Source organism: Vanellus vanellus, assembly GCF_965231255.1.
Source record: "Vanellus vanellus genome assembly, chromosome: 6".
In the NCBI taxonomy this organism is placed as follows: Eukaryota; Metazoa; Chordata; class Aves; order Charadriiformes; family Charadriidae; genus Vanellus; species Vanellus vanellus.
In genome coordinates, this window is record NC_138911.1 from 5,808,848 (window position 1) to 5,953,026 (window position 144,179).

A 144,179-nucleotide genomic window follows, 5' to 3' on the forward strand; every position below is an offset into this window, starting at 1 on the left:
AGGAGGGAAGAGAAAGTTCTGGTCTTTGGGGAGAATTAGTAATCATTTTTCGAAGAATATTCCTTATTTGGACTATACTTTTGTTTTTTATTTGATTTAATTTTCTGTTCTGAACAAATACCAGAAAACTAGCTGCTATTGGAAAAAACACTGTAGAAATGGCTACCAAACACCGCAGGGATTCAGACCTCCTTTGTGAATTACATCCATATTCCACCTCAAACATTCCTCTATTTCATCAGTCAGTGTTCTTGTTTTAAGTGTAATTTATGATGATGAGGTAAAACTAGTTATAGAAAAAGATGCTGGAGTTGTTAATAATGAAAAGCTACAAGCTCATGCAGAAAGAGTCCTCATTGTATTTCCAGATAAGACCTTCCCTGGAAGGTAATAACCTTGAAATTACCCTACAGGAAAGAATACCACCTCGGTAACCAAACCTAAGTAAAATTTTGCGGTCCAATATTTGGATTTGGGAAAAGAGGTGGAAGTAGCAACAGATGTGTAGTAACAATATCCTTCTATTGGGCATAGAAGAGACACAAAAATTACTGTCTGGAACAAGGCAGCAATCCCAAAGTGCTTGATGATGTCCAGTCCAGTTGTAAAGACAAAACACCAGCTTTAGGATGGACAAATTTTTATAACGCAGAGATGAAGAAGAAATTCAGGAGATTTTGCACTGAAGAAGATAAGTAATATTGCATATTTTCTTTTGGTGTCTTGGTCATTGAGTAGTTTAATTATTTTTTTTTTTTACGTGAAAACCCTTGTTCTTAATAAATGAAGTCATACGGTTTAAAAGTAAAAATAAGTGCTCTGAATTAAATATGGAGGAGAAACTGAACACAGTATATGCAAAAAATACAGTGATCAGAGTTCTTTATTACTCTGGCAACTAAAGAAAATGGATATTTCTGTGGTTTAAAAAAAAAAAAAGAGAGAAAGTAAAAGAAAAAAAGCTTTGAGATTTGAGAACTGTGGAAAAACCCAAGCAAAAGAGATGTTTCTTCTTGCCTTGAGACTTTTTAATCTCCAAACACTTTGGCTTGAAAAAGTTTTCTCCCTTGTGACAAGCAGGCAGACACAAACCAGAGCAGCGGCTGTGTTGGCCTAATGAAAACTGAAGTGCGGCTGCATTTACAGTACATTGAGAACTGCTGAGAAATTAATGCAGAGAATTGTACAGGGTGTTGCTGAAGCACCAGAGAGGCACTCTGGGGAGCAGCAATCAGCTACTCGGCGTTAACCTCCCTGCAGAAGAAGGGCCGAAGTGTTGTGCATTTGAAGACATTAATGTTCGTCTCGGCGCTCCCGTGCGAGAGAGGTAGAGAAGGTGGCAGCGAATTTGGGATCGCCGCCCCGCCATCGCTGCTGCAGCAGCAGGATGAAGTGCAGAACCTGAAGGAGAAAAGAAATAAACCCCCAAACCTGCAGCAGTGAAGATGTAAAGGAGCCCGTGGTCTCGCTGCAGCCCTTGCCCAGAGGGAGCGGGTCGGAGGGAGGCAGGGATGCAGCCGTGCTGCGCCGTGCCCGCTCTGGAGCGAGGTCCGTGAAGTCAAAGGACCAAGTTTTTCCAACTTTTGCCGTGACCTCTGTGCCAGTCTTGGTTCACTCTTGTACCTCTGTGGGCTGGTACAATTAAATATCTGCGTAATATCTCCCTAATAATAGGAAATTACTCAAGCCGGGCAGCTAGCGTTTCAAACTTGAATAAATCTTTATGCTTTATACATAATAATTCAGTAACGCAGGTTTTGCAGTGAAGGTGTTGGATAAATTGGAGATAATGGGACAATCTAGATGGTGCAGAATACCCATAACAGCTTTCTGAAATTTGGTATTAGTATCATGACAACAAGTATTTAGGATCTACTGTTTATAAATAACCAGGATCTGAAAAAAGTGTCTAAATGGCTGGTCGTCTTCGGAAAAACATTTATATTTATGTAAACGCTCTCAGACATGTAAGACGTGAACTCGATATACACTTTAATTTTCTCCGTATCTCTTATATTCATCCATCAGAAGAAAACAGCCTCTCCGCCCACCTCCGATGTCTGCTCTGAAATGTAAAAGACCCATTTGTGCGCCGTAGAGGTGTATTTATTTGCGCTTCTCTGACAACTTTGCAAACAGTTGGTGTTCTCTGGGTCGCTCCCCGGGGAGCCGGAGGGTGATTAGGAGCAGCGCTGAGCTGGTGGGGAGAGCGAGGCAGAGGCAGGTGAAGCATCCTGCGTGGTGTCCCACAGGGGGGTTCCGGCAGGACTGGGAATAAAACGTCGCTGCCTTCGCTCATGGATCTCTGCGGCGTTTGAAACGTCCGTGCCCACATGGGAGCAGTGCGCACTAATGTGACTGACAGTTAAAATGATCCGCTGGTTTGCAGGCATGCGTTCAAATAATGCGCCGGCCCGATGGGTCTGAAATTTAGCAAATTTAAACGGTTTTCTATTGTATTCCCCTCCCCAAGGCTTTCAGGCTCAGTCTTCTATTTCCAATTTACTACTTCAAACTTCTGTCGAAAGCAGCACAGATTTTTATTATGAATGAACGGTTCTGGGGATTGAGAGCAGCCTTTGGAATGTTTCTGCCTGTATTAACTTAATGGATGATATTTCTGACTATGCTTCCTGAAAAAGGACATTGCATGTTTGATTAAGTTTTATGAGGGAATTGCAAAATACCTTCCATAATATATTGCTTCAAAAAAAAAGACAAATCACCATGAAGTGGACTGAGTGGGATAAATTCTTCACTCTGCCTGAAATGAGTTGGGGGGGGGGGGGGGGAAATAGGGGGATGGATGGAAGATCTTCCATATGAGCGCCAGACCTTGGCCCGTTTGCCATAGAGAAGAGAAGAGCAGTTTCTGGTTTGAGGTCTTTTTGTTTCTAACTGCTGAGGTTTGGGGATCCCTGAAGTACCCTTCAGACCCTCCAGAGCAGGATCTGTGCAGAGCCGGCTGGTTAAATGGGCTTTGCCTTCGGTTTGCCGGCTGAGCAGCGACGAAGCCGTCGTAGGGTGAGTAGCTGGCCCATCAGTTTATCGCATTTTTACTGGAGTGTGCACCTTGAGTTTTTAGAGACATGTTAATGTTAATGATCTGCCGTTTTTCATTATGATAAATGAAAACCCTCTGCACGGAGAGCTTGTCTGAAGAGTGGGTCTGTGAACGAAAGCATCACTTCACTGTTTCACATAGATTCTCCCACACTGATTCCCAGGCAAAATCTATTCGATTTCCGTACAAAAAATATGACTTTTTGTTTTAACTGTGAGCTTCACTTGAATCTGGGAATCCATCCCCAGGCTGTTGGCATTACGGATTAATGATGACAATAAGGACTGTGGCAGAAGCATTGGTAATTCTCATAATCACATTAAAAAAAGAGGAGACCAGCTTGTTCTTCTTCAGCCAGTCTGGCTCTGCAGAGCAGACAGCAGGAAGAGCTCGTTTGCTGTTTTCTGTTGAGTAATTACAGCAGGAGTAGAGAATAATAGATTTAATTTTATATATATATGTAATTTTCTTTCTGTTCGCAAATTGTTTGCAGTTTGTATTTTTGTGGATGTTTTTTGTTTGGTGGTTTGGGGTTTTTTTGGCGTGGGGTGGTTTGGTTTGTTGTGTTTTTTTTTTTTTTTTTTTTTTAGATATCTTCCAAATAATTTGACTGATTCTTGATTTGTTTACGTGACCTTAGAATGAGGTTTTCACACAAAGAAAATCCCTCTGCACCTAGTTAAGGTGTCTTTTTTGCAAGCGTACACACTACAATTTGATATAAACTGCTCCAGAGGAGTAGCTGAGATGATCCTGATCCAGAAAAGCAGAGGAGCACGTGTCTGAGCTGGTGCTGGTGACTGGTCATAATATCGATTATGACTTGGAGCTGAAATTAATTATTTTGTTGAGCAAAGGTCTGTAAGAAAGTTTTATAATACTATTTTGCAGCTGCGGAGCCGTTATCACATTGTACGGAAAATAGGTATGGGGGTATCAGACAGGTTGGAATCCAGTCAACGCTGTTTAATGCACTGGGTGATACTTTGCAGTTATTTTTCAACAGATGACCACACCTTGCTACTCTTTTGAAGCACTTTGAAGCACTCTTTGAATAACTTGTTTCAAAAAGCAGCGATCAAAGGGGAAAAACCTGTGTGAATGTTAAATACTGGTCTGTGTGTCAGGAGAGCGAAGTTCTTTTCATACCAATACTCTCCTTCACTTTTTCTTTCCTGAAAAAGTTCATTCTCCTCTGTGAACTGTTTTGCCACCTACGGATGAAAAGCACTCTTTCATGGACTCGCAAGTTAGGACTGCTAGAAAACTATGCAGAATTTACAGGTTCTTACAACAAATGCAATGCACATCTATACGATACATTTCCCAAAATTCTGGAACTAGTAAAATCTGTGATATCCACAGGCATCTGAAATTCAGCCATAATCTTTTCTCAATTCTGCAGAGGAGGAGATGGATGTATAGAGAGAGCTGGAAGTGATTTTCTGACGTTATGCTTCAGGGGCCTGACATCCTGAAATTAGATAGAATTTTTCTGTTAGGTATATCAGAATTAGGATCGGTTTTTATCACTGGATTTAACAAAATCTATAGACAGAAGTTCAATTCGTGGCTTTCGAGGTATCTGAGTACAAGGTAAGCTTTCGTTCACCCGTGTTAGCCAGTTTGACTGGAAAAATCCTCAAGTGATGCTGACGGTGCAGCTGAGCCTCGTTGCAATGGGCTGCTTCAAGGACTCGAGTAAATTGCTCTGTTGTACTCTGCTGTGATGGCTTGCCCTCTTATTAGCTTTGTCGCTTCACCTTGATTTGTTTCTGAGTTTCTGTCTGCAGTTAAAATCAATAGACTTTCTTCTCCTTAGCTTTCAAAACATCATAAATAAAATTCATCTCTTAAAATAGATGCCCTGTGTTTTCTGAAGTAACACCACAACAGTACAGGGGGGGAAAAAACTGGAATGCTAGTAGCTGCTTGAAGGTTAAATATCCGTATTAGGTCTCCTTTTCTCTCATTCAATGCTTGTTTATAAAACCTTGCTTTACAGTCTAAGCGCTTAATCTCTGTGGGTTGGTTTTTTGTTTTTTTTTTTTGGTGGTTCTTCTTCTGGCCATGTTCATCATATCATTTGTCCAGTCATGGTTTCAATAGTCCCGCATTCATCACATCCTGCTCGCAGCATAGAATTACAGTCTGCAGTTGTAATACGAATAAAAATGTGTTGCATGACTGTAGCGGGTATCTCTGCAACAGCTAGCTAAGCATTTTTATCTCCATGCCACGAATAAACTGATTTGACAAAGATGACACTTCAATTTATTGGCAGAACTGAGAGGAAAGGAAAAGAAAACAAATAAACAAACAAACCCCAAACTGGCGTTGTGTTTAACCTGTAGCCCAGGATGCCAGCCAGAGTGCAGTTTAAAATCCAGATTAGCTGGACGCTAGTGTAATTCAGTGAGTTTGCTTGAGGCAACTCGACTGGAGAGGGACTTTTTTTACAAGGGCACCTAGTGGTAGGACAAGGGGGAATGGCTTCAAATTGGAAGAGGGGAGATTTAGATTAGACACTGAGAAGAAATTTTTCACTATGAGGGTGGTGAGGTATTGGAACAGGTTGCCCAGAGAAGCTGTGGCTGCCCCATCCCTGGAGGTGTTCAAGGCCAGGTTGGACGGGGCTTTGAGCAACCTGAGCTGGTGGGAGGTGTCCCTGCCCAGGGCAGGTGGGGTGGAACTAGATATCTTTAAGGTCCCTTCCAACTTAAATCATTCTACGACTGTAGTAGTTGGTTTTAAGCAGATCCAGTGGAAAATTCTAATTGTTGATGTAGGTTGGACCAGGTATGTGCTTTTGAAGTGGTTCTCATAGTTGTCCCTATCGCTGTGCTGTGGTCTGTGTCTCGAGGCACACCTCCTGTACCCCAGCCACAAACAGGCTGTCGAGGGCACCAGGTTGGAGCTCAGTTGAGGTAACTCCCTAAAACATAGATATTATGGACGTCAGTCCCTCTGTATCAGCTGCTACGTGTGCCATTTGCTAATGTAGACGTAGATTTAGTCGTTATGACAACAGATGATCTCAGTTTTGTTGTTGTTTGTTTTTTGCAGCAGTGCCTCCTGACATGGAGGCGTAACCTCAAGAGTATCTTGAGGTACAGCAGATCTTAAGCTTTCTTAGCTATAATTCTTTCGAAATGTAAAGTGTGCTTTTGGTCGTATGGCTAAACCGGTGGCCTTTGCATTAGGAAGTACGATTCTGGAGGTTTCACTGAAAATGGAAGCTGATTTGAATAGGCGATAGCACCTCCTTTGCATTTCAGGTGTCCAGTCCTCTCAGCAGCCCGGCTTGCTGAAGAATGGCATCTCTTAGCATGCAGTCATAGACCCGACCAGCCACAGGGAGGGACGACATGGTCCCACCAGGAAATATGATGCACAGAAAGAAAAGATTCCGTGTTAGGTTACTTCTGTAGAGTATGCCTTTTTTAAGAGGAAAAATACTGGTTGGAAACAAAACATGATGTTTCTGCTTGACTGAAGAAATGGAACACAAGTATCAAGATCTTATACCATTGAAATGCAAAATAAACTCTTCTTAAAAGCAAAATTTTCTGGAGCTCGTGTTCCTGATAAAATATTTAAAACTGCACATTAAAAAACCAACAGCCAACCCCCAGAAAACCAACCAAACAAAAAGCAAACAAACCCAAAAGAGTAAGAATTTACTACAGCAGGGAAGCGTTGATTTATGTTTTTTCTCTATTTTTTTTTTCCAGTGATTGTGCAAGACAAAACTAGATTAATGTGCTTAATGCCCCCCACATCCCCCCAAAGGTAACGTTAAGTATATGGAAAAGTTTCATTTACTGCTGTTCTTGAGACCACAGAGGATCAATCTGACAGCTTTATTTGCTCTAAGTAAAAATAAGTAGTAGATAAATTCTCAAAAATAGTAAAAGAAACCGTTTGCTTATTTTAATTAGATAGTTAAAGATGTGTAAAATCTTCTTCTCTGAGGAGATCTGCATCTACTTAACTTCAGAGAATCCTTCTTAAGTAAAACGAGTCCTTAATCAGCAATGCAAGGAGTCTAAATTAATCATCAGGCAACTACTTTAGGCCCTAAATCCCAACCTGATGATGCTTTGATCCACAGTAAATATTTAAATAAATGTTGACGTAGATACTCATTGTCCACTCCTGAGGAAAAAAATTAAGGAGCTCAATGCATAATAACAAAGCTGAAATACGGTGGGGTTGCCTGTAAACAAAGGCGCTCGCAGATTTTGCATTTAAGGGGGGAAAAAAAAAAAATCAAGATGAAGTCTAGAAACAAAAAAAGCAAAAAAGCACAGTGCACCCATCACAATATACCCCCTTTCTCCTTCATATCTTCTCTAAACACCCCCAAAATAGCAATTAGCTTACTGACAGGTCTCCGTAAGGTCAGTTGAGAAAATTCATCAAATATTTTATCATGTATAAAAAAGGAGTTTATTGAATTTACCGTACTGCTCTGTGCATTCCTTTCGTTGCTTTCCCTAAGTCCCTATCCCTGCTATTCTATTAGTTAAGGGGGTGTTCAAGCCACTACTGAGCTTCCCTACGTTCACAAAGGTGACCCATGAAACCATTAAAAAACCCCTATATCATATACTAAGCACGGTTAGAGAAATAGGCTTGCCCAGGGCACAGAGCTTCCGGATGGCCCTATCGCTGCCGCCTTGCCCCGTCCTCGTATTTTCATTCTTAAATTGACAGATGGCAGCAAGCAGCCTCAGAGCACTTTGGTTTCTTCTATTTCAGGCAACAAAAGTGACGAAACGGGGAAACAGGAGTTCACCTTCGCAGCGCAGAAGACGTTGTGGAACAGGGTTGATGCTGATGGCCGCCTCTTATCTGGCCAAGCAGATTCTTTAGCCTGGAGAAGAGAAGGCTGAGGGGAGACCTTATTATGGCGTACAAGTATCTAAAGGGTGGGTTGAAGGAGGATGGAGCCAGGCTCTTTTCAATGGTTCCAAGTGACAGGATGAGGGACAATGGACACAAGTTAGAACACAGGAAGTTCCGTTCAAATACACGGAAAAACTTCTTTACGGTGAGGGTGACAGAGCACTGGCACAGGCTGCCCAGGGAGGTGGTGGAGTCCCCTTCCCTGGAGATTTTCAAGACCCGCCTGGATGCAGTCCTGAGTAATGTGCTCTGGGCAATCCTGCTTTGGCAGGGGAGTTGGGCTAGATGATCTCTAGGGGTCCCTCCCAACTCTGAAAATTCTGCGATTTATTTACAGATCTCGCGTTTCCAGGCTATTCATAAAGGTCTAACTTGCTGCCATAGATTGCAGGCAATTCCTCCCACATCTCGCGCTTCCCTGGCGAGTCCAGGCTTCCCGTGTTTTGTGTCCAAACAACAATTACGTTCAGAGTGAAGGAGTTGCTATTACAGGAGCTGTTACAGCAGCCCACACGGTATCTCCTTCGGAAGAGGCGTCTGGGTCACCCAGCTCTTTATTTTGTTGTTCGAGATAACAAAATATAAAAAGTTTGAAAAGATCTCTCCGGCTGAGGTAAAGTACAGCAGCTGATGGAAACACACAGCTTAGGAAACTGTGCCGTACCTCAGCAGAGGGCTTTTGTCACCCTTGTACAAACGCTTCTCGGAGAAGGTGCTGTGAGGAGCAGAGCAGGCGGGATTCAAGCGGTGGAGAAAGTTGTCTTGGTTTATACAGGAAACTCTGAGCGAGTTTAGACCAGAAATGATGCTGCCCTACTTAGCAGCTCTGACGGCTAATATCCTTTTTATTTAAGTGACTAAATCTGGATTATGTTGCTCAGTTCTGGGTAGCGTGTCTTAAAATTTTTGCTGTCGTGACTAACTAAAGTAATGTAAGCTGCTTTTCCCTTCGTGCTGCCAACTCTGGAATTCTGCTTTTAAAGTATCTTTTTTTTTTTTTTTTTTTTTTTCCCCAAAATGGTGGTAGCAGTTGGGGGGGGACTCTTCTTTTTAAACTTATGGGAATTAAAAAATGTACTGATTGTGTAGCACAACAGAAATGAGGGAAAAAGAGGGCTGAGTCTAAATGTGCAGCATAGAAGCAGTGATCTTTGCATAAGAAAAATCAGACATGTTTAATAATTTCATATGGACCAAGAGAACTGTGAGACCTCCATGCAGCTGTGGAGGATTTTCCATAATATGCAGACTCTACCTCTGCTCAGAAGGACTTTCTGCTTTGCCCAGGAGGAAATTGCCTCTTGCTTATTAAAATTCGTTAGTTTTTCAAAATCCCACTCATTCTCCAGGGATGCTCCTGGAGGAGCGGCGAGCAATCCCAGTGGCAGGGCAGCATTTTGGGAGCCTGCTGTGTAGCCACCCCACGTGGGAAGCACACGGTGTCCCAAGAGCGGTCTTCACAGCCGCTTTGAGCCCAGCAGAAATGTCTTCTGCCTTCCCCCATGGGCTGTCTGCTGGTGGTTCCCTCTTAGCAGGGTTAGGGTATCTCTCTGGAGGCGAAGGGGTTGTCTCGCTGTATTTTTCTTGCCCTTCCACTGCAACATATTGATGGCTGTCTTGAAATATTTCTGTTGTTCTTTTTTGGTTTGCAACCTGGAAATAATTTGTGTGGAGGTCTCGTGTGATGACTGAAGGTCAGTGTTTAGAAGTGGTGTCTGGGCTGGGTACCACAGCCCTAGAAGGACCTAGGACTGCAGCCTGTGGCTCCTCAAGGGTACAAATCCCCTTGCAGGGTGGCATTGCCTCGGTGCTCACAGTAGACAGACCTCTGAACTAAACAGTATGGGATTTGTCGAATAAAAGAGCATAAGCACTCACGGGTGTGTAGCTTGGGGGGAACGACATGTACATCCTGAATCAATCTAAGGATGCAAGCTGTGTTATTGTCAGCTGTCTTGTAAACAACATGACATCATTAACCAAAGGTCTTTCCCAGCACAGGAGCCTACAGGAGAGCTGGGGAAGGACTTTTTTACAAGGGCATGTAGCGATAGGATGAGGGGGAGTGGCTTTAAACTGGAAGAGGGCAGGTTCCAACTGAACATTAGGAAGAAGTTTTTCATTGTGAGGGTGGTGCGGCACTGGCACAGGCTGCCCAGAGAGGTGGTTGAGGCCCCATCCCTGGAGGGTGTTCAAGGCCAGGCTGGATGTGGCCTTGGGCAACCTGGTCTAGTGGGAGGTGTCCCTGCCTATGGCAGGGGGGTTGGAACTCGATGATCTGCAAGGTCCTTTCCAACCTAAACCATTCTATGATCTACAGTGTTTTAGACTGGAGAAGTGAGTCCTGTATTTCTTTTGCACAATGGACACTCTTGGCCACAGCAGACTAGCACAGGCACGCTTCTTTTCTCTAACATCCCGAGAGGGGAGAAATAGTGTTGAAGTACCTATCGGGCAGCCCTTCTGGAGAGCTGTGAATTAGGTGGATAACAAAGAGAAGGGTCAGGGAGGAGAGGGAAGACAAATAAAACGGTCAGCGTGATTCAAAAGCTTGTCGAGGGATCAAACGCTGAAAATCCCGGCCCCGGTGCCGAGGAAACGTGCTGTGGATGGAGCCGTGACAGATGCATCAGATGATGAGGCGGTCTTTTACCAGTGAAAGATGTTGGCAGCGAGCAGAACTTAAACCTGCTTTGATTGGTAATAATCCTCTAGTCGGAGCCTGGTGATGCATTTAGAGGAAGAAAAAGATTATACCATGTACTGAAAGATGTTAAAATATTACGTATTACACTGCATCATGTAATGCAGTGGTGGAAAAAGGAAACCAGCAAGATTTTTTTTTTTAGTTATTTACCATATTCCTTTTGAATTGTTCGTGTGTATATATATGCCTACATATATACAATGGTATTTTTAGCCCAGGTACTAGAAAATTATTGCTTATTGTCCAGGTAAATTACAGAGAAACGGGCTCGTTGTTAATGTCTGCATTTGCTGATTAGGCTTGGATCTGCAGAACAAAAACTTTTGTTCAGTAAAGCAGTGATGTTCCAACCAAGTGTAAAGAACTGTGTAGGAAAAAATTAAGCCTTTTATTGAAAAGGATGCAAATAATAGAGATGCTGTTACATTTACCATCAGATAATAGAGAAGGAATGTTACATGTAGTGAAGGAATATGATTGGAGAAAGTGTTGTTTAAAACAAATAAACGCCCCAAAAAAAAACCCCTGAAAACTGGTTCTGCATAGGTTTAAGAATGGGTGCAATTTCATGCATGAGAGTAGTTAGCTCAAATTGCATTGAAATAATGCTGCATTCGCACCAGTACAGGTTCAGAACCTTTGGAATTTGCTTCTAAATTCTGGGTCATGTGGATAATGGGGTAATGCTTCAGTTATGTCAAAGGATTCTTTTTTTTAAAAGCATTTTTGAATTCTGCAAGATGCTGTGTGGGAAGAGGGAAGCTTCACCTGAGAGCTGAGCATCTAAATGCCATCAAAGGTCTGCGCATTAGTTTCTATGTTTCTTAATTTAATAGCCTTCTCCAGTACTATTTTCCATGTCGTCCGTTTTAATTAGGGATCAATAATAATGTCCCAGCAGTTTACGACTTCACTCGTTTCAATTGAAGCTGATTGCTTCAAGTATGTTCTGGGCTGTGTAGCGGGAAGGTTGCTCAGCAACTGTGATGTGCAGACAATAAAATTACGTGGACTTGGCCATTAACCATCTTTAGGGATGAGTTTATTATTGTTCCACCCTATATTGACACTAATCTTCTGAAGCTGCCTGTGATACCTGCTGCACTTGAGAAGCTGCGTGTCAGAAGAAGATAGTCTAAGTCATGTTTCCCCTGGGTCGTTGGGGCAGCTTGCTTGAGGGCACATCCGGTAAAACAAAGGGTTACACCTTGGGACTACCAGTGAAAATGGACGCTGATGGCAGCTCTAGCAAGGACAGGCTTAATCATAAGGGGCCTGATCCCAATCCCGCCGAAAACTATTCCGGTCTCTCCGCTCGTGTCAACGTTAGCTTTTGCATCAAAGCTCATATTCAAAATTTTCAGTATTTGAATGCTTGAGAACTTTATTTTTGTCATCTTCAGATACAATGTTCCAGCAATGTAATGAAAGTTCATTACAAATAGCGTCCATTGGCATTATCATTTATTTTTCTTCCAAAGCACAAACCTGGGCATTGTCTGATGCTGATGTCATTGTATTTAAGAAAAAAAGTAAAGTAGAAATTCTGGTTAAAAATTCCTGTTAAAGCTCCTGATCAGTCCTAATCTGGAATCAACCTAAACCCACTTTGTCTTCTTACTTCAAAATAAGTTTTGCTTTGAACTTTCAGCAAATGTTCAGAAAATATTTAAAGGAAATACACAGTTGTCCAAAATTATTAAAAAGATGGGTGTAGTCCTTGGATTTCCAAAGAAAGCAAAAGAAAAATGAAAAAACCTTCAGAGCTCCTTCTGTCTTCGGGGGGAAAAAAAAAAAAAAAATTGTATTGGCTCTTTTCACCACTGGGCAGAGATAGTTCCTATGGTAAGGAGATCACTTTTTAATCAGGGAAATGGAACAGTAAAACCACCTGGGATAACCCAAAGAAGGCATTAACTAGAAGACTTTAAAAATAATTTTTACTAATACAAGTATTGACTAGGTGCTTTGGTAATTTGGTGAACTGGAAAGGTACTATAAAGTACTAATTAGGGTACTAACGTGCCTCAATGAGATGCAGCAGACTTGAGCTTTTGCTACTTTGAGCTGTTATTTGTGGGGTGGAACGAGCCACCAGGAAGTTTCCTTAGGGAAGAGATATTATGGATTTTCAAGGTTGGTGAAGTCCTGTAGAATGAAGTGCCTGTGGCTAGAGATATACCATTTCTCCCCCGCCCTGGTTGGGGAAAGTCAACCAGAGAAGAAGCTAATAGCTGGAGCAAAGAAATCTTCATCTGACCCATCCTTGGCTGGAGATTGACCTCTGTGCGTAGTTTACAGTTGTCCTAAGCCTCTGGATTCCTCTCTTGTTTCCAGAGATATGAAACAGGAATGCAGCTTAAGTATAAGTGGAGGATTTTCTTCTGGGCTTTAATGCTGGCCACGGGCAACTCCATGGAAACCACAACTGTGTTCGTCCTCTCCCTCTATACAATGACAACAATGGGACTGTTTCTCTTTGCTTTGTGCCCTCTGTGTGATGATGTGTCTGAGCCTCATTGGTGTGGGATTCCCGCAAAGTGCATGATGCTCCAAGAAGTGGTGCTATGGCCGCAGTAAATGCGATGCAAAGCACGGAGCTGGTAGAGGAGGTTTTCTTGGGAGCCGTGAGGTCGGCATCACTGATACTTAGAAGTCGAGGTTAAACATCTGTAAGGAAGTCTGTAATGTACCCATGAAGGTTTCAGCCAGTGAATTGTGCTGGAGAGAAGACGGCAAGACTATGTAAACAGAAATTAGAGCTTTTCAGGTGTTAGGCTAGTGCTCCATAAACACTTGAGTGTTTTATTGAAGAGTCCTTCATTTTTCATATGCCGAATACTTGTTAAAGAAAAAAAGCGCCTGCTTATAAAGGTCTCTTACCTAATAAAGCCTCACCATATATCACCAGAAACTCATGTGGTGGACTTGACATAACTAAATTCCACGTTAAGGGCATTTTTCATTAGTTTTAAAAAAAAAAAAAAAAAAAAAAAAAACAACCCAAAACAAAACAAAAACCAACCAACCCAGCTCTATTCCCTTACAAAAATGTAAGTGTTCATTTTGCTTGCTTTCACATCAGAGGAACTAAAGGTAGAGAGGCTCTGACAGCGGTTCAGAAGGGGCGAGGAATTTTCCTTGCTAATACTGTAAGTGGGAATTGTGGGAGGAGACCTGCTGGAGCTCACCCCCCTGTCTCCCCAGACCCGGCGAGGTATTTTCAAGGTACGTCTGAATCCATTCCAGCTGCGGCCAATAGCAAAGCTTCAGTTGACTTGTGGTGGGAGAAGGATGAGGCCTCACCAATGCCAACTGCAGTTGGGAGCGATAAAAGCAGAAATGCGGTCTTGCTGCACGGTGCGAAGTCATTTTTGTAGATTTCCAGAGTTCAGCAGGGATGAAAATGGTAGATGGTTTTGCAGGTCCTGCGTTTCTCTTTACCTCAGTAAGATTGCCTGTTTGTGAACTCATTAGCAAAGGATCCATTTATTCTACAAAGTCTTCAGGAAGAAGGGAGTGTCCAGGTGGCGGCTCCTGAGGAGGGTGTTGGATGAATACATTTTTGATGAGCTATCAAGCATCATAAAAGCCGCGCACCTCTGTAGAAGCAAATCAAACACAGAGCTATCTTTTCTGTGACTACAGAGGACCTTGCCTGTGACAGGAGCCATTGGTTTGAGGGGAATTAATTTCTGGGCTTCTTTTGAACGGGGGTTTTCAATGCGCTTTGTGCTTCGATGCTCAGTTCCTGTGTGTTCTCGCTATTTTAAAGCTTCGGGGAACTTGGGGTGCTCGGAAACTGCCTTGAGGTAGGGAGAGCTGTGATAACTAGGCTCTTGCTTTTATCCTGGGAGACAGGGATTCGGTGCTGCTGAGCTGCACTGGGCAGCAGCTTTTGGCTGAAACTTTTTTTTCCTGAAGTTGCAACTTGCTGACAAGGAAAATTTCATTAGGAAAAAGTTGATTTCAATATTTTTTTTATTATTTAATTTTTAAAATAATAGTTTGTTATATTTAAGACTTTTATCATTTAGTCTGGAAATTTTGGAGACTTAAAACTGCTGGGTTATTTTCATGTGGAATAAAGATATGTAAGAGATGCAAATGAAGAAAGACTTAAAGCTGAAAGCCTGTTGAAATGGATTATTCTGATTGACATCTATATAAGATGTATCCATATTTGCCACTATGTTTCATTTTGGAATTTAAAAGGATTTTTAAATATCCGGCTTATCTGTATGACAGGGAAAACTCCAGAAACTTTCAACTTTAGACTTACAGTACTGGTTTAAGTGCTATCAGTGTGTAATGTGGTTGAGGTGAAGGGAAAATAAATATTTTTAGAGTTCCATGACTGAATGATTAGGAGGAGGTGACTGGGGGAAGGAAAAAAAAAAAATAGTCCCATTAATAAAGCAGGTTTGAGATTAAAAATTTCCATGGGAAAACAATATATAGTCAGTTTGGAAACTTTGGTTGGGAGGTTGAAATATGCACTGTGTTTACTTATTTGTTCAGATTCTTGTTTTTATTAGATGAGAATCTTTCTGTCTTAATTTTGAATATGATGAAACTTTTTGGTGCCTGAGGCTCTAGAAAAGGAATACTGTTAGAATACTGTTAGGCCACTTCCATGGGAGCGTTTGAGTGGTTTCTCTGTGTAGCTATAGGTCTGGATGCAGAAATGCTTCCTTTGAAAACAGCAGGCTGAAGACACAAAACGTAGGTAGCACGCAAACGTTTCCCAAAGACTGAGGAGCTCTGGTGTCTCCTGCCCCAATGGTATCTGCAAGAACTGGTGGGTGCTGAAAGTAGGTGTCTGCTGAACCTCTACGTGTCCACGTGTGTGAAGTCCATGTGGTGTGAACAGCTGCCTGCTAGTAACAAACCTAGCTCGAGTCCCTTGACGGTAACACCTTAGTGAATGCAGGGTGGTCTAACAAGAACTGGTTGTAACCTGGGACATCCCTGATTTAATACACCCGTGGGGGGAGAAGGGAATTTAAAACAATATTCATGGAATTCTAGACACAGGCTATTTTCAGAAAAAAACAAACAAACAAACAAGACTTAGCTGCTCTGGTCCCCGTGTCTCCAGCTAAGGTCTCTGATACCACGACACTGGTAGGAAAAGCCACCTGTTAGAAGTTTATAAGGGTATGCAGTCAGCTATGAAAGCATTTATTAATTTTACACATTAAGTGCAGTAAGCATGTCTTTACCCGAACCCGGCTAAATGTCTAAACATGCTTCTCCAAAAGTTGCATGACAACTGCTACTGATGGCAGTGGGAGAGGAGCTCTAGTAACATGATGATTTCTGATGGTGTGCTGAGCATGGGACCTGATGCTTTGCTCTCCATTCATATGAGCAAATCTTCCTCATCAGGTTGTCCCATACAACAGGGAAACACCCAAAAGTAAAGCATGAAGTGGAAGTTATGTTTCATGACAACAGAAGCCAGCATTGTTAAAGAGGCTTTCCTATGAAGACAGGCTGAGAGAGCTGGGATTGTTCAGCCTGGAGAAGAGAAGGCTCCAGGGAGACCTTAAAGCCTCTTCCAGTGCCTAAAGGGGGCCTACAGGAGAGCTGGGGGGGGGGGGGGGACACCGATGACATTTTACTATGGCATGTAGCGATAGGATGAGGGGGAATGGCTTTAAACCGGAAGAGGGCAGGTTCAGATTGAACATTAGGAATAAGTTTTTCATTGTGAGGGTGGTGCGGCACTGGCACAGGTTGCCCAGAGAGGTTGTTGAGGCCCCATCCCTGGAGTTGTTCAAGGCCAGGTTGGACGGGGCTTTGAGCAACCTGGGCTGGTGGGAGGTGCCCCAGTCCATGGCAGGGGGGTGGAACGAGATGATCTTCAAGGTTGCTCCTAACTCTAACCATTCTGTGCTCAGGGACCAGTCTTCCTGGCTTTCATTCACAGCATCTGCAGGGGTATAGGAGGTGGAGAGGAAGTAGAAGAGAATAATCGGGGTATAAAGGCAAGATGAAACCATTATGTTTAGGCCAAATCAATTTGCTTCATGATGGTCTGTCGCAGGAGGAGAGTGAGAGATCACTCGGACAGATCTGAGCTAGTAGTCAGTTTATGGAGTTCTAATCACTGAATTTAGGTATGTAAAATATTTAAGAAGTAGAAATGGATTGGTGGTCAATACTCAACTATTTACTACACTTAACCTTTTATCCTATACTAACTTTATCTCATCAGCTTACTTATACGTATCTTAAATGTTACATAAATGCAAAATTGTCACTTGCCAACCCATCAACGTCTGGTGCCAGGTAAGGGATCTCTCAGCCTTGAGCGATGACCTTGAGAAGTGTCCCTACTCAAGGGGAGGTCACGGCCGCCCAGCTGCTATGGAGGGAGAGCGCAACAGGCCCTGATGGCCGCAAATATTTATCGTATAATGTGGTTGATCTGTAGTCAGATTTTTTTGTTGTGTTTCGGCCGTTTATCAACTCGGTCTCCAGTCGAACCATTTTTTGGGGGCGGGGTTTGGTGCTGGTAGCCTCACGCGATAGGATTAACTTCGATTAGGCCTACTGGCTGAGCATCCGCCTGCGCCAAGGTTCAGTCAGTTCGAACAGGAGGGGTGCTGCCCAGACTTTTTATTGGTGCGCTGAACATTCCAAAAAATACCGTTTTGTGCAAAGTTTAACTACTTCTCAAGGCTCGCCAGATGAGAAACACTGAGCGGGAATAGTGAACTACTTCTGGTTATGCATAATTTCAAGATTTGCTGACATACACAAACTCAATTTTCAAATTGAGATTCTGAATTTAGATTTTACCTGGCGAGTTTATAATTACCCATGCCCGTAGCTTAATGAAGCTGCACTAGATCATTTGGCAGAGTTACAAAATGTAATAGCCCATGGCACCATCTGTCACCTGCAAAGTGGATTATGTTTGGTTTTTTTTTTTTTTTTTTTTCATTTTGCTGGGTTAAGTGAGTATTGAAGGGCATTGTCCCAGGAATGCGTTTTTTACCAAACATATGGTGTGAGTTCATTGGACATCTCTCTTGCTTTTTAATCTTTTGGAAGAAAGTCCCATCTGAAAAGATTTTTAAAAATTATTATGGCAGGTTTCAGATTTGATTTTTAATTCTCTGTCATAATGAAGGCAATAGAGACTTGAATGAAAGGATGACAGATCCACAAGTGATGCTCCATCTGCTACGCTGTCATGTAGAATATTATTTCTCAAAGTCGAACTTCTAAGACAAAACAACCTTGTAATATAAAGGAAATTCAAGGGTAGACTTCTTTAGAATTTTTGGTGGTAGCAGGGAAAATGGAAATTAATTTTCTGATCTTGAAGGCTCAAAGGGAGATATGAAGGAATACTTACCCAGCCATTGAGTGTTTCTCTGCAGTGAGTGGGCTGGGATTTCGATGGGATCCGGTTGATGTTGAAACTCTAGATTTATTTATTTATTTATTTTCACTTAGAAATGTGTTCAAGCCACCTTGTGGAGTGAGTACAGCTAGCCGGGCTCTCCCGCCAGGTCTGGACTGTCAGTCCTGTTTCAATGTTGAGCTCAATGACTAGCTGTGAACAAACACTAAGTTTTCCTTTTTCCTAAAGGGATGAAAGGAGCACCATCACCTAGGGAAGGGGAGAGGTCAGCAAAGCTTATATGAATATTGCATTGATGGCTTCCAAAAAATCAGAATTCAATTAGGGCTATAGTAATTTCTTTTTTTTCTTGGTTTCAAGAAAAAAAAATGGGGGAAATGAGTTTTGGGTTGACCATATACAACCATTCTAAAAATCATTTCTTCATTAAATATTGAAAAAAAAAATGCTGCTCGTTCATGGACATCTTTTGTTTAACTCTAAAATAATTTATTTTATTCTATTTTGATACTTGAAATCAAATTATTTTTTCTCAAATTAAAACCTGCCTTGAAGTTTCATCATAAAAATGCTGAAGTGCTGAAAGTTCTGTGTCTTTAAGGGAGTACAGCTGGTTCTTCATAATCAGCCGATAGAGTTAAAACTCACACAAATTCAAAAATGCTGCAGACCTGAATCTGAATACATCAGTGAAAAATTGCATTCAGCTTTAATTTTCATCAAGTGCAGTAGTGAGTGATATTACCGTATACTGTTATTTATAAACTCCAAATTTAAAGTAGTGTTCTGAATGGGATTTAAATTCTGATGAGAGAGGAGGGGGAAAACAAAGAGGTGAATACAGGACAGGTTTTACTCCTGTGAATATATTTTCAAAATTAGGTGCATTACGTCTGTCCTTGAGAAACTTCCACCCCACTTTCTACATGAAAATTTCTCCTGAAAATGTGAGAACTTTTTTGGTAGCTTTGTAAAATGTTTAGAGTTTCATATCAAAGAAAGTCCAGTATTTATCAGCTAAGCTGTGCAGCAGTAGATGTGTAAATCTGTGCATTAGTTGCTGAACTGAGTGGTTTGATTTCAGAAGTGCTCAGCATGTTCTGCACCGGGACTGCTACTTTTACAATTTTTATTTTTTTTTTTTATCATGTATTGGCAGTGTACTAAGAGAAATGGTTATTAATGGAGAAAAGTACAAGATTTCAGTCTTCACAGATGTCATCAACAATAAATGGTATGTCTCCCTTTTAAACTTATGTATTCTTTTTAATTTTTCATGCAAAATGTTTTTGGCAGGTTTGAAACTGATGTATGAAAAGTTACCATCCAGTTTAGGTGAGGAAAAAAAAGAAAAAGCTATTTGATATCCCAAAATACCATGGCCTCATTGCACCTGCATTAATGTGTGTAGAGCTCCTTGACAATGTCTTTGGGATGCCGCTCTTCAGAGGGATACTTTGGGAGCTTGGTGGCTCTGGAGACGCCAGATGTATTGCAATGGATCAGTGATTCTTGGTTGTTTTGGAAAATACGTATGTCTCTAGTGCAGTCTTTTTTGAAATGGAGAGAGTATTTTCATTCTATTAGTAGTCGGGTGCTGATGCATCAGGCGCTATAAAATCGAGATGGTAGATTCACTGGAGTATATCCGTCTACAAATGTGCGCACTGAGTTGCTTTAGAGAAAACACTGCGGCTTTTTTCCTTTCCTCAATTTGCATTTTTATGTTATGCCACTCTGGATTGTACAAATCTTAACACCCATTATTAGAATCACGCTTAGCCCATTTCTCCATTTAGAGAGCTTTTTGCCTAGAATTATATCCTTATGCAAGGGAACAAAGACAAATTAGAACGTGTTTTCAAGACATGCTAACAGCCTTCAGTGATGCTAAATCCATTGCCTGGAAGCCAGCCAGAAAGTTTTGAGTGGAGGTAAATACTTGCAGATTCACAACTGTGTTACCTTTTCTCTACACCTACGTGAGTCCGCATGAGGTCTAATTGCTTTTCCCGGGATTATATTTAGTAACTGATTGCAGGTGGCTTTTACAGACAGCAGTAAGGAGAAAAAGAAAACTTTCTCTTTTATGTAGAATTATGGTGAAACTTTCAACGCGCAACCACATTTATTTAACGGATACTGTCACCCCGATTTCTTGCATTAACAGTGCACACTTCTGATGAAAATATGTTATTCTCCTTTTCTTGTTCCCTACCTGTTTGTTTATATTCACTTACTCTCCATTGTCTTATTTTTTCATTTTAAACCTTTTGAAACAGAAACTATATTTTTGTTCTAGAGTCACAGTGAAATTGTGGCACTGTCACACGGTGGCACTCCTAAACACTAACACAAGACACATTTATTCTGATATATTTCAACTTTGGATGTGTCTCATAGCTGGTGTGGTACATAAATCCTTTTAAGGATGTTGAAATGCTCGTGCTCTTATCGGTGCTTCTTCTCTCATGGGTTGAAGCATTGCTTGGAGTAAGATTTGTAGTTTTTTATTTATGGAAAATTTGTGTTCGTTAATTTTGTTCATGAATTGGAAGGGTAAAAGTTAAAAAAAAAAAAATTACAATACTATTTCCTTTATCAGGGGGTGAAGGGGATGGTGGGGTGCAACGGTACGGTGGTAACCGACTCTCTGTGTGCCGGTGTGAGCACTGGTGTCCTTTCCAAGGCTCCGCTTGCCGCTGTGAAACCTCCGCGATTGTTAATGCCAGGATGTAAACAAGCCTGGAAGCAGCAGGACACAACTGAAACATGGTTCTTCGTTTAGGCAACAGGGGTGTATATCCGCGGTGCGCCAGGTCATGTGAAATTTTTGGTGCTTATGCCAAAAACGTCCCTTCGCGAAAGGGAGTAACTTCCAAAACAGGCTGGCCTTTTTTAGGGGACAGGCATGTGGTGATGACAAAGATGCACAGAATATATTTCACCGGAAAAATCAACTTCTCTGTAGAGTTGCCACATTGTGATGTATCAAAGATGCGAAGGTATTTTCCATATATTTGGCAGAAATAGTGACATATTGGACAGTATGAGGAAGCAAGAATTTTCTAATAGTGGTCTTTATTCACAATTAGGAAAGATTAAAGTTGTTTGAAAGAGTTTACGTGACACGGCTGGAGATTTCCGCAGAGGTAATTGATCTCGGGATGCTCTGTTTGACAGCCTTTGCAATCTTCAAGTTAGGTCGGGGAAGTATGAAGCGTGGGACCTGAGAGAAAGAAGAAATTCAACTTAACTTTCTGTTGTTAATTTCCCTAGGCTACCTAGAAGCTTTTCAGCTGCTGGCGCAAATCTGAACAGCCCGAAAACTCCTCCGCTTTATATCCTAAGGAGAGGGACGCAGCAGCCTGCTCCACGGGTTAGAGAGTAAGAGTGCAAGGCCGTCACGTTATTACACTTATTATTTCGGACAAGTCCCCTACGCAGAGTGACTCCAAAGAAAGACGGAGCTGGATTTCTCTGCTTCCCCGGTGGCACAGCTTCTGGGCTGAGGAACAGTGTAGAGTGAGAAGAAAGCAAGCGAAACCCCGCGTCTATTATTTTTTTTAATGACCTCATGGTGGCTTGGAGCACGTTAGAGTTTTTAATGCTCGAGGTAAATAATAAAACTGCTCATCCCTTCCCACCTAGATTAATGAAACAGTCCTGCTGACAGGAATACATGAAGGAATGAATCCTAAAAATAAATAAAATATAAGAGAGGAAAACAGATGGTTCACAGATACCTTTCAGAGAGCTGCAGAGGCAGCATAAGAGACTTCTGAGGGCTGATCAGCACTGTGAAAGCACTGCCGATCTGATCTGCTCCTATCTTAGCAGAAGGGGAAAGGGAAGGGGATTATCGATATTGCGTCTCTTGCTTTCGGGATTTGAATTCAGAAACGCTTACACACAAGCAGAAATGAAACTCTCGGTACTGTGGAGTCCTGGTACCATTTCATCAGTGCCATCTTCCCAAAGGGACGGTCAGGCAGACAGAAACCGAACACGTCCTCCCCCTTCTCTGCTAGTTAAATAGAAATAAACACCGCCAGCAAACTCCTTAACGTGTAGTTTTCACTTTTTTTTTTTTTTTTTTTTTTTTTTTTTTCCTTTTCTTCCCCTTAATGCCATATCGGTTGTGTCCAACAACACAAAACCAAGAGAGCGGGAGAGAAAGTCACTCAGCGCCAGGACAAACAGAAGAACAGAGTAAGTGACGAGTAAGTCTCCAGCTCCGTTGCAATTTGGGTGCAGCAACCCGGTTGCCATGTAAATCCAGCTGCTGCAGAAGTACAAACGTTGTCGTCTTGTCCTTGAAAATGCTGACTGAAACAAAATGCGTTTTCCCTCTGAGTCTGAATTTGTGCTTTATTACCTTCATTATTTTCTTCATTATTTTTGTTTGCAAACTGAACAGTCCGGAAAAAAAAAAAAAGTATGCACCATATGTTTGTTTGGGTTTTTTTTCTCCTTAAGAGAAGCAGGACATAAAACGCCATTGCCATTTCCTCAGACATTCAGCTACAAAGCATTTACGTAAAGCTGTTATGCTTTCTGCTGTTACATGTTTGTTCCAGTTGTTCAGTCCACACTACAAGAAAATAAAGACAGGAAAAATACATTAGCTCAGCTCTCCCCAGGATCAAAACCAAAATTTCGGATATAGAGTCATATTATTTTTCATTATTTTCTGGGTTTGTACATGTGTTTTTATCCCATGAGGGTCTTGCTTTTATTGTGTTTTATGTGAATCTTAAGCTTTAGGATCTTAAGGTATACAGCATTTTCCCTTTGACTGTTGAGAAAGCCTTTAAATTAAAGTGAAGATTTTTTGTAGGTCATTGTGACCTTTATATTTTTGCATTACACAGGCTATTAACTGTGGGAATGAAAGCTACAGTTCACAAATATGTTTACAACCATATAAATGAGGATGTGCATTAAACTGCGGGGCTTGGAAAACATAAGTAATGAACATTATTTGTACCTTGACAAAGCAAAAAAGCGTAATTAAGGATAATTGTAGGTAACTGTCATCATGAGAGAAATGTTTACGCAGTCAGAAGTACCAAACAGCATTTAAAGAGTTTCTCTAAAGGGAGCAGTAAGGAACTAATGGATGCCAGTACACGCCTCGAAAACAATTTGACTTAAAGGTTGTCAGATTTTTTTTTCTCCTTTATAATTTTAGAAGAATAGTGATTGTAATAATTGTTGGTTTAAATGAGGGCTCAGAAATTTTCACGCTTACCTATGTTATCACAAAACTTCTTTTTGTTTGGAAAAAACTGAGTTTAAAAACATTTCCTCCTGAGGTTCCTGATGCTGCTTTTTCCGGTCAGGCCAGCGACACACCTTACTGAAATACAAGTTAAGTTCATGGCTAATTTGGTTTTCGTAACAAGGATGTTTCTGTCCACTTTGGTGCCAGACAGAAGCTTGACAATTAAATCCACCTTATTTTTTATGTATTTTAAGAGAAGCATTCTGCTTGTGGTTGTGTGTATGTGTAAAAACCAAGTTATTTTAAGCAATAAGTATAATATGGGGAAGACTTCTTAATGCATGGTGGGTATTGGCCATACTGCCAACTCATTCCATGAGGTTAAAGTATGTGAGACAGGAAAAGAAATGTCTCGGACACCAGAAAAAAGTCTTGGTGATAATATAGGAAGTGAAATCTTTGAGGTGTAACTCTGCATTTTGTAGGACTGGAGTGGGGCAGGGATTTCCCTCAGTTTTCTTCTTGAAGGAGTAAGATTGCAGTCTGAGGTTCTTGTGTCAATACCTCTGAGGAAAAGTATTGGGAATTGCCAAGTGCAGAATTCTCCCCGGAATGGGAGGTCCAAGGAGGTGGCTGAGTTTGCCCTCTCTAGGCGGGTCCAAAAAAATGAATCATTTTCAACACCTCGTTTTGAAAGGAACCAAATTATGCCTTTTATTCATAAGAAAACCTAGATGATGATGATTAATATTTGGAAATGCGTGTGCAGACTAGTATTCTTTATAAAGAGGTTAGATGGTTTGCAAACAAACTTCTCTGGGAGGCTTTGGTCCCAGCTGCGAGCTCTGGAAAGCCCGATTTTGGTGATCTTGGAGGAATTTCTGGAATTCTAAGAGCCTGGAAGATAGGACTGAGGAAAAGAAAAATGCTTTTGTCAACTTAAATTCCCTCCGAATGCCTGGTCGGTGATCATTAGTTTGCTGTTGGAAGCGAAGAGGTTTGTATTCTGTGGGAAGTGAGACTGGACTGTCTCTGCAGCTACTTGTGGCCTTGGAATCTGTTTGGAAAAAAAAAAACAACCCACAACCAAAAAAAAACACCAACAAAAAAAACCCAAAACAAAAACACACAAAAAAACCCCACCTCAAAACCAAATAAACAAAAGAGAAAAATGGATTTGTGGAGTCACAGTAAGTGAGGATTCAGATGCTGCCTCCAAACTGTCACTGCAGTGTGCCTGGGCGTAAGGTTTTGTTTTGAACCGTGTGGTATTTATTTGCATTCTTATTTATGAACTTTCCTAGATTCAGCACATTGATTTTCATGACTTCTTATACAAAATAAGACACCTTAATGGCACTTATTGTTATTGCACACTACATGCGTATTTCAGGATGCTGACAGATAGTGCTCATGATTTTTGATGTTTCAGCGGTAGAGGAACAGCACATCCTTAATAACACAAAGGATTGGTTTACGCAATTTGGATTCTCACAGTTCTCCTGCTGCTTTCCGATGAACTAACTTTTTATAGGAGTGAAATACGATTCTCATTTTGGTTTTATGCTAAGCTATACTTCAAAGCCAGAGAAAACTCAGTGGTCTCGGGATGAAAATTATTCCCAGAAGACAACGGAGGAAAAAGTCCTGGAGAAAAATGATAACCCCACGGGCAGAAAGAGTGCTTTATCCAATGAGCCACTATAAGGAGTAGTAGTCAAAAAAAAAAAATCCCACCAAACCAAACCCCTTTGGTGATAATTAAATGCAGTTTAAACTCCTACAAACCTTGATCAAAATCCGTCACTGGGATCAGACTCCCATTACTGAACAGTGCAAGATGGGCTATTGCTGATGCTAGAGATTAACAATTGATTATTAGCAAGTACTGCAGTGGTATCGCAGTAAGTGCTGACTGGAGATCCACGTCTTAAACTGGTTGAACTGCTTCTGTTTTGAAGCAGATTATATGTAGAGGCTGACTTTTATGCAACGCACGCTAATACATTTTTCTGGGCAGAGAGGTAGGATTTAGTGCAGTGCTGTGTCCCCAGAAGCTGCGGAAGACTTAATTTCATCTGGAATTATTTTTGCCTGACCAAGAGCTTGGTGATGTGGGTGTGCAGAACACACCTTTTCCATCTGAGCGGTACCTATTTGAAAGCGAAGCCGTGTGTTCAAATTAACTGAATTTTATGAGATAAAGGCACCTGCTATATTTGCTACCTGCTGAGTGCTGAAAAATGGCCAAGTTTCAGAGTGTTAGTTTTTGGGGTTTTTTTGTTATTGTTTCTCTCACCTGTAATTGGGAGGGCTGCGAGTTCACAGCAGGGGAAGGAGAATCTGCGGCAGAAATCTCTTCAGCAGGTGATACAGGTGCAAACACTAATTAGGCCACAGATGAATAAGCCTGGGGTTTTTGTGCCAGCCCTCGCATCCGTATTGGCATTGCCAGTACCTCGCTGCGGTTGGGCACAGTGGCTCTGTACGAGAGTGTGATTGAAAAGGTTTATTCAGGGAAGCGCCAAGGTGCGCTGGCAGAGCCGCAACGGGCCTGGAAGCCCGCACGGTGTTTGCCAGCCCTTCCCTCTGCCCGACATGCTAATTCCCGGCTGTGTTTTCCCAGGGAGGTTGAAATTTCTGGGACCGCTAGTCTGCGGGATGCTACCTTTCTGTGTGGGAAATTGCTCATCTCATACAGAGCGTCTCCTGTAGAAAAACAACCAGAAAGGCCTGGAGAAAAGAAGCGGAGTAAGACAAGGGAAAATAATCCCTCTAAAGCTCTTTGCAGTCCGTTTCTTCCACAGCCTGCCTTGGCACGATAAGGTATACATTAAAACCAGACCGGTGCATCCCAGATAACTTTGAAAGGCATTGCCTTCAGAGCCAGTTCTTTCTGCATTCTCACTAGGTTTCTACTCCTTTCTATATTTGTCTGTCTCTTTCTAAGCGTATTGCAAGTTAAGGTCCACTACCTGCTCTTTCGCACCTTGAAATTGCAATCCTGTACGTGCAACACCGTTTCTGACTGCCGTGAAAGAACGCTGGCTACCAATCACTGGAGCGTCACTTTGAAACCCATATTCTCAAAGACCAAGGCCATTTGCCTATGCAAATAGGCACGTTGGGGTGAGTTGTACTAGACGCGACGCTTCATTAGTTGGTGAGCGAAACTAAACTTCAACGTCAAGCCCCAGCTTGCCTGGTGAGGCCGCTAAATTGAAATATATTGCTAGGAAGACCACCCAAGTCAACCTATGTCAGTGAGTGAAAATAAGTTTTCTTTTAAAATTAGTAGTCTATTCTGAAGGCATGAAAACATTACAGTACACGGACATGTTTTGTGTTGTCTTTGGACTAGGAGCAAACAAAGCAGGAGCCTTATCTTGCACAGGATTTTCTTAAACAACATCCATAATAAAGCTCTCTTCTACCTTCTTTCAAGGTACGCTCACAAAATAATATAGGAAATTTTCTTTACATTTACGTACAGTTATCTGTGAGTGGGAAAACATATGAAGATAATCCCCTCATCAGAAAAATGACATTCATCCTGTACGTACCTGCTATTTAGCAATATAGATTACTTACAAATATTCAGAAAATATGAAATATCATCAGGAATCTCGCTAAACAGAGTATGTCCTTAGTACTTCCAGAGCGCCTCTTGTACTTTCTAAAGAAGATAAATAAGCCAGTACATATTTATGGGCTATATTTCATTTGTGGATAAGACATGATGCAGAGTAATTGATCAATGATCTCAACCATGAAAACTGAATAGTTTAATTAAAGTTAATAGTGTTAAAGTGAGATCATACTCGACAGATGAAAAATTAGACGTCACTGAAATGACCAGGAGAAGCGATTTGCATTAAAAAATACAGTGAAAATAAGAAAGCAGAGAGAAGCAGAGACTGAACTAAATCTCACTCCCATCAGAAAAAAAAAAAATGTTGAATTCAGAATTTTTAGCCTTTAATTCTTACTCTTGGACAATGGGTCCCATTTGGTGCTTGTTTCTGAGTTCTGAATGGCAGTCTATGAAAAAAAAAAAAAACAGACCACAAAACCCCCACACCAAATCTCTGATTTTTGCAGACAATAAAACTTTTTCTTTTGTAAAGATTACTTTTTTTTTTTATTTTTTTTTGAGGAGTCCTATTCACTTCTAAATTTCACGACGCAGAGGGGCAAGTTGTTGCTTTACGGTGTTGTCCTTTGATGTATTCATACATCCCAATCCCTCACGTATTTAAAATAACGTAACGCTACGTACAGAAGAACTTCCACTGACTTTATGGCAGGTACCCGCAGGGAAGCCATAAGTGGCCTGGGTCAGGAGCCGCATACTAACAAGCAGTACGCTTACTGTTTATATGCCTACGGTGTCAAAAAGGTGCTGAGGTGCGTGACGCGGCCATTCCAATTATTTTATTCAATACGATGAAATCTGAAATGCTGCTGCCAGCTCAGCAGCTTTTCAAAAGATCTATACATGTCTTAATTTCTTTTATGGCTTCAGGCTTACTTAACAGAAATCCTAAGTCAAAGCTCAGGTATTACATATGCTAGGTGCTTTCATCTCTTTGCAATATATATTTTGAATTATGACATTTGCAGCTTTAAAGGTGGCTGTTGTCTGGTTTCACTATTCTGCTGTGTCTCTTTCAACCTTATAACCTTTTGATGCTTGCGACTTCAATTTGTAATACTCCGTTTGCCTAAGAAGTAGAGTAGAGATGAATTATGCAACATTAGCACTGTGATCTGGTGGGACAGAGAATTTTCCGTGAAAAATACAGGTTGGAAATGCGGGAGGAAAAATGCAGGTTCTGGAAAATAGAAGTCTATCAAAAGGAAATGTTTTGGAAAATGTACTAGTAGCCCCAAATTCCACTTGCAGTGGGGAAGGAGTTCAGACTAGAACTTGATTTGGGTCTGTTCTGGCCCTCACTAGAAACTCTGTTGCTTTAAAACTTTGATTTTAATTTGAAATCGAAATCCAGGGTCTTTACTTGGCTAAAACAAAGTGTTTCTGCCAACTTTTTAAACTGATTTCAACAAGGCATCTCATTGGTAAGGAGTATTAAAGGACTACATCAAACACAACAGCAAAATACCAGCCGTGCTCGCGTGATGTTTTTATGGTTGTTTACTGAAATTAGAAGTATATAATATTGCTCCATGCTTTATGTTTTGCTTCATCAAAGGTGACAAAATTCATAATGTTGGATGTCCTCTGGGTTTATGGTGGACTGAGCGCTGAAATAATCCGAGGCGAGTCTGTGAGCCGTTGTTTACCCAGTGGTACAATTCAATATTTGGAGGCGTGCAGAGCCCCAGTGAGCTCCACGGACCTCCACTTAAGTGTAAATATTTTCCTGAGGAAACCTGTCTGCTGAATTGTAGCTGTCCTCTGAAAAGATCTGTCGTAATTTGTTCAATTTGCCTCTGGGGTAAAACTCCCCTGTAATTTCCATGACCAACTCAACTGGTGGTGTAGAGGTAAGGGTCTACACTCAACACACGCATTGTACCCGCTGCCACAGTCTGATGGCGAGGATGATTTTTCTGTTGTACTAGACAGAGGCTGAAGGCACCGTATGTGCAATTTTGGCATTTTTTTTTCCCAAGATAACATCAATACGTATAAGCTATTTCCTTCCTAGCCCTTCAGCTGAACATCTGAAAGTCCCTCTACCTGTTGTACCTGCAATTCATTAGCCGGTAGTTTTTACGCCCGTAGGGCTCTTCAAAAAGAGGGAAAGAAAAGCAATTAATCGTGCAATGACATACTCAGCAGCTCTTCACAAGCACAGCTCTTCACACAGAAGGAAATTTCTTGACACATCTGTTAGCTGCTGTCAGATACATGATGAGAAATTGCCACGGGCTATTAAAATGTATTTATTAACTTTTGTGGCCCTGTTATGCATAATTACGATGACATAAGTATCAATTAAAAGTGTAGCCATTTTAATTGCATTAGTTCCATTTGAAGGTAATGTCTGCTCAGTGGTGGACAGAACGGATAATTCTTTATCTTCCTAGGGATGGAGATACAGTTTTCCACTCCAAGACCTATTTCCAGGTAATCCAAATCTTCCTTTCAGGGTGGTATTTTCCATGCTTGTAACAACTCAAAACCACGTTTTTCTTCTTGAAGGATTTTTTTGAATTACCGGAAAATGTGTAACTTTGAATTAAACATCATGTAACACACTAATTCTGGAAAAGCTGAATATCCAAATTCTAACTATAGAATAAACCTGCACTTGACCCAAGGTATAGCTCATATACCATTTTATACACCTCAGTGACACTGAAAAGTCAAAACTAGGCATAAAAAGACAGGTTTTATTTCTCCCATATACAAAGTGCAGATGTTGTTCTTTATGTGCAGAGTGCTTTTGTTTCCAGTTGCAGAAAGGAAGACGGAGCAAAAAGCGTCTCTGAAACAGCAGCCTGCTTCTGTAATCCCGGGGGGCAGGGACACAGTTCTCCCCAATAAAGAGGCAGAAGAGTGCAAGAGGTGCTCAGAAATGCAGAGAGAAAGAAGTAAGAAACCTATCTATTGTTTTCTGTTTATTTTTTATTTGCGAGAGTTTGAAGAAAAAGATGCGTCTTATTTCTTTATTAGAGAGAAAAAAAAAATGCCTGTACGGTTGGGTTTTTTTCACCATGTAAATAATTTACATAACTCCAATGTGTAAGTATAGTTCTGGGGGTGAAAATCCAGAACTAAGCCTCTAGAGAGCCAGAACCTGTACAACTCTGCCAGTCTCACACCAGACAGTCAAACCCTGGGTCAGGGCAGTTGCTAATGACACGCAGTAAAAGTGTCACGGCAGCAGAGGCAGATGGATGTGTGGATGACAGGGACACCCAAGGCCTGGGACAGAAACGCTCCTTCGCATATGAAAGCTTTGTGAAAGAGTTTCTGCCGCAGACAGATTTATTCTCTATCACTACAAAGCAAGTAGACCGCGTATCCAGCAATAGCTGCAGCCGGTATTGTTTTTACCGAGGTAGAAAAAGGAAATTAGCTGCTAATAAGCTCATTCTAGTTAAAATGTTTTTGCTACAACCTCCTAGCGTTATAAAGTTTTAAGCTGAACGGGATCCGAGCAAAACGAACGGGGCCGTGTTTCTGCAGGTGAGGGACATCACTTGAATGTTTCTCTACGGTACTGCTACAAAGGATTGGAAGAGCTTCCGGAGACAACGCTCATAGAGACGGTCAGAGAGAGATGTCACTTCAAGTAGAAGCCGCTGGGGCTACGTGCAGTAACACGCCTCAGAAATAAAGTGTTATTCTGCCGCGCGGAAAAGGTTGAGGAATCATAACCATTTCATAAAACCCAGTGATGAACATAGAACAAACACGTCTGTTTTGATAAATGCATAGCGTTAAAAAAGTGCTGTTTGGCTAATAAGTTGAAACGCTGATAGATTCCAAGAAGGGGAGATACAAAAGGTGGTAACTCGGGTAAAATCAAGATAAAAGAAAGCGATCTTCCAAAATGGTGGGGCTAGGAAAGAACGGACCCTCACGTATGATGATTGTCATGTAACATCTACTAGCAGTAATTGGAACCCAAAGGTTTGCAGTAAATTTAGTCTGAGCTAGAAATCAGCACATTGCTTGCCAGATTGAATGGCAATTTCAAAGAAAAGCGTAAAGCTGCAGCTAGTACAGGTAAGTACCTGGAAAAAGATGAGGTAAAAAGAGAAATCGTTCAGGGTAGGTAGGAAAAAGAAAGCATATAGACACAGTTGCGGTTGATATGCGCTTTTGATGGCCTACAGCCAGCGCTGCTGGGAAAATAATTGAAGTCTTTCCTAATGCCACAATGCCACTGGAGGCAGTCTGAGAAGTTCATTTCCAGAAATGGCCTCCCATTTATTTCTGGGACATTTCTTTAACAATATATATTTGAATATGTCATCGGTTAACTCTCACGCTGCATGAAGTCAGTTGGCAAGTGTATTTTAGACACTGGGAGAAGCTGACACACAAATTATAGGAGTTTACTAACATATTGCAACAAGGAGGTTTCTTTTTGCATACACGTTTACCCCAGGGACTTCTCAGGAATTAATTCACAGAAAACTTCTGAAGGGTGGGGTGTAGAAAGAGGGAAAGCTACAGAAAATATAGCTCTGCCTTACATGGGCACACAGAAAGACAAGGAAGAAATGAAGAAGAAATATTATTAAGCAAGTATAAAATAGGGACTTAGTTAATAAAGAAATAAAGCAGAGATATTTTGATTGTTATGCGATAAAAGCTTAGAGTGGTTGCAAGTTATGTCACCCGAGATAAGTAAAAATGATTAGTATAGATTGGTAGAGAAAAGGGATAATAAACATGAGAAGCAGATAACAGCAGTATTTCTATTTCTATCTTTTCTTAATAAGGAAGAGCAATTAATAATTTGGGCATGCATTTCTCTGCCAGAGACATAGCACTGATCATATAGCAAATTGAGAGCTAAACTTGAGGGTTTTATCTTTATATTCTAATGTTGCTATTATTAATTAAGAATAATACCTAGGGGATAGCATAGCGCACGGAGAAAAAAAAATGGGGTCTTTTAAAAGCATTAAGGTAATAGACATATTTCCCAACTGCAGATTATCTTTGCGAATGGCAGAAATCAGGGTTATAACGTTCGAGTTAATGTTCGCGTTATACTCGCAAACAGGAAGATTTTCATGAGTGGATGTGGCGGGGAAGGGGGGGTGGCGTTGTGCACTGAAACCAGGGAGTCTGGCTGTTGGCTATATTAAACATCATCCTTTTTTCTTCAGAACAAATATTAATGTTTCTTAAACAGCTGTGCATAATGCCTGCAGACAACAGAAGCTGAAACTTTTTTTGAGTGTTTCATTTAGTACATCAGATAAAATGCAGACAATTCTGAACAGTAGCTCATGACTCTTCCAACACAGCTCCAGCTGATTCTTACAAACAATCTTTTTTCTCTTTAGGAAACAAGTAAATCCCTTTAAAATAATCCAGTTGATGATTGTTGTCTTAACCAACAATAAATTGTCATTCGTCAAGAATTTAAGAACCAGCAAGTAATTTAAAATAACCCTGAGAATACAACGGGGATGGAAAGGGTGAAAACTGATATACTGTATGAAATGGGTTATTTTTGTATGGAACATGACTGTGTTCGGAGTATTTGCCACAATTTGGATTTGGCTGCGAATTCTCATTGTTTCGGCAGGGTTATCTGGTGCAACGCATCGCAAGCAGATGGGCGAGTGCTGAGTGATAGAAGGCAAGTGAGAGGTACAGGGGGCCTCAGGTGACTCTTTAAAAGCAGTGTACTCGACTGCAGTACCGAGTCAGAGAAGAAAACAACTGAGATACAAAATGACAAAGAAAACGCGCTATTAACCTTAAAATTGCAAATTGTACGTTTTGTTTCATATATTGCAAATGCTCTGGGTTAGTGGGGGTTTTCTACCACCCAACATCAGTCTTAGGACATGTCCACATAGCCCATGCCTATAATTTGATGACTTTTTATGTGTATCGCAGATGTTTAGCTCACATTTAGGTTTTTTTAAAAAAGATAAACCTTTTTTCCTACTCATGAGATTTCCTGGGAAAAAATACCCAGAGCTTCATGCACTTTATAAACAACTTCTGATATTTTTTCAAACCTCCTTAGTATTCATAAAAGAAATCTCCTATAAAGTGATTGTCTAATTAAAGATCTACTTCTATCACTTGAGCTTTCAGAGTTTCAGTCAAGCACTTGAATTTTAAAACTCGTGGATTATTGCTTTGAGCAATAATCAATCAGGGATCAAAGCCGTAATACCCCCATTAAATCTCATGGTACTTACTTCTCTCTTGTGTTGTCGATAAGCAGTATTTTAGTTCCTCGTTTAAATTAGCCACTTCTAAACTAGAGATTACTCCTCCTGTGGCTTCTTCTAAGGGGCTGGACTTTTGAGGGAGAGTGTGCTTTAAACACCTCGTTTTGTAAGCAGTCATTGGCAGTAACTATTGGAAGATTATTGATTTCCTTGCAGCCTGGAAATGTATGGAGTGCTGTATAATTACAAGTGGCTTTGAACAGTGGAATGTGTATAATTTGCTGTTTTATAGTAACTTTTTAGTTGCCTTTTTAATAGACTTGTTAGGCAGCTTCTGCATGTTTTTTTATCGAAGACAGAGAACATAGGGCTGAGTTGGGCCTGAAACCTCTTTTTAAGACCAGTGGTGCCGCCTTCTACCATGGCAAAGGGCTCTGGGGCTCCTGAGGAAGAACGGAGAAGGGGAGGCTTCTTCAGCAACCTTCCAACAGCCAGCTAGTATCATCTCCAGGAACTTGCTGGCTCAGATGTGGTTTCTGATGTGTTTAGTGATCATTGAATGGACATCCGTCCCATTACCCTTTTGGTCTCTTGGATGGCTGTCGTAGTCCCTGTTGGGAAGACGTATCATAGAATCATAGCATAGTTTAGGTTGGAAAGGACCTTGGAGATCATAGAGTTCCAACGCCCCTGCCAGAGGCAGGGACACCTCCCACTAGACCAGGTTGCCCAAGGCCACATCCAGCCTGGCCTTGAACACCTCCAGGGATGGGGCCTCAACAACCTCTCTGGGCAACCTGTGCCAGTGCCGCACCACCCTCACAGTGAAAAACTTCTTCCTAATGTTCAATCGGAACCTGCCCTCTTCCAGTTTAAAGACATTCCTCCTCGTCCTATCGCTACATGCCCGAGTAAAAAGTCCTTCCCCGGCTCTCCTGTAGGCCCCCTTTAGGTACTGGAAGGCCGCAATAAGATCTCCCAGGTATCACAGGTCTCCCACCTGGTGTGTGAAGAACAAGTTCTTTTGGTTTGATTTGAACCCGACTTCTACTTTCTTCACTCTATTCCCTTAGATTTTTGCTGAGGTGAAGAGCCTCTCTGTACATGTCACTCATGATTTGTGGACCGCTACTGAGGTATCTGTCTCTCTCTCTTCCTAATAACTGTTCTCTGCCTCACCTCCCCTTCCACTCCAGAAAAGCAGCATTGCCTGCTAATGGCACTTAATGAAACTGTGTGTTACTTCCAGGAATTATGACTGAACACAGGTGGCACTTGCCAGTTTCAGGAAGGGACCTGGCACTTCTCACTGAAAGATCTTATCATCCCCCAAAGGTTTGTTTACTGCTGCGAGCCCAAATGAATCACAACCAAAGCCAAAAAGGAGGAACTCTTGGATGGGAGAGCAGCAAAAGGAGCAAGTTCAGTGGAAAGATGCAAGGGTGGAATGTATATTTCTCAGAATAAGTACACTGAGATATTCCACATAGTACACATGGTCCAACACCCAGATGAATTTACACTGTTATGCAGCTCAGAGATATATGGCATCTGTTAGGCTAAGCTGTGAGGTTACCATATTACTTCTGTTGCTACAGCTATTACAGTCTTAATATACAAATCTAGCCAAGTCCATCTGAACATGAAGCACATTTCAAAATTTTGTGTCTGTGTAAAAGAGCTCTGCTTAAATTAGGCTATTTGCAAATAGAAATAGCTAAAGGTAACACGAGAGAACTAGAAAATCCTGTGGTAAATTTCACTTTTCCTGGCTTTATTTTTTTATCCTTTTCTGGTTTTAATACCAGATTCCAAACAGGTTGGTCAGATGGAAATCGGGCATTGCTTGATGCTTGACTTGTGTGACTGCCGGTTCTACTTAAAGTACCCAGAGCATGTTTTTACACCATCAGGTCATTATTTTTAATGGAAAACTGTTCTGGTGCACAGTAGACCTGTACTTCATTTCCTTACCAGTGTTTCTGGAGAGGGATACTGACAGTATTTGGAAAGTGCTTTGATACCCTCACAAAGATGTTGTGTAAGTGCAAAAAAAAGTCAGTTGAAGTGTTTTTCTAGACAAAACTCCACTTCCATGTGTGTTGAATTTGGTTGCTAATTTGTAAATATTTATCATTATTTCTTCTGTGCCTGGATTATTAGCTTTTGTCCCCAAATAAAAATTATTTACAACTCTGACCCAGGGAACTACAGGCCAGTCAGTCTCACCTCTGTGCCTGGCAAGATCATGGAGCAGATCCTGAACTCCTGGAAACTCTGCTGAGGCACGTAGAAACAAGGTGGTGATTGGTGACAGCCAGCATGGCTTCACCAAGGGCAAGTCATGCCTGACAAATTTGGTGGCCTTCTACGAAGGGGTTACAGTGGCAGTGGACAAGGGAAGACCAACGGATGTCATCTACTTGGATTTGTGCAGAGTGTTTGACACTGTCCCACACGATATCCTGGTCTCTGAATTGAAGAGACATGGATTCGACAAAGGGACCGCTTGGTGGATAAAGAACTGGCTGGACGGTCACACTCAAAGAGTTGTGATCAGCGGCTCGATGTCCAAGTGGAGAGCAGTGACGAGTGGTGTTCCTCAGGGGTCGGTACTGGGGCCTGTACTGTTCAACATCTTTGTCAGTGACATGGGACAGTGGGGTCGAGTGCACCCTCAGCAAGTTTGCCGATGATACCAAGCTCTTTGGCAAGGTAGACACCCTGGAGGAGAGGGATGCCATCCAGAGGGACCTGGACAGGCTGGAGAGGTGGGCCCAAGCCAACCTCATGAAATTCAACAAGGCCAAGTGCAAGGTCTTACATCTAGGTTGGGGCAATCCCAAGCACAAATACAGGCTCGGCAGGGAATGGCTGGAGAGCAGCCCTGAGGAGAAGGACCTGGGTATGCTGATTGACGAGAAGCTCAACATGAGCCAGCAATGTGCGATAGCAGCCCAGAAGGCCAACCGTATCCTGGGCTGCATCGAAAGAAGTACGGCCAGCAGGTCAAAGGAGGTGATTCTGCCCCTCTACTCCACTCTTGTGAGACCCCACCTGGAGTACTGCATCCAGCTCTGGAGTCCCCAACATAAGAAGGACATGGACCTCCTGGAGCGTGTCCAGAGGATGATCCAAGGGCTGGAGCACCTCTCCTATGAGGAGAGGCTGAGACAGTTGGGGCTGTTCAGCCTGGAGAAGAGAAGGCTCCGGGGAGATCTTATTGCGGCCTTCCAGTACCTAAAGGGGGCCTACAGGAGAGCTGGGGAAGGACTTTTTACTCGGGCATGTAGTGATAGGACGAGGGCAAATGGCTTTAAACTGGAAGAGTGCAGGTTCAGATAAAACATTAGGAAGAAGTTTTTCACTGTGAGGGTGGTGCGGCACTGACACAGGTTGCCCAGAGAGGTTGTTGAGGCCCCATCCCTGGAGGTGTTCAAGGCCAGGCTGGATGTGGCGTTGGGCAACCTGGTCTAGTGGGAGGTGTCCCTGCCTCTGGCAGGGGCGTTGGAACTCTATGATCTCCAAGGTCCTTTCCAACCTAAACCATTCTATGAATTTCAGTTTCTTATAACTGTATATACTGTATTTTCCTTGTGGACTGAATAGCTAAGGTAGAAGCTGTTGATTCTGTTTTTCAAGTATTCTGCCCGTGTTAGGAATTTATCACCTCGATGCAACCAATTTATCCTTGCTATGTATAAATACTTTCTGCCTCTACCAATGACTCTACTAGACTATAGCCTTTAAAGAGTTTTCAGTGTCTGCAACCCAGAGCTTAGATATCTTTGCATCAGAAGCATTTTATAGTGACTAAAACTTCATGACATGTCAGGAAGAAGAGAAAAGTAATTAAGTAAATGAAATGTCAATTGTTGCTTCAGACATAAAATCAATCCTTTTTGCAGGAAATCTCTTCCAAATTTTGGCCTTTGCAGTATCAGGCAATTACCAGTCTTGTGATCCTGATTGAGACCATTGCCTCAGGGAAGTCAATAGGTCGAATTTAGCTGCTCATTTCATTGATGTGCCGAACCTAAGTGGAAGAGAGCCATTCATTTTTATTATAAAACAAAAAAGCCCTGGTTTTGTGGAGGAGTTCTGGCCATTGAAGTGTTGAAGAAGAAGCTATAAGAAGGTGCATGGACCCTGAACCCTTTTTGCCTGGTGGTTCTGCTCAGCAGCTTCTGATAGCACTTGGCCATTAAGCAGAAACAGGAGTTCTGTAGAGTGGCCAAAAGGAAGGCAATTCATATGCTTATAACTTGCAGGAGACCCTAGCAGAATCTGCAGGGTTAGAGGCTGCTATAGGTGGGAATTTGGCCCATATATTGAAGCCAGATAAAGCTGGGAAGACATAATGGAAATAAATATTTTAATATTTTGCTGCATGCTCTGGCTCTGATATTCTCCTCAGTACTTATTGGTGAGTACTAGAGTAAAGCCGAATGCCAATTTGAGGAGTGTTTGTAGAGAGTAAAAGCACTGAGAAGGAGGTTTCGGTAGGTGTTTCGATGAGTAATTACTGTCATTATTTTCTTAGTATATGGAGGAGATAATACTGCTGGTATGGAGTCTTGCTCGAATGGAAAAGCCAAAAAAGCTGCATTTGGACAGCTGGCCTCTGAAAACAGTGGCAGGATGGACTTCTCCAGGATGGACGAGATCCCTAGTTGTACAGCTATGAATAAAGCAGTCCAACATTTATGCTCCTAAGGTGAGAAACACCCTCACTTAAAACTTTTAAAGAAGCTTTAAAAATTATACATTAAAAAAAAACCTAAACAAGTTGTTATGTCAGCTTAGACTTTATCAGCACAAAAATTATTGTTTTATTAAACCAATATATAATATGATTTAGTTAAGAGCATATGGGTACCCAATGACTATTGCACAAATTGGTAAAAATGATGGCTAATTTACAAATACCTCATCCTTTTTGCTCTGATTATTCTTTCTGATGAAACATTCTCTCTGTAATACCCTTTGGGCTGCAATGCATGCTGCAGGTCAGTCTTAGTCCTTACTATGGGGCTGGTTAGTAGAAGACCATTATCCCACTTCCTGCTATATGCAATGGAGAAGCTGTTACAGTTGTGGCCAATGAGTGCTTATCAATCTGGAGATCCTTGAATGCAAAGCTTGTGCTTATTCCTGCCCGGCTCAGAGATTCAGAAACTTCCATTTTTTACACTTTTGTTCTTAATTGAAAATCCTGACTATGATTGATCAGCTAATGATAATAGACTTCTAGATAGACGATGCTAATTAATGATTACCTGTAGTCTGCCCATAATTCACACTGCTGGAAATTATAAATAAAACTTCTGTAGGAGCTCAGGTCTCTGCTGGTGGAAAAACATTGTCTCGGCTGCTCTGCTTGCTGCCAGGCAGAAGGGACCTGTCTGAGGACTTTGTGTACCAGAGCTTCTCATCTGCCTAAATGTCAGGACACAGAAGTTGTCACTCTAAAAGCCGAATGTGATAGGTTCTAATATAGTCATGCAACAGGCTAGGTGGAACATAAAAATACTTAGCCTCTTAGTGAAGAGTGCTTAGCTCCACTAATTACTTTCATGATTTCCTTGCCTGTTTCTGAGCATCCAGCTCTGGAGCCCCCAACATAAGAAAGACATGGTTGTTGTGCCACAAAGATGATGAGAGGGCTGGAGCACCTCTGCATCTCTTCTATGAGGACAGGCTGAGAGAGTTGGGGTTGTTCAGCCTGGAGAAGAGAAGGCTCTGGGGAGACCTTATAGAGGCCTTCCAGTACCTAAAGGGTGCCTAGAAGGAAGCTGGGGAGGGACTTTTTACTCGGGCATGTAGTGATAGGACAAAGGGGAATGGCTTCAAACTGGAAGAAGGTAGATTTAGAATAGATAGAAAGAAATTTTTCACTTTGAGGGTGGTAAGGCACAGGAACAGGTTGCCCAGAGAAGTTGTGGAAACTCCATCCCTGGAGGTATTTAAGACCAGGCGGGATGGGGCTTTGAGCAACCTGATCTAGTGGCAGGTGTCCCTGCCCATGGCAGGGTGGTTGGAACTAGATGATCTTCAAGGTCCCTTCCAAACCAAACCATTCTGTGACTCTATGTATTTATATAATGTACCTGTGGACAAAACTCATAGAGAATAGAGCCACGGCAAGGTCGGATGATGGGGTTTGCCTATCAGAAGGGTGCTTGGCATGGAAAGATGCTTGTGCAGCTCATGATCAGGAGCTGGCAGTCTGCTGTGGCAGGCCGAGCTGGCCACAGAGCCTAAGGGATGTCCCCCCCGCGCCCTCTAGGCCGAACGTCCAGAGCTTTCCGTATCCCACTGTGTGCTGGGCCACGGCACACAGATATGCACAGCCCTTTTGCGTGATGTCCCATCTACCTCGGTGAAAGTGAAGGCAGATGTCTGAGCAGGACGAGCAATGCCTCAGCTGGCCCTTCTGCAAGTCCTGCTCCACTCCTGTCTTGTCTTTATGCCAAGACAGGAAAAAAAGAGCTTCATCAAGTATATAATACTTGCACTACGTAAGAAAGATGTATTGTGTACTCAGTGACCGCGGGTTTACCTGTGTTTTACATGTTGTTTATGAACACAGATGCCCATAAGTACACACATAGTTATCAGGAATATAAATATTGAATTATCATGGAAACATCGGCCTGATTAATGATGGAAATTTGAAACAAAAGGCTGTGAAGTGCTCTTACAACAGCATGTTAATCTGTCCAAAGTAATGATGAAACCTTTAAACTAGTGTGCTGTAATTACCGCAATAAGTAATTAGTACATTTAAAGGGGAGAAAAAGTGCTGTGCCTGAATTCGGTGGAGGGTAGCCAGGCAACAGTATAAAGTGGTATTTTGTGAGGCAAATGTGAGGAAACGGGCTTTGTCCTGAAATATAATTATCTTTAGATGGATGAAACTGTCCAGGTACTTTTATTAAGAGAGTGTCGGGCTCTCAAAAGCTGGAACTGTCTGAAACAGACATATATGCAGCATACATCAGACGTGTGACGTGAGTATCTTCCTTTGTAAAAGGCTTCCAAGTTTCCTGCATAGTTGGTAAGGCGAAGCTAAAGTGGCTGGGCAGCTCCCGAAATCAGGGAACGGAGGAGTTTCATGGGAGGAGGGTAGACATGTACAGCGACCGCTGACGGGATGCTATTGAATAACCCATGGCATCCTCCTTCGTTCCCTGGACGCAGCATTTTGGTTGTCCACGCTATGGTTACTCCTTCCTATGTCCTTTCATGGGTGGGCGGACAGAAACAACGACCCCTCTGCCAAACCCGAGGAGCTGTTTTTGCCAGAAAGCTGGGTGTAATTCAACGAGGGACGAGTCTGCCACAGCAAGGCGATCAGCCCGTGCCGTGCCTGGCTTGCACCCTTCCCAGGCACCACCTCTGCTGCTCTTCTGTGTCGTCGAGCATCTCCTTGCCCTCAGCACCATGCCCAACAGCTTGCTGGAGGTACCCCGGCTTCGGGCCACAAAGACCCCGGTCCTTGAAAGCTGCAACACTGTCCTATCTTGGTTTAGAAATTTTGAGCTGAGGTAGAAAAGAAAGAACCTGGGACTGGTCTTTGGGAAGGATGTTTTTTTTCTATTGTGGGCATAGGCAGTAATAGGTTTCTTTTAAATGTCGTTTTGGTTTTATACACAAAATGAGATCATTAATGAAGGTTTCAATGATCTTTGCCTGCCTTAGTTCAAGGATGAAACGCGAAAGAAAAATATCTGTCTAGCACCTTTCATATGGCAGTTTAAAAGTTGCTTATTATAAATCAGTTAGACCTCAGGATCTCTGTCTTTTTAAAATAGTATAATGTCACCTCCTGTTCAGACAGCAAGAAAGACCATCTGGTTCCAGTTCTCACACCTGTATACCTAAAATTAGGCTCTTATATCCAATGCAAACTACGGGTGTTCAGAGCACTGAAAATAGGATGAATTTGCCCCTTGTCCTACCATCGCCAGAAATCAGAGCTTGGACAGTGTTGCCTTGACTGCGGATCTCCTGCTCTGGATACAAGACCACAGTTACTGAGATCAGATGGAATAGATGTGATGTGCATCGCTACAGCTGTAATACAAAAAGGGACTTTAAGAAGGATAAGCACTAGTCTTTGGTATAAGGCCAAATCATTTTGGAAAGAGGTGAGGATAGGGAAGATGCTTGGTTATTCATTTTATTCACATAGAAGGGGTATATTTGATTTATCCAGAGATTTTTTGTTTTAGAAACCTTCTTTTTAATTCCTCGATTGTACTTAATGTCGAATACTGTATCTTCAGACTCACAATTTCAATCTATCACTTGTTGGGAAAAAAAACTACAAAAGGATATGGCCAATAAGAACTCTGAACAAGGATTTTTAATTCTTTTTTTCTATTTTTTAACAAGGTTGCTGTCTTTCAGAACACAATGCTAGAAGGTTTTCTGGAGGGACTGCTACTCTGTTCAAAAAGTTACTGTGTTAAATACGTGCATGTATACAAACAAACTCTCACACTCTGTCTCTTGTAAAGACTGTTTATTCATAATGATAATCACTGCCACTCTTATTCCAAAGAAATTTAATTTAGAAGGATGTGATTTCACTTCAAATGCATTTTTTTCATCATGAGAACATGCTGTGAGGTCAGAAGAAGAGTGTGGGCTGAAAAGAAACTAAAATTATATTAATTTTGAGAAGTTAGAGTAAACTAATTATGGGTGACTTTCATTACAATATCAGACAATAAAAATTGACATCTAGCAGAGTTACAGACAGACATGAAGTTTGAAAGACCGCTCCTGTGTCATCTGCCTGGAAGTTACTTTAGGAAAAGAATGCCTTGAAGTATTTGGGAGCTAAATACTGTTCATGCTGTATAAGAGCAGGAATAAGGGCTGGATGCGTGGTTAGTCAGAGAGGAAACAGTTTTTCAATTAATATATCAAGTACCAAATTACAGTAAAAGCAGGCTCCCACAAGAGGCGGGATGCATACGGGAACAAAGACATGGCAAATCACAGGCTTTTCCTGTGCTCCCCTTAGGTATGTCATGTTGGCTATGTGCACATCAGCCAGTAGGCAGGACCAAAAGGATCCTGCTGATGCCTCACCTCTGCATCGCAGAAGGTTTTTGGTTTTCCCTGCTCTAGTCCTGTTCAAGGGATGCCTATGAGGACCTGGGCTGTGCTAGACGCACATCTTCCAGTTCAGTTACATCCCAAAGGAATCCAACCCGCGTGCTCTGAGGCTGAGCTATGGAGAGAAAAAAACACAGCAAAGGAAGTAAAATGAGATATTTGCTTCCATGTGAGCTTGTGATCATAGCTACCATGCTGACATAAGCATATTTATTATGTCCATGCAGCCAGTTCTGCTGAGAATGGGATGAAATTTCCTGTGCACACTGCATAAAGGTTGGAATAAGCGTCTGACGCTTGGTTAATCAGAAGGGGAATGGTTTTTCAAAAAGAAAGCAAACCTGGCTGAGTCATCACCTCTGGGAACAGAAGGATTAGCGAACCAGAAGCAAAGGAGAAAGCATGGAGTAATGTGGAAGATTAATGGAGACCGTTGCTATGTTTCCCTTTCACGATCTTGCCTCTTCAGCAAAAGTTTAGAAAGCTACTGTGATCATTTTTAGTCAGTTCAAATTTTTAAGAACAGGAAAGAAATCCAAATCCATGTTTTCACTGACAAGCTTGTTATACGCAATAGGCTCAAAGGGATGGAGATGGGAGAGCGCTTTGGTCTGCTTTTTGACCACTGAGCTTAGATGATGCAAATTAGAATATCCGTACTTGTGAATTTTTTTATACAATGGTTGAAACAGGTAAGATAGAAACATTAGTTTGAGTTCCAGATCCTGATTTGTAAGTGTATACTGTGTATATGCACCTCAGACAGACAGTTCCAATATTTTTTTAAAAGAGTTCAACAAAATGAAGCTCCGAGAATGATTACTAGGCTGTTTCTGGATATTATTGATGGAGATATGGAATTTTCTAGGGCTGTATTCTAACACTTTGTTTTCCATTGTAGAGTAGGTGCAAAAATGTCATCCATCTTTCTAGCTTTTCTTTCCAGGTTCAATTTCTACTCAGAAATTAACTATTCATTTCAAACTTTAAAATTTCCAATACTTTCGAGAACCTCTCATAGACTTACAGAATACAAATAATATGAATTAAAATTCAGCTCTAAATCACAGCAAACTGTATTATATAACTTGCTTTTAAAGATAAAGGTTAATTGAAAAGTGTATTGGCCAAATCATTTCTGTGAGCATTAGCACCGTGTGTATCACAAGCAGCAGGCAGCCATCGGGTTATGAACAGGTTCTGATGTGCTTCCAAACCATGTAAGGATGGGAGGACAGCCTTAACTGAGCAGCATAAGCTGGCGGGTTTGCATCCGTTTGGTGAGGGCAAGGCTTATTTTAGCCTTTGGAGTGAGGATCCCGGGCATTGCTGGCGCGGGGTGCAGGCAGGAGGGATGGGTCGCGCGTGGGAAGGTGCACCACGCATGTATAGGGGTGTTCTGCACAGCGCCTGGAGAGGTCTTTGAGCTGGTAATAACCATATTGATAATCGGCGCTCTGCCTTCGCCTTAATAACTGAAGCAACGATTATCTTTGTTCCTGCCGAAGCCTGTGACAAAGCTCCTTTTATCCACCGCTGCTGCTGTATTCCTTGTCGAGCGTTGGGTTTGAACCGAGAAGACGCTCGGTATGTAAGCTTTTCTGGGTAAGCCCTTTCCAGGTCTGTTCCTCCCAGTTCCAGCTGGCTTTAGCTTTCTCATACCTCTCTCATCCACTTGAGTTTCCATGAGAGGGTTAGATTTTGGGTGGAAAAGGCAAGAAAAAACTAGAACTCCTCACCAGCTGAGTAGGTATGTGTGTACTTATATGAAATATGCTAGGTACAGTTTTGAGCCGTTCCTGTAAGGTTTTGAACCCTTGCTTCCTTGTGTCAATTCATTGATTCCTCCGGGATTCTGTACCGAATCGCTGGGATCCATGTCTCTGTAGAACTGATTTTATTTACATTTGCTATTAGATGTCGTTGAATCTAGACCGTGCAGAATCCAGCCTGAGCCTGAACTCACTGCCAATCCACACCAGCGTTCTACTGGAGTACCTGTGGGGCCGTGGAGCTGAGAACAGGGGAGAAATTGAGGAAGTTCCTTAAATTTAAGGCTACCCTCAAGGATGAATTTATCCCCTCAGAGAAATGGCCCGGCGTTCCTTCTCTCCTACCCCCATCAGAGCATGATGTGAGTGACCCATCTTACTAACGGGGCTGGACGGACAGGTCAGGGTAGCTGAGGGAAACATCAAGTTTCAGGTCTTGGGAGCAACTAGCGCTTCAGGACACCAAGCTTAGACTCACCGTTAAGATCAAGGCAAAGGTGAAGGCTTCGGGTGCCTTATTACAAAGTATGGTATACAACGTGTGAAGGTGTTCATTTACGGCTATTCATTCTGCTGATGGAAATCGTATTTTAAGATTCAAGCAGAAGCAAGCAGGGTTAATGTGGAGATTTCAGCTTTGCTCTACGCTGTTCCGTGCTCTGAGTATTCGGTTTCCCATCCTTCATATTACAGGAACAAGAGGTTCTTTCAAATAGAGTATAGATAAAACCTGAAGTCTAAGGCAATAACTGGTAGGGTCGCTATGATGAAGTTTATTCTGTCGGAAAGAGACTTACCGTTTTTGAATTTTAATTTTAGTAATACCTACACACATATATGTGTGCCCCACGTCTGGCATTTTTGAGTTGCTGTGTTAAAAACTGTTTTATTTGCGACTCAGAATTCTGGCTGAAGAAAGTCCAGTTTTATTTTACCCCGATGAAAATCCTTTCCATTTATATTCTGGATATATTTACATAAAATATGAAAATATGAACAAATATCTCCTAATGAATGAGTATTCACCAAAGTTTCAAATTTCTTTTTTTTTTTTTTTTTTTTAATTCTCTGAGTATTTTCTGCATAGTTTTAGCACCCAAATATTTTGGGATCTTTGCCAGTGTTATTTTTCTCACGCAGAGAGACCATTTATCTATTTTGTACCTGCAGTCCTTTTTGCGGAAACTCCCTTTCTTCCTGAGTATTAAGAACTAATCAATAAAAAGTGAAAGCTTAAAAATATTCCCAAGCTGCATGTAAAACAAATGGGATTTTTAAATGCTGAGTTGACAACCCTTCCCGCCATGCTTCTGAATGAGATATAAAACTGAGGTCCTGACCACATGCAGTCATTTAACAGATCCCATGGCACTTTTTTCAAGAGTAGAGGTGAAAGCTGCAATGTCATGGCTTAATTTCAATCAGATAATTACATTCTACCTCCTTTAAAATTCCTCACTGGTTTCTGTTAGAAAAGATATTCCTCATTTTTCTCCCAAACTGTTGTGTTGTGCATTGCTAAGAGGCTTTTGCCCTTTACCCCAGTAGAAATGCTTGTTCCCGGACATTTCAGTAATGAGTGAAGCAATCATCTTATATCTAATTTGCAATAACATTTCCTAAAGCTTCTCAAATGCCACAGGAATTGTGGAAATAGAGCAGAGACTCTCCTCTGTCCCTTACAGACCCTACAGTGCACCTCGTTGTCCCACATTTTGGAAGAGTGATTAGGAAGTAACAGATGAAACGTATTTATTATAAAATATTGCTGGCATTATGGCTAGCTCGTAGGTGGCATTTGTTGCTCAGGTGTGTGCACAACAGCTACACATGCTTTAGTGTAAACGAATTTAAGGCTAAAGGGCTAAAGCTAGTAAAATTACCTTATTTTTTTTTTTTTTTGTAATCCCACCTGACAACACTCTTCTAAATATGTTGACACTGTATCTCATGCAGGTGTAGCCCAATTCTGCTGAAGGTTCCTGAGAATTTTGTGAATGTGATTTGAATGAAAACGTAATTTAGCTGATGCCTGAGGACTGTGGGGGCCCCTGGTGCAACAAGAATACCAAAGTATATCTAAACGGGGCTACATTGTGTGAAGAAGGTCCTTTGTGAGCTGAGAAAATGAGTGGTGGAGATTTAATCCGGTACCTCGCCTTTGCCTGAATAAGGAGGTAACTTGAAAAAGCTGGCGGTTACGCACGCTGTTTGGGGGTTTTGAATCATCCTGGGTGAAGTTTAGCACCATTAGGAGCAAAGCTATTGTAAGGTTGGTAGTCTTCCAGCTGAAGCATCTAAAATGTGGTTTCATGTTATAGTTTGAGCTCTTCTAAAAGCTCACCAGAATGGATAAAGCCTGTTTTTCCCCCTCCTCTATAATTCCCTGTCCCAGGCATTTGTTTCTGCTACTTACCTTGTAGTGGCTGTGGCACTTGTCTGACCAACCTTATTTTTGACATGCAGAAAGGCCATACAGGGCTGCACCCTTTAACCCAGGACTCTGCCTCTGATTGGTGGTGGGAAAAAGTGAACTCTCAGGGAAGGAGAGACAAAGCAGATAGTTATACCCCTCCCAAACACCCTCCGGCAATTTGTAAGTCCAAGACTTCCTAAGCCAGGAGAAGCATCTAGGTATGCGATAACCCTCAATGGATTTTTCAGCAGAGAACTTGTCAGGGAAGCTTCATCCAGTCCTTCTCTGAAGGCTCAACACTTTTATTACTCACAGCATCCCATGGAGAGGAACCACCGTTTAGCTATGTACTGTGTGACGGACCACCTCCTGTTTGCTTTCAACCTGCTGCCTGGTGGAAACCAGGTAATACCCTCTCCTTCTCCTACTGGAGAAGGCAGTGGACAGTTGATCTGCTGTCCTCTCTCTGACACTTATGTCTTCATCCGGGTCTGTCTTATCTCCCTTTGCTCACCAATTTTCCAGGCTGAAAACTCTTAACCTTAATCATTCTTTGGACACAAGCTGTTCCTAATCTACGATCACGCTTGTTGCTCTTAGAACCTTTTGTAGATCTGCTCAGTCATTTTTGAGATGGGAGAGCCAAACCATACTATTTGATGGTCAAAAGTTCTCTCTTTTATTCTCTTTTCTTTCCTTGTAGTTCCTAAGACTTTATTTGCTCTTTGACTGCTGTTGAGCTCCGTGCTGATGTTTCCTGGAGTTATCTATCATAATCCCAAGATTGCTTTCCTGGTAAAGGTCAACTGAAAGCCCATTATTTTCTTTCTGAAGTTAGGATTGCTTTTTACTGCGTGCGCCATATATTATTCTACACTGAATTTTATCTGCCTTTTGACACAAAGCTGCTCAGTGTCATAAGGTCTTTCTAGAATTCTTTGCAGTCCGCTCTTATCTTTTCTACTCTGAATAACTTTCTACCATCAACAAATTTTGCCACCTTATTATTCAGTGCATTCCTGTGATATTACAGATATGTTAAACATCAGAGATCTTGATGCAGAACACTGTGAAATGACACTGGAGATCACTGTCTGTTGAGAAAATTATCCTCTTCTCTGTTTCCTCCCTGTTGACCAACTATTTTACTTATTTTCCTTTTCATGCAAGGGTTCCATAAACGTCTTCAGAGCTTATAGTAAGGGGCTTGGATGGGAGTCATTTGGAAGCGTAAAAGTATCAACTGGATCTGCCCATGTAAAAACCTGATGACTCCTTACAAAAGCGCCAGGTTTGTAAAGCTTGGCTTTCTCTACAAGCGCTGATAACGTTTATCCACGCGCTTCGGTTCATCATACACATTAAGAGTAAACTGGTAAAAAAGAGGGCCAAGAAAGTAAATCAGTAGCACTTTGCTGCGTTAGCGAGGTGAACTGACTCATCTCCTGAGCATCGTGCTGGTGGGTGCGTGTGATCTCTCAGCAGCAGCGAGCTGGTCCTGGTCAGGACACGAAACCGCCTCTGCGGTGGCGACGTGACTCCGCAGGCAGCAGTTGTGGATTCTTCCTCAGCAGATGGACATGGTGGCTGCTGGACTGGGCCAGTGTGCTGCCACTAGGGCTGGCTCATCTCACCATCTTCTTCTGATAGAAGGGGAGCACGGCAGGTTGTTCGTTCCCCCCTCCCAAGATAGAGGCCAAAGTTTTAGCATGTAAATGAATAGTCTAAGTGCCCTCAAAATGACGCCATTTTTCCAAACATTGAAATACGAGTCTGAGGGGAGTTTCCATGCCTATTCAGGGAAATTACTGGGGCTGAGAAGCATTTTGTGGCTCAGGTGTGCAACATTTTGTGCGCACAAGTTCTCAGAGGAGTGAGGTCCCAGGTGTTCTCCTCCCACCCAGTTTTCCTTGCCATCAGCAGAAGCGGGGAAGACGGCTACGGATTCACCAGTCTCTTTTAAACAGAGGTGTTGTGTTGGTCTGTTGTGGGACAACATACTTTAAAGATCCTCTTTTAAGTAGCAGTCCCTGTAAGAACCTGGTTAGGGTTAAGTTCTTTGACTGGACTAATGGAGTTTCTAGGTGTACCCCAGAGACTCCATTTAACTCCTCCTGTGGTTATTTAAGGCTACTTAAAACTTCTAATTGAATTTTCAAAGCAAAAATTATTTAATTGTATTTTAAAGCATTGAAAAGAAACAAAAAGAATACATTAAATTGTTTTTTAAATTGACTCATAACTATGGAACCGCAGTAACATACAATTTAAATTTTGTCACTATTAAAATACAGAGGAAAAGAGAGGTCATCGTTGCTTACTCAAATTTCCAACTGAATTCAAAACAACAAATTAAAATGTAAATTAAAGTCTCTGTTTTTTAATTTTTGCAGATGCAGAATGACTGTGAAGATAAACTTCAAAGGTTCTGATGACTGTCTCATTTTCTCCTAGGGAACTTAGGAGCACCATTATAATGTGTGAATGTAAGATAAAAAATATCTACTGGCTTCACTAGGCTATTGTACTTCCATTTTTGCTTAAAATCAAACACCTGAGTTAAGTAAATTTAGAGAACTTGAAAGTCCTCCAACTGCTATAGTGTTCAAAGAGTAGATTGGGGATGTTTAGTAGATGGAGCCAAATTATTTTTACACAGTAAGTTAACTAATTGAAATCTAACAGTACTTCATTACTTTTTGATTCTTTTTTCCAAGGAAATACAACATGCATTTTTGGTTGCCTGTATTTTGAATACAGCAAAAATCCTTTCATTTGAGTCCAGCTGGTAGCGGTTATCCTTGAATCAGAATTCTCCTATGCAATCATTAATGTCTTTTTTTTTTTTTTTTTAAGCTGTATTCAAACTTGATGGAGAAAAAAATAAATAATAAAAATATTCTGCAGCAGCAATTTTATTTTTTTTGAGATTATGTATTTTTTTTTTTTTTTTTGAGATTATGTATTTTGACTGATACACCAGACAAGCTGCACTTGCAGGCTCTTATATCTGTGGGTTTTTTTCCACATTAAAGAAGGTTGCAACTTCATTGCATTGCATAGAGAAATTAATGTATGTGTAACTTTCAGTTTGGCAAAAATTTACACTGTGCAGGTCTCTGAATAAATTTTTAATTTTTTTTTTCTAAACCTGTTGAGTAAACTTAAATTAATATCGTTACAAAGAAGTAAACATGCTAAAAAAGGTACTTTAATTTTAAAAAAAATAAACCTATTTAGTGGAAAAAAGATTATTCTTTAAATTTTATATAAAGACAAAATATATGGTAATTTAATATGTAAGCTTGTTGTGAAAGCAAGCATATTTAGGTAAAAGTATTTAAACCAAAATATTCATTGTTGTCTTCTTGTTTCTTTTTTTTTTTTTTTTCTGAAAACAGTTTGCCCTTATTGAACATGGTCAGAATGTCCCATAAGGTGGCATGAGACCGCAAAGTTGGCCTCCGTTTGTCCTCTGTGGCATGGTGGAACGGATGGATTGCCTACAAGCCAGATCTGGTTGCCGCCTCCTACTATTCCACTCAGGTATCTAATATTAAAAACGGTAAGTATATGCCGGGCTTTTTGTTTGGAAATACGAGTGGAAACCTCTAAGGTAGGCTATGGATGAGCCCGGAATTCAGCAAGGCAGGAGGCACCTTGCAGCCCCACGAGATTCAGGGCACTTTGCCAAACAGCTTTTCTTTTTTTTTTTTTTTGAACCAGCCATCCTGCTGGTAAAATCCTCCTCCTGAAAAGGTGAGCCGCTGCTATGCTGAGTAATGTGCTTGGGTTATTTATGAGGTGTGGGAAAGAAATGGCATCTCTGAGGCATTACGCGCCTTCCACTTCTGAAGTAGCCAGACCCGCCTGGGTTTGTCTCGGGCCTTTCTCTCTCTTCAGACACGAAGTATCTTTCGCTCATAACGCTGCAGCACAAACCTGCTGCATTTTCCTCAGTCCCTTTCAGGGAAATGGATTTTTTCCACATCGCTGTCTCCTGTGACCCACCCCCCCCCCCCCCAACTTTGTTCACTGGTTTGTCGAGACCGTGGCAAAGCCCAGAATTTCAGTCTGCCCCTTAGACAGTTGGGCTAATTCAAGGGTAGACAGAGCCATGTGAAATATAAAAATTAGATAGCACCTCAACAAACAATAGTGGTGGTGAGGGTTGTCCTGTCCTGCGGTCCATTACAATATTTTCTGGATGATGTTCTCTGCCGGTAACATTTGCAACCACCAATAACTTCTGGGAAGAACCCGTCATTCAATGTGCAAAAACTCATTCTTGAGCACAAACCAGCGGGTGGTTTCAAGCCGCTAATACCTCTGCAGTTACTGGCAGCAGGCTGTGATTTCTTTTGGTTTCAGTAGTTTTGGATCTGCATAGTATTAGAATATTTTTATTTAATGAGTCTGCCTATGTATTTTTGAATGGAATAAATAGCACGGAGCTCTGACGGCTTTGTAGGTTTGCTGGTTTTCCCTCTGGTAAGTCTAGCAGAAGCCATGAAATTCTGCATTTTAATAGTTCCATGGCCCATACATGATCTCTATGGATTTAAAGTTGCCTTTGAAGTCAATGAGAACACTAGACAAAGCTAATAGTGTCTGTGCTTGTTCTTTTGTCACATCAAAACTAAGCTGGTGTGTGACACAAAGTTTCTAGGTTTTACTTTCCAATGGCATAACAATAGATGACAGTCCGGTGTGCCATAGTAAACAACAAGCATTGACATATATTGCTTTTTTAAGAATATTTTTGTATTGATAATGTGGAGTTTTTTTAAAAAATCTTCCAGCTGATTTTGCTGGAGATAATAAGGACTTGTCATAGTACCTGTCTTCTGTTCCGCTTTATCTGTGCTGCTGGAATCCAGCTGGAATGAGGTTGGTTGTTCCCCTCATGACATAGTGAGGGGAGGGGTGGCTTTTTCCTGAAGTTAATATACTTTCACTCGTTAGATTTATTTGAGTCATACCATAAGTGTTTTTCTCTTGATCGGCTGCCCATACTATGCATGTTTAAAGTGATGTCTGCAAACATATCCTGTCACAATTTCCATAGAATGACAGAATGGTTTGGGTTGGAAGGGACCTTGAAGATCATCCAGTTCCAACCCCCCTGCCCCGGGCAGGGACACCTCCCCGCAGCCCAGGTTGCTCCAAGCCCTGTCCAACCTGGCCTTGAACACCTCCAGGGATGGGGCAGCCACAGCTTCTCTGGGCAACCTGGGCCAGCGGCTCACCACCCTCAGAGTGAAGAGTTCCTTCCTAATATCCAATCTAAATCTCCCTTCTTTTAGTTTAAAACTAGTGGTCCTGTCACTCCACCCCCTGATCAAGACTCCCTCCCCAGCTTTCCTGTAGCCCCTTTAGGTACTGGAAGGGGCTCTACGGTCTCCCCGGAGCCTTCTCTTCTTCAGGCTGAACACCCCCAACTCTCTCAGCCTGTCCTCACAGCAGAGGTGCTCCAGCCCTCGGATCATCTTCGTGGCCCTCCTCTGGACCTGCTCCAACAGGTTAATTTCCTTCTCATGTTGGGGGCTGCAGATTCATCATATTTCTTTCTTCTCTCTTTCAGAATTTGGGGTGAGGTGGTTTTTTTTGGTATTAGTTTGGCAGCAGAGGGCTCGCCCATACCATACAGCACAACATGTCACAGATTATGACATGTGATTCTATTAGTAGCCCTAATTAAATCACTCTGGAACTGGAATTAGTTTAGTGCTGCAAGCGAACTCATTGTGAGGAGAATTGAGAATTGTTATTTTTAGGGCAGAAATGACAGTACCCCAGCTATACTTTCTTTTCCCTGCATAGAATATGGGTTGCGTTCTTCCTACTTCCAAAAGCCAACTCAAAATTTATGTATATCCGTGCTCGCAGGCTTGAGACTTAGCTGACACATGGAGCCTTCATTCCCTTTCTGAAAAGGGATTAAATTCCTCTCATGGACTAATGTTTCGGGGTAAATAAGCAGATTGTATAAAGATTGTCACTTAAAATGAAAAGTTATTACAACTCCTGAACTAAATAACACTGCCGAGGATGCGCTGAGCATCACATTTTCTCCTATTAAAACGAAATCGCAACTTTCGTATTTTAGAAAGAGTTCATTAAAACTTGTCTTATCTACTTAATTAAAGGCAAGTGTCCCTATATAGAGACAGACAAACAAATTAACATAATATTCCTCAGCTTCTCCTGAGGAATGTAATATTCTTATCTTTAGAACACTAATTGCTGCAGTTAGGGTTTTGTTAAAAATGAATTGATATTTGCCAAGAGTACAGATTTGACACGCAGAAAAAATGAGTGACTACAGCGGCATCCTGATACTCAGATGAAACAAGGTATTTAAATGTTAATATAGTGTTTTTCTAATAAGAGGAAAAATATTAGTTTAGCAAATTAATCCCAGTGCATTGATGTCTTTCATGGGATTGTAGTGCTTTGTTAATCTATCATATTACAGAAAGATTCAAAGTAAAAGCTATTTCTGTCATAGCAAACTGTAGCAACATGTGTAATAACAGGGAAGATTAGTTCCTGCCTACGCAATTAGGCAATGTATTGACTTAATACAGTTCATGCACATACATAATAAATGGGAGTTTATTATAATATGCACGCAGCCATCTTGAATACACTGATTAGCAACATAATACAGTCAAGCGTAATCATATATATTTGTATTTTGTCGAGTGCAAATTAAGTCGATGTATTCCGATGTTCTGTATTAGCTGTGTTAAGCAGATGAGCTGTATGGAGATGAAAGAACTAACTGATATTTATTTCAGTAAATCCTTCCTTACGTTGCCAAGTAAATATTCCACGGACTACAGATCTCCTTGAGAAGAAGCAAGGCACGTACCGGAACAGAAGAAATATATTAATGACATATATTAACAGTTTAGAAAACAATCTGTAGCAATCAGCAAGGTGCAAGTAACAGCTGACACGATGGTTCCAGGGTGTCCGGTGGGATGCCATGTCTGCTGGGACGCGGAGCAAGAGGAGTCTGGGAGATACTGTTTACCTAGACCTTCATGCAGAGTATGTAGTGTGTGCAGCCTTCTCGCTCCCGTTTTACTGTGCAGCGAAAGACTGACCTGAGTCTTTAAGCCAGAGTAGCGCTACGGAGACGAGATCCCTGGCTCCTGGGAGACACACGTCCCCAGCGATGGCTTGCTTTTTTTTTTTAATTCAGCGAGTTTGTAGGTTGTAAACCTCACTGGTCTTGGTGTCATCTATTTGTCCCTAGTACTTGACAAAGATGGCAATACGATTGAGAAATCGGTTTAATGTGGCTCACCATCCAGGTTCCTTGCTAAGTGGTATTGATGTCCCCCAGCAAGACCGCTTTTACATGCCATAGGTGCGAGAAGAGCTGATCCAGGATTTCCCATCCTTGCTGGGTGTGCCAACGGGTCATGAATAGCTTCTCTAGGTCACAACACCAGTGGGGCTGAGGGCTCTTCTTGATATTCTTAAATGAAGTTTGCCCTATTAATTTCTTGAAATTAAAAAAAAAAAAACAACTAAACCACCACCACAACAACAAAAACAATCAAAAAAAAACCCCAAACCAAAAGGCCCAACAAACCCTAAACTGCAAATACAAGTCTGCAGGAAGAGACATCTCTGTTACTTGGAAGATTTTCCTGAGTAATTTGGAATTTGCCAACAATTAGCTTGGAGCAACTGAACTTTCAGTGTAATTACTTTCATCATGGCTTGACTATTAAATTCAGTTCAATTCAGGACCGTCTTCTGTGTCAGCACTGTCTAACACAGCATTTATCAATCATATTAAAACATCTAGTAATGCATAGATTTTCATTAAGCAGCAAATAGATTTGTGTTTGGTATCACAGACGTTGTTAACACGTTAACGCAGATAACAGTTTAGCATGAATGACCATAGCTGTATGGTGCTTTGTGTTGGGTTTATGACCAATTCTTGTCGATAATACAAAACGGTTTAGTTATTGCTGAGCAGTGCTTACACATCATCAAGGGCTTTACCATTTCTCCCACTCCTCCACCAGTGAGTAGACTGGGGTGCGCAAGAAGCTGGGAGGGGACAGAGCCGGGAGAGCTGACCCCAAGTGACCAAAGGGATGTCCCGTGCCATGTAACGCATTGCTCAGCAGTAAAAGCTGGTGGAAGGTGGGATGTTTGGAGTTATGGACTTTGTCTTCCCAAGAATCCGTTATGGGAGATGAAGCCCTGCTTCCCTGGAAAAGATTAAGCATGCATGTACATACATATTATGAGTTTAAAAACAGGGATACACATGTTGTGGAGCTCTTAATGAAAGCTTTCAGTGGTAACAAATACACGACTACAGTTTCTTTTGCGCTGAAATTCAAGCCTTATGCATACTCGAACATTACCCGCCAATTAAAAGGCAATTTGAGAGAAGGAACGGCATCCTTGGTGTCAAGGGAGCCAAGATTCACAGTTGTAACTGATGGGCTTCCCCGACTGCAGCTTCCGAGCTAGGCATTTCGGTGACACATCATTTACAAGATAGAGCCGTGTTATATGAGTTATGTAAATGACTCTAAATCACTATTCTGCCGTCAATAATACAGCAATTTGAGGAACTCCTAATTTACCCAGTAGGAGAGGGGTTTATGTGGCATACGGAAATGAACAAGCCACGCGTGCTTCTCTCGCTTAAAACAGGGAGCTTTGGACTGTGTGATAAGCTTATGACATTCACGTGTCAGAAAGGCTTTTTCTAAACAGTAAAGTGTCTGCCCTTGGTATTAAAGATAAGGGGAGTCCCACCTGAGAAAAGGAGGGATGATCGTTCTGGTTTGTTGGTGGTTTTACGCTGTGTAGTCATCTTGTTTTGAATCTTCCCTAAAGATAACCCAATTCTGTCAAACTAGCCAGTATATTCATTTTGTGCGTAGAAGCTACATTCATATAATATAAATGCCGTAAAAACACATTTTCCTTTTTTTTTTCCTGCTAAAAAAAAGTGTTAAAATATGAGGGCTAGATCTTTCAACTCGGTGTAAATCGACAAAATCTGTTCACTCCAGGTAAAAGCCACCTGATCAACAGCTGCTGATCTGTTTTTTGACGTAAGTACAAAATAAAGATTCATGAACTGCTTTAGACTTCTAATGAGAAAATATAATTAATTAGAATGGCACTGAGTGACATTCCTTAAAAATACTTTAAATTGAAAGTTCTTAAAAATCATTGGCTATCCTTGAATGCAACCTGAAAAATGCAAAGCTTCAGGAAAAAAATATTAAAAAAACTGTGATATATGTCATGTGCTTTTTCATTAGTAGAAAGTGGGTTGCTTCTTATATAAAAAATAAACAAAACCGGAATAAAGTTGAGAATTTAAGAAAAAAATCAATGTTTAATTTAGTAAGGGGTAACTCAAAGTATACTTGAGGTGCTTATGGAAATTATCTGCAGTTTGGACTGAAGGAAATAAGGTCACAAATCTCTTTTTATAGGCAAGTTATAAGGTAACTGATAAATTATTGCTGAAAGAAATGCTACAAAAGCCCAATCTTTAATACCCTTGTAGTGTTTCTGGTTCCTTATGGCAGAAGCCAGGAAAACTACAAACGTGGAAAATAGTGAAGGGAAATAAGGTGATTAAAATATTTAAAAAAATACTGGATCAGGATAGTCAAGCACTTATAATAGGGGAAAGTGAACAAATGTTTTTTTGTGGGTGTCATTATTATTTTTTTGTATTAAATTCTGTGCAGAAGTAACAGCTGAAAAAAAAAAAAAAGGATACATTTAACGGATACCTTTCATGCCTCTTATTTTTCTGTGATATGCCTGAACTTCATTTCTCTCTTATATGTAAAGATGTTTCCAAGGTGTGGTTGTTCCTCCCTACACATGTTCTTTTCCCGTTTTTCTAATATTCTCAAAGGAAAATGGGAATGAGGCAAACCAGGAATAAAAAGGAAGCAAATTATAGAAAGACAGGCAGTTTCAGTTTGGGGGGGCTTTTATAAAATTAAAAAGTGAGAATTTTCTGTTAAAGTAATTTCCAAAAAACATAGTATTAGTCATCGTTAAACACAAAGAGACAATTTTGCCAAGGATGCAATACAAGAAATTATCAATGAAACACTTCACCTTTGCTTGTTTATGGTAGTGTCAGGTTATTTAGTCCAGGGTGTCTGCTTTATCCCTGAATTTAAAGAGGAAAAAACCAAGAAAATATTGACCACAGCTGACCCTGTCTACTGTGTATCATTAATCTAATGGTGACACCAAGCAGCATAAAATTAGGAAACACACATCGATCTCTATGGTGACCTAAAAGTGACATATGTAATGGTATCTCAATGTACCTCAATGAGAATGAGGACAATTTTCCTGCAGCACTGTTACTTTTTGTTTGACTTTTCTGTCCAGAAAGAACTCCAAAAACTTGAGTAATTTCCATAGCAGAAGGTAAGGTTTGCGCGAAGTGCCACGTTAGCATAACAGGAACGTGCAGTTCTAAATTTACCTGCTCTCCCCTTCTCCTACCAAGGAGACTTGACTTAGATTTTTAAGACAAGAAAGGTGCGGATGGGTACGCGGTTATGGGATTTTGGTTTTGCAATGTAGTTGCATTACTGGACTACTTTATTTGAGTCCAACATAACATACACGATTATAAATCATACAGCAAAGTATTGCTTACCAAAGTTGCAAAGAGCTGATGGAAAATAAACCCATATAAAATGGCATAACAAGACAACGAAGAGGAATTAGTGGGTGATTAATGAATCAGTATTCAGCCACAGCAGTCCATAAAAGCACGGACCAGTAAACAAAAGCTTTCCTTTTACTTTTATGGGGTAAACATAATTCTACTTAGTAGAGTACTGAAGTGGACAACTGGAATGACTAAATTAATGAATAAAGTCAACATTTAAAGTTTTTAGTGTGGACAATGAGGAAAATAAAAACTGAGAAGTTCATCGGGTCATGCATTATTTCGCTCTACAGGGACACGATTAATTCATTCTGTTCCAGAGATTTCTTTGATCTATTGTCAAGCGTAGTGTTGATTAAAAATTTGGATCAAAATTATGATAGTGCTCCTACTGTACTATGTATATTTAAGGGACTGAGGTCAGTATTTGATGGGCCCTCAGTTTATTGCTACTTGCTGCTCTACAGCAGCTCCGGGGCAGAGTGTTGGCAGCTCTTTTCCAAATATCTGGTAACATATGGTATTAGAGCGCCTGCCCACAGATAATGTCGTAAAGATACGGACACGTTAGTATCTCTGTCTCCTGGAAATTCTGTTCAATAAATGCTAATTGTGTATGCAATACACAAATGTTGAATGCAGCTGATGGAAGGAGAAGCTAACAATAACCACATTTAAACTGGAACGGCAATATAAAAGAATGTTATTTGATCACTTTTTTTTTTTTTTTTTTGAAATGTAACCAAATAAAATAATTGCAGACCATATTATCCATTTTGTGTTCCTTTGAGGAACACAATGATGTTGCTATAAAAACTTAATACAATAGATATTAAAACTATTGTTTATCCCTAAGTTCTATGTAACTTAATACAGCCTTAAAGTAATAATAATTTTAAAATAATTTAAAATAATTTAAAACACCTTCAGCAAAATATACACCTTAAACTTTCAAACCCTCTTTCCCTCCAACAATCTTCCAGGTGCTGTCTGGGAAATAATAGGACATCAGCGTCTGAGTTTGATCCGGGTTTGATTGCGAGTCTCCAGCAGCCCTGGAAGCAGCCTTTTCGAAAGCAGATTAATTCAATAAGCTAAATAGCAGCACGATCACTGCATCCCGTCGGTGGGACACCTGGGGTAAAACCACTTCAAAACAGGCTGTTTCGTGCAGACTCAGTTGTGTCTTGAGTTTTGATTTCGTGGGAGAAGTAGAAGTCAGTCCTGGCGCTCTCAGTCCACTGCCGCGCTGATAAGTACCTGATTTGCTGCTGATAATCACTTTCCTCTTCATCAATTACAGCTCTGTTTTTCCATCGACACTTCATGTAGCCAGTGCTAGATATTCCAGTGCTAATGAAATTGATTACGCTGTACAAGATAATGGATTTAAAATAACACAATATCAACTCTTCTATGAAAGAACGCGAACACCTGCATTAGTATGTTACGTTCCAGCAGCTTGCTGCTTTCTCCGTGACTTTGTATTTATTCTATCTTGATTTCTAGCTCTGAGCATGATGAATGCATATACACTTAATTTCTCACAGGGAGGCTGGCAAGCACTGTAATAGAGAACTTCAAAGCATAATGAAAAGAAAAATGCAATGAGCCATATTTAGGACTCTAACCATTTATTTTTTTTTTTTTCTTATCGTTTTGACTGCTGAAAATGGAGCGGTATGATCTATGGGAATGTGTAGTCCTGTTCTTACTTGGGAGGCTTCAGATAGTGCCTTGCTGGGCTTGTGAAATGGCATGATTATGGCTGAATTGCGCACTGCCAAGAAGAATTCCATTTTTCTAAGAACAAGTAAAATTATCAAGATTATAAAGAAGTTATGGTTTATCTGAGCCAGCAAAAAGACAGCTACAAACTGACCGTTTTATCAGCTTTTTGTTTTCCTCATCCCTCCACGCAGTTTAACGTTTGCACAGTCCTCTTAACTTTCCAATATGTTTCTGAAGACAGTATTATGCATGGTCTAGTAGAAATAAGCTTGATTTTTCCAGGAAGATTGGTAAAGAAAAATTGATGTGCAGACATCAGTTAGTGTTTTGAACATTTTGATCAGTATTTTCATTTAGGGAGCAGGGAAAATTTAATTCAAAAACTTCAACATTCCCCTCCCCCCGCCCCCCCCGACCCGACCTGACACTTAAAACTGAACTTGTCTTGAATAGACTTCAAGTTTTTCAAGGAAATGGTACTAACCACACTAAAATCAGAAATAAAACACTTTTCTAGAGAAAAGAAGAGTCTTAAGCCAACATATTACATTGCAAAGTATGTAATTTAAAAAAAAATCATCCAAAGAAATCTTTCCAACAATGAGCTTTATTTTCCTGGATACAATTGGTCTTGGTGCAATCTCAGACATATTCCATAGCAAATAAAGGGACATGGGCAGTATGGAAATACAAGCAATTAAAAAAATAGTTGTGATCAGATGTGTTTATTCATGTGGCAGAATTCCTCACTGCACCGGGGGTCCCGGTGATTTCTACAGCAAGCTGCTATTTAACGCAGACAGAGATGGTGGTTTCAGGCACTGGTCCCAGTAGCAAAAGTACTGCCAAAGATGCAATAGCCAGCTTGGTTTCTAAAACCGTTTTCAGAAAAAGGTAGATTTAAATTTTCAGTGATTCTAGGTGTTTTAACACTTTCTGAAATGAAAATCCTCTTGAGGAGAATCGCTTTGAAAAACAGAGGCTTAGTACTTAATTTTATCGAAAAAGACTTTCAGTGCCCGAAAATACTCCAGGTATGGGAAGATGTAGGTTGGCTGACTGGTTTTGTGTCCTCTCATGTAGAAAAACTTAACAGCTTCCAATAGTTCAGGAGTATGGAGGAGCAAACGAAGGTACAGGGGAGTCAGAGGGTCTCTGGCAGTAACCACACTGGTTAACTGAGCACCATTAGGCTAAAGCTTGAAAATTTGGGAGCGACGATATAGGTGAGCAGCACCGACTGCTGTTCAGTCCAGAGCCTGCTTGTCCCAGTACAGTTTCTTCATTACCTGGAAGAGATGAGTCATATTTTAGTGGAAAGGCAGCCAACACAAAACTGTGCCCCGCATGGATGCACCTATAATGGTGGAACCATTGAAGCAAAATGCAGAGTACAGTCCTCAAAGCTGGAGCCAACACGTCTTTGAACAGCTTTAAGGAGCCAGTATACGTTTTGTCAGTCTTAAGGAGACAGTTATTGAGCATTTGGAAATCTGGACAGTAATGGGAGGTCCCCACTTGTGGGGAAGCAGCAAGTGTAGATCTTTTTTTTTTCCCCACAGAAAACCCAAGCCTCTGGTAAACCTGAAATAGATGTAGATTTAGAAGCAGATCCTAAAAGAAACGTGGCAGAGCTGGGGCATACAGTAAATAGACAATCCCTTAGCTCTTGTTGAGGAGTTGTGTGGTCAAGACAGTGTTCAGAAACCCTTAAGTGGGTTAACGATATCCCTCCGTTAAGGAGAAATAGCTAAGGAAAGTATTGTGAATCACAGGTAATAGATCCAGTTTGGAAGAGGCCTCAAGAGTTCACGACCTATTCTGTCCCCCAAATTTAGGATGACAAAGTTAAAGCCTAAGAAAACTGCATACTTTCAACCTTTCTTTATGTCTGGGGCAATAATTAAATGTTAAAATATTCTTGGTTTCTATCAGTCATGAGGAAACAGTGTTGTGAAATCGGATCTCTTGCCCAACAACACAAAGCGTCCCCGTGGCATCTGCAGCGACTGTTTTCACATGCGGCTAATAAGATCTGTAACTTTAATTGGCTTTCATGTGACAGATGCTTTTGTCCTTTTTAAAGCACTAACCACGTTGTTTACACTTTCACTAAGTTTTTTTTTTCAAGCTACTGCTACATTTTCTCTGTCTCTCTTTTCACCCTTTCATTTTTTTTTTGCCCGTTCCCCGTCCTTTCGCCCCTCACGATCATGCTTCCCACCACCCCCTACTCCACCTCTGCTCCTGTCCGTGTGGTACCCAGCCCCAGTAATTCCTCATAGCTGTGTACTCTCTGCTCCTCAAATCACGAGTCTCGCTGGCAGCACCTAGAAATAGGTATATCCAATAGTAATTCTCACTGTCACTGCTCATGGGATGGGGGAAACGGGAAAACAGAAGAGGAGAGATTTTTTTTTTTTAAGAATGTCATTTCACGGTTTAGCAAATTGAATCTGTATTTTCAGTGCTTTCTATATGTATTGAAGATCTCTACCTGAATCATGCGGACAAATTAGTAGATTAGGTTGACGCACGTCAAGTTCTATCGAAATGGAAATGCACTAACGCTATCTTGGTTTGTTTTCAGCAAACAGACACATATTCTAACAAAACTAACTACTTCAATCTATAGTTTAAAAAATTACGACCAGTTATTTCCCTTACTGCTCTGCGAGCAGTTTTGTACAGATTCTTGTGATAGTAAAGGAAAAGCGTCGACTGTAATTGGATCCCGGTTTCTGGGGTTTATTCTTCAAAGGTTATATTGTCTGTAGCTCTGCCATTGACTGCAGTGGGCGCAGGACGTTACAGAATACACAGTCTGAGCGCAGCCATGAGGAACGCCTGTCTTGTGTCTTTAATGAAGTGAAAAACATCACCAATTGCTGCTCCAGCTTATTATATAACTTTAAAATAAAATAGCATGTGTTTTTAGCTAACTTCAGATAATTAATAACTGTATAGAATGGATTTTCACACAGATATAAACACATCTGGTTCAGCAGCATTTTCAGGAAACCTAGAATGTATAATTGCTCCGACTCGCGCTTGCTTTTTGTTTGTCCTAATTAATGAAGAATCTGCGTGTGGTTGAGGGGTAAAAAGGAAGGTAATTAGAAAAGCAAGACCGTATCTTCATATACACACATGCAGAAGCCAAGGTGACAGAGTTCTCTCTAATTTTCAGTTTCTTTTTTACTGAGATCGAACTAGTAAGTTGCTGTTTATACTGCCCGCATACCGGGGCGTTTTGCATTATCATCCATATACTGTCGCATAACTAACATGGTAGCCTGCGGAAGCATTGATATAGTATTATATATAGAGAGAGGCCCTAAAATATATGTTAGATATCCATTTTATTTTGAAAATCTTCAGTACAGCTACTTCTGTAAAAGAAGGATTTTGCAAGAATGAAAAAACTTTGCTCAGAGTATTAATAGTAAGGCTTAAGAAGGGAACTTTTTATTAAATAAAGAGTAAGGGGTGTGTTGTTTTCAAAGGCGATCCTCTTGAAAAAGAAATGTCGTAAGAAGTTCCCTTTGTCGTGAAAATATTGCAGTTGTGACTGTAACTTGCAGATTTGCGTAAGTAAAGGTGATGGAAGCAATATTAGCTGTGCCGAAGGAGTCTACGCTAGTTAATCTGGGATTCTTCTTCAGGGAATTGAGAGATACAGGAAGCTCTAGAAGGAAATTCCTATCACCCGTCTCAAGTGTTTAAAGACTGGATGGGATTACTCACCTTCTGGAGGTGTCTGCCTCCCCTCATTATGGATGGAGTATAGATAAATAGTATAGCTGAGGTGCCTACTCCTTGCTTAATTAAGGCTTCATGACACATGAACAGCGAAGCTCAGATTTTTTTCCATTCATACGTACACTCAGTGAGTAATGAGCTAAACAAAAAAACTTTGTTTATATACCAATAGTATTGTCTTGATCCCAATCGTTTAAATATAGTGGTAATGTAAACGGTGTCCATGACAATTATATTAAGGCAAAAATATGGTGCGTTCACCAGAAACAGAGCAGACTTACAGGAACAATAACATTCCTGTTCATTGCCTAATATTCTTAGATGTATTACGCCGGTGGAATTTGGGAAATGAATTGATGCATCAGTAATAAATCAGATTTGGGGCGCGGTATTGCCTATTGCATACTAATGCATCCAGTAAAGTTGATTGTTTTCCAAAGGTGGAAACATTTCAGAAAGCATCGATGTAAGAGAGCTGGGCGTCTAATCGTACGGGGACATTTGCAGTTGGACAGGACACGTAGTTCACCATGACTGTTAGTATGGCAATACTGTGGTAATGGAGGACTTCCTCACCAGGTATTTTCACTCCGTTAACGCGATGACTAGCGGGAGGAGATTGCTTCCGCAGAGCTGACAAAGAAACTCATTTAAATTAGAAGCTACCACAAACACACAAAATAAACAAATAGTGTTTTTCCTGAGGTGGTTTTCTGTTTGCTTGATTTTTGTTTCATTTAAATCTCTTGAGCTGTCAGAGAAAAGGATTTTAATTTAGTAAGTCAATAAACCCTCTATTTTATAGCGAGTTGTTCTTTGTGGGTGTTTTTGCCTAGGCTAAAAGCTGCCATTCTGTGGTGACTGATAACTCATTTTGCTCCTTTGATTTTTTTCGCCGTGCATATTTGGAGAGCATCTTCTAACTTACTCACAGCTTGTTTTCCTTTCCCCTTCTGACTGCTTTTGCTTCATGTTTATTTTGTTACCTGTGCCTAAAGGCTGTTTTCTCGTGTGGGAACAGCCCATGCGTCTTCAGGTTTTTGCCATATGGTGCGCTTTACTTCTCTGTGTGATATAGTCTCGATCACAGTCATCAGCGCGTTCCCCAAAAGGCAATTTCGACACCACTCTGCATACACAGAAATAAGCATTTGCGGTTTCCTGTTGGAAGTTACCAAATAGATCTGCTCCCCGGCAGCGTAACTTCTCCCTTTTCGCTTCCTCGGATGGCGACGGGGATATGTGTTTTGGAGGTACGCGCTGTTATGAACTTCCTCGGGGAGGAACTGGTGTTACCGGCGTGTGAAGTGCAGTGCTGTGCCGGCGACGATAGGGAAGATCAAGCTCCTGACGAATTAAGGAGCGGGAATTACGGGAAGGGAGATTTGTTAGGCTATAAATTCCTTATCTCTTTCCAAAAACAGAACGCTTTAATCGTCTCTGTGGGTAAAAGTATTTCTGTGAAGAAAGCCCACGCAAACCTAAACTTTATTTTATGCCCCATTTTAGCCAATAAGGTTAACTAGCACAGTACCATTGTATTGTATTTGATTAAACTCTACAAATGTATAGAAAATAAGGGCCATCGATACCAGCACTTCATTCCAATACAACTGACTTCACAAACTGAACCTCGTCAAGGATATTGCCGAAGTGTTTGAAGCAGTACAAAAAAAAAAAAAAAAAAGGTTTTGAGTCATCTGTGTAAGTGTGAATAAAGCAAGATCTTGTGCCACATCATTACACACCGTACCTGTGCTGGCATCCTCCCTTGTTACCCGTCAGCTGTAGTACAGGAATTTTCCACAGTTATGTAAAAGTTTACTAAATGATATCTGTTAATAAGCAATTTTCCCCGGTCTGTTATTTTCACTCTTTACCTCCCACTGTGTTTTGGCTGCCTTTCAAAACCGAGCAGTACCTGCATCCTTTAAAAACAACGGCAATTATCTCTTGAATTAGGATTGTCCTCCAGCATCTCTTGGTCCAAGCACTAACGTGGCTGAGCTCCATCGCTGACTGAGTTCTCCAACACGCAGCGATGAGTCCTGCCGGCGTTATGGGAGACCCAGGCCCCCCAGCCGGTCACCACAACCGGAATGAATCTGTCTCGTCTCGCTTACTGATACCGTACAAAAGCAATCATATTGCAGAGGAAAGCACAAAATGAAATATTGTCTTTTGTAGATGTCATGGCAGAAGAACCAATCTGCGTCTGGGACCAGTGGAAGATACAGATAACTGACTTCATTTTAACCCAGTGGCTATCTAGATTAACTCAAAGTCGTGTCCTTCAGAAATACAAACCCTAATCTTCCTTCCCTCGGTTTGCCTACACGTATTGCTTTGTTGGACTGACCGGAGATGAATGATCTCAATGTCCATAAACCCAGATGGTGCATTGTTACTTCCTCCAAGCTGATCACAAAAAATCATGTCCAGTCTCACTTAGGAAAGGATATCACGTAATTTCTGGTTAATAACTATGCGGGCCAAAGCCTGTTTAGGACACCCTGTTGAAACCTATCTGGTTTTTCCACTATGAAAAGAGAGGTCAGATCTCGCAGTGAAGGAAACTGCCAACAGGAGCAACTGCCGCTAATGCTCAGGTGAACTCAATATGTCAAGAGCTTATGGAGATTGGAAAAGCCGCATGGATATCCCTGTGCTGCTAACACTCCTAGGGTAAGAATGTAGGCAAAAGATTAATCTTTAATAACCTCATTTCTGGACCTTTGATTCAAGAGATTACATTGCGCACAGAAGGAACACACGAACGGCACTCAGAGGAGATAGTACCACCAGTGATAGGTGGTACTCAGTAGAACAAGTCAACTGTTTTTAATTTATGTGATTTTATGAAACATGAGAGCGAGAGCTGTGAGTATGTGCTGTGATGAATCTGCAGGTTGCTGTTGTTGAAATGAGAGCCGTACTATTTGTTTGGCTTGCTGCAGAATTACCTCATAGCTTGGTGTGTTAAGATAATTGGCTAATTGGCACCGAGTTGCCTCCGTTTGCTGGCTAATAAATAGCAGCAGCTGAGAAGCTGTTTTAGATGTGATACTGTGAGTGGATGGTGGGAGGATGCCGTGAAGCAGGAGTGAGCCACTACAGGTCGTACAAAGTTATGGTCGATCCCTTTGTCGTCCACGGTTCTTGTATAAAGCTCTTAAGCACTTAGTTGAGCTGTTTCTCAGTACAGTAGAAGGTTAAAGTGCCTGCACAACAATGTTCCTCAGGTAAAAACAATATTGTTTGTGTGTCTCTATGGATTTCTAAGCTGAGTTCTCTATCTGCGTTCTTAGATGCAGTAAAATGATTTAAGGCTACAGTTCAGCTGTGTGTTTCTTTGCTACTCTTTTTTATTGGAGTTCGTCAACTTTTTGGAACACTTGCTAAATATCGCGCTTTTAATAAGAGATAATCTGTTTTCCAAGAAAAACCTAGTAAGGGGAATTAAGTTAACTATATTCCCCTTCATACAGGGGTACTGTTGCAAAGAAAGTGACATTGAAACGTGTGCAAGAACAGGTGCCAAGATTCATGTCGTGTAAAGAAACTGGAACAGGTCAGAAGAGGGAAATGTATTTCAATTTCATTCTATATACAGCAGAAAGTTACTTTGAGTGTTTCCATTAAATTAAGAAAACCTTGGGTGTTTCTGTGGCACAGTAGCTACAGGGGAGTGGAGGGGCATGATGCTCCCTTTGGTCTGCTCTCTGTTGTTATCAGTGCCTCAACGTGTTGCTTTGAAAGAGTAGGTCCTCTGAGGACAACGTACAGACAAATTTTCTCTGAATTGGATAGATATTTCTAAAAAGCACATGTATTTACCTTTGATAGGTGCTCAGTTTCAACAAATGCTGACATTCTCAAATAATTTCCCTAGGGGGCTAATATTTAAGCTTCTCTACTGCAGTGTTATTCTCCATCGGCCAATTCCTCAACTCTTTAATTCTTTCTGTTCTAACAAGTCGCCCGGATTGTTTGCATCTGCCAAACAAAGCATGGCAAGGGGTTCTTCACTGCCTTAGGTAACCTTTGGATTTCAGAAAAGTATCAGTCTGTGGTATTTAACTAATATGTAATAGGTTTGGATAGCTTATTTTCCCATCTTATTTCATGCCTTAATAATTATACAAAAAAAAAAAAGAGTTTCTGGGAAGTTACAGGGCCTGATCAGGTTTTGTTCTTGTATTATTTTGCACAGGGGGGGAAAAAGCCCTCAAAGTAGTTGCATTATTAAAAACAGCAATAGAACTCATGGGACATTAAAGTAAACTTCTCTAATTACTATAATTTAAATTTACAACATTAATACCCGAAAACCTATTATAAATAAAAGCTTTTAAGCAGGAGAGAATTAAATCCACTAAATTCCATTAGTGACATCTGATATAGAAACACATTAAGAAGGCTAAACCCCACACCGGTTGCTTAGTTAGTTAAATCCATTAGTACTAAATACATTCATTTCATCAGCTTCTCGGTTCAGGGGATCGAAGCTCGAAATCTGTTCTTTCGAAGTTAACAAGATGATTTCTTTTAGATGAGAGGTAAACAGTGACTGGCATCTCACAGCTTTTGCGTTTTACATGCATACCTTGTCGTGATAAAAGAAATATAAGATGTGTTTTTGACTTAACAGCTTTCAAATACATGGATGTGGTGAAAAATGTATGCGACAGCGTGAGGTAAAATATGACATAGTCTAAGAATTAGACCCCTTTTGCAGTACCAACCCTGCAAAGAAAACCCCACCAAAAAGAGACTAACGTTATTCTCAGGGAGCTCAGTCCAAAGCACAGAGAACCAAATGGAAATCACTTATTTCCTTTGGGTTCAATCAGGCTTGGATTTTGTTTGCTTTTAATGAAGCCACGCAGTTAGGAGAAAATTAAACAGACCTACAGCATTGTGCAGGAAAGCCTCTCGCATCAGAATGCTCACAAACCTTAAAAAGAGAAGACTTTCCTAAAACAACCAAGCAAAGATGTGGGAGAAGCGATGAAAGTATCTCCTAGGAGAAAGCACTTGATGCATCAGGTGTAGAGAGAGAAACTTTGGCAAACAATTCAATGGGAATGGAGGGCAATCAGCGCGGCAGAGAATAACCAGCAAGGATATGGGTTGTCTGTTGGGAGATCAGCTGCTGAGCGTTCAGAGCGGGTCAGGGTCTGAGAATTCCCTCGTGAGACCACCAAAAAGCAGACAAGAATGATAATGGAAGAGGTTCAAAGACCTTCTGTCCTGGTGGTTATGAAGACAGTTTTCCATGTGTTGATCTGTGCATGTTTGTATGTTGACGAGGGCCAAGTGCGTATATGGGCAAGCTGGTGTGTAGGGTTATACCCTTTAAACTGATTATTTGAAGACGATACTTATCTGGGAAGGGTGCCATGCAGGTCTAAACTTTCTTGGCACGTCATATAATTTCTGCCTGTTCCTTCGCCACTTATGGTGCCACTTACTATGAACTGAAAGGACAGAATATTGTCCTAATTATCAGTTCTTGGATTTGGAGTGTGTTTGGGCTTTCTGTATTTAGGTAGCATAGTCGTACAGTCCCTAGTTCCTTCTCTGTCAGCTTGATTTCCTCAGTCCATAGCAGAATCACCTGAGAATCATGCTGGGTGGTGCATTAAAATCTCCAGTTACTGTTTGTTTTACTCAGTTTTCCAAGGACAGTAGAAAGCTGAACTCAACCTATCACCTGCTTAAGCTTTGTTTTTTTTCTTGTTTTGTAGCTTTTTCTCTGAATGGCAAGAAAAAAAAAATCACTTTACCTGCTGTTAGTTTACATATGTGCTGCTTATTTGCACTGAAATCACTTGTACAGGCTCTTTGCAGACAACACTAGAAATGTATTTTTGTAATTAATATAAATGTTACCTCTTCCAAGATCTGCAAGACCAATGCCTGTAAACCAACTCCTGCTCTCAGACAAAAAAAGAAAAAAAAATCCATCATTAACTTGCAATGGCTATTATGTTCTGTTATTTGTAATTAATTGATAAAAGTCTTAAGGCAGTATATTAGTAGTAAATATCATTTTATTACTTTTATTTATGCTTTGGAGTTTCTCAATTAGAAAGGTATCATCTAAGATGATTAAAGTCTGGAGGAGGGCAAGAGAGACAGATGTGAAAAAATAATTAAAATGGGAATAGAGAACAGTCATCATTGTTGAGGATAACCAGGGAGGAGAGAAGTACCTTATGACCAACTCTTGGGAAGTCAGCTGCTGAGCATGCAAAGCCACCAATGCTGGGAGAAGGCATCTGAAAAATCCTCCTGTAAGATCACCGATAATCATAAAAGAGTAGGTGGGGTTTTAATGCAAGATAGTCCAAAACTCAGTTTCAGTTTTTCTACCTCTTACCTGGGACAATGCCAGCTTCCATCTGGGAAAATGGAAAAACAAAATTTTGCTCATCTACGGGTTGAGTGTATCCTTTGGTGTTTGTACAGCAGCCAAAACAATAGATTTCCAGTGCAAACTTCAGCCTCTGAGTGTTACCACTGCATAAATATTAACTAGTAATTAGAGCAAATACTCTGCATTTCCTGCACCCTTTATGCAGTTCAGCTCATCTCAGCTCTGGGCTTTTTATTGCACTGTGTTTATGGCTCATCTCCTTTTAAAATGGGCCAAGGAATTGAAACACTTTGCTCCATTAGCTATAGAAATCACAAGAGATGAAGAAAGCAGAAGTCAAGAGGACAGAACTTTTTAATATTAATTTTGCTTGAGCATATTAGAAAATATTCTGGTGAGTGCAGTCTAGACGGTGCCACCATGAATGAAGTTCATAAGTAATTTCCACTAAGATAGTTGTATTTTTTTTTTTTCCTTAAATCCTGGACACTTAAAAGCATTTCTTGCCAGCTGTGTTGGATTTTTTATGAGTGTTTGGGACTCAAATTGAAATTTATTACACTATCATTAGCAGATTGGTGTTTTTTTTTTTCGTTGGATTTAGAGGTAATTATAGTTAATGCTGTGATTATTTCCATTATCATGTGTACGCAGTTGATGCTTTATTTTATATGTGCTTAGCTTGGTTTATAATCTGACAACTGCTGTGTTAACTGTTATACTCTTAAATTCAGTCCAGCTTTCTATTAGTGCCTTGATGTCCAATAAATCTAATGCAGGGGATCCTTCCAAAATTAACTCTTGAACTTCCTGACTGTTGCCATATGCTTAAACTATAACTTTCATTCTTTGGTTTTAAAATAAATTTGGCTTTTTATTTAGCTTCTGGGGAAAAGTACTCTTTTTTTTTTTTTTTTTTTAACCATTTGATTCAGCGTTTGCATGAGTTTGAATTTCGAGTTTCAGATGAAAATGGGAGCGCTAAAGCACAATGAAAAGCAAGCTGTCTCTATCCAGCCATTCTTATCACCCTGCTACGTGACTGCCTTACCAAGTCTTCAGTACATGAGCAAGAAATTCTATTTCTTTCTCTTTCCTCTTGCAGTAGTTCCATATTCACTCATATTTGTTTATGAAGAGGCATTAGACAGTAAAATTGAAAGTGAAGATAGCAAAAAATAAGGGAAGAAAAAAGATACTCTGAGGTTTTGAATAGACCTGCCAGTACAATAATTATGTTTTACAAAAGGAGTCTAAACTTGATGGAAAGAAAATCTCTAAAAGTCTCTTTATTGTCATGAAACAGATCTGTTTCTAAATATCGCTTTTGCAGAAATCTTTCAGTAACCTCTCTGCAGGTTTCTAGGAGCAGTTCTCAATCTGGTGGTCTCTCCTGCCTTGAGACCACCTGAGGAGTGTTGATCTATTTTAAAGGAAGAGTCCTTGCATTTGTCTTTGTTCCATCAACTAGGAATAGGCAAACTAGCAATAGGCTTTAGCAGGGGAGTTGGACTACATGATCTCTAGAGGTCCCTTCCAACTCTGAAAATTCCGTGATTCCGTGAAAAGTTTTCTGAGAAACAGATTTAAAATTAGATGATCCAAAAGATTTAAGGAGGACTTAATTTGCTATAAAACCCCTCGTAACCCTCCCTTTTCGTTTCCCTAGCACAAGATGCATTTGGGTCTTTTTATGAATTTAGAAGTCCAAAGCTTCCCAACTTCCTTAGATGCTTTTTGACAGTTTTGAGAAGTGCAAAATATATCTCACGATGCATAAAGTATTCTACTTTTATCGCCTGAGAGGATCTGCGCGCTCCTATTACATCCAATTCTGCGGAAAACAGAATGTGGCTTCTTTGCTAGTTAGAATAGCTCAGCACTCACTATTTTTTTTTTTTCCCTTTTTCTTCCTCTTTCTTTCCCTTCCCACCCCAATAACCTCATCATTTGCACAGCAGAATCAAAGCCTCATTGATTCGGGAAATTTGGATTCAATCTTGAATATATTTCCATAACTATCAGTGTGGGGATTTGCTTAGGAACAGGTGGAATATGGGCTCGTGATTCAATCAGAGATTTATCACTACAGGGCTAGAACAGCCTAGGTGTGTTTACAAAAAAGCTGGACACGAGCAGGTTCACGTATAGCCGGATTATATATTTCTGTGCCTGTTTCTCCCCTCCTCCTTGCTCTGGAGCTGGTCTATGAGAAGTGTTTCTGATTTTGCTACTCCTGTGCCTGGGTTTCACATGATTTCAAAATCAGGTCAGGTACCAAAATGGCAATGTACTAATAAAGACACATTGGTTTAAGAAGAAGAAAAAAAAAAAAAAATTCTCTATATCTTGCTTTCCAGACAGCGTTTCCTCTTTTTGATCAGAAATGGTGGTTGGTTTAATTCCTGACTTGCTGGCAGGTCTACAGTTGCTTTGTAAAAGATCTGACAGAGCAGACGTAGGACTAAAAAATAAGCAGCTTGGGGAAAGGGAGCATAGGCAGCAGATCAGGTAAGAAGAATAAAACATATGTTATTGCTACTTCAAGAATCATAACGTCTTTGGTTTGATAAACTATTTCTCCGTGTAAAATGACTTAAGAGGAACATTTCCACTCTGCTGTATTTTGAGTAGAAGTAGGCTTATTCCTAATTCTCTGGGGTTTTACAATGATTCTGTGAACAACAGGAGGCAAATCTGCAGGCTTTTCCCATTAAATTCATGCTGATATGTACTTGTCTCTATATTTTATCTTGGATAATGATAGCTTCCCAGGTGCAAAAGCCAGTCTTTTGATTTAAAATATACATGAGAGAAGTATTTTGGCTAGGAAACCATAGGTCTATTGCTATGATGAATATAAGATGTGATACGCGTAGATTTCTTTTGGAGCCTATTAAATATTTTTCAGATAGCCTACAGACGTTACCAGGGAATGAGGAATACTTGTTTTCCAAACATATCGATATCACATCATCACAAATGTGTCCCTTTCTTCAAGGCAACGTTTGAAGACCTGGCCTGAAAAAGGCAAGTTGTAGGACATTTGAAACGATGTGCCATGTCATGCTGTGGCCTCCCTGCCAGACACCATGCGGCTGTCATCGCTGCGGGGTGAAATGGTGAAGGCAACAAGAAAGACTTTGTTCAGGAACATTGCGAAAAGCCACAGCGGATAACGGCAACTGATGCGTAGCAGCAGTAGCATAAGGTCATCGGAAGGAAAAATGAAATAGCAGAAATATAACAGCGGGTCGCTTCAAAAAGACATTGCCTTCTTTTGGGGGCGGGAAAAAAGGTGCTGATTCTTATCAGTCGCCACTGTTAATGGATTGAAGGTGAAAGGAAGGCAAGGCTTTTTGTAATATGAGAGCTGCCTGAAGGGTTTAATTTTGTTTTTATTTTTACTTACTGAGTAGGGTGAGGTTTTACTTCTCTTAGTAAAACCAGACCGTATCCCGAGGCAGTGAAGTTTTTCCTGCTCCAGGCATTTTGGGGGAGGAGAGGAACTGAGGAACAAGGGAGACGAGTGGAAGCAAAGTGGAGGAAAAAGCAGAATACTTATCCCGTTCCAGATGTTTCCAGGCGCTAATTTGTCCAGTGGGTAGTGAGTAAGAAAGCACAGACATTTACTGATCCACTGCTTTTCTGCAGTCTGTCCTTCTATTAATGTAGTGCTGAATTTACCAGAGGCAGGTCTAAGTGTAGGATCAATGAGGACTTAAACCAGAGACACAGCACAAAACAAAAATGCTTATTCTGTCCTCTGCAAAATGAATGAATTAACTAATAAACTGGGTGAAAGAAAAATGAAGTTAACCTGTGTCAACTCCTAAATTTTTGGAGAGCATGTATGTTCTTTTTATGTGCTTTTTCACGCAAAGTTCTAGCTGTACCGTAAGAGATTAGTCTAAGTGCCCTTAGAGATTTGTTCTTAGGACTGGCAATAAGCTGTATATTAAATTCATAATAGCCCAGTTCAGTCCTGAGATTTTTACTGTCTCTGATGCAAAAAGTGTAATAAGTTTGGCTGCTTATCTGTCTCTGGTTTTGCTGTTCATCTGAACAGAGTTCAGACTTTGAGATTTCGGTTTTCTTCGTCGCTCCATGCAAAGAGTTACAGCAAGTACAGACAGGCGGCCATGGGTAATTAAATTTCTTCCTCAAAGAGGCCAAAAGCAAACGGGCGTGCGAAAGGCACACTTACTACTGCTACGCAGTAGCATAGTTCTACCCATACTACAAGAAGCTGTTGTTATTGCATAGTAAATAAAGGAGGAAGCTTAATAAGTGTTGTTTCACGGTTGATTCTGAGCAACATACGAAAAAGATTAGAGTGATGGTAGGTGAACAGTTGGCAAAATGACTGATCTAATTAGGTCTTCAGTCAAGGTGAGGATGAGTGAGTCATACCAGAAAATAGCAAGGCAGAACTTTGAATTTCAGGCCACGCAGATAGGAAGAGAAAGGCCAGGACTTGGAGAGATGCTCTGCGAGTCAGTAATAGGCTGAGAGAGTGCAGAAAGAAATGAAAGCGTTCAGAAGAAATTGTTGAGTACCCAAAGGTTGTGTGTGAGTGATGCAGGGGAAGAAAAAAATTAGCATTATGGGATACAGAAGTGCAAGAAGCAATCAAAGGTAAGAGAAAGTGTAACACACTGTTCTAGGAAGAATAAGAAAGTTTGCGATGTGAAAGCATTTGGGAAAAATTGCCATGAAATGGAAATTAAATTAGCAATAGCATGGAAGTATAGGTAACTAAGAAGGCGTTCTGAAGCGTGTATGTGTGTTTATATGTGTATATACACGTTCATAAATAAGTGCAGTCAGCTTTCCGAAAGACAGTGAGGATAATCTGCTTACGGTGGAGACAAACATTTCCTGGCGCTGGAAACTAATTGTGTTTCTTGGTGCTTTCAGGAGGGTTGGTGGCAGAATGTCAGTAGAAGAAATATGCTTTTCAAGCTGGGGAAAAAGAAATATTTCTAAATTCAAAAGTTCACCAGAAATCTTAAATCAGATGCTGAGTTTAATTTGCAAAGTGTTAAATGTGTTCAGGTTTTATTTTGGACTCCCGAAGCTGGGTGTGAAGTACCTAAATCATTGGTAGAAAGTAAAGCAAAATATGTCATGAAAGCTGTAACTTTATGTTAAAGCCTGGGTTTGTTTTCCTTCAGGAGAGGGAGGAGACAAGGAATGGGTCTACTTTTACAGTCTCCATGTGGTCATACGTTTAGATGTCCAGTTCAACAAAATCACCAGAACACGATTTCTAATCAAGAGCGATGTAGGGTTGTTCTTTTATATCGCTTTAAACTCCTTTGGTGCCGCAGAAATGGGCCTTCAGCTTTCACGGCAGAAGAGATCCTGGCATTCTCTTCCCCCGTGAACTTCAGCGGGAATACCTTTCGACTAAGAAACAGCTCAGTGTGAGCAAGAACCTCAAGAACAAGCGTTACAAGAGATAGAAATCCTTCAACAAGTCAAATTGTAATACTTCCTTTCATCTTGGGCTATAATTATTTTACCACCAAAAAATCCCTTATTTCAATACAGCCAATTTAAAGTAGATGTCAGAATATGAGCAGAAATAAATAGTGCCGAATGAGTCTCTAAAGGATGTCTTAATGCTAGAAATTCTCTTGCAACTTTGTGCCAAAGTATTACTTTATAATCTGTCAACTGTTTAGCCATAATTACAGCTTCTCTGTTTTGTCCCTACATGGGAATTTGTTTCTTTTATAATTTTTAATTTCCCGGGAGCTCTCATTAACGGTTGAAACCATTTGCTTGATTTCCCTTTATTAAATATACTGAGAAGTCAGCTGTCTTGGGAATAAAATACAATTTCATAATTAGGAATACGTGCTTATTCCCCGTGTTGTGTTTCTGCTTTATTCTTATTTCAGTGTCTTCTCTGAAAGTAAACATTTAGGATGGATAAAGTAAAGTTGGAAGAAAAATCTGGAACAAGTTTTGTTTCTTTCCAATTCTCTTATTCTTTCTCGTGTGGCATGTGTTTCCTTTTGAATTATTTATAAAATTAGTGAGATAATGAAGTACAGACTTGGAACAAGTGAGAAAATTTTGTCTTGTAGAGAGGGCTCTGCATGGTGGCAAAAATACCCTTTAATTTTTGGGGTCTACTCTTGTCCTTTGTTTTACAACGGCTAATTTCCCCAAGTAACTTTTTTCTTGACCTAGTAAAGATAGAGCTCAGCGGTAATGAAAGATCCAGCTGAGCTGAAGTTTCTCGTGTTGTATCTTTATTCTTTCTATCAACACTTTTGCGGAGCTTGAATGCTCTTTCTCCTCTAATTTAATATTATTACCGCTTGTTACCTGTATTCTGCTATTAGCAAACCCAACATAACCTGTCTGACCTACTGTGCTAATGCTGTGTGTGGACAGTGATCAACACGTGGAAATTGTTATACTGAGAGCTGAAATCTCTCGCCCGAGGTCACAAATGTAAGTCAAAAATTCATCTTGCTTAATTACACATTCGTTATGCGATCCACCAGGCTGCATTGCCTCCATTGCTAAACGTGACGCTCCTGTTCTGAAGTCTTCTTTTGCTCCAAGCACAACAGCTGCTTTTAACTCCAAACTTAAGGTTTTACAGTGTTTCTTACAGAATTCTGCTTATTCTAGTGATCTCCATCTTTCATCCCTTCCGCTGTAGCTGCTTTGTGACTTCTCTTACGCAGATCCGTGTCCTCTCAGCACTTATATATATGTTTGCTTATTTATTCATTCATTAATTCAATAATACAAAGGGGGATTTATAGTTATGGAGACTTGTGATGTGAAAATGGGTGAGAAAAGGGGAGACCAGATGTCTTGAGGACAGATTTTTTTTTTGTTTGTTTTCTTTGTTTTATCCTTTAGACTATTGCTCTGAGCATTCCTGGACAGCCATGAATTAAAAAAAAAAAAAAAAAGAGTAGAATAGCCCAAAACATAAAAAGAAAAATCAGTAGCGCGTTAGCCCTGGGTTGTTATATTAAAAAAAAAAAAATCAAACCACAACCTGGATGGACCAGTACATGAGACCTACATTCAATTCTCTCCTCTGTTTGGTGAAATTTCCAGCATAGACTTCTACACCAGAGAAGACTATGTTTAAAGTGCAGAGTCATTTGCTCTGGCAGAAGTCTGTAGGTAGCAGTAAGTTAAAACCAGTATTTCGGCTGCCACAAGCTCCCCACGGGTAAAACACGGTGTGGGGGACATGCTATATCACTTTCTGCACTGTAATATCTAGGTGGAAACTGTAGATTTCCTTGCAGTGAGACCCTGAAGAAAAGCCTGTGTCCTTAAGGAGCATTTTCTTTGTGTTGCTCCATCAAGAAAGCTGAATTAATTTTCTGTTTCTCTTTAGAGCTTCCCATCTGGTGTGTGGTTGTGAATAACAGCGATGGGGAGAGCCAGAGAAATGCTTTGCTAGCCAGTCGAGAGGGAAACCTTCGGAGTGCGGATTTTTAAGAGGAAGGTTGTGCAGCCGGAGCCTTTTCTGCAGTGGCTGCCTCGAGCTTAGACAGCTGGAGCAGGGAGCTCTGATGGATCTACTGGAGGCAGTTTGAGGAAGTTCTTGAGAATTAATTACTCTTTCTTTGGTTTCCCCTGGGTCTGGCTTGCAGGATAGAGTTTTTGCCAGTGACATATGTGGATAGGCTGGGAATAAATGGTATGTCGGTAGAAAGGATTGCTGACACTTCTGTACAGTCAGTGGACAGATTCCTGGACGCTTTCTCACCCCACCCTGTTAACACGATAAGAAGTCTTTCTAAATCCACGTACAAATACCAGTTCCACCGAAGACACTTTATGCTTTCCTTTAACACTCTCCATATCCGCAGGATATTCTTTGCATGCGAGATACGCTCAATCTTTCTTTTGGCGAAGCTTTTTAAAGCCCTGGATATGAATGTTCTTCTCCTATGTGAAACTACTCACTGGTGGAGCTCAGAGTACTCTGCAAACACTTAAGCTTTTTATTATATTTATTATACCTGTGATTTAGGTAGGGTAGATGATGCATAAAATTTACATATACTTAAATGAAGGTCAGGAAAGACTGTAAATGATTCAGACTGGTTGGGAAGGAATCAAAAGCTATTGTCAATCAAAATCTTAGACAAGTAGGCATTATCTGCTGCGATGCTGCTGCGATTTTAGATTCTTGTCTATGGAATAGACTCTAGATTTATAACCGAGGCACCCGAGTCCCTTTACAGAGCAAAGGGGAAAGAAATTAGAGAATCACTTTCAAGAAATGGTGTTACGAGAACCCTGCTGTTTCCCAGGTGCTTTTCTGAGAGGTCTAGGATCCCGGAGGATCTCTACCTCTTTAAAACTGGATTTGCAGCCTGGAGTCCTTAAATAAGACTGGTTTTCTGTGAGCTTTCTTCTGAAGAGCTGAGCAAAGGAAATTTTTCCCTCTTATTCCTCCTGCTGCGTTTTGTTGGTGGTTTTTTTTGTTTGTTTTTTTTAATTACCATCCTCTTTCTTGTTCTCTCCTACCCCCTCCCACACTGGTCCTGGGAGTTTGGAGTGGAAGATGGGGCTTTGCAGTCACGTCGGTTAACCGCACGACTGCTGGTGTCTACGGCCCATTTTTGCTACAGGACACCTCATGCTGCTTTCTGCAGTGAGGCCAGTATTCAGATTTGCCTGAAGTCTCCTCATAAAGTGCCTCTTAGAGGTAGATGGCGTATGTTCTCTAACTGTCAGGCAGAGGACAGATCAGGATCTCACAGGGTGCGGGTAAATTAGGCAGGCTTGTCACTGCATAGTACACCTCGAAGGTGGCAGTTCTGAGTTTCCAAGCACAACGGCCGCTGTCACTGGGCCATAGATAACTCAATTTTGTTCATTTGTTAGTTTGCGTGAAGATGCCCGACATCCCAGTTCCTACAGTGGGAGAATGCCTGTATCCTGGTTGTTTTTTTTTTTTTTTTTATGAGTTTCTTTTTTCTGTTAAGTTTAATCGTGAGCTTAACCACTTAACTGTTTCAGCTCTGCTATTGCAGAGCTATCTCATGTGCTTGCAGAACCTATGTGGCGCCTGCAGAGCTGAATTTCACTCAAGTGAGCTTCCAGTCATTCACTCGGGCAGCTCGCCTTAGAATAGCTAAATGGTGGTATTGGGTTCGCATGGCAAGGTTTTGGTAGTGGGGGGGCTACAGGGTTGGCTTCTGTGAGGACCTGCTAGAAGCTGTCCCCATGTTCGATAGAGCCAATGTCAGCCGGCTCCAAGACGGACCCACCGCTTGCCAAGGCCGAGCCCATCGGTGATGGTGGTAGTGCCACTGGGATAACATATTTAAGACGAGGGAAGAAACCTGTGGTGGAACAGTAGCAGGAGAGAGGAATGAGAATATGAGAGAAACAGCCCTACAGACACCAAGGTCAGTGAAGGTGAGGGAGGAGGTGTTCCATTTCCAGAGCAGAGATTCCCCTGCAGCCCGTGGTGGAAACCATGGTGAGGCAGGTTGTTCTCCTGCAGCCCATGGAGGTCAACAGTGGAGCAGATACCCACCTGCAGCCTGTGGAGGACCTCACACTGGAGCAGGTGGATGTGCGTGAAGGAGGCTGTGACCCTGTGGGAAGCCAGTGCTGGAGCAGGCTCCTGGCAGGACCTGTAGCCCAGTGGAGACAGGAGCCCAAGCTGGAGCAGGTTTGCTGGCAGGAATTGTAACCCCATGGGGCACCCATGCTGCCAGAGCAGTCTATTCCTGAAGGACTGCACCCTGTGGAAGGGACACACTTTGGAGCAGTTCATGAAGAACTGCAGCCTGTGGGAAGGACTTGTGTTGGAGAAATCTGTGGAGGATCGTCACCTGTGGGAGGGACCCCACACTGGAGCAGGTGTTGAGTGTGAGGAGGAAGGAGTGTCAGAGCCAACATGGGATGAAGTGACAGTAACCCCCATTCGCCATCCCCCTGTGCTGCTTGAGGGGAGGAGGTAGAGAAAATCAGGAGTGAAGTTGAGCCTGGGAAGAAGGGGGTGGTGGGGGTAAGTTGTTTTAAGATTTGGGTTTATATCTTATTATTTTCCTCCGATTTGATTAAATTATTTCCCCTAAGTAGAGTCTCTTTTGCCTGTGATGGTAACTGGTGAGTGATCTCCCTATCCCTATCTCAACCCATGAGCCTTTTGTTATATTTTTCTCTCCCCTGTCCAGGTGAGGAGAGGAGTGATAGAGTGGCTTTGGTGGGCACCTGGCCTCCAGCCAAGGTCAACCCACCACAACGCTCAGTGTTAGTCACTATCTGGCTCTTGACGCTTGGATGCTACTATTTCAAATGTTTCTTCTCATCAGCATCCCAACACTTCCAGTTACACCTATAAATTTAACTTCCTGGGTGGCTAGAAGAAGTGCTGAATTCATTACTTCCAAAAGCCATCTATATCCCTGCTGTGACTACCTATTTACTACCCTACGGGGACAATGAAATGATAATAAAGCATATCATTCGCTTGAAATGGTAGGAAAGAAACTAGTGTAATGAGGATCAGTAACTTTTCCTTATTACAAATGAAAAATAGTAAAAGTAATGAAAAGGGAAGTATCTTAATGGATTTTGAGGTTTATCTGGCTTTGGATCTGGAAATCAGATTCTGAAGCGTAGAAGTAGACCTGTGTGAATCAGGGCAGAGATCATGAAGACTACAAAAAACGGGCAGGAGATTTTCTTAATAATCCTTGTGAAGCTATACTGGCATTTCTCCAGGTGTAGTTACCAACAGCTTCCCATCCCCCTTATTAATGAGGAGAGTATAATTGCCTTTCTAAATAATATATTAGAGGATGCATCTGTGTTCTGCCACATTTTGCCAAGTAATAAAGCTGATAGAGATTTCAGAGAAGGTGTTATTAACAAAGAGTAGTTGAACTAGGAAAGCTAAGCTGCTGAGACCCCACAAGCTCAGGGATAATTTCTACATGTGTGTCTCAGACGAAGTGGGTTCACAAATCCGTAAGGTCCTGCTCTCGCATTCGGTCTGCGTTTTGTAAGGTAAAGCTAAAATGAAAACACCGTGATGAGCATACTTGGGGGTGTGAGAGAAGAACCTGTTTGAACCTCCTTCTGCTGATGACTCGCATCAAACAGCACTGCACTGCAAGAGCAGCCTCTTTAAAATAGTACTTAAACTAGGAAAATTGTAAGGGTTTTCCAGTTTTGCATAGCTTTTAACAGCAACATCAAGAGTAGTTTATTTGCCACAGAGCACGCTGAATGCTTATATTGGAGACAACATTAATATCTCTTCTATCCTCTTGTTAGTGTAGTCTGATTTTGATGCGTTGGATATATCTGCGTGTAACCCTTGCCCTTCAAATATTCATATGTGAAACTGAAAATAAATATCTGTTCCTTTTCCTGTCAGGTGCATGATAAGACTGAGAACTAAAAAAAAAAAAAAAAAAAAAAAATTGTCAATAGTAACTTATGCTAACGATTGTCTGGAAGCATGTTATAGAGAATAGATCTTTATAAGCACTCTCTGAATTGGAAGGGAATGGTGCGTTATGGTCCTGAATATACAAAACATTAAGGCATTAGATATTGGTTAAATGCTGGAGTAAAGCTGAGACATCTGATAACCGCAAAACTGTTTACTGCTAGACACATTCCAATGCAATGAACATTACTCTCGAAAAGATAAAACAATACAATGAGCTATAACATAAAGTAGAAAATATATTGCGCTTTTTTTTTCCCCCTCCCGTGAGGGTTAGCAAGCGCTGTATTTCTATTTTCTTAGGCTATCCAGTGACTTAATTCAGGGGAATAAAAAAGATGAATGATGTTGCGTCTCTATATACTCTTTGCACAAAATCACGCAGCAACTGAATCTGTTTAGATGAACTACGGTGTCCAGCTCAGTATAGACACCTATAGCATGTCTCCCAGGAAAATTAAACCCAGGCAAGTAAACCCCCTCTGGGACTTCTGCTTGGATCAATTCCATCACTTCAAACTTAAAATGAGGAAGAAAGGAATTTTGAGAGGAGAGATACGAAGGACAAGGCAGTGGTAGTGTTTATAAGGTAAGGCATCCTTACTAGTAGAGAAGTGTTTTAAGGAACACCTCTTCACACATCTGTAACTGTTTCAGGCTCTGGCTGGTTGACGGTCACCCCGTTCCCACCGAATGCACCAGTTTGTATAAAGCAGTTCAGATATGTCCTCATGATTAGCTTCCACCAATAAATGTACAACTTTGGGCTCTTCAGTTAAATATTAATACCACTTCTTGGGATAGTTCGTACAGTCTCTTCCGCCCATGTTAGCGTTACCTGCTTCGTTCTCCCAGAGAAATAAAATGTCAAGTGATGAGTTACTGAGACCTTTCTGGTATTGGGAATTTGTGTCGATTTTCTTCTTTAGATATACCCTTACTACCTGGCTTAAGTACTCTTCATCTTCCATTGAGAGAGCAACACAAATAGGAAGAAAGTCCAGAAATAAGCACTGTTACAGCAGTGGTTTTATATTGCATCTGTGTATCTCAGTGCAAAAGATTCGGACAGCCCATGATTCCAGAGCGTTGCGTCTGTCACAGTTCAGTCACAGGATCTCCAAAACGGTCTTTTGCAATTTCACATTGCTCACTTCTGACTTTAATTAGGTGGAATTCTTATCATATACTATAAGAGAACTGTATGCGAAGACCTTAAAGTAATTTATAACTGACTTTTGCCTTTGCCTCTGAACCTTCTTAGTACATTTTGACCCGTTCTGATTGTCAGGAAGCTAAAAACTGTGTAAAACTATCACAGTGATTGCTGAAGTAAGTTTCATGCTGTGGATTATGCTCATTATTCATAATTATCTCTTTATGATTAGTCACCAGAATGACACATTGTTTTTCTTCTCCAGTTGGGATGATTAGAACTGTAAGAAAATGTGGAGTGATAAGTGTTAACCAGTGAAATTTCATTTCTCCCAAAGAAAGGAAAATAAAAAGGTATGGAAGTGGAATCCATTTATCACAGCAAGATTTAGGGACTATGCATTACTATTTCTCATTTTGAATAAAGCCTCATGCAAAAATAAAATAAAAAATCACTACTTGAAAAAAGAGAGAGAGGTAATTAGAATTCAAACTTAATTTTCTGTATGCTTGTGTATGAACAGAACATAATTTATCTAAGCACTAATATAAAGCAAAGGGAGGGAAAGGACATAGCGATGTGATAAATCTCATTTTCCAATTAATCTAAATGTTGAGAAATACATTTCTGCACTATAGACCTGACTTCTGTTAATAGCACAGAATAATGATGTTTCAGTCACTGAAAAATCATTTTCTCTCATTTAAAAAGCAGGAGGTCTTTTTGGGAAAAAAAAAAATCAAATAAGTAATTAAACATGAGGAAATCTGAGGAAACTAGGAAATATAAGTACTGATACAATCTTTTCCATCACAGAAGCATTTTCTGTTTGGGAGCTCTGTCACATACTCTCTTGCTGCATCCTTCCACCCCATTCTTTGTCTGAAATTATAATTTCTAGTTCCGCGGCAGTGAATAGATAATAGCAGCTATTAATTCTGAAGTTATAGTTTGGGGCATTTGCTTTAACCCAAATGTTCTGATCCTTATTTACATGCCAGTAATTCCTACTGGTGGTCCAAACACGCTGTGTCATCTGACTAGAGACAGACCTAAAATACGTAGACAGCCTACACCATCTCCTCAGCGGTCTCTATGGTTTGCCCTCCTCTTTCAGTAGGACAGCCTCATCGCCTGCGAATGGTCGTGGCATGTTCAGCCGTTGGGAGACGGGAAGTGTGAAGGCGGCGGTTATTTGGCCAGTTTCATAAGGCTTTATAAATTATCCTCTCTGTATGCAGATACAGAGACAATTATACTGAAACAGCACCTCAAATGAAAGCTGAGAAGCTGTTGATCATCTAAGCAGAAATCGTCGGTAGGTTTGCCTCTTCCAGTTCCAATAGAGCTTATTACAGCCTTGTTATTATACGGTGTAAAACTTCCCTTGTACAGCTTTGTCTTCGCAGCCTCGTTAGCATTTCCAAATAGGTAGAGTGATGCTATTGTGTTATATCAGTTCATTGCAGTCTCCATTTTTGGACTATTTGCCTAGGTTTTGTCTTTATTCTTTGCCTTCACAATGAATACTGCCCAATGTTATTACCATTGTCACGTCTTCCTCTGTTAGATCACGGTGACTGTCACTTCTTTTTAATTTGAAGAGCTGTTTTGGACAGTGGAAGAAAGTGGCTATTATGTTTCACACAGAACCAATTTGGGATTTGGTTGTGAATGGATATCTCAGTGAAATAGCATCATAATACAGGAAGGAGATGAGGGAGGATGGAAAACACGACAAAAAGTAAAATCCAGCCACAAAATCAACATTGTGAGAAGAATGTGTAACAGCAATTATACGTGGCGTGCAATGAGCTCTGTAAAAATAAGCAAATAATTTGCAATGAATAATTGAGTTTACTAATTTGGCTGTTTATAGCTCTGTGGAATATTTGCAAGCAGGCTGCAGCGTCCTCAAATCCGAACTGCATGGGAATAAGGTTTCCCAAGAAAAAAGAAATAATCGAGTTCAGCATTGTTAGTTAGAGAACGAAAAGAGGTATGTTTTTGTGGGCTCCTTCATTGTGGGCAACACATACTGCTTTTGAGCTTGTTTGAATTTGTCCTTCAGTAAGGAGAGGCTGAGGTGACTATGGGAAAAGAACGTATGAAATCAAAGTGTTTGTTGAAAAAAAACAACACAAAAACACAAACCCACAAACAGAAATATTGCAGAGGATTTCCAGGTTCTAGAGTTTCAACTTTACACATTATGATAAAAAGAGAAAATGCGCTGTGGGAGCTGGAACAAAGAACTGCTAATTAGCAGCAGTAAAAATAACCGTGCCTTTCTTTCAAAAGCAATTGTATGCAAAAACGTAGTTTGTATACAAAGGGATCATTAACATAGAAAACGCTTAATTACATTACATATAAAGGAATAATTAAACCTGAAGTCTTAAATGGCATATGACCAACTTCTACAAGAAATGACTACATTTTTCTTCTGGTAGGAACAGTAAGTTTCATCATGAATCCATTCATGCTCATTTGTCATTGCTACTTTTCCTCGTAAAAGAGAAACTAAGAAGGAAATTTCCTGTAAGAAGGGAATGAGACGCCTTTGTAAGGTTACATGAGATAAAGAGGAGTGGCACTGCCTGCAGACTGCTTGGTCTCTCCTACCCAGTGGTGTAAATCTTTCACTTGGGTTAGTAGTAAAGTCATGTCAAAATCACGGAATCACAGAGTTTTCAGAGTTGGGAGGGACCCCTAGAGATCATCTAGTCCAACTCCCCTGCTAAAGCAGGATTGCCCAGAGCACATTACTCAGGACTGCATCCAGGCGGGTCTTGAAAATCTCCAGGGAAGGGGACTCCACAACCTCCCTGGGCAGCCTGTGCCCGTGCTCTGTCACCCTCACCGTAAAGAACTGTTTCCGTGTATTTGAACGGAACTTCCTGTGTTCTAACTTGTGCCCATTACCCCTCGTCCTGTCACTGGGAACCATTGAAGAGAGCCTGGCTCCATCCTCCTTCAACCCACCCTTTAGATACTTGTACGCCATAGTAAGGTCTCCCCTCAGCCTTCTCTTCTCCAGGCTAAAGAGTCCCAGCTCTCTCCGTTTTTCCTCATAAGGCAGATGCTCCAAGCCCTTAGTCATCTTAGCTGCCCTATGTTGGACTCTCTCCAGCAGTTCCCTGTCCCTCTTGAACTGGGGAGCCCCAAACTGGACACAGTATTCCAGTTGTGGCCTCACCAGTGCAGAGTAGAGGGGGAGAATGACCTCCTTCGACCTACTGGCCACAAATGAAAATGAAATGCCAGTGTCTACAGAGCCTTCCATGAGCTGCACCACTCTCAATATGAATTACAAATCATGCCACTGTCAAAACTCCTGATCACTGTGGAACTGGAGTCTATTTCCGTAGACTACGTTTCATTCAGTGGCATCAAGCAGCTCTGTGGTGTGCTTTACAATGTGCTTTACGTTTTAGATAAAATCAGCATATGATGCCACGGATTGAATGGGCAAAGAAAGCTTAATCGCTTCGTGAGTGACAGAAAACGACCGTGATAACCCCCAAAACACTTCCCAGGTAAAATTTTGAACGTTCCTAGAGAATTTTGACAAATATTAAAAATATTGACAGATCAGAATGTCAAAAGATTAAAAATCAGTGGGACTACTCATAAACTAGGTCCTAGTGAGAGGCTTTACTTTATTCAGTCAGAAAACTGAGCTTTGATCTGTAAGATATTTAGGTACCCAATTTCAGTTGGATTAATGCGAATTAGAAGCATGAAGTTGACTTAGACATCTCGCAGTAGTGAGGCGTATGTGAACTTTTGATTTAGTAATCTTTGGATATCCCTGGGCAATTTAGCTCAATAGATTTACGTTTTTTGCCTGAATATCTTTGAGTCCCGGAAACATTATTCTCTCTTGAAATCATTCTGCACCTAAGCCTCTGATAGAAAAATAAATGAAATCGTCCCTTCTGATACTCTCTTTAAATCTTTATTATAAGAATGAGTTATTACACAATTTAAAAGCCTAGTTTACTGTGTAAGCTATGGGGTTGAACCGCATGCGTTTGTACCGTCTTCTGTTCATTGCTTGGTAAACAAACTACAGAAAAGTAATGGGGAACTGCAGGGAAGTAATAGTTCAAACTAAGAGAGGCGAATAGCCAGTCTGAGGCATTTTCCATTTGATCTATGTCATCATATATGATTACAACAATCTTTTTGAAGTAGTTATGTTGTTGCAGGTAAATAGGTCACATACTAAGTGGAGCTGTAGGCAAAGTCTTTTACTAATACCTATCGTGTATACCTCTCGTTAAACATTCATGAGGCGCAGGCCATCTAGAGCCGCAAATCCGTGTTAAAGCTTTCCTTATGGCTCAAAAACTCACATGGTAATATGGGTTCCTCTCTCATTTCTCTAACTTTGTAGTCATATAACTCTTCATATAACTGAATTCAAGATCAAACAATGACCTGCGTGTTCTATCCTGAATAAATACGCTCTGTTGGAGTGGGACCTCAAACGGGAATAAACAATGCTAAAACCGAGAAATTGCTACACTGCAAAGTTGTGATGCTTTCACTGTTCACAATTCCTCCTGGTGTCAATGTTCCTGGATCCAGCCCTAAAATCTTTAAAAATAAGATGAAAAAATACTATATCATATTATCTCTCAGTGCTTTTGCAGAAGGTAAAATATTTATTTGTAACTAGCTAATCGATGCTTCGCATTTCAGTTTGATATTTTATAAAAGTAACGATGCCACAGTATTGCTGATGCTTAAGCCAGAGCCGAACCCAAATATAAGAGCCCTCAAATCACAGCCAGAACCTGGAAACCTTCAAAAGGCTTTGGCTGTAACAATACGGCTGTTAGAAACCAGCGGTGGTTCCTACGAACACTTAATTTGGATGCAGTGTTTGTGCAAAAAGATTTAGTAGAAGGTCAACTTAATTTCACAAGGTGTTTCCAAAACCTTAAAGTTTGCTCTTCAGCTCCATAGCTTGTATATCATTCTAATAGAGTTCAGCTTCTACAATAAATAAAAGACAAAAGGGCTCCCAAGGGAATAAATGTGTTTGGGAGACTGACAAACAGAAGTGAAGAAACACAGTAAAACTTGTCCTGGGGGTAGGGGAAGTGTCTCACTTGTTCTTTATTAAAAACCAAGTGGAAATATCAGCAACTGCAGGAGCTGGGAGGGACCTCTTGATCATTTTAATGTAGAGCTGGACAGTAAAACAACTCTGGACAGAGTCTATATATTCCAAATATTTAATGCAGAGTGGGTGTCAATTCCAAGCACTTAGATCTTGTCATTAACAGTGAAATGTGGCTATTTTATCTGCCCAGTTTTCAAAAAAGCAGGAGAACAGCTCCATTCTAGGAGTTTGAGTACCAAGATTGTTTACATGATTGATTTAGTTCTCTAATAATTGAGGCGAAAAATTGATTTACAAAATCTTGGTTCAGGGAAGGACTAAGTATATCTAAGTTTAAGCAGTGGAGTAGTCCTAATAACTTCCTCAGAACTATTGCGTGTGTTAAGTGACATAAATAATAAATTCGTAATTTCATAAATTAATTTACACATTACGCATTTCCCAACGAAACACACAGTAAAATCAAAGCTTTTGTTCCTCTTAGTCTGAACCAAAACACTCGCTGATCTGAGTGGTGCGGAATGACGACCTGATATCCTGCCATACTAACAGCATGTTGCACAGATTGCTTTTGTTTTCATCTTAAATGTTTCATGTTCTAAGCTGGGTGGTGAGAGAACATGATTAGTACATTCCTCCTACTGCCTTTTGCATGTCGTCTTCTACTTTCCAACGCTTTCTATCAGTTTCAGGCTGTCATCCTGAAACTCTCCTCCACCTTTCTTCCTTTCTTTGTTGGGTTTGGGAACTTGTGGAGTTGCTTAGCTTTTCTTGAATGCGTATATATCCTCTTATAATCTGTCACTTTATTAAATTTGTGCCAAAGCCCTTGAAAATCAAAGAAAACCTATTTATTTCAGTGGACCTTGGATGAAGTTTGGAGTTCAGCGTTTATGTCTGCAAGGACTTGAGTTTAAACGATTGAGCCTGAGGTTTGGAGTCAAAGCTTGCTGGTATCTGTCCAAGCTTTACACTGGCTGAGGCTCTAGACCTGGCAGGACAGCAGGTGATGCTGTGATATTACCAGTCTGCTTCTGCTCCCCTTCTGTTTCCACGTTAAGATGCTACCTTGCTTGCCAGTGGCCTTTTAAAAATAAAGGAGATGAAATAGTCACAGAGTACTCTTAAAAACAGAAGAGTTTCTGAGAATTGGCTTTCCACCTTGTTGCAGAGTGCACTTCCAAGCGGTGTGAAACGGGTGTTTTCCAGCACCTTTCCCTCCTGCCCGTGCCTGTCATCCAGCTCAGGACGCAGCGAGACGTGTCAGGAGCATAACGCGGTGCCCCGCCAAAGCTGGGTCCTATCATAAGCTTTTTTTTCTTCAAACTCAAATTCATTTCCCTTAAATCCTTACCTTGCCCTAACTGTATAATCTGTAAAACCCGCTGATGTGTCTGCCCTCAGCTGCAGCAGACGCGGAGCTTCAAACTCTTTGTGATCGCCGTGTCGCAGCTTCTTTCCAGTTGTCTTGGAAGAGCTGTAGCTCCGTCGGAGATGCTTTCTTTTCTCTCCCACTTAAGCAGGAGTGCAACAACTGGTGAGCCCAGGCAGAAACACTAGTGCATCGATCGCCACTCTCTTGCAGTAGTCGTGAATATTCCTGCAGTCCTATCAATCTGTCACCCTTTCATTTATATTTCACGGTTTTCTTCTACTGTACTCATTGTAGAATGGTGCCGGTGGCTCTTTTTGAATAGAAGAGAGGAAGAAAAGGCTGAAGGGTAAAGAAAAAGGCAGGTTCCTACACACACCCTAATTCGTGAGAATTTGTATGCCTGGCAAACAGCTTCCTGAAGCCTTAGTTAAAAAAGGGAGGAGAAAGGGGAGTTAAAAAAAAAAAAAAAAGCCAGCTACGAAACAAGATAAATTAGTCATGGCTAAGGAAATATCCTGGTAGAAACTAACAAGAACCCTAATTGAAGCCATTTATCTGCACAGTGGGTTTATTAACACTTTTGTTCCTGTTATTTTGTGTTAACATATCTACACGTAAAGGCTCACGGAAAGTTCTGACGTTCCTCTTGGGTTTTCAGGGTAAATAGTCAAGAGCTTTAAATTGTATAGGTAAGTAAATTAAGCTTGGGGCCATCCTGATCTTATATTGTTGGGATTTTTTTTTTCCTTAACACACGAGAGTTTGTTTTCACCAAGATAGAATAATCTGTCTTCATTGCAGGCTTCTGTATTTTGCTGTTCCTTTGGCTCTTTTCCTGAACTGCTGTTTGGTATCGATACTGTCCTGAGAGAGACAGTGTATGATCCAAAGCCTTGATATTTGTGGGACTGCTAAAAAATCAGCCACATGGGGAATGATTGCATCCCTAATTTCTGAAGGGTTATATTGTTTTAAAATAGATTAGGAAATATTATCGGAACATGATTTAAGCTTTCACTTCTTGATGTATCTGACTGGATGCAGTACTGACATTAAGAATGTTACTAAAATGTCATATTTCCTCTAATTATTACTGATAGTTACTCCAGAATTCCAAAGATAAGAGCACGTTATAGGCTTTCAAAAATAAAGAAGTATAGCTAACTTTTTTTTGCACTTGTTTGGGTTGTCATGTTTTTCCGCAATTCATAACTCGCCAACAAACGAGATAAGAAAAATATGTCAAATATTCTTTATAAGTTCTTAATGATAAAAAAACCCATCATATTTGCACCTTGAAGGCAATCTGTGTTTCCAGCTGGGATGGGAGACAGTGTTAACTGAACTGAAGACACAATTATAATACATTAGTAAGCTAATAAAAATTAATAACGAAAACAATTTCCCTTTTGCAATGTAAACATTATTGAATGCACTTTACCACGTGCATCTCTATGGAAACAATTAGAATTTGACAACAAAATCTCATGCCTGTGTACCTCTCAGTTTTTGCTTCACTGCCCTGTTACTTGAGAAAAGGCTAGAAATAAATATTGGAACTTTTTTAGTAGCAACTTAATACTGTGTTTTGTCTAGAGAAAATTCTTTATTTCTTTAAGCTGCCAGTCAAGTTGCTTAGGCCTTAAAATTAAATGGATATATTTATAAATCAGTATAATTTTTTGAGAAACAAAAGTAAGATGGTCTGTCATAACTGATGAACAAAGCTCTTTCTTTGAAACTTGCGAACTATTAGCTTAAGAAGAACAATTGTAGCTGAGCTTCAAGATTTCAGATATCTTGCATATCGGAATGATTAAGGAGGTAATTATCGGGACAAAGCACCGTCAGTACAGACAGGTAATGGGCTATATGGAATAGCCCTGGCTCCAAGGCCCAGCCGGGTCTTTCCGCTGTGAGAGGGCAGCCACAGAAGGCCGTTCACGCTTTTTTTTTTTTTTTTTAAATGCAGCAAATGATGTAGAGCTTTCTGGGCTGAAGGAGGTTACTTTAATTCTGGGTGATAAATTAGGCTCTGATAGAGGCTATTAAAAACAGTTCTATAGCCATTTAAAGCTAAGGAAATTGCTAAGAATCCAGATGGGAATTACCCAACGGTAGGCTTCAGTGTCTAATAAAGCGTGATCCAGAGAACCTTGCAAAGTATGCAAAACTTCCCGGCAAATGGGCAGCGTATGAGCTCAACGGCTGATTTCACCGGACCATTAAAGCTTTGTAACAATCGCTTGGAGACCCGTTCTGCACGGGCTTACTGAACGAGGCATTTCAATTCTGTAGCTCGGGCTGAACGCGTGATGAACTTTTCTGTCAAAAGCCTAATCCTGTCAAGCTGCTACTGCGGGCATCTGATGTAAATCCACTCAAGTGGATGAGAGACTTTTAGTGGTGAGGTCTGAGAGGAAGGTTCAGAGCACTATGCAGCGTTTCCACTTGACGAAGCTTATTTCATTTCGTTATCCAGTCTTACTAAATCATTGAACTGGGCACTAGACAGGTTTATCATTGGGCAAACCACTCCAATAAGGTGAACAGGTTTTATCTCTAATTCAGTGTACGCTGACACTGCCGTTTCAGAGAAAAACAAGAAAAAATAATCTACAGTTCTGGGATTCTACAGGAAAACCTGTCAGTTATTTCAGGCTAAAAGGTGGTTACCGGGAGCAGTGGATGGTATGAACTTTTAGTTAAGCAATAAGTCATGAATTTATCTTTTTTATATACTAGCGTAACATGTCTATGTTTACAAGAGAGAGATGTACTCAGTGCTAAAGATGAAGCATACATGTGTTTCTAACTAATGCTTTCCCTTTGGCGATTCAGCCACTGAATTTCCTCCGGAGATTTGTGAAAACCTATGCATAAGAATGTATGGTTCCGTATAGAGCTCACTCAGCTCTCAGCAGGGGATGCTGAACTCTTTTCTCTTTTTCTCCTTTGCCCTCCCGCTGATGCAATCAATTTATCTACATAGAACCTCCTTAAATTATCTCTGAGTTGATACAGAACTTAAATCCAGGCTATAAGAAGTCTGAAACTTCTTTATGTTGCCAGCATTCTACCAAATAGAGGCACTTTTGACGAATCTAGAAAGCTATAGAAGCAAGTGAGGTTCTTGTGAGACAGGGAAAAGTCAAAAGTGATAGACCAGGTAAGTTTCTGCATATTTTTATTGATGATAGGTGAGAAAATCAAGCAATTATTACTTAAGGTTTAAAATATATATTTCAGTGCTGGTTATCTCTGTCTCTCATAATTACGGAGGAACATGGCTTCTTCAGTTTTGTTCCAGTGGGTAGTATGAGTTAGTTGCACTTTTCTTTGTTCTTCCTCTTTCAAGCTAACACAGTCTCCTAGTAGTACGCGTAATAACAGTGGCAAACATAGAGTGCGACTGGAGACTTGAGGCATATTTCTTTTAAAGCCTCTGTGTACTAATTCAATGATATTGCTGCTAAGTATTGACCTTGATCAACAAAACAAGTCTTATTTCTTTTGTTGAGTTTTCTTTTAGTAGTCTGAATTTCAAGAGGAAGCCAGCTTCACCAAAAAACCATGATTGAGAGTAGCTTACAAGGACTGAAAACGATTTAAATCCCAAACAAGATTTTTTTTTTCTCCCATTTTTATGCAGAAACTGTATTTGAAAACTAGCTTATGTCACATCACATTGTGTTCTGCCATGTCTTAACAGGAGGGCTTTTATGATAGCGACGGAGCAGCAGGTTGACTAACTCCTGGGGTCTGCATTGCAAGCGTAGATGTTAGTCTGAGCCGTTTTGGTCGAAACCAAATGTCTACTCATTTCCGCAGATGAGCTCTGAGAATTGACAAGGCACTTGCTTGGCACCGGTACAGATTATGAACGCTTTACTGTTATTGGAGAAAAGCTACTTGCACAAGTAATTCCTCTAATCAGAATTACTTTTGTGACTCGAATGTGGAAGGCATTCACAGTTGAATTATTGGCTGCATGGATGCCAGATGACTGTATTTGCTGTTACTCCCTCCTGCAGCGTTCGCCTAGAGAGCTCAAAACTCCACCAGATCAGCATGTTGCTGGTGCTCAGCTCCAGTCTCTCTAAATGGATCTAGTCACATTGTTTTCCACATCTCCACAGGGCCATCAGCTTTTCAGAAGGTCATCTTGTTCTGCTCAGCCGAGACCCTGATTGAAGGCAGCATTCCTGTTTAAAATAGTGATCAGGTGTTTTGTAAATAGATTTTATTTTGTTTTTTCTTTTTTTTTTTTTTCCTAATGGGAATGTAAACACGCTGTGTCACTTTCCTGAAGGACGGGTGATCTTTGTAGCTTCTGAGAGAATTGGGAATTGACCCTAGGAAGTTATTATGTTGCTGTAATAAAGAGACTGTGCCCACTTAGGAATTTTCTCTGAGAGGCTGCTGCTCAACTACCAGTGTTATACTGCTTTCCCTTTCCATTAAAATAAAAGACTCAGTCTGCCAGACGTTCATTAGCATAAACCTTTGATCGGTGTAATTATCTCTAGGCAAAAAATTAGTTCTTTTTTTTTTCTTTTCAAATTAAATAATGAGCAGAATATTATCAATTCAAAAAATGTACCCCCAATCTAATTTAAAAACTGTACCTAACATGTGCTGCAGAATGCTGACAAAGTAATCCTCTTTCTTAAATCCTCTTTCTGTCATTGATTTGTCACAAGTTTGTTTTCATCAGTCTCATAGCCAAGGTGAACCTTTACTTCAAAGATGATTTTTTTTCTTGGTTTTTAAAATGAGCTCTCTTTTCTTTTTTTTTTTTTTTTTTTTTCTTCTTTCTTTTTTGTCTTCCCACTCCTAGATTCGAATCTGGAGCAAACTCAATGAAGTCATAAATGTTACATCAGGGACAAACTTGACCTCACATTCCTTGTATTACTTGATACATGTCAAAGGAATGATGATTAAATGAGCATACAAAACCAAAACACTTTTCAGTGTTAAAACCCACCAAGTCGGCCTTATTGGTTTAAGAAGTTGTCGTCTTACACTATTTGAGAGGAAAGAAAGAAGGAGAAAGGGTGGACTATATTTGCGGGGGAGAAAAAGCTTCAGAGAGTAAATTCAGATCACTAATAGGCGCTAAGAAGAAGTGCTCCCAGTTCCGATTTTAATCTCTGCTTACAGAAGTAACTCTCTACAAAATAAAAAGGGAAGAGGCTGGTTTGTGAGCTTCCTCGCAACAAAGTATGAAATGGGTATAGTTAAAAACCTTTGAACCTTCCTTCCATCTTTTGCCACAGGAAACGTGCTCGCACCACTTTACTTTCTTATTTCAATCTCTGAATCTAGTTGTCCATGTGCTGAAAGCATTTATTTATCAAAATACTGACCACTGGTTTAATTCTTTGCGTTGCATAACATTTTTGCATACTGACAAATGAAATCTTATGGTTTTCTTACATACTTAATGTTGCACACCTGCATTCATAGTTTGTCTTGTGATGTGTTTATTATGATCAATTTCTAAGGCTACTGGATTTATCCCCCCCCAAAATATGCATTTTAAAATTTGAACCTGTGTTTAGATTAGAATAATATATAAATCTTTGTTTAATTTTTTTGGTTCTGCCATCGTTGTATGATCTAAGAGATTTAATTTAAAATATTCCTAGAGAGAGGATTCACGACTTCCCTGTTCAACCTGTTCCATTGCTGAATTATCCTCACTATGGAAAGGTTTTCCTTATGTCCAGCGGGAATTTCCCTCGCTGAAAATTGTGATTATGGTTTCTAATCCTTGCACTTTCGCTACGTACCTCCAAGAAGACTCTGATTCCACTTTCTCTCCAACAACCCCTTGGAAGTTGAGGACATCAGTCATATCCTCCACACGTGCACTCCCAAGTCTCTTCTCTCGGTGGAACAAACCCAGGTCCCTCAGCCCCTGCTGGTGCTTCGTGTGCTCCAGCCCTTCACTTGGCCTCACTTCAATGTTGCAAAACTTATATTTTTTTAATATACTTTGATTTTTATTATTTTTGGGTTTAATTGTTTTATTAGCTATTATTCTGAATAGCACTTCCTTGAATTCCTGACAAAAAAGTCCATTAGGATGTCTTATAGGGGACAGTAACCACGTTTTATTGAATTTTTGAAAAAAAAAAAAAAAAAGTATTGTATTAATGAAGTGTAATAATTAAGTATAAGTATAATTTGAAAGCCCAAGTATTTGTTGCACTGAAACACTGTTCTTTGCTAAATTACAACAGAGTAGCAAATTCTAAATCCTCAATATAAAACTGAATGACTAATCTGTGACTTCTGCAGAGCTGAACAGGGCAAAGGCATGTTTTTAGGGGACAGAAGCTGTTTTGAAAATTTTTTGTACTCTTCCACGACAAGACTGGCTTTCTAAATGTTACCTCTTTCATGAAAGCTTGCGTTAAGAATAGAAAGTAAACAATCTCCTTCTCCTCTAGTCACTGTCTCCAGTAGACAATCTCTTTCATGTGTCGCATTATGGAATTTCTGGGCAAAAGGCAACAAATATGACGAATATGTGCTATGACACTGCAGACTTGTTAACCATCCTCCCATCCAGTTTTCTAACATGACTGAAGTCAGTTAAGAGCTTTAGGTTTGAGTGGCAATGAGATGCAGCCTAATTTATATAGGCTTCTATCACAGACTAAAAAAAAAAAAACAAACCCAACAAACCTTTTTTTTTTTTTCAGGCCAAATAAACACCGTGCCAGTAAACAGATTTATCTCCTTAAAGTCTAGCATTGGAGATGTGTACAAGAATTTAAAAGAGTGAGTCTTTTCTGAAATGACCGCTATTTGCATGTCCTTCAGAATTTGCTTTTTTAATTTATTCATCGACAACCTTAGTTCAGTTTGTTACACTGACAATTTTGTTCTGTATTCCTTTTCAGTTTCAGCTTTCTCTGTACATAAATTAAACAGTAAGAAATGTACGTTGGCCGTTTTTACAACGAATCAGTGCAAGTTCCCTGTAGCAGTAGTCCAGCTGTGGATCTGATTGAATTAAAAACAAATCTAGAAGCTTTTTATTCAGATAAATGCAAAACTAATCAAAAGCGTGGAAAATTTGTGAAATCTCTGTAGCTGTGGAAGTTCAATGTCCTAAGTAATAGCACTGACAGAACTATGTTAAGCATGCCCTTGCAAATAAAAACTACCTTATAAATTCCCAACTGCTTTTAATTAAAAAGCTCGGGAACCGAGCAATAAAAAAACAACTCCAAAAGGCACTTTTTCGTCTATTTAAAAAAAATAATAATATAGGTCTGGAAAAGACATTCTGGGTTATTGAGTTCTGGCCTCTTCTGCCCTGTTGTCAGAGGTTGCTTCAGTATTGCAGAATCTCTTATTTCTCTACAACACATATAAAAGGAACAAAAGAAGAGTGAGTAAAGTAAATATTTACATTTATCTGATCTTCATTCATTATTTAACTGTACCTAATTTATGAAGACGTTTCTCCAAAGGGAAGGCCCATATGCAATTTAAAATTGTCTAAGCTGTTTTCGTATTCCAGCATTTGGTTCAGTAAAGGCTGTGGTCTGGGAGACTCAGTCTTACGCACGTCTACGGACATTGATTGTACGCCATTCTCTCTGCTTTATAAAGAGCATATGGAGGAGGCAAAGAAAGATTTACCACGGATCTGGTAACTGGGAGTGGATTGGAATTGCAGCATTGAAATAGAGTTTTTATTATATTACCGCTAGAAACAGTTAGGCATAGAAACCAAGAGCCTAATGTGATCTGAATATAAGCAGTGAGGAGTCTCACTAATTTCAATGAGAGTTACTTCCACCTGCCTCAGAGCTGTATTTGCTTATTTGGCTTTGCATTATTGACACTCATTTCTCACGCAGCAGAGAAAAACACAACTGTAGGGGAGAGTAAACTTCATATTTCTCAACGGTTGTGGTATATTTTTTTGTCATACTTGGGAAGAAAGGAGGAAATCCCAAGTAAGTTTTTCATATGAATTGGTCAAAGAAACCCAGCACTGTTGATTGTAACAGAACAGTCATGATTTTGGAAAGCATTTAGGAACGTTCATAGCTCTAAACATGTACTTCAGTCCCATTGCTCTTTATTTGAACACAAATTGTTGGGCAGAGCTTTAGCATCAGTGCTGTCAGGGAAGTGCATTGTGCTCAGTTTCTGTTATTTTTGGTAGTTTTGACCCGCAATCCTTCCTGGGCTTTTGTTTATTTTTAATTTGGTCTCTTTTGGGCCTGATGTGTTGCTTAGGGCCATCCAGAGTGTTGTTTTTCTTTGATCTGTGGGCTGAAGCCCAGGGGATGGTGCCTTATGCATAGACGAGCCTTATCTTTGTGGAACACTAATTTACAAACTCGAATTTGTATCCTTGAATATCTTGGAGGAAGATCAGAGCTGAGCACAGGGAGGGGTGACAGGGAAGAGAAAGGACAGTTTGATTTCTGCCTAGAGAGCAGCAAAATGTGTTTGAAGCAGCTTATTGTAAGTAGGAACTCCCTCAGTAGCCCTCCATGGAGAAATAGCCCCTGATACAAGCCTAGAAAGGGCTGAGTGAGTCCTCAAATGGGTAGAGAACATAGACAGAACATCACCGTGGAACGTGGGTTCACAGAGAGGGACAAAAGGAGCCGGCAACTTCATCCCTGCGCCCAGGCGAGCTGAGCGGAAAGAGTTCTGGTCCAGCAGCTGCATGCTTGCATGGGAAGAGATGTAAGTGAGCAGTGCTTTCGCTCTATAACCCAAGTTTGGGGGTGTGGGTGAGAATCCTCCTACACAAACAGGGGGGGAATTTACAGGAAGGTGTTTTCAGTAGCAGCACTGCGACTCCCCTTGCCGTGGCAGGCCATACTGGTCCCACCTGTGGTCCTGGGTTTGGGTACTTCTCTTGCTTTGCATCCTGCCCTACTGCTACAGTTTAACCTTACCACTTGTCTTGTTTATTTAGCTTGTTAACTTATGCTTTTGGCAAAGAAATGGCCACGTGGAATTTGTATCCAGATGTTTATGTAAAGATGTAAAATATTTTCTCCATGCCACTTATTCTCTGCCAAAATGATGTGCGCTGATTAAATACTATATGCTGTAGTTCATATTGGGGATGAGGGGCTCAGATGCTTAACATTGTACTAACGCTGCTTTTGCCTAAAGAACTTGTTTTATTATTTTGATAAGCAACAGAATCAGGACCATCATGAAACTTTTCAGAATTCTTACCATTGTAGTCCTTGTTTATTATCAAATAGCCACAGAATTAGAGCTGACCCTTCTTCAACAGAGATTAAATTGGACCCAGTTCCCGTTGTATGTCTAGCGAGTTCATCCCATCATGAATGAAATAAACAATAAATCAAGTCAGGTATGATTATACTCAGCAGTATGTTTAATAAATCACACCAGCCACACTAATCCAGGAACATAAGTAAGGGGGAAAAAAATCTTTTCTCCTGTAAAGCATTAAATTCACAATATGTGTCTTCTTACGTAAAAGCAGATCTGTGAACTGCTTAATTCAGAGCTATGTAAGCTGGCAGGGGGGGAAGCGGTCATCAGCTCTCTTTTGCTTTTATTGCTGTTCCCATATAGAGCAATCCATTAGCATTATCACTTCGCATAAGACTTTTTCACATTTATAATTTTGGAGCCGGTTTCTTGGATTTGTGCCCTGCTTTGAAATGTTTTTCAAATCTTGTCCTTCTGGATAGAAAAAAAGGACACAAACTTTTCTTTTAAGCGATCATAAAACACATTGCTCCAACACTTCCATTTTTCCATTTCAGAATGTTTTTTATTAGAAATACAGCCTGACCAAAACCAGCCCCTAATTTCCCAAGAGAGATCGTTGAACCCACAATGAACTGCAGACAAGCTGATACTTCCATGGCAGAGTACAAAATTCGCACGCTGAAAATGGGAAGGATTTCACATGAAACCTCTGTGAAACCCAGAACGCATCCGTGTCAGCTGTATAGATTACCTGAAATTGCTGTGAAAGGTAGCTGGGACTTCTCAAGAGCAGGGCTGAAGATGCTTGAAAACACTCGTGTTATTAACTAACTGACTTTTAGTAAGATGCTGCACACTTAACCTTTCTTCACCATCCAGTGCAGCAGCCAATACAAAACAAGCCGTCAAAATGTCAAAGAAGAAAAAATAAATAGCAGAATTCAATCTGAGTAGGTTTTAATTACTTCTTCTGCTAATACCGTTTGACATTCAGGATTTATTTATTTTTTTTTAACTACTTATATAGTGAAATTTAGAGCAGCAGATGCAACAATAATTCAGTTCCAATATTATTTTAGCCAAGAGCTCAGTTTTCATCAGGCAGCAGTCGCCCAGTGTTTCGTTGCCTGCCCGTAGCATGGGTTACTCATAACGATGGGGTGCTCCTTCGTGTAAGGTATTGAGCAGCAGTGCGTGCTTTAGATTTGATGCGATTAATGGTGAACTGCTGACTACAAGCCATCTCAAGAACTGTGGATGTGCGTGGCTTTTGCAAGTAGGCATTTCTAAAAGCAGAGCAAGAGCCAGCTGTGAAAAATAGAAAAATACCAATTTAGTGGCATCAGCTGTGCATAGGGGGAATGATCTGAGAGAGAGCACGCTCTGAAACTCTGTTCTTCTCACACACAATGTGTCGTCAAACAGTACATTCAGAAATGTTATTTTGGAGGAGAAGGGATGATTTGATTGCAGCACTCATCTATTTTTGCTTTATATGTATATACACTCTCATATATAACTCTTGCTTTGAAGAACTCATACATATGACTTCGTGCATTTCCTCTCCTTTTCCACCCTTCACATTGGGATATTCGGATGTGGCTGCCTGTCTGGTTAAGATCAGCGATTTTACCTCTTGAAGACAGAGATGGCGGCTTACACTCTCCATGCGGGAACCAAAAGAAATTTTCTAATGGGAACTGAAAAAATGTATAATGTAATTAAAGACAGACCTCCTACAACTTCCGACTGTCGAGAAATTGGTTTTGCTTTTCCCCATCTTGAGTTATTTCCAGATGACCTGTTCCTACAGCTTATGCAACAAGCTGATATGCTAGGCAAGCCCAGGGGAATGAGATCGTAAGGGAAAAGAAGCAGTTTCATATCGCTATTCCTATAATTAGCGTATGCGGTAATGTAGGATACTTTCACAGTTGTCATTGGAACCTGTGAAATTTCCCACTGGAAATGACTAGTCCCTAATTTAGTGGGAAGAGGTTTGCATAAATATCGTCAGCAGTAAAGGCCACAAGATCTCATGGAAGAATTGCGGTTTCGCACAACTCAATCTATAACTATCATCTGGGACATGTGCGCTCAGACACACATTACATATGTTAAGTACAAGTATGAAGTCATTTTGGGTCATTTGTCTGATTCATCGCTAATTCTTTTCTTTATTTCAGGACCTTTGAGACCAGATACTTCTGTAAGAGCTCCTTCCTATTGAGTAGTGAATGAAGGAAATCAATCTCCATTCTTCTAAGATTCTTGCTTCCATAAGCAATAATTAAGCACGTTAAACTACTGATATAAAAATAGATGGTGTGTAAAATAACTTCTTAATTTCCCTGCAGGCCTGTCTCTACTTTTCCTGGAATTTAACTTAATTTTCTGTTAGTGGAAATTTCCTTTACAAACCGGTGTGGTCATTTCCCCCACAATAACATCTTAGAGGTTTTGATGAATTTTATAGCTTTTGCTGAGCGTTCTCTCCTGCTGAGTACTTGCGGCCTTTTATTCCCCCAGGGATGCACTCAACCTCTTGTAAGATGCAATCCATTCCTCCTCAGTGATGCAAATTGTTCATTTGAGTGCGCAATTCAGAATTCATCTCACCCAAATCTTCATGTTATGTCCTTGATCACGGTGAAATTTAAAACGTTGCAGCACTTTTGGTTTTCAGTTTAACCCAGCACTAAAACAGATGCCTCTGCATAATTCCAATCCATAATCACAATCTTTAATAATATTTAGCGTTGGGTATTTTGGTCTCTGATCATCCAATTGGACCACATTTTTCCAAAATGACTTTTAAGTTTAGATGAGGCAGTGTTACTTAGGGGCATATGCTTCAGAAGTGTGAAATTCCTTCTCACATCAATGTTATTGACTCATACGGAAACACCTTTTCTGTATTCAATAGTAGGTGATAAAAGGCTCTCTCAAAGAACACCGCTCTCTCTCCACACGCTGTACGTTGTAGGATGATTCCAGGAAACCCATCATCTCTCTTAATTTTCCCTCATTTCTGTTTCCATGAAGGACTGATGGGCAGCGATAAGCCAGTTGTCAGCCTAATAGCATTATCAAGTTGGCAGAGAAGTGTTTTCTGCAGTTATATCGAATTCCCTGCAGTGGTAGGACTGAAAGGCATTACCAGCACACTCTGAGGGTTAAAAAGAGGTACTATGAACCTTCTAGAAAGACAAAGACTTCTACCAAATGTTGATATTTTTTTTCTTTGTCCAGCGTAGAGGCAATATCTGCATTTCTTATGTGTAAATATACATACATACATGCTATTTTATATATATACACACATACATAGAGGGACAAACATTATAAGCTTCATCTAACATTTAATTTCAGACTCTTTTCATTGTTTATAACAGTCTTTGAGTCTATCTCTTAAAGTAATGATGGACAGAGATTTTATTTTTTTTTTCTCCAAAGCCTATCAGCCAATCCAGGAATTCTCTTTTTTTGTTATTGCTGTTTTATCTTCTGCTTTTGGGTTGGGGTGTGTTGTTTTGTTGTTGGGCTGTTTTTTTTTTCCCTGAAAATTATGAGAATTTATGAAAATTCTGTTATGTCTACGGGTCGATTGTCACAGACGAGTAACACGCTTACAAAGCATGATTATGTAATAATCCCATTTTGTCTGTAATGTCTTGTCCTAGGTGTAAAAGGAATCTGGAGTACGTCTGTCTGTCTTATATTGTAGCTTTGACTGCTCTGATCTTGCGTGTTGAACCACTATTTTTCAGTTGTTGCAGTTACAGGTTGGGTATTCTTTTTTATGTTGTAAATATTTCCCTTAAAAATCTATTGTATAACATATTCTACTTTGTTGGCTATGCAGTGTTTATGGTTTATGGTTTATGTTTTTATGCATTGATGTAATGGTGTCATAAACTAACTAATAGAGCTTTTAGGCTGAATTAAGGACTAATAGGTTTTGTTTGCCTCACTTGTTGAAACGACGTCATCAATATAGATTACTTTCGTGTTGTTAATAGCTGTAACCATGCACTCTATGACGTGTACAGAAATAGTATCATATGAGGTACTTGCTGCATTTTCTACATAAAAATGAAAATGTTATTGCTTACAAAATGCTACCCTGAAATCCTAAATCACAGTAATATTCTGCTTCGTAAATGATACTAATTTGGGGCTACACCAAGACTTTCTCTGAAGGACTAAACAGGAAATTACATTTCTCTTCTGTGTTTTCAGCCTTGTAAGGACCAGACAGAAATTTGACTCTCAGTATTGAAATACTGGGGACTTCAAGTAACATCAGGAAAAATTTCATGGGAGTTACTTCCAGATGATGGCTAACTCCCTGTAGCCGAGGAACGCAAGTCTGACTTGAGCGCGCTCTTCCATTTCCTGCAGTGCTGGGTGGTTCCCCACTGGTTCTCTTCTGCTTCTGCATTCTGTTAGAAGCCACTAAATGGCTTCTACCATGTAGTATCTGAGAAGATAGAAGATATATATATAATTCATCAAATCATTCCTTCTGAAAATGAATAAAACATACACATCCAAGCACGCATCAAAAAGCTTCCTATTCTCTTGTAAAGCCACCAATTACTACCTCTCAAGAGGTCTGTGTAGCCGTTCCTATTTTCTATAATATTTTTTCAGCTAGAGACCAAAGAACTCTCTTCTTCCACCTCTTCTTATGAAGATATAAATGAAATACATTAAATGGAACCTTTTTTTCTGTGGAGGTTCTGTTTAGAGAACAGCCAAACAGAAAATACAGCGTACTCTTCAAAAATGCATTACAGCTACGCTTTGTATGACAAATGAACACCATTGATTTTCCTATAGTGCCTTTCATAAAGATCATCTGTATATAGGAGGAGTCAATTAAATGCTGAAGAGAATAGAAAGGTTTAAAACTGTTGTTTAAATTGGCGTATTTCACAGGAAATACACTGAGAAAGCAGCTCGGGATTAACTGTATCCTTTCCCATCTACAAAGATTAATACGGAAGACTTAAAAAATATGAGAAATGTAAAGAATCATAACAGACAGTCAAGAGAGCTGATTGATATGGAGGCAGCAAGTGAAGCCATGAGGCTCCCAGGGGTCTGCAAAAGGGCCATTTTATTCGGGTTCAACGATGGAGAAGTTCAGAGGAAGAGAGAAAGATTGAGAGTAATATAGTCCCACCTTTCTGAAACTCTGAGAGGGTGGTTTAACCTGTTCCTGTGGGAAAGATGATGGTAGGATACATGAGTATAGCTCTGATAAAGAAATATATTTTCAGCCTTTCCAAATAAACTGTCACAGAGAGAAACAGAGGCTACCAGCCTTTGTGTACTGGTGCTACTATAATTATTCTAAGTGAATTCTTTACAAGATTTTGTAAGAACATATTCCAAAACTGAAAAGTGTTTATTAATTTCATAAAACAGATTATATAGAGGTTATCTGAAACACAGCATTACCACTTTTGCAATGCACAGGGGTATTTTGAGGGAGTGAAGTTGTTTTTAGCTATTGCGTTACGCTGAGTTGCAACGATTAAGCCATCTATGAGCTTCCTTTACGTTTCCAGACATACCGTAGATGTTTTGAAGTCTATGATTCATTTCTACTTAGGATTTTGCTTAAGTCACTTTTGAAAGTGAAGCCCAGGTTAGCATTCATCCTGCCTAGCTTCAATCGGTGACGAAAAACTAACGGTCTTGTCTAATCTCACTTTTAGGACTCTTCTGTAACGAAGAGAGATGCACAGAGAGGGGCCTTTTTATCTCACTTGTTACAAGCCCCTTCCGTCCCTGAGATCTCTTTCTTTCTGCTCATACAGAAGAATACTTTATAGTAGGGTTATTATTTCTGTCGTGTTTTATCTTGCTTGGATACTAATGCTTTATACGTCAGTCCAACGGTGTGCTCTGTGTGGCTTGGCTTTTACAGGGAGCGGAAGGCTCTGAAATCATGTAGATTTGCAAAGGGTTTCAACATGCAGTCTCTGGTGAAAATTACAGACCTTTTCAGTATTTTATATCCTGCTACATTTAGAAAATGAGTGTGAAATGCATCCCTGCTTCTGTACTTACATTAACTTCAAGAAATACGTATAATTTCAGGAGGAATATAAATCAACCACTAAGCGATGGGACTTAGCAAAGAGCTTATCCTGGTGGGAGAATTTTCTAATGTTCAGAACTGCTCAGTTTTTTGGTACATTCACCTGATACACTCCACTGAGGAAACCTCAGGAGAGATTTTCATCTGACCTGGTATGTATGGCAATGGCTACCTCTCCCATAATTATTTTATAGCAACCATCAAGGTTTTCATGTACATTACATAATCCTCCTTTGATAATTTGCTCTGCTTAGGAGGAGAGCCCATCAATATTTCTAACCTGCTCATGAATAATTCCACTTTTCTCCCTTCCTATTAGCATAGAATGCTTCAAAAATTTGCAAGTGTACTTAGTTAAGTGCCAATGCTCTAACTTCGATTAAGTTATTTTAGGAGGTATTTTGTGAGTTTTATTTTTTTTCTTCCATGTCCTTATAATCTTACTTACAAATAGTTACATGTATTGAGTAATTGTCTGGAATCGGTTGGATTATTCACTAGAAAGCCAGACGGTCTTGTTTCTTTAAAATTTTAATTTAGATTGCTTTCTGATTGTAAACAACCCCTGGAAGACTGGATACTGTGATATATACCATCCTGTTACTTTTTCATATAGCTTAAGAAAAGAAAGGTCCATTTAAGTATTACTAGGAGACAAACAGACAGTAGCTATAGGTTACCAGGAAGCAACTTGAAGTTACCGATTGATGGAATAAATTCACTGATCCAGAACAGAGGAGTTCAGATGTAACCCTGTTGCAGACTTCACCCCCGCTATGTCTCCAAAATCTGCAGCTTTTAACACAACGCAATGCATTCATTCCCCTTCAACTTTAGAGCGGTATTGACCATGGGGTTTTATGGCAAAACTTTGTCAGTAAAAGTTGGCACTTGAAAAACTTCCCAATTTAACTGGGAAATTTGCTGTCTCTCTATAAATAGGCATGACTTTAGTAGCAGGAGTATAATCTTGCTTGTCAATATTTCCAACTGTTCAGCATTCAGATACTAAAATTAAAAGAGAGCAGTGATAAAGAAAGAAAACACATCCCAATTTCCGCATTCATTTCATCTTAGCTCCCTACTGAGAGCAGATGTGCCAGTAATGGCAGTGTTTTCTACATGATGATAAGTATTAGTAGCTCATAACGAGCTAAATGCCATTGCCAAAGAGTTGTCATCTAAATTTTTTTTTCCCCAATCGTTACACTTATTCTAAGTGAATGATGTCGTTTGGCCAGAGCCAGGGCTTATTTGAGCAGCAGCAGAGGTTTATCTGCCCAGTCTCTCTCACTGCAGTCAGTCTTCAAATGGCCAGTGCTTTCTATAAAGTGTCAGGTGTACTGTGCGTGCAGAGACTCTATTGCACGAGATGGCACGTGCAGAAAGGATGGGGCTGTCATCTCCCATATTGCCCATGGGAAAGCAAACAGCCTGAAAACGGGCTGAAACTACCAGGTGAGATGCTTTTTTGGGGACAAGTTATTACAGCCCGTGCCAGACAATTCTACAGCAGTCGCAGAAGAATTCTAGACACCATTGCTTGTTCTGGCCGCGGCAACTTTTTCAGCTGTCATCGTTCCTTGACATCCAGAGGCATGTTTCTGCTCTGTGCCTGGGTATACATGGACAAATATTAATGGGAATTGGAGATACCAATCTCAAATGGGATCTCCAGGAAAAAATGCTTCCAGGAATAGATTCTGGGGAAGGGTTCTTACAGGCTGAGAGCCTCTCCCTAAGGGACTTTAGGAAAGAAGATGGGGAGAGCTTCTTTGTCACATACCTTATCTCAGTGGGAATTCATACTGCAGAGCATTTAAAATAAGGGTGAACCTCAAACAAAATCTCAGAATTGTACTTCTCAAAAGAGGTGCTTTTCTACGTTATTAGATATCTCGGTTTGCCAACCTGGAAAATGTAAAAGGTCAGTTGCCTTATGTGATAACTTTCTGGTATTACTTTCTTCTCGTCAAATAGAAAGGAACATCAGCTTTATTCATTTTAACCATCAGAATTCCAGGTCTGACTACAATCTCAATTGACAGTATTTGTTGATGATTTTTTTTTTCCTTACAGTTGGTGAAATGGATTGGTATAAGTGATACAATTTAAAAAAAAAAAATTATAGAGGATGTTTGGTTCATTCTGTAATGAAACATTTTTTGGGAAAAAATCATATAATTCACGACAAGCTTCATTTATATAATCACCTGTTTTTCAGCTGGGGTGACATGCAAGACCTTTTATTTCCAATACTAACAGATTTTTGATAAAATGTGAAGTTGCATAACCTCTTTATCCATTTATGGGTCTGTAATATGAAAGCAAGGGGGATACTTGGGTAGCAATGGATTTTACCCTTTATTAAGCATATATCCCCTGTTTTGCTAAGCAAACCTTATTCTCCATCATCTCATTTACCTAAATGTGTTCAGTTTGCTTTTCTCTGGCCTGATGCAATCATAAAGAAGAAGGAGTTAAAAAAAAGTTTCCTTTCCTTCCATTTCGCAGGAAAGCCCAGGCTCAGTTACAGCATTTTTTACTATGCAATATTCTGCAAGATCTGAACTTCTTGCTCTTTCTGTGTTTGAAATTACTGTATTGAAGACTGCAGAAATCAAAATCCTAATCATGCAATGCATGATTAATTGTAATTGGACTGGTATTTAAAATCTAGGCCCTATGGTGCTCATAAGCATAGTTTAAATGTATAAGTAGAAGTTCATAACATCCAGACTAAATATATGATATTCCCATTTAGAAGCTATTCCATTTATAAGTTGAGTATCTGTGCCTGTTACTTCCAGCCATCATTGACAGTAATCAATACTTACAGGACAGCAATTTTGATAGGATCATAGCCCCACTGGATCAGTGGGACCGCGACTTGATGCTGTTCTTCCAGCAGGGAGCCATGGGTTACAGCATTAAGAATAAATAGGAAGACTAGGAACCTATTGAATCATACCCATGTTTGTTTTTCAGTGAGCAAAGAGGAGACTTAAAATTTTAGTTGAAAACAAATGCTGTTTGTTTTTTTTTCTTTCCTGTGTAAAAAATGCATCTGTTTCTTCATATTATGAGTTTGCAATTGTTCAGACACAGTGATGGCATCTGTATTGTATGTGCTGTACTGGTAATGAACAGATGATGTTAAGAGTTCACAGATCATATAGTGACATTTAGAGGAACGTGAACTTTCTGCCTATGCTGATAGTATTATTGTTGCTACAGTAAACTTCTGTCTAAGGTATGATGCATATAGGTAGTGCTATTGCAATTTTATTTCTACAAGTTCTCATTGAACTCCTTTGTACATGATAGGAGTTTAGCTGCACATCCTGGTTAGTTTTATCAGCTACAGAGTTATCACAGATAATGTCACAGACATGATATGTCTGATAGCACGACAAAACAACTGGAAACTGCTGTGTCAGCTCAGAGCCCTCACCAGGGAATGAGATGCTGTACGGGCGCTGTTTTCAAGGCTGCTTTCTGTCTACAGTGAAAAAGATTTCCCTTACCTCTTTCACGTATTGAACGTATTGCGAACAGCCACCTCTTATTACTTCCCATTACAGACACGGAGTTTATTTATTTGTTTTCAAATATCAAGGGCATGACTGGTTTTGAAAGGCTTCAGTCGTGTCCGTTGTGAACACTAACACCATTCTCCTACATTTTCTAACACAGGCAGCAGAACTAATCCGGGGGGTAAGGTTTAGGTCCAGCCATTTAGATTGTGTACTTTTTTTTCCCTGAGGTACAGAAGTTAGGGATCAGTCCTGTAAAGACACAAAACCTTTTTGTTTCTACAATAGAAACTGCATTTTGATGCCAGGACAACACAGAGAAGATTACAAAGAGCGATGAAACATACTTGTAGAGTGCTACATAATGGAAAGAAAAGTACATTACTTAATGGAATACAAAGAAACTCTTATAAGTTTGTACTAAGAGAACTTTCGTATTTACAGAGCATTTTCTGTAAATCGTAACTTTCAAGCACTTCACGTTCTATTTTTCCAAAAAATGTGTAATATTTTCTTCTTTTAAATGCAGCCCAGGTAGTAAGGCTAAGAATCAAATTAGTCTGTAACTGTAAACTGTATAACATATTCTTCTTTTGTGAGACTGAATTTTGGATCATCTTTTTCACCTTTCAAATGTTTATTTAAATGAAGAGTAAAACTGGACAAGATAAATGCCATAATTTGACAGCTGCTTCTTCAAAAAGGTATGGAAGAAAGAAAAACATGTTAGTAGTGTATAAGCATTTTCAGTTTATTCATTATTGAAAATATATTTAAGAATCTTGCACCAGTATCCTACTTCTGGAGATGAAAGACTCCTCTTTTCTTAAGAAATAAGTTAAAAAAATGTCCATTTTTCTGGATAAAAATTCATGCTATTTTAAATTGGGGGCAGTTTGAGTTGTCTATGCAGTTTTGATGAGAATCCACTAGATGGCATAGGAAAAGGAACATCATTAATAGAACTTTGTGAATGGTGGTATTTTTGGCTTGCTGGTTTATTTAGTCAAAAAGTCTCGTTTTGAGGCAAAAATTTTCTTCCTTGTGATATTAAGATGCTTAAAAATCTATTCCACTTCCTTTGTCCTTTTTCAAAATGTCTTTTTTTCTTCCTTGCTATAGTAATTTAAAGGAATTTCTCATCACCAATATAATCCTGACCAAATACAGCTCTTAAGCATGTTCCTAGCTTTAAGTACTGAGTGCCTCCAGTGTGAAGCTTACGGTTAAGACCATCGTTGAACTGTAGACCCAAATGATAAATTCTTTAGACTAGGAAGCCAGTAAATATTCTCTTAGGTTTAAGTCATGGATGGTGGTCAGAAAAGGGCTATGGCAGGCTCTGCACACTCATTAACACTTGAGATTATTGTCTTAACTTTAAAACCGATGTAAAGTATTAATATTGAACTGGCATTCTTCCAATGTAACTGCGGAAAAGTCTTAGCAAAATTCTCTCTGGAAACACCCCTATTGATCTTCCATCACTGTACTCAGTGAGTTCAGGAAGAAGTGCAAGTGAATAAAATTCCTACTCTTTTTTCTTCACTTCTGATAACTGTTTTAAGAAGTTGTGGATTTGGGGATTTTGCTTTTATTTCTTTGGCTGGGTCTGAGAAAAGCTTATGAAATTGAATTGCAGTGAGCTAAATACGTACAGTAGCCTGAGGAAGATATTAATTTTTAACGTATTAATTTATCCCTATAGAAGTCAAATGTAATTGTTTCCATGTTCACTCTACATCATTTTTATTGAAGCTAAAATAGGGTCATGATTTAAATGCATCACTTCAGGTTCATCTGTAATTAACCCAGAATACTCTACTGATGACCACATCTTGGAGTCATTGCTCAAAGCTTGATCTCCCTAACCCTAAATTCAAGCAGAAACTCCTCCTGATTTTACATGAAATACTATCGAATGTCGATGCTTAGATAAGGTCGCTTTGAATTCAACGTGACAGCATTGGTCATTCAGGCCATGTCTTCATTAGCAAGTAGAGAAGCACAGTAGAACGAGATCTGCAGATCAAAACAATTGGTGCTGATGACTCAAAATCTACTAACTCTATATTTTGGGAGTTTTCTGCGGAGTAGCTCTAGCTTGGTTCTGTGCACTTCAGGGCTGTTGGCAGGTAGAGCCCATTAATGAGCATCTGTAGAACATCCTCCACTTCAGTTTAGTTTTCAGTGAGGTTCCAGGCACCCCTAAAGTGAACAAATATTGAGTAAGTGGGAAAAAACAGAAGATTTGCTTCAGAAGTGCACTCTAGACCTGAACTATAATGCTAGTGTGAATGCATCCTCCGTCATTTCAGAGGACATTTGGTTTGAGTAATAAGGACTGGCAGATTTTTCTCCTAATTTGCCTTTCAGTGTTTTTCAAACTTTCCAAAAGAAAATGAGAAATACCCGCAGGTGTGTTCTCTCTCACCTCTGACTTGTTATGAATATTTTTATGATTTGAAATTTGATGAAATAATAACAATTACATACAGTTTCATCCCACAGACATTTGCCTGAATTTTAAATAAGAAAGGTCAACATTTTTCAGACTTTTTCATATTCTCTTATTTACCTCAGAAGGAGATGTGCATTACAATTAAAGAACTTAGATGGAAGTCTCTATGCATTTTCCAGTTTACTCCATAAAGTCATACTAATTTTTGGTTCAATATAAGCAGTTATAGTCATTTTTTTCTGGAAAAAATAGAGTCTCAAGTTTTGACCTCTCTCAAGATGGAAAATTTGTTTTCCCTATGCTTAATCAGAATTTCCCACATTCCAGCTTATGCCCATTGCTTCTCGTTCTCCTCGATCTGCATTTGAGAAGAGTGTGGCTCCATCTTCTTTAAACCATCCTATTACATAGCTGCAGACAACAGTGAGATTTCCCCCACTCCCGACCCCCACCTTTTACCATCCCTTTCTCAGGCTGAGGGAGCTCAGCCCTTTCACTTCTTCCCATGCCCCACGTGCTCCAGACCCTCCACCTTCTTGGTAACGCTCCGTTGGACTCACTCCAGCATGCCAATGTCTTTCTTGCACTGGGGAGCCCGAAACTGGACACATAGCTCCAGATGTGGTGGTTTCAGTTCCAGAAATATTGCCTTTGCTTGAGGCGCTAAAAGGCATATAGAAAAAATCTGGGTTGAGCCATGTGCAACTTTCAGTCCTGTGACATCTCTGCACTACGTATTCCAGGTGATTAGAGCAGTCAGTGAGAATTTGTTTGTGAGCTTAAGTAGCCAGAAGCAACTAGAGATTGCTTCATTAAATTTTGCTGAAGTCTCTTCTCCCTCTGCTCCAGGCAGCTCCACCAGCCTTTGTTAAACTATCGAGAAGCAGATCTTGCGGGGATATTGTCAAGCCTTTTACTTTCATAAAGAAGATGGAACTTGGCTGAACGTGAAATTTACAGGATGAAAAAACCTAAAGAAAATTAGAACTTTAAGAAGGCATCAGACATGCTATGTAGAGGATTTCTGAGCCTGAAATAAGCCTGTGGGTTCAGGCAGAACACTCACGGATTTTGTACTCCATGCTTAGTATGGCTTTCAGGACTTCCAAGTGACATAAATTGTTATTTATTGATTGTATTTGGTAAGTATGAACAAACAGCAAGCGTGGATGAGTCACATAGCATGTGTGGATATATATAGTACAGTCTCTGCCCCTGGGTTCTTAAAATCTAAATTACCAAGGGAGACGGCAGGTGGAAGAGGTGAGTAGGGTGCATTGCAGGATCAATGCCAATCTCGGGAAATTAACCTGGTTTTCTGGCGTTTGTCCAAAAGCCAATGTGTGTATATTATACTGGCTTCAGTTAAAGCATGTTCTACCTACATGTTGGAGTCTTCCTCCTACTCCTACCTTAACGCTGTCATGGGTGGAGTGACAGCACGAAATCAAAAAGCCTACTCAGTTCTCTTAAGCACATAACAGCATTAACAGCTGTTGCTGAGTTGTGAACTCTTTTAGATAAAAAGCCAAATTTAGGCTGACTTTTAGTCCTTAAAGCAGGAGAACGAGTAGCAAGATAAACTTGACAACAGGAAAATAGGCCCACAGCAATAACAGGTAATCCTGTCAGCGGAATGCTTGTACTACAGCACACGCCAAGTAGGAGAATTGTATTCTATTATTTTTTGATTGTTAGTTTCAGGTAGAAAAACATGTCATAAGATAATCAGGACACTGAGAATTTTATTTTACTATAAAAGTAAGTTGTAAAGAATTATTACCAGGTATTCCACCAGATAAATGTATAAATACATTCTCTTTTCAAACAACAGGAGTTGTGCAAGTGCACCTGATAGAATATCATCACTCTTTCTTCATTGGCAACACCTGAGAAAGCATCAGGCCATATAAACAGATAAAAAGATATGTTAAAAATAAAAAGATAACGTGCTGCTGTCAAAAGGATACATCACAGAATCATAGAATACTGGGTAGGAAGGGACCTTGAGGATCATCTGGTCCAACCTTTCTTGGCAAAAGCATGGTTTAGACAGATGGCCCAGCACCCTGTCCTGCTGAATCCTAGAAGTGTCTGATGTTTGGGAATCCACCACTTCCCTGGGGAGATTATTCCAATGGCCGATTGTTCTCGTTGGGAAAAATTTTCCTTTTGTGTCCAGTTGGAACCTCCCCAGGAGAAACTTGTACTCATTACCCCCCGCTTTTTCCATGTGAGTCCTTGTAAGAAGGGAGTCTCCATCTTCTTTGTAGCCACCCTTTAAACACTGCAACGTGGTGATAGATACAGGAACATGGTGATAAACATCTCTCAGATCAAGCCAGACATGTAACTTTATTGTGTTGACCATTTTTTAAGATTTTCAACTTCTCCTCCCAACTCTGGATGGGATGAAAATGTAAAACATTGGAAATTTGCTGGAATGAGAAAATAACTTTCTCGTATATGGCTATCCATGCAGCAAATTTCAAACTGAGACTGACTGCTGAATGTCTCAGAATCAACTTTTCTGCTTTGACCAGTCTAAAGATAGATAAAAGATTTGAAACATGGGTTTGTATTCTGTGAATCCATTACAGTTCAGCAGTGCCTAATATAATGGGTTTGGTTTTAATCAAAACTAATGACAGAGAAAGCTGCTGATTATACAAGCAGGACTCTCTTACTGATCACAGAGGGAAAGCTCATGACATTCAGAATTATTGATCCTAAAAATTTGTTAAAAATATCAAACAAAAAACTCCAGTGTCTACACTTTGATTCTTAGTTCTCAGTTCTTATTTATGACAGTTCAAATTTTTGTGTCATAGGATCTTTTTTTTGTTGTTTTCCTCAGGCACCGTTTCCAAAATTCATCGGGAAGTTAAATGTTTTTCACGCACAGAATGCTTCAATAAATTAAAAACTGACCTGTTCCATTATTAACAGCTTTTAAATGGCATAAATCCCATAATTCAACATCATTTATCTGTAAAGAGAAATGCAGCATGTTGGAAGTCGACATGACAGATAAGTCTGTTTTCGGTTTCTAGCAAATAAAAGCAATGAAAGAACAATATACTGTGGCACCAAGAATAGTCTTTGGTTTAGCTGTTTGTCTCCCACCAGTTCTTAAAGCATCAAATGGATTTATTCCAAGTTGCATGACTAATAGTCAGCTCCTACAGAGCAACTTTATATTCTGAGACAAATCTATATTTATTTATTTCACTCCAACTGAAAAATACGCTAAGAACTTCCTTTTTTTACTTCTTTCCACCTATCTTCATTAGGGAAAATTGAGCTGCTTCTACCGAGATGATTTTTGCTGATGCACCAGTGTGACTCGTGCTTAGCTTTGGCTCATAGTTGTGATAAGAAACGTGCTAAAAATTTATTCAAAATCATAATGGTTTTGTACTAGTTTCAGTATGTTAAAAACAATTCAAGCAGAGCTAAGAAAATAAATGTCTTTTTCCTTATGTGACGTTGACTTTTATTCTGTGAGGTTTTTTGAAATTTTTAACAATGAGGTTTTAGGGGAATATTTCATCTGTTATCTGATTTTCTCTGTCATCAGACACTCACTGAGAACCAGGGCACTTGAAAATCACATCTACAATTTTCTAATTCTGTGTTTCTTTTTCTTTCAATCTTTTATGACCAGTAGTTATCATCATGTGCTTACTAAAGGGTCCTCAGGATTTCTCTCTTTTCCATACTAAGAAAGCAAAACTTCTGTTTGAAGACTAACTTAACTGTCTTGTAAATTAATGTCTTTTGTTACCCTAAATAGCACCTTGATTTTAGCTTTATTCTAGTTCAAGTGCTTTTCACAGCATTAGTATTTTCAGTTTTCTACTGCGGCTCTTAACAGCCTTTCATTTCTGAGATTTTCCTGTGTAATATTGCAATTGTATTTGTAAATTATTTGTATTCTTACAGAAAGGGTGTTCTGAATATTTAGTTACCAATATCTGAAAACTTCGCTAGAAACAGAGTTGACAGGGCATAGGGAACTGTGAACATGAAAAATGTGGACATGCACTTTTAAAATTTCTTCAAGATCTGTGTTACCACTTTGTAACTTGAAGAAGAAAGCAGGGACATCAGTGGATCTGGAGACCTGAGCACATTTCAGAGAGCCTTAGCACCAGACCATGGTGTATTTTCATTGCTAACATTCATATACATCGTAGTTTCCATATGGACATTCCACAGTGCATCATGTATAGCTTGTTATTTTAAGAAACACCATGTTATCAAGAGCATATTTTGATTACATGCTATAGGTTAGTTAAAATACTACTTTTCCTGAAGTCTATAGCAAAGCTCCCACTGACTTTACAAGACCATTTTTCTTCTTTCTTTGGACTGCAAAGCTTAGCTTAGTCAGTAGCATTAGGGCACAGCAGCAGAGGATTGGGCTTTTGTAATGTTCTTTTTACAGGAATAGAGATCTTCCCCGTGTCCCTACAGTTTGTTGATGGTTGGGGTTTTTTTTTTTTTTTCTACTCTGGTCAATGGCAAGGCTCTCTTCACATCAAAAATACTAAGAGTTATTGTTTGCATTTAGTAACAACTGTTTTGATTTATTATTAAATAAAGAGCTTTGTGGCCACCTGTGTTCCCATCACTGTTAGTAACTACTGTGAAAAAGACTTATTTTCTTAATCTATGTTATATCATTTATTCAGGTGATCCTGGGTCATTTTCTAATGATTCAGTGATTTAATTTTTATGGTAACATCCAGTTTCAGAAAGGACAAATAATTCCTGTGATAAATTCAGAGGGTTTCTGACAGACTTGGTCTAAGGATTTGGTAGAATGCAAAACTGCAAGGCACTAATCAGTCTACTCATCACTCTGAGTGTGTAGACAATTTCTTAATTGCTGTAAATTAATACCTCTGGCAATTTGCCTCTGACTTCCTAAAATGATACATTAGGCTTAAAAGCAAAAATGCTGTCTTTTTAAAGAGATATTTTATTTATAAGGTTAAGTAAAAGAAAATGTAAATGTTAAAATTAAAAATATATAAGTATCTTTATTATAACCAGATCTGACATCTAATGAGAACAAGCACTTCTCTGTGATAGAGCCATTTGCTATAGGAGCTCATAAAAAGAATGCAAATACCTACTAAAAGGTCAAAACATATATTCCATACACTAAAGCATACCTGGCCTCTTTGTCCGCATATTTTCTCATTAAGGACATCTGTAGACATGATGTCTGCAGCATCAGTCCAGTCCTTGGCACAGTCCCCAGAGAAAAAGGGATGCTCTATGGTTGGAATTCTTTAATGTTATGTTGTTTGAGCAGTAAGATGTAGGCAGATAGAACAATCCATCCTATACTGAACACAAAAAAGGACAGCAACTGCTAAAGAACTTATTCCCTTTCCTATAATTTCTCCATCTGAGTTTACTCTGCCAAATCAAAAGCCAAACACCCATAACAAAAGACAATGTTGATTTTCTGTGTGCTTCATTCTTATTGAAGTAATAGAAATAGAACTCCTATAGAAATCGACAGAGATTGTACCACTGGCCCTCGGTAAGAGTTGGATTGTGTACCTGGCTGTTTTAGTAATAAGAATTACTACTTGCTTATGGAAACCAGAGCATGTTCTTAAAATAAAAAAAGAATGCTGCAGTTCAAGGTAATTGAGTGTAAGAGAACCTTTTCTTGAATGAGAAATTCACAAGCTTTGGCTGGATACAAAATCTGTCTCTGCTCTGTCACGCTGCAGAGTATATGAATTTTGGTATCAGGTTCACTGTAAAATTACTGCACAGGCTATGATTGAGAGTAATTATAAACTCTCCATTTTTTTATTTTTGCATGTTATTTATTTCAAGGAAAGAAGGACAGAAAAATAAAAGGAAGATGAATATAAATAGTTATTGTGAGTAGAAAATATGAAGTGCAACATCATGAGGAGCAGGCGTACTAAAGATGTTACTCTAAATTTCAACGTCAAGGTCTACTTCCAATTTCCAAAGCCAATAAGATAACATCATACTTTCTCAAATCCCTGCTTATATTAATATAGTCTTTTTTTTTTTTTTTTGCTTAGTTATCTGTCCTGGAATTTTCACAATAATCAATGATTTAGTTTTGGTAATCATAGTTGTTTCTAAATACATACAGTTTCTGTAAATTGTTGATTTTTGAATGACTATCAAAATCCCCACCCACAGAAATCTGCTGTTATGTTATTAAACTTTTATTTGGGGTGATGTTTATTCTCCACTCTCTGCCCATCAAACGAACAATAAAAAAAGCCCAAATGGATCAACACGTAGTCCATCTAGTCCAGTAGTACGTCTCCAGATATGGAAATAGCAGGCGCTTTCTAAACAAAAGATATTTAGCCCGCAAGCTAGGTCATTTTATGTGATCCATTCTCCTCATACTTTCACAGCATTCACAATTTTTACATTAGGGATGTTCGAGGGAACACCACTACCCAGTTATTTTGACATCCATTTTGGAACAAGTTGCCCAAGAATTCGTTTAATCCCTTTTTCAATTCCCTGACACCGTCTGTCTCTGCATCCTCCTGTGACAGCAAGAGCCACACATTCACTACTCACTGGTAAAATGCTCATGGTTTTACCTATCTTAAACCAAAATATGTAACTAAGCACATGACAGCACAACGTGCTGTATTTTTTTTTCAGGAAAGAAGCTCATGCTTCTATTGAGAACCAGAGCTTTTTAATCCCTTCAAGCTTATGGTCCACTGCACGGTGCCAGGGGTCACTAGTTTCTTATAATCAGCATAAAGATAACAACAGGCTTAAGACCAATGTGAGCTGCAAAGAAAGACTCATCATACCCCTGTAGATACGTGGGAAGGCTGCATATGTCATCCTGTTATTCCCATACCTCCAGCAATGAGTGTATAGCTAGAAGTACTCCTTTCAGGCAAGACTGCCTCTGAATTCCCAGTGGCAGCAGAGTTTCACATTGTCTATGCTGCAAATCCTGCAGACTTGGCATGAATTTATAATAATATGCTAAGTGGTCTTGAGGAGCTTCTTTTGCTCCATTAACTTTTCTTCCATTTACTTTTAAGTTGACCAGGGAGGTGGTGGATTCACCATCCCTGGAGGTGTTTAAAAAAAGGGGAGATGTGGTACTTAGGGACATGGTTTAGAAGTGTTTTTTGTCAGGGTAGGTTAACGGTTGGACTCGATGATCTTAAAGGTCCCTTCCAACCTCAGCAATTCTACGATTCTATGATTCTGTAAGTTAAGGAAATCAGCCTAGCTGGCTTGCTTTGACCCTTGGGAACACTGATAAAGTTTCACCGTGTCTCTCTTCAGGTCCTTAAATTGTTAAATTGAGGACGATAAATTGTTCTTAGGTCCTTACATTCTTAGAATCTTAGCCTTAGGCTTTTAAGGAAGTCATGGGACTGGGAGTTGACCTTATAGTGCATTGATTCTGTCTGGTTTAGTTATTGCGGCAGTAGTAGCAGTGCTAGATAAGAAATCATGTTACAGAAACTCTGCAGAGGTGCTATTTCAACTCAGGGTGATATCATTGTACTTCTGGTTGGGAAAAAAAAAGGCAAGAAAAGCCAGCAGCATTCATTTAAGGTGTTATATAATCAAATGTGCCTGATCATATTAACACAACTGCATTTTTATCGGCAAATATATATCTGAGTTCTGTAGGATCACATCCAGGTACTGCTGATATTAAGGGTGGTTTTGCTCTTGCTTTCAATAGGAAGTACATTTACTGCAAAACATGTTTACTCCATGAGATAACTAAAATCTTGAAACTGGTTTACTGTAACACATCTTTGTGGTCTACAGAAATGTTTGTTCCTGATGAATTTTTCACACATGTCTTTATAGGGACACACAGGAGATCAGCTGTTGCTGAAGCAGCAGTGAGTTGGATCCCAAGGAAGTATAGATTTTGATTTAACACTATTTCTATAGAGGAAATGTTAGTGAATGTCTACTAAATATCTAAGATCTTCCTTGTTTTCTTCTAGGTGAAGACATAAATGTAATAGTTCCACTGGGTTAAGCTGGGTCTTTTGGCTTTTACCTGAATGGATATTATAGTTTATATTTCTACAGAATATAGCTTATCAGTCTTCTTATCCTGAGTTACTCTATACCTATGCATTATGTGAACATGACTGTAGGTCACGTTGTTTCTTAACTTGTAAATAAACCATGAGATTTGCCGCCCTTACAGGAAGCCGTACTTTGCTAAAGGCAGCACAGCAGTGGTGCAAACTGCATCTTTCCCATTTTTGAGAGCTCTGAAACCCTCATGGAGATGGGGAACTCGAAGCCTGATCCCACCAGCAGCAGAAGAGTTCAGCTCTGGGTCGCACAGGATGCTTAAGCATGTCATTAGCTTCTTTCACTTCAGTAGATCTGAGTAAGCTACTGTGACTCCTCATGTGTTTAACGTTAAATATGTGTTAAGTACTTTGCTGCATCAGGACTAAAGTGCTAATAAAGGCCCTAATCCTCCTGCACATCCCAGCACTGGGAGAGCTTTGTGCTTGAAAGGGGGCACCCAGGCCTGGAGATTCAGATGATACAGCAAAGTCAGTCAACAGATTTTCCCGTCTGGCATTCACTTAAATGTTGTTCCTGGTTTCAGTATAATAATAAATCAAATTATCCTCCGAGGAACCGGGGATGTGCCTTCTAGAGCAGGTAGCGCTCTTATTAGGGAAAGGCAGGCGAGGAAGGGGGTGAGCATCCCCCGCGTTTGGCTGTCGTTTGCGCTGCTTTTCAGATGACCATTTCTGCTGCTGCTTTGCTGATCCTACCCGTCTCCGCCATGCCTGCCCCCCTGGAAGCGGCCGTTCCTGGCGGTGGGACATGTTGCCTCTGAGACACCAGAGCCAGAAAACCAGCTCCAAGCATGCAGCAAGCTCCTCTCAGCAGGAGTGTAGCAGCCAGGCTGACACGAAAAAAACCTTGACATACTACTAGAATAATAATATTTGACAGGTAGTGGATACTAACCGATACCATCATGACTGTATAATCTCTAATGTTCTTTTAAAGCATATTCTCATTTGCTAAAATATGACTGCAGCTTCCTTCTGCCGCCAGGCCTGGCGGCCATGGTGAGGAGGGAGCTGTGCCCCTTGGGCTGCCGTGGCCGCAGTCGCCGATTTACCTCGTTAGGGCTGAGTGAGGGGTGAGAGGGGCACCCACTGAGGCGGGGGGGAGCGTGGGGGCGACGGGGTACCCAGTTTGGGGCCCTCCGGCAGGGCAAGGCCCCAGGCTGCAGGTGCGGCCATCCCAGCCAGGGCTGCAGCATCACACCTGTGGTGGGTTTCCTCATCAGCTCTTAATGGCCGACAGGTGTGCTCCTGCTTTTTGCTAGCCAAAACGGGGCAGCTTTTGTGGGAGAGTGTGTGGGGCGTGGCTGTAATCCTCTGTGGTGTAATCCTCTTTTTCACTGCATCTCATCCTCGCTGAGGACTAGGAAGGGCACGAGCGGGCAATTCGGAGGTAAGTTTCTGAGAAATGTTACTGTGTTTCTGAAATAAGTGCTGGCAAGGAGAGGAGTAAGTGATAGGGAAGTTGCTTTGTAACAAATGAAATGCGGGAGGTTGCATCCTGTGGCCACCTTCTTAAGAGCAAGGAGCGAGGTCCACAAAGCACCTCCTGAGGCCGAGCAGCGTGAAGAGCATTTGTGGCTGTCGCCTGGTGGTTCTGCTTTCCCTGGTGTGCTTGGCTTCCTCTTGAGGACAGAAAGCCTTTTCCTGAGGTCTTATTTTCATCTATGCCCTAGGAAAACAACCTGTCTCGCAGAGCTTGTTAAAAACTGCGTAAAATGCACGTGTATGGTTCAAAGTGTTCTTGTTGAGTGGGAGAGTGGAGACAGTGAGTCCTAGCAGTAAGGAGAGGTGTACTAAAACTCTTGTTAAAAATCCTTAAAGAAAGAGGTAAGGGCTAATCACAAGGTGTGAATTTTATCCTCCTCAAAATGTGGGTGTTGTTGGCTTAGAAGTCAAAGGATTTTTCGTAAAAGCACTAGGTTGTTGCTGTTCTCTCAGAGCTACAACTGTGTTGCATTGGGAATGAACCAGGCAGTGTTTCCTTCTCGGTGGTTATATGTTTGGTTTGTGTTTTTTTTGTCAAGGAAAAATATAAAATACCTCTACTGCTCCTACAAATGGGGAGAGAAGCATTAGTTCAGCTCTTCAGAATATCAAAAACTTTAATGTGAAAATAGTTCAAAGCCACCCATACTCAGCTACATAAGAACTTTAACGTGGTTGGTTGTAGGTAAGGAACGGTACTGAATGGGAGAGAAATGCTTGTGACTAGGATAATTTATCCTGACTTTCCTTCTGCTAGCCTGGGCACCATTCCAGATGAAGTGGGTGGCATTAAGCTGCTGTTTAAATGGGAAGAGAATTTCATACGTTTATAGCAAATGCAATGACTGTTTGAACTATGAGATGAAACATCATTTATAAATAGTGTATGCTTTCCCATCAGCAACTGTATTCAGTGTCAAAAACATCATCAAGACCTGCAAAATAACAATGGATTTTGAACTGTGACAAAATAATTGGTATTTAATTAATTTTTCAGATCAGAACACCTTTAGTACTTGAGTAAGAACTGAAGGGCTTATACAGTGTAGTCCTTCTGAAAGGAAGCCAAATTCAGCTCTCTACACTCAGATATTCAGTCAGGTTTTATGTTAGGCAGGGAGGAGACTCAGAAATGTGGCTAATGCAGAGGTACACGTGGAGGAAAATCAGCCAGTGTAGTCACTTTTGCCAGTGTACAGAAACCAGACTACAAAAGCGTTTTGATATTTTCAAAGGAAGAATGCCCTAGGAAGTAGACTAAGAGTAGACCGCCCCTATAGCTAGCTTTCAGGTAAAAAGAGATAGAAAGCATAAATATCTGGCCCAATTTATAATACGCTGCTGTAATTCCACCTAAGATTAAGGAACTCCCTTTATTTATATCACCTGCAATAGTGAACTCTTGAAGGTCTGCTGAAGTGCTTTGCTGCAGTTTTTCCACAGATTTTTCTACTTCTGCTTTGTAGAGTGTATCATTACAATGTAGTACAGGCTACCCTGACTTTAAAGGGAGTAAATGCAGTAGATAGTTCAAGATTGGAATTTTTTTTTTTTTTTAAGACAAAACAGTTCTTCTGCCTCACCTTCCCCACCCCCCACCCCCCCCGCAAAAAAAACAAACACAAACCCTAAAAAAACCCAAACAACCAAAACCCAAACACAGAATATAGAGCTGTATGCTCTATTGTCACAAATTTTTGCAATCTCTTGTTGGTATCCGGTGTTCAAATGTTGTTCTCATATTACAGTGGCTAACACAAAGAAACAAAACAAAATGTGTACATAAAACACCATACTTAATTTATACAAACTAACACAGAAGTAAAATTTTAGTTTTGAACCAGAAAAGCACACTTTAAACTTTGTTACAATTTTGCTTAAATAACTTGGATTGGTTTTATACACTTGTTATTGAAGAATTCTTCTACTCAAGCAAATGATGGTGTACTTCATTACTGTAGCTTCATCTTTAATGTCTGCAGGTCACATTTTAAGAGGTATTGTAGCTTCTATCCAGGTTTCCAGCTGGCTCTGTTGCTCTCCATATAAACCCATTGGATCTGTCTGCGAGCAGGCTGCAGTGTGAAGCACGAAGGTTTGCTGCAGTGAAAGAAAAAATAATATTTAAAGAAAAAAATTGCTTGTGATTTCTTGCGAAGTGAGCTACACAAACAACATGTGCTCTGGGGGCTTCCTTGTATTAAAATAATTGCTTTGCATTTATGTGGTACTAGCACCTAAATTTCCAAGCTCTGAATAATAGAGAAGAAAAAGATTTAGTGCAGTCTAACAACTGAAAAAATAGCACCAATGAAGAAATCCTTCTATCAACTACTCCTACACACAATAAATAAAAGCTTTGAAAGCAAACAACTGTGTAAAGCAGTCCTAGTTGAATGGGCTACTGCCTCTCTTGAAGATATCCTACCGAGGCAGCTGTTTTTACAGCATGCCCTAAGTAAAGCTTAATTGCCTCAGTTACAGTTCACTCCTGTTTTAGATGGGAAACACCTGATGTGCTTATTCCGAGTGAGGATTCCTTATTAACTGGATGGATGTTTGGGAAGGGAAGAAGTAGGTGGTTTGCCTTTTTTTCTTCAGCTAAGCTGGGTTACCTGTTCTGGTGCCTGTTATTTGCTTCTCTACTTTTAATGGACATTATTAAAAGAAAATCTGTCTATAAAAGTATGACTGCAGGCTTCTTGCGTCTTTCTCTGCATTTCAAATCGGATTTTAGCCTCAGTCTCTTTAGATTTGTCAGAAATACTGGAAAACTTCAGCCAACAAAGAGCAGGAAAGGCTGAAAGAAGTGCTACTGAAGTTCTCCACGAAAGAGCAACAGAAGGTCTGTTGTTATTTTTGCCTCCCGACAGGGAAAGAAATATTTTAAATGTACTTCTTTTAAAAAAAACTATGGCATAAAATGGTCAGTATCTGTGCCTGTGGTGACCTAAAACGATGCGAGGAAGGCAGGATTCGGTGGGTTATCGTAGTCCTCTGTTTTAGTATAGTTATTTTTTAAAGAGCACAGGTTGCAGAACGTGGCCAGCATGAAACAGCCCCGGGAGTTGTTTCAGCTGGTTTAAAAGGTAACTCAAGTCTGAACATGCGAATATTATTTAACAGTGGCCCCAAGTAGAGCATGTTGCAGTGACATAACCTAGAGGTCACAGGCAAGGCAGTTCCAAAGTGAAGCCGTGTCACAAAATATGTTCAGAAAGACAGTCCTGAAGGCTTAAATTATCTAGTGCTTGTCCGTAACAGTGACCTCTGAAAAGATCTATGTGTGATAATACCATGGTAGATGGCTATAGCCATTTAGTGAAGCACTTCTGCATCTATAGTAGAGAAAATCAAAGAGTTTCTTGCAGCTTTCAAGGTCTTTGTAGAGCAGATGTGAATTTTCAGACAGTCTGTTTAGTTTAATAACCCCAGCACATCTTTCACCTAATCATTCCTTGACTGGCTTTTAGCTCCGCTCAGCTAATTTAAACTGCTACAGTTTAAGGGCACAGCCTTGTAGTCTCCATTAAATAAGCCGGCTGCTAGCTGAGGATCTGGAGCTAGCAGATACATTATCCTAATTAGCAAGTGAGCAAATTTATAAAATCTAATCGACTGCACTGCATCCACTATTGCAGATGATCAGCTCATGGTAAACAAATAAGATTTTGGCAAAATGCTGTAGGCAGAAAAGGTATCAGTGTGTGTGTATATATATATACGTAACATTTTGGGGGGGTTGGGACGAACTGTTCATGTGTGCTGATTCCACTTTGTGGCCAGCTAGATGATACTTACTTTACACCTTGTAGATTTTTTTTTTTTTTAATAAAAAAGCTGATTTTTTTGAGCCATTATTTCAGTTCAAGTGTCATTAATTTATAAGGTAATTTGCATATGAAGCACAGTCATGGCTGTAACTGCATTGTATACTGGATTCAAAGTGGACTGTTTCACAGTGCTATGTTACTCACTCTGCTGCTTCTCTCTGAACGTACTATTTTTACTAAGCTTCTAGTGTGATATTTTTTTTTTTTTTTCTCTTGACAAAGAAAAACCTTCCTGAGAGTAGTTAACTGTGAAGTCTTAAAATGCTCTTAAATTTAAAATGTTCTGGATTTTTTAGGAACAGCTCTATTACACTGGCGTGTAATGTTAACCACTGGTGTGGTTAACGAGAAGGAAGAGCTTTGATATTTAATTAGATATCATTAAACATTTACTGTTATTTAACCAAAACAAAATATACTCAAATCTATCAGCGGTGGTGAAAATTGTTACTATCAACATAGGGTAGAACTGGCATAAGAAGAAGCAAAAGGAACTAATGCTTTACTAGAGAAGGGTCTAAAAGTAGACCATTCAGTCTTAGCCATACGTATTTAACCAAGTGAATGTTGTGAAGCAAACGTTTTAAATCCTCAGAGTTTGCCTTTGTTATTTTAAAATGTATACGTTTCCACCTACCTAGCTGTGTAGCAAATAAAACACGTTCATAAAATATCACTCTACTTTGACAAAAATGGTCTGGGAAGATAATGATGCATTGTATCTTCTTTTATATAGACTAGTCTCGCAGTGGGGTGGAACAGCATCATAGTGGAGTGTACATGCTGACATCAAGATCAAATTTGGGAGAAATCTTTCTCCAGATCTTTGGTTTTGGTAAAGTACACTGCTTTGTGATAGCTTCAAATTATCTGTCATCTAAATATTAGTGTTAAATAAACGTATATGATTTTTATGAAGTTTAGGCCAAGTTCTTTTTGCTTGGAAGGACTTCCGTGTGGCCCGTTTCCTGGCTATCGAAGCCTAAATGACTCCATATAGGCATCCACAAAGTAAAAAGCGTGTAATGTATAAAGAGGTTGTAATACATAATGCAGCTTTGCAACAAAGAAGGCTAAACAGTGTTCAGGGACTGCATTAGGAGGAGTGTTGCCAGCAGGCTGAAAGAGGTGATCTTTTCCCTCTACTCAGTTTGCAAAGGCTGAGTAGCGTGTCCAGTTCTGGGCTCCCCAATACAGGAGACATATGGAGCTACCGCGAAGTCTAGCGAAGTGCAACCAGCCTGATAAAGGGCCAAGAACATCTTCTGTGTGAGGAAAGGCAAAGAGAACTGGGACTGTTTAGCCTAGCGAAGGGACGGATGGGGCCGGGAGGTGGTATGTCTCATCAATGTGTATATATATTTGAAGGGAATGTGTAAAGAAGATAGAACCAGACTATTTCCACTATGACAACTTGATAAAGCCAGTAATTTCAGGTGCAGTCATAACTCTGGTTGAACTTTCAGCAGGGCCCTGAGATTAGCACTCTTCAGAGAAAATCATAGGATCACTAATGAAAATGGCCAATACCTTTTTTTTTATCTGAAAAAATTTCTTTACTGGTAGCACACTAGGCATTAATGTCCTTTAGATCATTGGCTAATGACTCTCAAGGGGAAGGAGAGTGAGACTTCACTGAAACACAAATGCAATCTAAACTTTGAAGTTTCCCAGGTGATTCTTAGTGTGAGAGATGGGGCAGCATCACACCTGCTGTATGGTTGCAGCTGATTCGGATGCTTTTATTTTTTTCCTGTCCAAAATGTCTGAGAAGTTTTCCTAATACATGAAAAATCTCTTCCCCAGCCCTCAAGAGTAGTTGTAAGCAGAACATATGAGACAAATAAAACAAGGTCATACTCGCTGGATTATATTTTTTTAACGTAGCTTCAGGAAGGTAAAAAACAGTATTAGTTTAGCTCCTCTGTGAAGAGCTAAAATTTTTGCAGAGTAAACTTTCATTTTGGAGAGCAATGAACAAGAGCAAATGCATGGTTTCATGAAAGAAAGAACTTCTGCGTTACATAGAACGTTATATAGAATAGCATTACAACAGAATTTATTTGAAATTGGCCCACCAATGTGGGATTGAAGTCGGTAATATATTGGTCATGGTGTCCGTTCAGTGACAAGGTCTGTGACCACTGATGCTTTGTTCTGAAGGTACAAGATTTGAGTTTTTTAACAAGCTAAAACACAACAGGATGAAAGGAAGTCTTGCACCACAAAAAAAAGAGCACAATTAGTTGATCTAATAATGGGGAATAACAAGAGTATCTTGATGCAAAAGAAGACATGCTTTGTTTTTCCATAAGAAATGTGCAGATAAATGACAGTTTCCTAATGAAAATATAATTTAAAAGCTGTTAAATGATATTATGTTATTGGTGTAGTAACATTTCTAAAAATTCTGGTTTTAGAAGTGTCTCTCTCACTTTACAACAGAAGTGTCTAAAGTGGAGTTGGCCTTTGAGCCAGCCAACCTCTCAGCTGCGATAATGTAATTTTCCACTGGTTGCGTATATAACCTCAGCCTTCAATCTATATTCTATACGAATGTTTCCTGTGTCACATTTCTTCAAAAGAATTAACCTACTCTGATTTACACTTGAGACTACAGTTGAGATTCTGGCCTTTGCCTTTTGACGTATAAGTTAATAAGAAACCAGAAAAAGGAAAGTGACTTCTGAGCAGCTCTTTGAAAAATGTGGGATATTGAAATTTATTTAAACAAACATTGAAGATATTACATATATACTAATTCTGTTTTTTTTTTTTTTTATATATATGTAAAAGAATAACGATCAAATAGTCATTGAGGGTCACTTAAATATTTACTGGTTTAGTATTTAAATTCTCTGGTTTGATACCTGGGATAGTTTTTACAAGCCAACGTCACTGAGCAGTAGATCTGAGTGTGTAATTCAGTGACTAAATTACTCACTGCACAGAGCTAGTCAAAATAGCCAAGAGGGAATTATCTTCTTACTTAATTGCTTTGTTACTTTCCTTCAGAGGATTTTTTTTATTCCTGTGTTACTTGCTGTTCATATCTTCTCTTCTGTGCTCAAAATTTAGTTTTGGATGTTGTGTTTCATCAAATGACCTGTTATGAATATTTAAATGAATAATGCCTGCCAGTTGTTATTGTTATGCTTGACGTATATTTGAGATCAGGTTTAGTTTAACAGTAGCAAATAATGAAGTGAGCAAATTTTAGAAACTCCATTGCTGAACCATTAGAAAAAAAATAAATAAAGCATTCTGAGTTACATGATCAAACCCTATAGCTAAATCCATTTATGCCAGCTAAAGGTCTTGATCGTTACTTCAGTAGTGGTGGGAAGGTAACTGTAAGATGCATTCCCTTTGTCTCATGCTTATGCCAATACAGTTAGAGAATAATGACTAATACTTGTATGTGTGTATGTTCATTGATCAGATAATGCATGGTTCTCCTTGACTGCTGCTTTGATTGGGCCTTGGCAAAACAATTACGAGCTCTACTGTACGAATCCCTTTTATACCATGCAGGCCAGTTTTCTTGTGAATATTAAAGTGTATGAGCCCTACTTTTTTTTCTCTTCTATCAGAATGGCTTATGTTCACTTACCACTCGAATTATAAAGGGACAAAAGCTCTGCCGGTGTTATTTAACAGTTAAAATTTGATCAAAGGCTTGAGAAAAGCGTGCTCTTCTCCCAGCTCTGTGGGGAGATAAAAAGACCTGGGGCTGCTGCTGCACTGTGTTTTGCATCAACTCTTTTGAAGTCTGTGGTCTCGCTGAAGAAATAAGACCCCTTTTTTGCCAAAGCTGGGGCCGTCGTGATAGCGAGCGCCCTCTTTCTCAGCTCCTCTGGCTCCTGAGCAGGTGGTGCCTGGGAGGAAATACCACTGATGGTGCAGGGCTGGGACTCCAAAGGGACACTGGTGAGCTCTTACCCTGCTCCTCTTGGTGAGAGCATATCTAAAACGAGTTTATGGCTAAAGCACGGGAGGTAGCAAGCTTTACGCTTCAAAACTGTGTTACCCCAAGACCCAAGGATGAAAAGATAAATGTTTTTTGGTTTAGGGTTAGAAACGGGTTATGGGATATTAGTGCACAGAGATTTTAAAAAAAAAAAAAAAAAAAAAAAAAGGGGGGGGGGGGGGAATCCCTGTAACAGAAGGACTTTATATATGCTACTATTGCTTTGAGCAGGGGGATGTGTAAATTTTCCTAAAGTCTCTCATGCGATACACCTGTTAGAGTTAATATAGGTAATAATGTTATTTTTTAGGCAAGTGTGGCCTGGTTTTAGGGTTAGATCCTGCTTCCTCAAATGCAGAAAAAGCACTGTGATGTTTGAATTGAATGGTTGTGTGCTCAGTTTCTTTCTTGCCATTCTTAAAGCTGAGTTACTTCCTGAATACTGTCATGGTAAAACCAGTTACAGTTCTGACATGTGTTTGCCCTGTGGTACTTTGTTTATTTAGGTCTTGTGAGAAAAAAAACATATACTTGACTAAAACCTATTAAAAATGTTTTCTTTGCTTGAAGTAAAGAAAGTGCCTGCTGTTCTAAAAGGAATTGGAATATTGAGCTAAACGCTTCCTAAGTGCTTAATGACAAATTGAAATTACTAGTCGTAATGCAGTGCCTGCCCATCCCAATTTGGGCTAGAGTTTCTCAGGTATCCTTTTATTGCAATGGATTCTGCTATAAATCCAGGGCAGTGTGTTTTGGTTTGTTTTGTGGGTGTGGGTTTTTGTTTTTTTTTTTTTTTTTTTCTGCTGACTTCAGAAGGCATATTCTTAAAGAGCAAAATACCAGCATATAGAGCCAAAATAGGGATGAAAATCTTTGTACTTCTTATAATCAGGTTAGAAAATGAGAAAATTGCTATTTGTGGATCCTTCCTTATGATTAAATGTCAAAATAGACAGTTTCTGAGATACAGCTCTGCTTCAGTAAGGAAAAAAAATAGTTTTGAAGAACACCATGTTCAGAACATGTTTCCTCAAACTCTTATGAGAAGAAACCACAAAAAACCCCAACAACGATTAAAAAGCCATCAGAAGCCAGTTTCTTATCAGATGCAAACCAGTAAGATGGTTTTGGGGTCAGGAAATCATGCTCTTTCATGCCAGCTAAGAAAGCAGCTCAAGATACCTTAAAAATACCATTTCATTTTGGCATTTGTGAAATTCGCTAGGTACAGAGTGCTTATAGAGATAAGTGTACTACTCTGTAGTTTACAGCTTCTGCACTTATCTTCAGGTTTTTATCTCCAAAAACTGTGACATGTTTGGCAAGCAGTGATGCTCCTATGTTCCCCTGAAGGTGCAACTGGGTGTAGAGTTCTCCTTCATTTCTTTTCCTGTAGGCATTTAACAGTACATGACAGTTCTACTGGTGTCTGTTTAAAAGAAGATCGGCTGGGGCTTACTGTAGTTTCCATATATATGGGATGAAAATATTTTTGTGGTATTTTAGTACTGAATGTGCTTTGCAAGCTGTGAGAATTTTTTTTTATAAAGAATAACTTAGCAGAAAATTTATTACATGGAACTCAAGATGGTGCTAAGTGGAACTCTGCGTATATTATGGTTTTAGTTGTTGAACAATTTATTTTTGATCAAGGGAAGGGAAAATTTAACAACAGGATGTTTGCCATGAAGGTTATATCCTTCAGATATAAAGAAATAGCTCTTTTTTTACACTTGTTTGCAGGATGTTTGATCTGTAGCTTCTCCCTGCTCTGTAGTTGCTTGAGTAGATGGTTTGTTATGGTCTGTAGAATAAAGTGATGTAATGAGAATGCTAAAGGTCGTAGTCTGTGATGCGGTTTAAGCAGCAGAGTAGAAATCTTTGCTTGTGGTTTTGACATCTCAAATTTTAATGGTTCTTGGCCTTAAACAAAATTCCAGGATCGTTTTTCATTCAATAGAGAGAGTGCAATAATATTGGCCAAAAAAAGTTTGGGGTAATGGGAAATGAGTTATACAACTTCATTGTTAAACACTTTTTGTGCACCTTTTGTCTGGGGGGAAGCTTCGTTTACTACATCAAGATCTTGAGTCTGGAAGGATTTCCATCACTAGAAAAGGGCATATCGGTAGATAAGTTCATATCGTCCACAAAGTTTATGATAAAGTTCACATGACCACATATCTATCTTAGATTATGATCACCAGACTGTTCATACCAAGAAATAACTGAGGAAAACTGGAGTGTTCGGGAAGGGAAGTGGAGGCAAAGGGAGAACAAAGTGGGGAAAATCTACTGCAGTTGGAGAATGTGTGCTAAGGAATACGGCAGGAAGCTGAAATATTATACAATTTTTCCTGTACGCTGAAGACGCGTCACTTGAGATATGATCCTATTAGTGTTTCTAAAAAATTCCACATCTCTAAGTGTTGTTTTCCTTTATTAGGAGTGGGAGTGCTGAAGGAATATGTAAAACTGACTTTGCATGAAACGGAAATAGCGTTGTTCTGGATGGTGCTCATTCACCTTGCTTTTGGTTATATGAAAGCCCTGTTATGAGACTAGGGAGGATTCTGACACTGGAGAAAGCATATGATTATACTTAAGAGTGGAAAAAATCCTGTCTCTGCTTGTTTTACACTGTCTGAAGTATGCACAAATACGTGAATTACAAAACCTGTAATTCCCATATAAGAACGGGGAGATCCTCTGTGGCAAAAATGGCTGTTTAGGCTTGAGCAGCAGGGACCTGAATCAAAACTGTAACATGCTAATTGGACAAGCTGGAAATTCCTGGGATTCGCAAGTGGATCATTTGAAAATGCATGGGGTGATAATTGAAGGCAAATTAGCAATTTGGACACCAGGTGTTCTGAATTTGATCAAAAAGGAGAGGAGACATCTTTCTGTTCAGAAAAAAGCAGTTGGAAGTGGCAGACAACAAAACTCTAACACAGATGAAGTTTACTTGTGATGTGCCTTAAATTAATCATGAAAACTTGCTCACTGGGTGGAATAGTACCTGGTGTTTGTACGGTAACAATAATTCTAAAAGATTTTGTTTTGTTAAACTTTCGCAACAGCTGCATGCATAAATACTAAGTTATTGACCAACCTGCATATAAACTGCTTTTGGTTTTATATCACTTGCAGAAGAAATGCAAACCAATGTGTTCTTTCTTCATTCAGTTACATGGCTGTATACAAGGATGTGTACAAAAGAACCTAGCGAGTTGAAGATTATTTTTTTTTTCCACCGCTGCATTTCTTTCTTATTCTTAAAATCATGGCAGAACTGTCTTTTGCAGAAAACTGTAGCAAACAATAGAACAATGTAGTCTTAAGAGGGTCTTGTGCTCTCAGCTTCTGGAAGGTCTCTTGCTTTATTCAAGTGGCTTTTATAATTTTTCTTACAAAATATGTATAGCTTTTGATCTTTTTCTTTTTGCAATAAAGTGAAAGTTTTCATGAAGAAGAACAAGGGAAAGAGAAAGAACAGGTCATAGACCGTGATTTGCTTGTTTGTGTGTTTTTGATTGTATACTGGATGCTTCAGTGTAGTTAGTTGTTTAGTCCTAAACATTGTCAAGTAATGTCTCCTTCGACATACCTAAAATACTGGTGAATTTCTGAGTCCCCAAATCCTAAGCTTTAGCAGGCTAAGTACACTTCCATCTGTAGGAAAATTTGAACACTACTTAGCAGGCTTGCAAGGATTATAATAGGAGTTTGAATAATACAAATGTTTTGGTTATATTAAATTGTTTTCATTTGTGACTTTACTTCCCTTCTATATAGATCGAAATGAAATTAGCAATTGGCACAAGTCTGATATATCTTTTTGTGGGACTTTTGCTTAAATGTTGAGAGGAGAAACCGAGACACGCTGTTGGTCTCGAAACTGTTCCGTTACAGCCAGATGATTCCTGTAACGTTGCTTTATGGATAGCAATTGTGAACTCGGGCAATGCCTAAATCTGCTAATGTGTATTTAATCACAAAAAGATGTCTGGACTGCATTCTGTGACGTTCATGAGATGGTGCCCATTGAATGCAAATGAAACGGAAGGAGGATGATCATATGTGGAGCTCCTCTGGATCCGATGAAGCTAAAACCTTGTTTGTGACACAGCGGCTGTCTGTCCTGTTTCAGCACCCAGACTTCTCCTCTTCTGTTGTTCTAATACTTATTCGTGGCATTCCATTATCGGAAACTTAGTGACTGACCTAGGCTGGTTGCACAAGCTGACTGTATAAATCACATGCAGTTAGTTTTATTTTAAAATATCTTAACATTTTTCTCAGATTATCCATGTTAAGTGGACACATCGATCAAGGAATGTACATTTATATAGGATTAGTATTGCCCCTGAGTATTCTTTTAAATAAAGATTTATGCAGAGCTTGGTCTGTTTCTGAGCCATTTGTTCAGCAAATTGTAAAACTAGCTCATGAGCAGGAGCCCATCTCTGTGTTCAGCACAGGCATTGCTTATTTCCCTCCCCACTCTAAATTTTGGTAATTTGAAAATTGATTCATATGTTTAAGAACACCCAAGGCAAGTCAGCTGGCGAGTCTTGAGATGGTTTGAAAGCTGAGGCAGAACAGCTGATTTACTGAAAGCTTTCTTGCCTTTGTCTCACTTCTTGGTTTTAAATTCGGCGTTCTTTGGATAGGTTTTGATTGTCTCCAGTTAATTTGCAATGAGGATGTGGGTTTACAGCCCTCTTCCTTCCTCACATGTAGTATAAATACTTTTCTGAGTTCTTCCAGTTCTCGTTTTGGACCTGAAGACCTCTTGGTTAAATTGTTCAGCTTCTAGCTTGGTCAGGAGCGACTGAAAAAATTGTACAAATCAGGTATAGCACTTCACCGCTCATAAGGATTTGCAGACTATAAAACACGCTCTACAGAATAATCCAATGTGCTGTCAGTACAGAATAACTTAATCTATTGCAAATGACCCTTTCCATTAACACCTTGGAATACTACCAGCCTATTAGCAATCCTCGTGTGCTAGAGGTGGCTTGGGTATGAACAACAGAACTGAGGTACGTCAGGACCAAACTTGAAGATAACTGGGGGAGAGCTGTATCTGTCTGCTAAACAAAAATATTCCAATGCTCCTGATAGTACCACATCCATACCTCTTGAAATCCTCTCATACCTGTATATCTGTATAATGATACTGCCAGAATGTGGTGTTTGTGTATCAGAATATGACTTCCATGTAATTTTATTCGTGTTCATTGTCAATTTTGATCATTTTCAGACTTCAGTATTCCCTTTTTTTTTTTTTACGTTTTTCATCTTTTTTCTTTCTGTTCCTTTAAATCTATTTTTGTTTTACTATCTGGGCTCTCAGAGTGTGGTCTCTAGTTTGCTAAGCCCAGCAACACTGAGTGCTGTTTCCACGTACATCGCTTTACACTCCTTTATGCCCTATGCATCTGGTTCATCCCATGAATGCGTCTTTCTGACCCTTCTTTGTCTGGATTTATTTTTCGGTTTCCTAAAAGTGTTATTAAAAATTGTCTGGTTTTAATTTGCTGCCTTGACGTTATATTTTACGTTAGGCAAGCACTTTTTTTTTGCCTGGAAACTATCACTTAGGCAAATCTTGTTGGGTTTAAGTACTGTTGAGGCTTGTATTATCTATTACCTTGTTCGGTGGGCGTAATAGCTGTAGCAATTTATTTAGAGTAACATGTCAGTTCATAGTTTTGAATTATCTATTCAATAAGTCCTTGCATATTTTTAACAGTAATTTTAATTTTCATAATCATGTCTAAAAATGAAACTCCAAGCAACTTAATTCTCCTTCATTTTTAGTAATGCTTAACGCTATTATGAATGAGATGCAGCTTATATATCCATGGATAATAAATAATAGTTGGAGAGAAAATAAAGTTGGTATTTTAACAGCAATATTTCAAAACTAAATTAAAGCAGATTAGCTTTCTTCAGATGAAAAGATTAACATGAATTCTTAGGGTTTTTTTTTTTGTTTCTTATCTTTTGACTTTGACTGTCTAATATATTGGAATGAAGTTTTCTGCCTATCTTGCATTAGTTTTGCCAAAGGTGATATAATTTTGCTACAACTCTGTCATGAGGTAAAACAGACATGCTGAGAGAGGTGTCGAGCTTGGGTGTAATTATTTGTGAGGCTCAGTATGCATTGGGGTAATAATTGTCTCTGTTTGTAGCATGCTTCAAACATTGCTAGGCTGAAATAGGTATTCCTTCTAATTTCTGCCTGATTTCCAGCAGGTATTTGGCTTGTAGAGGTGAAAGGGGGAGAGAGGGAAAAGGTTGAGGGGAGGATATGGCACAGTGTGAATCACATTTTTTACCTTCTCTAAAAACTTTTTCAGTGGGAGTGGAAGAAAAGACTTGGATATGGCACTGACAGTGCAAAGTAACCCAGCTGTATAGACTGCGAACACTTATTCATAGAATAAAATAAAGACACTCTGATCTGGTTTTTAGCTGTTAATTTAGCCCATTGTCACTGGAGTACCCAAGGATTCAGATGCGCTTATTAAAACATCCATCTGACGGTGGGAACTTACCCTATTGTCTTTAGCAAGAGTATTTATTGTAGGCCATTAGGGAAAACTTCCTTTCCGTTCCTCTGATTTTTCTAGCATATCACTATTTATATATAACTAGTTCCAATACTAAACTGAACTAGCAATAGATTAGTGGAGATGCTGACTGTCTAAATTAGAGGGAAGTTAAAGGGAAGAGAAGCCCCTCAATAAGAACATAAAGAAATCGTTCTACGTGAACATCCATGCTGTTATGGATTTGAGGATGCAAATATTTTAAGTCTTGCTGAGTTTTCAGCCAGCTAGTTCTCTATGTGAGTATTCATGACAGGAGGTCAAACTTTGACTTTTTTGTTTGGTAGTCTGTGCATATCTAATTGTGAAAGGCAGAGTAGTATAGCATAATCAAAATATTCCTTTCCCTTTGAATGTATTGTTCAAAAAAATTCCGACTGTCTGCACTGAAAGCACGATGTTACCTTTTGTATATTCTTTGAAGATTGGCTGTTTCTGAAAGTAGCTAATGAAAATTTTCAAAATTACTTCATTATGATCTACCTCTGGATTTATGGACTCATTCAGGTAAATATGCAGAACCGGAGAAAGTTTGAAGTCTTTTTAAACTTCTTTTCCCACTTTTCATCTGGCCCAAAGTTTAAATGAATGAGTGTTTGGGCTTGGTAATTGTGTTCAATAGTAAAAGACTGAGCTGGCTATAAAAGCAGAACATAAAAAAAAAAAAATAAAAAAAAAATTTCAGTTTTAAAAGCCAGGATTCCAACTTGTCCTGTGGCAGTGAAGCTGTTTTGAGTTCTTGTTCTTCAAGCCTGTGTTTTATCCTCTAAGCTATTGTGATACAACTGTTTGTGTATCCAGCCATATTCACCGAAATAAATGTGATTCTCCATGGTTTCTCTGAGGTAGTTTAGCTGTGCTGACATCACTAATTTCTTGAGTTGCTCTATAGCTGTAACCTGCGGGGCAAGAAAGGGATTTCTCCTGCTTTGTTGTCAAAGGAAACATGTCAAAGATCTGCTGGAGTCTGTAGCTCTCAGTAACTTACAATCTATTTCCATATCATCATTAGACTTAGGAGTGAATCTGTATCCATGCCCAGTTCCAAAACAGATTGGATAAATTTGACATTTTCTCATTGTCAAGAGATTACACTAATTTCATACAAATGGAGTCTCTTTGGTTACTGTGCAAAGGGAAATGTTTTTGTCCCCAGATGACAACTGGGTTAACAGATGCAATTTAAATGTCATTTGCAGCCACTAATGAGATCATTTAAATTGCACTTGTGTATATAAATTGCTGCTGTGTCTATGGGGAAAGTGGGGAAATCATGGGCAAAGCGGACTAAAAGACTTTTTTTTTTTTTTTTTTCCAAGAAACTTTAATATTTCAGTATCTCTTCACAAATCAGAAAAAGAAGCTACAGTCTGATAGATAAATGAGAAATTTAAAATATCGTAGCAAAAAAAAAAGATTTACTGGGGAAGAAGGAAAAGTTGGAAGTGTCAAACTGTTGTGAGAAATGCTGTAGCTGCAGAACAGCCTTTCCTAAGAGATAAGGAACAGCTGTAGAGTGAAGTCTGCCAGGGTGGAATGGAGCCACAAAATGCCAGAAATAGACTTTCATGCAGCGTCAGGTGGATTTGATACAACATTTATGTGACATAGCCTGTATTTCCTTGAAGGGGATGCACATTTTCCCCTCGTTGTTCTCAAAACCTAGGATCTTTTCCTGGATCTATTTTGCTTGGTGTTTTATTTTTTGAGTGGAGGTGTGTGTGTTCTGGTTTTTTTGCTTGGTTGGTTTTTTGGATTTTTGGTTTTTTTTTGGTGCGTGGGTTTTTTGTTTTTGTTTTTTTTAATCTGCTGGGAAAGCTATCAAAGACCATTTCCACTGAACTTCCATTTGGTTTGGAGACTGCATTAGCTAGACAAGGTGTTATACCATACTTGCAAAAGTCTGATGTCAAACAGTGAAACAACAAACACTTTACCTCTTTACAGATTTAGTATGAAGGAAAGTTTCTTTATGAATGGAAGTATCTGCATTCTCTCTTCTAAGGATTTGCTGCTGCTGCTGTTGAGTGTTGAGACAAGGGCCGAACACATACTTTTCTGCTGTGTTTACCTTCTCAGAGCTGTTCTGTGAAATGGGGCTTTCTGTACTACAGAGAAGCAGAAGTGTTTATGCTCCTTTTTACACCCTCCAGCCTTTTATTGCTGGAGAGGAGCAGGGATATAGTACACTCAATAAGGTATCAACTGATGCTCTGACAGCATAATTCAGTAACTGGGAGGGGGGATTTTTTTTTTTTTTTTTTTACAGGAATAGGAAACATTAAAAGAATTTAATAATATTTAGATGTACAGTATTCCACTTTACCACTAATCCACCAGAAAACACTCTGGCTAGTTTGTAATTAAGCCTAGGTTTATGTTATTAAAGTGTGCTTCTTTTCTTTCCACAAAACCTTTGTGTGATATGACCAGCTTGGTTGAAGACTTATGTGAAAAAATAGCAATGGGTGTGCAATATACAGATGATACCCAAATAAGTATGCTTACTACATTCTTCTAAAGCAGAATGGTTGTTTCTCTATACATAAAAAATTTAGTATCAAAGCAGCCAGCTGTTGCGAACGCACTTAAGAATTATTGTTAGGCTATAGAAAACTGGGTGAATATTTGGTTAAATATTTGCACCCCACTGATAACACCTTGTTGTTTGTTTGTTTGTTTGTTTGTTTTTTCCTTCAAAACAGAAGGTTAACCTAAGTTGAGGCTCTCACTGGATGGCCTGGTTTACTCCATTTGACTTCAGAGGAAAGTATGACGTGTGTGTAGTCTTGTGCAACCGAGCCTTATTTTGAATTTACACACCAGCGATATGTTGTTTTAAAGTCAGTTCACGAGCAGTTCTAGAGTATGGTAGTCTACTTTTTTTGAGCGCACTTTATATTGACAGAAAACGTCACTAGTTGTCTTAAATGTAAAATGTTTTTTAAATGATAGCCTAGATGACTTTACCTTCACTTCAGAATTTGACTGCATTGTAAATCTGAAAGTGTTCTGGTGGGTTTATCTATTGGACACTTTTTCAGTAACAATCGGAGAGGCAATTTTGCAGAAAGGTGGGAGGCTGAGGGGAGTAGGAAGAGGAATGGGAAAACAGGACTATTTGAATTGTGGCACTTGATCCTTTTTCTAATTTGTCAGAGCCCATATTTTTAAGATGAAGAATAACTGCAAAACCCATCTTCCTCCTTTTCCCCTTTTCACTGCTGACTGAAGCTCACCTCAGCTTCCTTTCTGACAAATCAGAAATCTATCAAATACACATTTGATATCTAGATTGTCTCACTGTTGTGAGGCTAGCACTTCTTGTGAACCTTCTCCTTTTGTATTAATAGGGAATTTTATAGCTCCCATGACATTGTTGCGAAGGTAGGAATAAGCACGTGACTTGCAAGTCGTACGAGAATTTTTTTTCAGTGTGAAGATACAAGTTGTGTTTTGGCAATGATGTTTATATTTTGCTGTTCTTCCCTTCTACTAATAATAGAAAGTACAGAAGTGCAGCATCTCTACCTGTACTTTGCTTTTGCTTTAGAAGCTTGATGGAAATGTTTATAGGTAAGGAGGGAGGGAAGGAAGGGGTAGCACAAGACACTTCAATGGTTTTTCTTTTTCTTTGGCTTCAGGTTCTGTTTTCAGTTAAAAACCAAAATATGGACCTCTTGGTGACGCAAAAAGAATTACAATTGTAGACATCTTGTTTCCACTGTTAAGCACTCTGATACATAGTGATGATTTCTGCCTTAAGCCTCGATTACCGGGGTAGAGAGCAAAATCTTGTGCTGCAGTTGCCGATGCATGGCTGAGATGGTGCAAGTAGAGCTGCAAGTCCTGAGTCCCTAATGTTATAGTTGACTAGGAATGTTTTTCTGAGGTCTTGCACAGTATATGTATATAATACGTCTATTGGTAACCGATGGGATATGCCGAAGTGGCTAAAGATTGAGAAACTGCCAAGGAAATTTCACTTCCTGAAAAGAGGTTCCCATCTGTGGATTTGCCGGCAGTGGAGGTTTAGGTTCCCATTGGAGGGATCACACAAATGTGTGGTTAAGAATCTAGTCAAGGATGTTTCCCAAATGGACTTTAAATATTATATTAGATTAGTTTTACATCCATCCTTTACAGATGGCTGAGTGTCAATGATTCTCACTTCTCAAAGGACTGGAAGAATGAAGAACAAAATTCTTCTGTAGTCACAAATAAGTAGAATAGTATTACGGACACTGTACGAACTGTATAATGAACTTTAATTCCACTTCTGTGATTTGATTTCCATTTGTCATTGTAGCATAAACATATCTTTGTTGGATAATCAGTTGAATGTAAAGTACCATTTAAATATTTAGAAAGTGAAAGTTCATTGTTTGAACGGTGAAAGATGCAAGGTGTTGTATGTATTAACTTCTAAAGTCTATTTGTACCATGACTTCTCAAAATAATAGTTAAGCATCTGCTTGATTACTCAGAAGACCTAGCCATGTTGTACCAAAACCTATCATCTAAAATTTCAACACAGCGAGGAAAGATGTGTGCTGTCTGTGATTTTTCTTACCAAGAGTAGTTTGCAAGCAAATGTAGAAACACTGCACTATATTGTAGGCTTTTATAAATAGTTTTACTAATTTTTTGTATTCAACTCTAGTAGCATCCCAAAAGCTGCTTTCACTGAATATCAAGTTTAGTCTTCCTAGATCTAGAAATATAAAGATGCAGTTAGAAGCTTAGTTCTACACGCCTGCTTAAGTCATCTTATATTTACTCATAAATTTTGTATCTTCTTAATCTCTTTCTTTTCACAAACGAAGCTGTGATTGTGTTAGAGTATATACTTGCTTTTAAAACTTGAGCATTGGCTCCCAGATGTCAACACGTATGACAAAACTGATGCTGTCCCTGGTCTTGCCTAGGTGTGGGCAAGCTTGACTGTTTTTAAGATCTAGTTAAATCCAAACCAAAAGAGTTTCAGCTGCAGAATAAGTTTTCTAGCTTTCTCTTCTTGTGTTTGTTTTTTGTTTGTTTTTTTGTTTGTTTTTTTTTTTTCTCCTGAGTCCCAAGCAATGAACACAAATGACTTCCCAAAGAAGTCCGCGTTCTAACACTGGCCTTAAGATAGAAAGTGCTAAATAGCTAGAGACCTGTTGAGTATCTATGGTAAGAAGTGATATAACAGAATAAACTTACATCCGGGGAGGACTCCTGGAATCCTACTGCTAATGTATGCAGGCAGAGCATCATAGCTCTGTTAAACACAAACAAACAAATAGCAACCCGAGACCCAGGCACTTTTCTGACAAAGCTGTGGGACTCTAGCTGAACCAACGCTAAGATACAGCATCCATCTCTAAGAACTTTTGTGTCTCTGTTAGGAGAAGGACTAAGGTAAAATAAAATGACGAAGTTAATTACCTGCCCAAACTATTCATGCAGTGAGGAGATTCACACAAAGTTAATTAGCTTTTTTTATAAGTGTTCATTATTTTAGCAGGAACGTAAATATCTGCATTGAATAGTCTTGAGAACTGGTGGATTAGAATGCTGTTTAGTTTGATAAAACTTCAGCTATTTGCTGCATCTTTAAACAGCTTTTTTGTATAAGCCTAACACCCATTTAGAAAAAGAGAAAATTTTACTGGTGCTACTGATTAGATTAAGTGCTAGAAAAGAAAGTAAGGTTCCTTTATGCGTATTTTGAAACAGAGTTCCAAGAGGAACAAAGGAAACTCATGGATGGAAAAAGCTGTTCAACAAAACTAAACAATTGACAGAAGTTATTAGCCAGTGTCTGGCCTCAGTTTCAAAAAGAAAGTTTGAAGCAACATACCTGAGTTTACATTATGCTATGGTACAGTCAAAAGGAAGGGTCTGGTCTATGAATGTGCGGTAGACTCCAAGGTTTGTTTTTTTTGTTTTGGTTTGGTTTTTTTTTGTCACGAGCAATTGAGCTGAATAGTTCAAATGACTGTTAGTGTGCCTGTAGTTCTACAATATTTATTTATAATACAAAAATCTGGACATATCTGAAAGAGCCCTTTTTCCACGACTGAGTTGGCAAAATATTGCACCTCCTGTATGCGCTGCAAAAATGCCTAATTTGCCACTCCCTGCCCACCTTAAAGGTCTATAATTAGAATGAATTTTGAACGAGTGATTCTTTTAGTTTTTGGCTTCACAGGTGGGGGCTTCCAGGTATCACGGTACCTGTAGCTTTTGTGACCCTGGGATAGTGTGGAGTGTACTTAATCTAGTTGCTACTTGTAATTGAGGTATCTGGTGAGAAGCGTAAGCTACACCTACTGAATCAAAGATATTGTCTATTTACGGTAATATAGAGCATGTTAATTCATAGATGTGTTTTAGAGCAGAGTGTATTGTACAGAAATAAATGAAAAAAGAGACAATTTCTCTCCAAAAGAACTCACAAGCTAACCCCATCTATTCCTTACAGGGGAAGGAGTGGAAAGAACAGCTATCTGAGGCTAAGAGAATGAAATCAATTTGCTGAAGGTCGAAGTCTGCAGTCAGGTCAGGAATCGAACCTTAATCTGAGTTTATTGCTTTACTATAAGAGCACCTGCTCTCTCAATCCCAGATAGCTATTTTCTTGGATTATTTAATGGATATTGTTGAAAAGTTTTGCTACTCGTTGCTTTGAAAAGACTTCAAGAAACTTTGTCCAAGGCAAACTTTAAGTACTGTTCAATTCAGTGTGGCAATGACCCCTGAAAACTTGAACAGGCTATATCTAAATATGCATGGCACATACAGCCCCATTTTTAGTGACCTGTACAGGCTCGAGAAGTTGGAATAGATGACCTCTACAGATGTTTTGCAAGTTAAATTATTCTTTGAGACTTTTGGCAAATATTGAAAGTATTGCTTGAAAAACCTGAGTAATTGTGTCCATTAATAACTTTTCTTTGATATTTAGATGATTTACTGTATCTGTTCTGTATCTGTCTTTGGTAGAAACTCCCGCGGTGTGGTACTGCACATGTATTGTACAATATGACGATAGCATAATTGCTTGGTTAACTTCCTCATTTTCTAATCTAATTCGGACTAGATTGCTTTGTGGTCTATTAATCTGTCTAAATTTGCTTTGAAAGACCTGAAGATACAACCATACTGGGCCAGTTTCAAAAAAGCAACTAACTTTTGCTTGCAAGCAGATACATAGTGTGGGGGAAAAAGCTGAACTAAAAACTGGTCTTGAAAGTGAGAGCTAGGTAGGAGAGCGCTACACTTCCCTGTAGGAATTATTTTTGTACCTAGTTCAGAAGCAAGAGTGAACCAATTAGGACTGTGCATGGGGAGAGTGGGAGGAGCAGAGCATCCTTAGGTTTGAGGATACAGTTTTTAAATCTTAAAGGTTCACTTACAAGGCTTACAAAAGAAGCCATCTTACAGTGGTGTTTGCAGTACATCTGACAAACAAAAAGTGACTTCTCATTGAAACTAACGGCTGAAACTTTTGTGCTCGCTCGTTTGAGAAATACTTTGTGATCTTCTGGTAAACAGTTTAGCTCTCGGCTGCTGGATTTTCTGTTTTGCCAGTTCAGTAGGAAATTACTTTTGTGGTTGAACAGCCATGCAAATTTTCTTGATAGTCGATGAGCTAATTAAGTTGGCTACTTCCATATTGACTCTCTTTTCAAATCTAACATAAAAAAAGAATGATGGTGTTGGATCTACTCAAAAAATCCATAAAATTGTGGGAGTTACTGTAGTGACCAAGCCTCTCCATCAAAAAAAGCTGTTCTGGCTGTGCTTATATATTACAGCTTCACCTCATTTGCACCAGGAAAGCATCTCTGGTTTCTGGCTTTCCTCAGCACTCTGTTCTATTGTCAACCCGTTCATTACTCAGCACTTCTCCAGTGGCAATTAGAGCTGCAATGAGAGAGGAGTAGACTACGTTGTGGGAGCTCTGACTTCTGAACATGGGATATGATTTTACATATTCCGTCTTATAGTTGGGTGGGGTTTTTTTTTGGTGGGCCAATCATAGAATGGTTTAGGTTGGAAAGGACCTTGAAGATCATCGAGTTCCAACCCCCCTGCCACAGGCAGGGACACCTCCCACCAGCCCAGGTTGCCCAAGGCCACATCCAGCCTGGCCTTGAACACCTCCAGGGATGGGGCCTCAAAAACATCTCTGGGCAACCTGTGCCAGTGCCGCAGCACCCTCAAAGTAAAAAATTTCTTCCTAATGTTTAATCTAAACCTGCCCTCTTCCAGTTTAAACCATCCCCACTCATCTTATCCCTACATGCCCTAGTAAAAAAGTCCTTCCCCAACAATATAAATCCATAATAATTAAATCGTATGATTAGTACTTGGTCCTCCTCCCAATCAGTTGCACAGTTCCCATTTTCCACTTTGCAAGTTTGACAAGCAGTTTTCAAGGCAAATTTCTAATTATGCAACTTGTTGACAGGTAAATAAATTGAAAAGTCTGAGACTTGTGGCAGTTTGATGGAGAGTCTAGACTCTCCAAAAACCAACCAACCCAAAAAAAAAATATCCATGACAAGATATTTTGAGTTGATTTCATTCTAATGCTTGAGATTTGAGTGAATTAGGATGAAAATAAAGGTAGCGAGGGGTATGCAGTTGAAATCCTTTAGATAAAGGAATCTTTTATTTAGCATAGCTGGCTAGTGTGCTGTCAAATTCACACAAACCCAGAGATAGTGAGCTGCATTTCAGCTTTGACCCTTAACTTCACCTTCGCTGTGTGAGGGTTTTTTTTAGGCTGGCAAAGCTATCTGGAACTCTGTGACGGAGATGGAAAAATGGGCGGGGAGCAAGTAGCAGGCTTCTCTCAGAAGTTATAATTAAGGGGGAGGTATATGAACCAAGATGCCCCCAGCACAGTTGCATTTCCTTTTGTAGTAACTCTTTTACTGTGCAGAAGGAGAACTGCTTAGTTTTTTGGTTGTTTTTTTTTTTTTTTATTCGGCAGGTTTATTCTGAGCTCGTGTGAAAGGTTCCTGGACTCCCTTGCATACTTCCTGCGTAACCATATTGAAGGTTTTCCAGTTGGATAGAACTTAATGAAAAGCAGAGAGTGGATAGCAACAGGGAAGAGGGTGTTTGGATTACTACGTGCTGTGTAACAGGAAATAAAGGGACACAAAGGAGTAGGGTTTTTCTGACTGGAAGAAAACCATTTATTTTTTCACGTTACGGAGCCCTCCTGTGAAATTAGGGATCCATTCGGGGAATTATACATAAGGCTAAACAGCTGACAAAAGGTATTATTTAAAGTGAAGTTGGAAATGAGCATCACTTAAGTACTTTCTCTGGTCAATTCTTAGATTGGTCTTTTTAAGTTGCATTTAGTTTTGACATTTATAAGTAAATCGTACTGTTGGTTTGTACATTGAAGATAAACACTATGTTAACTTAACTGTGGTTCTCAGTCTCAGCAGTGTCCCATATTAAACCAAAGAGTACATTTTGATCTTGTATATCTGATTAATGTATTTCAGGTATCTGAATAAATTTAGCAAGATGGTAATTAACATGATTAATGTACAAGGATGAATTTTGTAACATATCGGATGCAGATACAGTTTACCAGATATGCAAACATAGAGCATATGTGCATCTACAAGACATGCTCAAAATAGATCCCTCGTAAAAAGTAACATCGTTCAGTTAAAGAAAAGTAAAATGTCAAGCTGCACGAGTTCAGTGGCATTTCAGAGGTCTTAGTGAAGTTGAGGGTGTAGAGAAATATGAGCACACATCTCCTGACTCTGAATCCTGAGGTTTAACTACTGTCAGCCCTGATTCTATAGGAATCAGGACATGCATCTTTAGCAGGCAAGCTAAACATGATTCTTACTTGTTCTGCATGCTTTTGTGAACAAAGCCTGTATTTGCTATTGGTTTTCTTGTTTTGTTTTGGTTTGTGGTTTTTTTTGTTTGTTTGTTTGTTTTTTTTCAAATTCCAGGTCCTTCCTATTAACAGTTGTTTTCCTTAGCTTAAGCTAATTCTTAAAGCTAGTGAGAAGAATCTAGTAAAGTGAAATGTGGTTGGAAAACAAACCCAGGAGCTTTTTAACCCGGATCAGCTCGTTTTTTTTTATCAGCTGCCTTTATCATAGCCTTATATTTTATGTAGAAATTATGTTTATTGTGCTCTTAATAAGCACAATACATATTTAGAGCTATGCATTTAGCTACTTATTTGCAAAAGTATCATCATATTTGCAAAAATCACTTAATATACATAAACAGTACAAAATATCCCAAAGTATATACCGGATTATAAAAAGGAAGAAATGAAAAATTCCCAGTTAAATATTTTTGCAGTTGTTCAAACAGTCATCATCTCTGCAGTAACTGAACATATCTTTCTGGAATAGCTGATTCTTGTCAGGGCAGCTGTGTGAGAGACAAAGGAGAAGAAACGCAATTTTTTTGCAGGCCAGAGGGGTAGCTATTTTATTTCAACTTAAAACTAGTCTTGGTGTCATTATGCTAATACGCAGGGCAATGCTAAATAACAGCTTTATTCAGTTTCTCCAAAACACTGTTCGTGCTACTTAAGTCACTAATAAATACACGTAGACAAG